The sequence below is a fragment of the Urocampus carinirostris genome, chromosome 1 (genome assembly GCF_059441175.1).
Source record: "Urocampus carinirostris isolate Australia breed hairy pipefish chromosome 1, RoL_Ucar_1.0, whole genome shotgun sequence".
NCBI classification, from domain to species: Eukaryota; Metazoa; Chordata; class Actinopteri; order Syngnathiformes; family Syngnathidae; genus Urocampus; species Urocampus carinirostris.
Genome location: NC_142349.1, coordinates 27,658,075 through 27,779,970, shown reverse-complemented (window position 1 = coordinate 27,779,970; position 121,896 = coordinate 27,658,075). Strand labels below are relative to the sequence as shown.

The 121,896-nt window shown below is 38.8% G+C and overlaps 9 protein-coding genes and 2 pseudogenes across 19 annotated transcripts; 3 read left to right on the top strand and 8 right to left on the bottom strand.

Annotated features, from left to right (window-relative positions):
- The first annotated feature begins 682 nt into the window (after nucleotides 1-682).
- On the top strand, nucleotides 683-18,208 carry LOC148374148 (epidermal growth factor receptor kinase substrate 8-like protein 1). The gene is made up of 14 exons (XM_088333101.1): nucleotides 683-783; nucleotides 1,674-1,758; nucleotides 1,867-1,919; nucleotides 5,274-5,403; nucleotides 7,575-7,663; nucleotides 7,740-7,814; nucleotides 7,890-8,038; nucleotides 10,854-11,033; nucleotides 12,753-12,861; nucleotides 12,932-13,054; nucleotides 13,136-13,262; nucleotides 15,087-15,255; nucleotides 15,389-15,521; nucleotides 17,842-18,208. The coding sequence occupies exons 2-14, from the start codon at nucleotides 1,674-1,676 to the stop codon at nucleotides 17,911-17,913; spliced, it is 1,494 nt and encodes a 497-aa protein (XP_088189227.1). The 5' UTR covers nucleotides 683-783; the 3' UTR covers nucleotides 17,914-18,208.
- LOC148374149 (U2 spliceosomal RNA) lies at nucleotides 9,055-9,192 on the bottom strand (annotated as a pseudogene).
- A 191-nt stretch (nucleotides 18,209-18,399) lies between the features above and the next one.
- On the bottom strand, nucleotides 18,400-21,774 carry nme4 (NME/NM23 nucleoside diphosphate kinase 4). The gene is made up of 5 exons (XM_088333102.1): nucleotides 21,559-21,774; nucleotides 19,180-19,310; nucleotides 18,989-19,090; nucleotides 18,820-18,932; nucleotides 18,400-18,761 (listed from the first exon to the last, which is right to left on the bottom strand). The coding sequence occupies exons 1-5, from the start codon at nucleotides 21,674-21,676 to the stop codon at nucleotides 18,638-18,640; spliced, it is 588 nt and encodes a 195-aa protein (XP_088189228.1). The 5' UTR covers nucleotides 21,677-21,774; the 3' UTR covers nucleotides 18,400-18,637.
- Nucleotides 21,775-25,955: 4,181 nt separating this feature from the next.
- On the bottom strand, nucleotides 25,956-42,954 carry xpo6 (exportin 6). 4 transcript variants are annotated; one of them, XM_088333092.1, is made up of 25 exons: nucleotides 42,663-42,954; nucleotides 42,217-42,556; nucleotides 39,676-39,766; nucleotides 39,085-39,197; nucleotides 38,484-38,681; nucleotides 38,129-38,288; nucleotides 36,005-36,082; nucleotides 35,384-35,903; nucleotides 33,549-33,675; nucleotides 33,291-33,400; nucleotides 33,104-33,212; nucleotides 32,932-33,024; nucleotides 32,556-32,625; nucleotides 32,313-32,472; nucleotides 31,842-31,934; nucleotides 31,425-31,569; nucleotides 29,666-29,812; nucleotides 29,394-29,583; nucleotides 29,140-29,295; nucleotides 28,927-29,041; nucleotides 28,619-28,790; nucleotides 28,373-28,534; nucleotides 28,122-28,220; nucleotides 27,810-28,040; nucleotides 25,956-26,533 (listed from the first exon to the last, which is right to left on the bottom strand). In XM_088333092.1, exons 2-25 carry the CDS (start codon nucleotides 42,217-42,219, stop codon nucleotides 26,432-26,434), a joined length of 3,444 nt encoding a protein of 1,147 aa, XP_088189218.1. In that variant the 5' UTR covers nucleotides 42,220-42,556; nucleotides 42,663-42,954; the 3' UTR covers nucleotides 25,956-26,431. The 4 variants fall into 4 exon arrangements, with proteins under 4 accessions (XP_088189218.1, XP_088189217.1, XP_088189220.1 ...); XM_088333091.1 differs by lacking the exons at nucleotides 42,217-42,556; nucleotides 42,663-42,954 and adding exons at nucleotides 39,878-39,927; nucleotides 39,998-40,184; XM_088333094.1 differs by lacking the exons at nucleotides 42,217-42,556; nucleotides 42,663-42,954 and adding exons at nucleotides 39,878-39,902; nucleotides 39,998-40,147.
- A 412-nt stretch (nucleotides 42,955-43,366) lies between these two features.
- LOC148374145 (U2 spliceosomal RNA) lies at nucleotides 43,367-43,486 on the top strand (annotated as a pseudogene).
- Nucleotides 43,487-44,207: 721 nt separating this feature from the next.
- On the bottom strand, nucleotides 44,208-49,495 carry antkmt (adenine nucleotide translocase lysine methyltransferase). Of its 4 annotated transcripts, none has more exons than XM_088333098.1 (6): nucleotides 49,426-49,495; nucleotides 48,351-48,516; nucleotides 48,135-48,239; nucleotides 47,277-47,417; nucleotides 46,336-46,386; nucleotides 44,208-46,202 (listed from the first exon to the last, which is right to left on the bottom strand). In XM_088333098.1, the coding sequence occupies exons 2-6, from the start codon at nucleotides 48,513-48,515 to the stop codon at nucleotides 45,987-45,989; spliced, it is 678 nt and encodes a 225-aa protein (XP_088189224.1). In that variant the 5' UTR covers nucleotide 48,516; nucleotides 49,426-49,495; the 3' UTR covers nucleotides 44,208-45,986. The 4 variants fall into 4 exon arrangements, with proteins under 4 accessions (XP_088189224.1, XP_088189223.1, XP_088189225.1 ...); XM_088333097.1 differs by having other exon boundaries at nucleotides 49,310-49,485; XM_088333099.1 differs by having other exon boundaries at nucleotides 48,351-48,493; nucleotides 49,310-49,485.
- A 1,692-nt stretch (nucleotides 49,496-51,187) lies between these two features.
- On the bottom strand, nucleotides 51,188-59,301 carry hirip3 (HIRA interacting protein 3). The gene is made up of 8 exons (XM_088333095.1): nucleotides 59,153-59,301; nucleotides 57,057-57,177; nucleotides 56,823-56,943; nucleotides 56,205-56,450; nucleotides 55,949-56,121; nucleotides 55,612-55,759; nucleotides 51,825-51,923; nucleotides 51,188-51,602 (listed from the first exon to the last, which is right to left on the bottom strand). Exons 2-8 carry the CDS (start codon nucleotides 57,060-57,062, stop codon nucleotides 51,415-51,417), a joined length of 981 nt encoding a protein of 326 aa, XP_088189221.1. The 5' UTR covers nucleotides 57,063-57,177; nucleotides 59,153-59,301; the 3' UTR covers nucleotides 51,188-51,414.
- A 940-nt stretch (nucleotides 59,302-60,241) lies between these two features.
- kctd13 (potassium channel tetramerization domain containing 13) lies at nucleotides 60,242-66,613 on the bottom strand. 3 transcript variants are annotated; one of them, XM_088333088.1, is made up of 7 exons: nucleotides 66,247-66,613; nucleotides 65,478-65,738; nucleotides 64,337-64,506; nucleotides 63,624-63,713; nucleotides 63,136-63,188; nucleotides 62,451-62,646; nucleotides 60,242-61,378 (listed from the first exon to the last, which is right to left on the bottom strand). In XM_088333088.1, the coding sequence occupies exons 2-7, from the start codon at nucleotides 65,713-65,715 to the stop codon at nucleotides 61,130-61,132; spliced, it is 996 nt and encodes a 331-aa protein (XP_088189214.1). In that variant the 5' UTR covers nucleotides 65,716-65,738; nucleotides 66,247-66,613; the 3' UTR covers nucleotides 60,242-61,129. The 3 variants fall into 3 exon arrangements, with proteins under 3 accessions (XP_088189214.1, XP_088189215.1, XP_088189216.1); XM_088333089.1 differs by having other exon boundaries at nucleotides 66,415-66,613; XM_088333090.1 differs by having other exon boundaries at nucleotides 66,441-66,612.
- A 1,005-nt stretch (nucleotides 66,614-67,618) lies between these two features.
- sez6l2 (seizure related 6 homolog (mouse)-like 2) lies at nucleotides 67,619-84,724 on the bottom strand. The gene is made up of 19 exons (XM_088333086.1): nucleotides 84,575-84,724; nucleotides 82,957-83,030; nucleotides 82,744-82,872; nucleotides 82,444-82,659; nucleotides 81,216-81,349; nucleotides 80,428-80,620; nucleotides 80,173-80,358; nucleotides 79,909-80,092; nucleotides 79,155-79,318; nucleotides 77,679-77,873; nucleotides 74,408-74,546; nucleotides 73,129-73,325; nucleotides 72,840-73,034; nucleotides 71,548-71,742; nucleotides 71,288-71,479; nucleotides 71,172-71,213; nucleotides 69,002-69,119; nucleotides 68,815-68,926; nucleotides 67,619-68,702 (listed from the first exon to the last, which is right to left on the bottom strand). Exons 2-19 carry the CDS (start codon nucleotides 83,012-83,014, stop codon nucleotides 68,673-68,675), a joined length of 2,679 nt encoding a protein of 892 aa, XP_088189212.1. The 5' UTR covers nucleotides 83,015-83,030; nucleotides 84,575-84,724; the 3' UTR covers nucleotides 67,619-68,672.
- Nucleotides 84,725-86,519: 1,795 nt separating this feature from the next.
- Nucleotides 86,520-102,189, top strand: asphd1 (aspartate beta-hydroxylase domain containing 1). 3 transcript variants are annotated; one of them, XM_088333082.1, is made up of 6 exons: nucleotides 86,520-86,617; nucleotides 90,461-90,908; nucleotides 94,532-94,738; nucleotides 94,806-95,013; nucleotides 98,146-98,259; nucleotides 98,360-102,189. In XM_088333082.1, the coding sequence occupies exons 2-6, from the start codon at nucleotides 90,483-90,485 to the stop codon at nucleotides 98,467-98,469; spliced, it is 1,065 nt and encodes a 354-aa protein (XP_088189208.1). In that variant the 5' UTR covers nucleotides 86,520-86,617; nucleotides 90,461-90,482; the 3' UTR covers nucleotides 98,470-102,189. The 3 variants fall into 3 exon arrangements, with proteins under 3 accessions (XP_088189208.1, XP_088189210.1, XP_088189209.1); XM_088333084.1 differs by lacking the exon at nucleotides 94,532-94,738; XM_088333083.1 differs by lacking the exon at nucleotides 98,146-98,259.
- Nucleotides 101,256-106,427, bottom strand: LOC148374139 (calcium-binding protein 5-like). Its single transcript, XM_088333085.1, has 6 exons — nucleotides 106,219-106,427; nucleotides 105,808-105,835; nucleotides 105,289-105,432; nucleotides 103,808-103,917; nucleotides 103,577-103,724; nucleotides 101,256-103,487 (listed from the first exon to the last, which is right to left on the bottom strand). The coding sequence occupies exons 1-6, from the start codon at nucleotides 106,267-106,269 to the stop codon at nucleotides 103,459-103,461; spliced, it is 510 nt and encodes a 169-aa protein (XP_088189211.1). The 5' UTR covers nucleotides 106,270-106,427; the 3' UTR covers nucleotides 101,256-103,458.
- Nucleotides 106,428-121,896: the final 15,469 nt, after the last annotated feature.

Here is a 121,896-nt window from a genome sequence, read left to right as displayed (position 1 = left end):
AGCTTCGGGTTTACCTCGGGCCTAGTCCCTCAAATCAAGTTAATCTACTGGGGCTGGTTTGGGCTTCTATACCCGCCGGCTGGGTTGGTTGGGTCGGGCTTGATTTTTTAGTCCCGATTTTACTTTTACCGCCATGTTTGTCTGGCATCTTGATGCGACGCTGTGCTCTTGGAACTGGTTTTTGTTTGCATTAGGCAATACAGTGACATTTAGTGGTGATAAATTACACACTGGGGCTTAAAGGGACCCGAGAACCTTGAAAGTATTTTAAAAAGAAACTATTTGATTGAACTATTTATTTATTTATTTATGTACATTGTTTTAAATTGTTTATTTTTTACTTTTGATGCAGTATACATTACTTTTATTTTTCAAACGGATGCTTGGTCTTGTAAAACGTTTCTTTCATCTGATTTCAATGATTTGTAATTAATTATATAACAGTTATAAAAAAGTTTCTACTGCACAAATTTCACCTGTCACAAGTTCATTTTAAAATCTGGACCCCACAATAAAAGAGGGATCACTGTATATGGAAATAATATATAACAATAATTTGAATAATTACATTTTGGTATATATCGGGTATGTCAATTGGAGGTGGTCGTCAGGCGGCAAGACGGAAGAGTGAAAGCGCAACGGATTAAAGTCAGACTTGTTTTTCCCGTTTGTGCATTTCTAGAGTAGGTGGGACGTTCTCGTGTAAACATCTGAGCTGGGCGAAAGCAAGTACTACGATTGTCTTCTGGAGACGAGGCTGAAGCCAACGTGACGCCACAAAAGGTACAGTAAAGCATCAATGATAGAGCTGCCAATTCCTTGTGAATAATGCATGTGGGTGTGTCCAGGAGTGATGAGTAAGGTTGGGTCAAACGTTGTCAGATTCGTTTTCATCATTAGAATCAGTGCAACCAATCACTGCATCACCTGATTTGATTGTTCCTCTACTATCTTTTGTTTTCCATTTTCTTCTGACTTATGAGTGGCAATTATTTACAGAGTCAGTTTTCCTGCTATAAAATAATTTTTAGTGGAACTCTCTGGAGGATTGTGTCATGCACATAATGCAGCCGGTGTCGGTGGTTTTTCCTGTCGAGTGGAGCTACCACTTCCGGCCTTGCAGACTTGAAAGTGTGCCGATAACATTCTCCACATTCTTCTGGTTTGCCTTAGCAGTGTAATCATGTAATAATTCTCACTTTTGTTGTATCGGTTAATTAGAGAAATTGAAAGGTGGATTTTTGGCTCTTGCTCTTTGAGTATGTTAGAAACAATCTTACCTGCTTAACTCTTCGACGTAATTCCAATCTAATCAACTAATTCAATGCCAGCCTAACTTAAATGGGTCCTTGACATCTATAGCTGTCAATGGCAGCCAAGTTTGACTTGATGCTTGACGTCTAAAGCCGTCGATGGCAGCCTAGCAAAAATGAATCTTTAAAATGTCTAACCGTCAATAGCCGCCTAGCAAAAATGAATTTCTAACATCTATACACGTCAATGTCAGTCTGGCTAACATAGATGTTTGACGTCTATAGCCGTGTGTGGAAACTCAGTCAGTATGAATCTTTGACATATATAGTGGTCTTTGATAAAGAATGAGTAAAAAAAAAAAAAAGAACCAGGATCTCCAAGGCAAAACAACCAATCGCAATCTTAATTTGATTTTACAGATGTCAGCCCAACCTCCACCAGTTATTCCCCGAAAGTCCTCAAGCTTCCAGGTCATGCACGCTCCAAGACAAAAGCTTCCCTTGGGTGAGCTTCCTGAAAGCACTGAGCATAAAAAATAGATCCTGCATTAAATCTTAGAATAAATGAATGGTGAATGTTGTAAATTGACACAAAGATGCTCTATGTTCTTAGAAAATGATGCCAGCACAGAGTCACACGCTCAGGTGAACGCTGAGAGAGAAGTGGTAAGGTTTTTGCTATGCTAAAATTGTTTAATCCTCAATTAGAGGAATTTTCTTTTGACAGCCAATAAAAAAACATCCCGTTTAAACAAGTATTTGTAAACTTCTTTTATTGTACTTACTTTCTAAAACTTTTGATGCCACATTAAATGTTTATTTAAATCATTGCTGTCATGTTGAAATAAATCATTTCGTTTGTTCATTGATGTATTTCTATTTTTTTCATTCAGTAAAAACCAATACTTTTTTGAGTATAAAGCAAAAACACATTAACTATCATATAAACATCTCATCTCATCTCATCAGCCGTACCGCTTATCCTCATTAGGGTCGCGGGGGGGCTGGAGCCCATCCCAGCCATCTCCGGGCAGTGGGCAGGGGACACCCTGAACCGGTTGCCAGCCAATCGCAGGGCACACAGGGACAGACAACTCATTCGCTCATTCACACCTAGGGACAATTTGGACCGGCCAATTCACCTGAAATGCATGTTTTTGGAACGTGGGAGGAACCGGAGTGTCCGGAGGAAACCCACGCAAGCACGGGGAGAACATACAAACTCCGCACAGGAAGTCTGGAGCTGGATTTGAACCCACGACAGGTTCCCATGATATGAACTGTGCCGCACAAGCGCTAACCACTGCGCCGCCGTGCTGCCATTATCATATAAACATGCTTTTTTAAAATACTTGTTTGTCAAGAAATTTCTATTTATTTTTAAATAACATGAGGCCCACCTAGAGGAAGCTGACATAATTGTCTGCCACAATGTAGATATGGGTACAAAAAAAAAACCTTGTGAAAATCTGGGCAAAAAATGAGTAGGAAAACATTAACTTTGGTAACGTTGAGTTTTCTTGGTTCATATTCTTCCTTGTGCTTTGTAGCACTTGTTTTTGGTTGCACATCTAGTAGTGAAATGTTATACAATGTTCCATTGAAGTGGTAATTTTATTAAACTGCCACTATCAAATGTATCAATAATTAAAGCTAAAATATTCCCAAAATAATTTTTGGAGGAATAATAGAGTTTTGAAAGATAATTTATAAGATTGGACCCCATGAGAAAATTCTCAGTAATTTTGTGTAGTGGATAAATGTCAAAAAGCAATTTCCACCTGTTTTATTTCAGAGAGCCCCTGTTTTGCTAAGTAACTGCTGCCATCGCGTACTTGGTGACAAATTATAGTTAATAATATTCTGACAAGTAAGGAGAAAAAATATTTAGGACCTAGATCAAAGTTTAAACATAACATACTAATTTGTTGGCCGCATTGAAGGTAGGGCTGCCTTTAGGGCATTCACTTTAATGTTCAAACCGCAAATGGGTCATTGTTGGTTCACACACACAAAAACAACTGGCTTAGTTTTTGGTAATTACTTGATGTCATGGCTTGATTCACATTGGAAACCTTAACACAAAAATAAAGGTTAATTCGAGTATTGCTACTAAAAAAAAGCACTTGTACCGCTGTAGCTCTATCTTAAAGGCTTTTAAAATTGTGCCTACAGAAAAAAAAATACAGTAATCCCCCGCTGTATTGCGGTTTACTTTTCATTGTTTTTATACTTTGTTGATTTTCAACATGTATTGTGTTCGGCATTCTGATTGGCTAAAAACTCATGCCGCACCTTTTCTGCCTGTGTCTGCCTGTGCGTCTATAACGTTGCGGTCTAAAATGTACACCTACGTAAAACAAATCTTTTTCAATTTCTCTAAAGGCCGTTATGTCGACAAAACACTCAGCAAGGTTATTTTTTTAATTGGAAATAACCAGTCCAGAAGTTATTTGTAAATTTGGTTTAAAAATTAAAGTATATTTATTTGTTTAATAAATGACCGAGCTTGTAACAATGGGCTCTTCTTTAGTTTCAATGTATAATAGAGTATCTAATAAATGTTTAAAAGTTTTTACCTTGTGGATTTTGACTATCTTGGGTCATTTTGGAGCGCAGCTCCCGCGAGAACGGAGGGATGTTATAAATAGAATAGAATTGTCTTTTATGTCACTGATGGGATCCTTTTTAGCAACGAGATTAGACATGATTAGACACTCCAGGATAAACAGGTAAAACGACTTAGAGATAAAGACAATGTCATGATAAATAGGCGAAAATTATTACAAGGTAGTGTTTGGTGACTGGCATCAGTTGAATGTGCAATGAAAATGAGCGCAATAACATTTAACAGATATGGATACATGTTTTACGATACGATACCCATTTTTCAATACAACTGGCAAGACATATATTTCACAGGCTTGTTTGGAGTCTACCAGAGGGCAACAGGTCAAATGTTTAGGAATGTTTAGGACAGGCAAGATTCACGCCAGTTGGCCAGCACCCTTTGACTTAAGATCTCCGATGCCGATTGGCCAATTCATATCATACCGTCTTTCTAGACACCGGCTCTGCATTTAGACGAAAAGAGTTTTTGTCCTATTCCTTTTGTCATGCAGCCTAAACAATGCATTTGCCTTTTCTCTCTCTCTCTCTCTCTCTCTCTCTCTCTCTCTCTCTCTCTCTCTCTCTCTCTCTCTCTCTCTCTCTCTCTCTCTCTCTCTCTCTCTCTCTCTCTCTCTCTCTCTCTCTCTCTCTCTCTCTCTCTCTCTCTCTCTCTCTCTCTCATTTTCTCTCTATGTCTCTGTCTCTGTCTCTATCTGTGTGTCTGTCTTTGTATCTGTCTGTGTGTCTGTCTGTATGTCTCTCTCTCTCTCTCTCTCTCTCTCTCTCTCATTTTCTCTCTCTCCGTCTCCGTCTCAGTCTCAGTCTGTCCGTCTGTCCGTCTGTCCGTCTGTCCGTCTGTCTGCCTGCCTGCCTGCCTACCTGCCTCTCTCTCTCTCTCTCTCTCACTTCTCTCTCTCTTTCTCTCTCTCTCTCACTCTCTCTCTCTCTCTCTCTCTCTCTCTCTCTCTCTCTCTCTCTCTCTCTCTCTCTCTCTCTCTCTCTCTCTCTCTCTCTCTCTCACACACACAATGAAGGTGCCCCTCCCAAAAAACAACAATCCATTTAAAATACTGTATATCTTCCCTCTAATGAAGGCCGCAAAAAATATAGGGCGACTGTAATTCGCTGACTTTCACTTTTCGCGGGTGGTTCTGGTGCCCATTAACGCAAAAACTGAGGGATTTCTGTATAGCCTTAGTGATTGCCAGACTATTATTATGTAAATATCCCGATTTGTCTTTAACAAACAGTTACGGAATATTAGCGTTTCCACACTGTAGTTAATAAAGCCAGTTGACCCTCAGTACATACAAAATTTGGATTCTTGGAAGGGAAACAAATGATCCCCAGAGTTGTAATAGTCAAACAAAACGAGCCATTCTTCACGGTTCTTTAATCCCTCCCCTGCAGGAGATTCTCAACCACTGTTTCGATGACGTGGAGCGCTTCATGGTGCGATTGCAGAAGGCTGCTGAGGCCCAGATCATTCTCAATCAGAGGAACAAAAAAAGCAGGAAGAGCAAAAAGCAAAGCCAAGAAGGTAGCGCGCACATTGACTTTCGCTTTCTGTTGGAAACTTCGTTGCCACACCCAAAACAGTAGGGTCGTCTTTAAGGCTGGAGAAAAGAGATTTTTTGATGTTTTTAGTTGCATACATACGTGACAAAGGTTTGAAAGAATAATATTTTTACGAGTTTTTTTGTTTTTTCATTTGGTTTGAACACATTTATTGACACTTTTAACAGCAAATAAACAATATGACGTTTGAACAATTTTTGTCGACATTTTTAACAGCAATTAAATACATTCACAATTTCATTATATCATATCCTAACATTATGAGGTTTGAACAATTTTTACCGACGCTTTTAACAGCAGTTAACCAATGTGTAAAGGGCAATACTATTGTGCAGGGGCATAGCTCTGTCTTCAATTATTATTATTATTTTAAAATACGTTCAATGCCTGCTCACAAGCTTAAATGAACCAATTGAGCAATTATTACATTCATGGTGTATAAATGGGGCTGTGCAATTGAACTCCTTTTTTAGCTGTCCAATAAAGATAAAATTGCAGTTCTATAGGAGTGTGGAAATATCCAATCATGGTTCTGATTCAGAAAGCGGTTTCATTATAACTGGTTTTCACCCGAGCACTGAAACTTGATATTAGTTTTAAAAGACAGCAAGAAATAAAATGTCTGCCTGTTAGATGGACAGAAACTGTATTGATTTAGCTTCTCACCACCTATTTACAAACATATTATTCAAATTGCCTATTTACAATATATTATTGTTATGATAGCATTTGTTTTTCATCCTGTTTATTATTCGTTTTTTTATTGTGCAGTCTTGTATTTTTCCTATATTTTACAAATTCTCCCCTTCAACTTTACCAGGATTTTTTTGTAGTGTGGTGCTCAAGCATTAGGGGAAAAATAGAAAAATAAGAAAGAAATCATTAAAATCTGAAAACAAGAACAGGAAATGTTAATTCCTTAAATGTGCAGGACTAGATACTTCTTCTTTAAGAGTGTTGTCAAACATACGGCACACTGGCCTAATCAGGCCCACCAACAGACTTAATTAGACCCATGAGACAACTCTGAGAGGAGTCCAAGAAAAAACAAGGGGCATCGTGTCAAAAATTTACCTGCAGTTTGAAATATGTCCACCAGATCAACGGTAAATGGTAAATGGTGTGCATTTATATAGCGCTTTTCAAGTCACTGAACACTTCCCAAAGCGTTTCACAATGTGCCGCACACTTACACATTCAACCCCGATTTGAGGATGCGCATATTTAAAATGAATGTAGTTTGTTTCGATTTTAGGCCAACTGTTTCACATTTTCGGTTTTTATTTTAGGCCTAAAACTTTAGATATCACAGCGTTTACAACCTTAATTCACATGCTTTCTAGTATGTTTTACTACTTTTTGTCTATTACAGTACTTTTCATACTATTTTCACCTATTCACCCTTTTCAATGTGTGACTTTTATAACCTTTTTTATTTTTTTAAATGTAATTTTTTAACCTTTCAGTACTTTTTCATATTTTGTACTTCCTTTCAGTAGTTTTTTGTACATTTTTAGTCTCTTTTTACACATTTCACTACTTTTCTATACCTTTTTTTTCTTTCACAACTTTTTAATACTTTTCAGTGCATTTTCCACTTTTTAACATTTCAGTTTTTAATATCTTTCAGTACTTTTTATAACTTACAGCACTATTAATTCCTTTTCCCCTTCATTCCAGTATTTTTTCATGCTTCACAGTCATTCTCTGTACCTTTTCATGTACTTATGTAGTATACTTTTTTACTTATTTCATACTTTTCAGTACTTTATCATACTTTTTACTAATTTTCAGTACATAAAAAAAATGATGTTCTTTTTCACACTTTCCATTACTTTTGAATGTTTTTCATACTTTATGAACTTTGTCATACTTTTCTGTACATTTTCCCTTTCCATATGTCAGTTTTTTTTGTAATTTTCAAGACTCACAAAGTGTTTTTTGCCACACACATTTTTTTGGTTTACCATTTTTTTAATTTATACTTGATTTGATGCAGATAAGATTAAGTGTGTTTACATATTTTAATGTAGTGTACTTGCCCTAGACAACCCACAGGATATGGTGCCCCTAAGACCCTAGTGGTCAAGGGATCCAATCAACTAACAGGTTTTTATGATTGTGAATATGCAGATGACTTGTTGACCATGAAAGCGATTCCTCCATTAGAAGAAGAATTTGTGGACATCTTCCAGAAAATGAAATATTCCTTCAGTTTGCTGGTAAAGTGACTTAAACAATGCTCTTTGCTCCACCGGTTGCAAAATCAACTAAGTGACTATTTCCTACTCACTCTAGGATCGCCTCAAGTCGTCCATAGCACATCCAAGCGCACCAGAATTGCTGCATCACATCTTTTTTCCTCTGGGACTGGTAAATCCTGTTTAGGTTTTGGACATCATACACTCGCTTGCTCGCTAGCTGAAAGTCTCGTTTTTTTGGTCACAGATGGTGAAGACCACATGCGGGCCACAATTGGCTGGGTCGGTAGTCAGTCCTGCACTGACTGTTGGTGCTGTTTCGCTGCTCCAGGAGAATCTGAGTGCAGAAGAGAAACAGCTCTGGACTGAATTAGGTCCGAACTGGACCTGCCCCTGGTATGTGTGGGCATCGAGATAACACCACTCGTGTTGGGCGCGTTACTGAAAAAAGGCTATTAGTTACAGTTACTAACTACTTCTTTTAAAAAACAGATTACTAACACTCAAAAGTAACGCGTTACTCTGAATGTAAGTACCTGGTTAAAAATTACAGTCTGAGGTGGGTAGAGTAGCAAGAATTAAAAAACGTTTCTTAAGTAAAAATAGTATTATTTTAGAATAATATTACTCAAGTAGGAGTAAAAAGTAGTCTTCCAAATAATTACTTGAGTTAAAGTAAAAAGGTACTTTGTGAAAAAACTACTTATGTACTGATTAACCGTAGCAACGTCTTATTTATTTTTCTTTTAAACAAGTATTCAATCAATCATCAAATAATTAAAATCCATCCAATCAAAAATATATTTCATTTAATTTAAAAATAGACTGAAATACACAAGGTAAATTTGGGTTCTTTCAATAAACAATTAAACTCTACTGCTATAAATCAAATAAATAAATTAAGACACACGACTGGAAATGGTGCCCCTAAGACCCGTTTGGTTAAGGGATCCAAAGCACATTTAAACCCCAAATATTGTATATTATATTTATATACAATACAATATATATAATACATGCTGTAGGTATCAATATTAGCCTATTGTCAAAGTGACTTATTTGGATGCAGCACATCCTGTGGAAAACGACGTGACTAATCTGTTGTATGATACCGCCCTAAGTTGAACTTTGTTACTATATTAATGAATGACAGACTTTTTAATTGTTTACATGAAATTAAAGAAATGCAATTACAAAATCCAATTTTTTATATCATTTTTATTTCGAGAATTTGAAAAAAACATCAACAAGAATGCAGTTTGTAGAGGTTTATTGTTTTATATTCTTTATCAATTATCCATTATCCGTTATTGGTCAAATCATAATACACTACAAAGCCAAGAGGCCGAGACACTTGCTCCCAGCCAAGAGGCTGGGTCAAGGTCCTAGCCACAGGGCCAAGCAGCGATCAGTGCGAATGCACCGTTCCCGGAGGTACTGCAATACTGGGCCGATGCGTGGAGTGGACAGAGCAAGCTCTTATTCCATCTCCCAATTGCAAAAATCAAGTGCACAGTTACAAAACTACAGTACTCAGTTCAACAAAGTATACAGTTCAAAAACCACAGCCGGCAAAATGAACGGATAATGATACCGTTACTTACAATTTGATGCAGACCTGCAGAGTCCAGGTCCCGTTAAAAGTAATCCAAGGAAAAAAAGTGTATATTTCCAAAGGCAAGGGTGGGAAAAAATATATTCACTATTGTCTGCCGTGTCCACAAACACTCACCTTTACCGGTCCCCACTTCCCGTCATCCCCCGCGTCTGTTACGCCCCTTCTTTTTAATTGGCCAGTACAAGACTTATCAGAATAAGTGTCCAAAATAAATACAAACAAATACATTACAAAAATATGCAGTTGCAAAGACATATTATACATGGTTACACATATTTACGGAGAAAGACGGTATACTGAGGGAGTTTTTAAAGCTTTAATAATAATATTATAACCTTCATCCCAAACCGTGCCTGTGAAGGGTAGCAAAACGCTACTAACAACACGCTCGCAATATGGTTAACGGGTCTGTTAAAAAAAACATACCTACATGCAGAAAATCACGGTAAGCCGTTCTGATCTTCCTCCTCATAACTGACGTCATCAAAGTTGTCCTCAATTAGTATGGGAAAGAGACTTTGTCATTTAGACGTCGTCCCACGCTCCCTTATTCAAAAACACGCAAGCAACACGCTCGCAAGGTCAAGTTTGCATGCAGTGGCTCTGTTTCCTTCTTTATCGGACTGCTCGATTGCGTTAAACTTGTAAGCTGCGTCATGTGCCTTGAATTCGAGCACCGCTGGCAGCTGTTAGAAAAATTACATAAATTGGCCGCACCACTGAATAAGCCGCAGGGTTGAACGTTTGGGAAAAAAGTAGCGGCTTATAGTCCGGAATTTACGGTAACCAAAGAGATACAGAAAAATGTGTACACCGACCAGTGGAAGCGGAGAACCCTTCATATTTCTAGGCTTGTGCAATCTTGAAAGCTTGCAAACTAACACAGCCAAGGCACTCTATATCCATTTTGTCTTCAAACCACTCGTAGATTAATTTCTCCATTTTTGGGTAATGTCCAAGAGGTTTCCTTTTTTTCTCCAGGCATGACATAACGCAAAAATAATAAAAAGACCAAAATGCAGGCCTCTCTTACCATAGATTCTGTGCTCATGTTTGTCAGATTGATTTCGTTGTTCCTGTATAGCCATGCCCTCTCGCCACGAATTGCCTACCGATCGCTACTGTGGACGCACAACTAAATAAGTGGATAGTATTGTGTTTCATTTTTTTGTAAATATGGCTTAGATGTATGAATGGTAGGAGAATACCAGAATATCGGTAGGGAGAAATTTAACGTCCTCATACTCTGTCATGGAGACTGTATTCAGTTATATTTTGTAGGTAGATATAAACTTGCCGACTCTTTATTGTACTTCGTGTTCTGATGCTGGCAGATTGAGGATTGTACGTGTGATTTTATGTGTGAAAGAGAGACAGTCAAAAAACCCAGGTCAGCATAATTTATGATCTGCTTTTAAAAGTAGCAGAATAACGCACCATGTTACAATGGCAGTTGAGTTACTGTACAACATTTTATGAATAACTCGTTACAGTACTGAGATAAGTAATTGCGTTCCAGGAACGTGTTCCTTTGTTCTAAATTACTCGCAACACAGTTTTCATTTTTTTTCTTTATTTTATAACTTTGACCAGTTCCCAGCTTGGTGTATCTGTCCCTCCTTACTCACCCGTCTTCTTGGACGGATGGCGGCCGCAAGCATTGGACTCTTCAGGGTCACCGCTGGAAGATCCTGTTGAGTGGCAGCACAAACAAGACGCCATTGCACACCGCGTAAATGCGGTGGGAGACCGTCTTAACAACACAGATGAAGTGTGAGTGACAATTAGAGGTGGGCAAATATGGCCCGGCCATTCTTTGATCAGCCTAAAGGGGCCGTTAATTTCAAGTACAGTCAAATTTATTCATAGTGTCCTTCATGAATCTTAAATATACAATACCCAACGAGAGCACATAAGTTTAAAGTCAAGCCAGCTGGATGGTTAGCGTGCAGCCCCACGGGGCAGAAGTTCAGGGTTCGATTTCAGCTTCCCCGTGAGGCGTTTTCATGTTCTCCCTGTGGGTTTCTTCTCGGCACTCTGGTTTTCTCCCACGTTACACAAACATGCATGTCAAGTTCATTCGCCAGACCAACTTGTCCCTAGGTATGAATGAGCGAGTGAGGTGGATGGATGGACATTTTTTGGCCCACAAAATCCATCCATTTTCTGCCCTGTTTATCCTCACTGGGGTCATGGGGTTGCCGGGGCCCATCCCAACTATCCTCGGGCAGTGGCCAGGTGACACCCTGAACTGGTTGCTGGGGCACACAGACACAACCATTCACACACTCACTCATACCTAGGGACGACTTAGAGTCGCCAATCCATCAACCATTCATGTTTTTGGAATGTGGAAGGAAAACCACACAGGCACAGGGAAAACATGCAAAACGCCACGTTTGGGAGGTAGGTAGCTGGATTTGAACCCGAGACCTCTGAACTGTTGGGCTAACCCGCTAAACATTAATATGTCGGTTATTTTGAAAGTGATATTAGAGAAATGATTCATTCATCATAATTTTTTTTACTCTTTTGGCCCAGACTATTTCTGAAAATAGGCTAAAATTACGATCTTAATTTTCAAACAGTAAAAGCAAATAATTCAATTAGAAAAGAGGCCCCCAAAACTATAAAACCTATAATAATTTGTTAATATAACACTCACGTGTATAGGCTGACCAATATTACAAATAAATTAATAAATGAGGCAAATTCGAACCAAAGAAGTTCCATTTCAAGTTAGTAAACAAAAACATATTGAAAGTTTGAATTCCAAGGATTCGGAGGATAAGGATGTTATGTTGATGGGTAAGTGTGTTTCCATAGTGCTTTGGTTAGCACATTCGCTCAACATGCGAGAGGTCCCCGGTTCAGTTTGTTGGTCTGGAGAGTGATGGGTTCCACCAGGCTCTACTTGCCCAAGACACACCACAGGAAATGGTGCCCGTACGAACCTAGTGGTTAAGGGATCTAATCAACCACCCACCCACCAGACACTCAAAATAGGGAGAAAACACAGCAATAGATTTTGAACCTCCAACAGGCGAGAGCCCAAACCTCAGATAAGAAATTCCAACCTATTCTAAAAGCCCTCTTTCTTTTTTCTTAAATTTCATAGGTTACGAAGGCCTTTTACCTCTCAAGGGTGTGGATATCAAAGAACAACAACATTAGCTGTTGGTGACAATGAGATAAACAGTGCATAATAGTCAAACAATGAACAATAGTGAGGTATTACAGTCAAAAGGACGAACTGGCATTCTTTGCGATATAACTTAGAGGTGTCCAATATTAGATATAGAAAAAACATATCTGGTATCCAAATGATTTGTCTAATATAAAAATAACGGTCATTTCAATAAAAAACATTTGGTATCAAATGGTCATTGCAAAATCTCAGGAATTTATTCATAATAACTCAATAGACCCGCTATACTAATGGATAAAATAAACTTGAGTATTGACCCAATGTCACTGCAATTTTATTTCCAGAGAAGGAAAAGAAATGAAAGCTATAATGGAACAGCAATACTGCTGCACTTATGACTTTGTTGCAAGAAACAGCAGTGAGCTCTCGGTGCTGCAAGGAGAAACTTTGGAGGTACATTTTATCTGCACCTGTGAGAATTTTTGAAAATGGATCCGTATAATCAGCATTTTACCGCCTTCAGATCCTTGAAGCATCAAAGAGATGGTGGAAGTGTCGAAATCGCTTCGACCAGATCGGGTTTGTTCCCCATACCATCTTGGAACCGGTGTCAGCTCTGAACAACAACGCTGAAGAAAAAACTGTGGTATGCGATGTTTCGCATCAGTTTATTTTAAAGTGACTGAAATGTATTCCGTTACTTGCTTCTCTATTGACCTACATGTAGGCATCAAGAATTGCTCCTGCACCGTCGAGTCCGGTTGGGTCTTGCTCATTTGCAACGACTCCAACAGGAAGACCTCAGAGCATGGTGCTGCCTTCCACAGCAATACATGGAGACAACGGAGATCGGGGTAATAACATTTCTGGGATGAAAAAAATGTGTCTGTACCGCATCATTACCTCGTGTGTACCACGTGTGCCGCCCGCAGTTACACGTGGTCTAAACTTTTTCGCGAGGCCAACCGCGTATGAATTTCCGACCGCGTGTAAAGCACTGCTGTATCTCGTCTGTATGGCGATCTCAAAGCTTCCAACAGCGTCTGCTTCACAGGCAGAAATTTCTGGCCGTGATTCAGCCTCGATACAGACGCAAACGGCTGTGTGACCGGGCCCTTACTTCACCAAGAAACACTATGAACATACATATGAAATATTATGAAATGGAATGATTAATGAAATTGAATGTCTGGGAGTGTGTGTCCTCTTCCACAGCATCCTTTCAAGCATCCATTCATTCACTTCATGCACTCATTGACAGGGGTCTCTCACATACATATGAATAATGCGCTTATGGACGAATTGTGTCTATTATAATTTCAATCACTGACACTAGAGAGACAGAGAGATGACAATTCATCTCGGAGTTTGTTGGAAATTTAGACATTTTCTGTGTTTAAAACAATATTGGTCTTTCAATGTGCTCTTAATTTAAACTAAAACAGAGCATATCTTGTCTACCATGTGAAAGATAAAGAGATTATTTTTGCGCTATACTGCATGGTTAAAATGTGAGCACTTTTTTGTTGGACTACAGGCAAGTAGCTCATCTTGGTTACCTCTATTTCTTTTTCAAGGTCACTTTATTTATCTGAAACAACATTTAGTTATTTTATTTATATTTTGTTTATTCTGTCTTTTATTGGCATATTTGCTATTGTGGATCCAAAAGTAGATGTGAAAGTAATCATGTTACATTACTGCAATAATATAATATTACTTTGTCACGATTGCCCATTGCCCTCACCTGGGCCTACTCGTTTGGCGCCAGCTGCTACTCGCTGCCTAATTGGATCCCCTCCTATTTAAACTCAATGCTCCCATTCACTCCTGGTCAGTCCGTCAACGAACCTCTGCACTTGCAAGGCTTGTATTTTGACTCCGGCATCCTGCTCGTGTATCCAATATCTGGTATCGATCTTGCCTGTATCGTCCTGTCCGGTATCTTGCTCGTGTATCCAGTATCCGGTATAGATCCCGTCTGTCCTGTCCTGTCCAGTATCCTGCTCATGTACCAGTATCCGGTCTCAATCCCGTCTGTTCCGTCCTGTCTGGTATCTTGCTCGTGTAACCAGTATGTGGTATAGATCCCGTCTGTCCCGTCCTGGCCAGTATATTACTGTTGTATCCGGTATCGATCCTGTCCGGTATCTTCCTCCAGTATCCGGTATCGATCCCCTTCTGTCCCGTCCTGTCCGGTATCTTGCTCGTGTATCCAGTATCTGGTATCAATCCCGTCTGTCCTGTCCGGATCTCGTCTGCCTCTAGCTTCCTGTTTTCCCGCGTCTGACTTCTCTGTCTCATTTCTTCTGCCCAACGATCGCCGAATCGCTGGCGTTTGTGTTTCCGTGCATGACTACCTTATTTCAGTAAAATAAAGCTTGTGTGAAAATGTTATGCATCTGTGTCCACCGTCTGTTTGGGTTCTGATATACTTACATACATTTTTCTACAGATAACTGGTAACTATATCGGGATTGCATTTTGAACCATGGACAACCCCTGGGTCTTAATCCAAAAGCACCTCTCAAAAAAGGGTTCTTGGATTCTCCAGGTTTTAAGTAACTCTCCCAACCCTGCTCATGATAATAATGTAATTCTGTCAATTAGCAAGGTCAGCATCAAAGATTTCGACTGCACGTAAATCATTTTGCAAATGTCTCCACGTGTTTACGCAGTACTGATCATGAACGACGAGCTTCTCCAACGACTGGCGCAGAAAAGAGTCTCCAGTAGCCGTCCTCCGCTCGGGACGTCTCGCTCCATGGAAAGCTCTCTACCGTTGAACTACCAGTCTTTGTCTTCTGAGGTGGAGGCCTGGCTCATGGCCAAAGGCTTCAGCCAGCAGTAAGCGCTAACTCACCAGTTCACGGTTTATTCTCGAGAGTTAAAATTGTTTGTATCGCAGCAACATAAATGGAACGTCAGGTAAGGAGAAGGGAAACAAATCTGAATTTGCTGCTCCTTTCTCGTTTGTCAGGACGGTCCAGAGTCTCGGCGTTTTGACTGCAGCGCAGCTCTTCTCGCTAAACAAGAGGGAACTCTGTGAAGTGTCCCAGGACGAAGGGGCCAGAGTGTACAGTCATATTATGATGCAAAAAGTTGTTCTTGAGGTGGGTCGTTTTGTTATGACAGACAATTTTTAGGTTCAATTTTTGTTTTTTGTCAATCGTGAACATTTTGGGGATAAAGGAAAAAAGGCATCTAGGTAAGTATGTTTGAGTTTGCTTGTTTTTTCGTTCAAAAACAAATCCCTGGGGATCCTCACGAGGTCCATCATGCTAATTGCAGGAATGAAAATGGGTCGGTGATGAAAAAGGTGAGAAGAGAGTGGAGGACATATGTTGTTACACTGTACAACCCCCCAAAATTTGATGCGTTTATTATCTTGGCTTAACGTAGCCTCATGTTGCTTGCATGAAAGTAGGTTTAATTTTGCTCGGCTGGTGATTTAGTCTCTACAGCTAGCTTTCTCCTAAACAGGCTAAGAACTATGCTGAGATTATCCCCAGAGAGAGTACACTTCTGCTGTCTCACGTGTGAAAAAAAATTGGATTTCATGCAAAAACCCGTCCCCCTCAAAACAGTTTCTCCTTGGTCTTGACTTGACTTCAAAATGGTTCATTTCTCTTAAATGTAACAGATTTTCATACCTGTCTTTTGTACCTATTGGTCCTATTTATTTCCTTCAAATACAGGGAAAAATGTAACCTGTGTACATATTTTGGAGTTTGCATATCGTCTTTTTCCTTTTGCTATCTTCTTCAGCATAAATGGTCGCCCTTCGCTGACCAAGAACAACAAAAAGTTATAAAAAGAAAAGGGACGGTTTTATTATTTGACCACTAGATGTCACTTACCAACATGACCCAGGCACCAGGTAGCGCCCTAAGACCATTTTGGTTGCCTGTGGACCTGTTCTGAAAGTAACTCAACAGTGGTGGGTCAGTACAATTTGCGAGGAAATTTGATTTCAAAACTGTCATTAGGAATCATTGACATGATCATTGTCTTTAAATACATGATCAATATTTCAAAGATTCTTTTAAAATTAGGCTACATTTGTAAATCAATTAGGGACCTTATACAAGGCAGAGTCGTTGACAGCCCATTTTGACTCTTTAGCTTGAAAATGGTTGGTGACCCCTGGTGAAATGCAATCCAAAACGAGTGCGAAAAAACACACGACAGAATACAAACTACGAAGGCTCAAAAGTGACCAAAAGGCACCGTTTTATGTAAGATGTTTTTGCCCAGCCTTTTTGAGAATCATGGTTACCCGTAGCATTAAGATGACAGATTATTATCTGAAATGTATCTAACCTCCCCTTGGTGAGGCTTAATTTATGTCAAATAAGTGCTTATTTCTTGGTCCACTGGTATTTAAAGAAATGCTTGTTTATAGGATAGTTTTTGTCTTTTTACTTATTTTTTTAAATCAATCTCTATATTTTTTTTACTGTATTACGTGTGTTTTACCACTAAATAATACACACTGTCCCTTTAAGAACTTTTTGTTGCTTGTTATTGTGTTCTGTTTTCAAATATGCTCAAAGATTTATTAAATCGGCCCCGCCCGTTTAGCGCCAGCTGTGGCTCATTGACTGATTGGCTTTCCTCCTATTTAAGCTCAGTGCTCTCACTCACCCTTTGTCAGTCCGTCAACAAACCTCTGCACCTGCAAGACGTGGGTTTTGACTCTGTCCGGTTTCCTGCTTGTGTTTCCTGTCCGGTATCGTTCCTGTCTATTTTGTTCTGTTTGATATTGATCTCCAGTGTCTGGTAGTGTTCCCATCTAGTTTGTCCTGTTTAATTTCGATCTCCAGTGTCTGCTATCGTTTCCGTCCTTCTCGTCCTGTTTGTTATCGGACTCCAGTCCCCAGTGCCTGATATCAATCCTGTCTGTTCGTTCACGCATCTGGGTCCTCCCCCTGTTCTGGTTCTTGACAAAAATGGCATATCAACAATGACAACACGTATTCTCAATAATTGGAAACTTGATTTGGGCTGGCAAATTAAAAAGCAATCTATGGAAATTATACTTAAATACATTTATATAACATATTTTTCTACATGCATTGCTTTAAAAAATGAACACAATGTTTTTTTGTTTGTTTTTAACTCCTATTTTATGTGTATTGACTTCTAATTTACGTCTTGTGTTGACAAATTGCTGGTTTGTGGTGGTTCAAATTTGCAAATGTCCCTTTTGCCTCCTGAATGTACGCTTAGGCAAGTAATTGGGTTAAAGTCAGTATGCTGTTTGCATTTGTGAGTGTGTGTAAGTGTGTGTTTGTGTAGGTGTACGACTCTACATGTCGACAAAGTCAGTTTGTTTGCCCAACCTTGACTCTTGTATTTTGGCCTACTTACAATGAAATGTGAATATTTCAATTTGGAATTCGTGTCATTGAAGTCTCTTCCCTCCCTCAGGATGCGCGAAAGCTCTCGGAATTGGAAAAGGCCATGGAGAGGCAAAAACTGAAGATGGGCATGAACGAATGAGACAAAATCATTTGAAGAGCAGGCATCACCCAAATGTGAATTATTGGTTGTGCCTTATTGCTTTTGGTCTTCTGTGCACCTGACTTCTCACCTGGGCTGACCGGGCTTCAAAACCTAGTTGTTGTTTTTTTATGTATGGAAGTATTTCTGTTCATTCAATGTGCAACAAAACTTATACGTGTTATTAAACTAGACTGAGTTATCTTGTCAAAGGTAGACAAAAACATGAAATGTAAACAATTATATTTTGTTTGTTAAAATAATCTAACAAAGAATAAAAGTTTTTTAAACACAGGCACACGATTTCTTTTGTCTGATTAGTCAACTTTACATGATTTCTCCCCTCTATCTGTTTGCCGATCTTCGATAACCAATTTCAGGTCGGAAGATATTGTTTTTTTTTTCGAACTGGCGATCATTCAAAAGCACAACTGTTTGCTGTTGTTTGATTCAGAAGCGGGAAGCTGCTAATGGATTTACAAAACATAGTTTAAAACACTTTTACTCCTCCGTGTGGATTATATTCCTCAATAATCTTTGATTATTTTCAACAACAACAACGCAAAAGAAAAAAATACATAGAATCTAGAGTTGAATGACTATCTTTTGTTCGTTTGAACGTACACATGTCCTGAGATGGATTTATTCTGTCAATCCCCTGTGGCTTTCCTAAGGACCTTTAAAGCAGCAGCGGTAACATCAAGACGAGAGGAAGCATGACTCTTTACGAGTCCTCGAAGGTCAAAGTCTGGTCCAAGCAGTCCCACTTAATGAGCTCTGTTCCCTGGAACCAGAGCTGAATCTCTCTTTGTGCTCCCTCCAAGGAATCGCTGGCATGGACTACATTCCTTGACATAGTAAAAGATGATGAAGCCCTCGGCAGAAGATTCTATTTGAATGTTTTACCTGCTAACATGAAGGCTGAAATCGCCTCTGACGGTGCCTGCTGGGGCGGCAGCAGGATTGGTGGGCCCCACCATCACACGTGAGGACTGGACCACATTGTGACCTTCCCAAACCTGTTGATGAACCCTAGATTATTCATGTTCATTTCATCATGTTACAATTTTCTCACCATGGCAATCACAGGCCCAGAGGTCATGTACTCCACCAGACTTGAATAGAAGGGCTTCTGCGTCAGTTGACAATAGTGCTGAGACAGGAGCTCCTCGGACACCTTTGAGACACATTTAGAACATACTGGGGATAACGCACAAAGTCATGAGGGCAAAACATCATGTAAGACGCATAATGTGGAAGGTGTACCTGCAGCATTTTCAGGCCCACTAGCTTAAAGCCCCGCCGCTCAAAGCGTCGGATGATCGTTCCAACTAAACGACGCTGGACGGCGTCCGGTTTGACAGCAATGAGCGTTTGCTCCTTCACACTGGCTGTGCCTAATGTTGACAGGAAATATTGCCTCTACGTTCACATTTTCATTTCAAATTCTACTATTCGGTAGCATTTTTCCTCCCTGGTTTTCCTCTCTTAATCTCTTCTTGCATTTTTTAAAACTGCATTTTTTCTCGGTTAAATATGACACATGTCCCTAAAGGGGTTTTAGTTTACCAATGGTTGATAAATCATGTAAATGTTATGGTGGGAATTGTGATATCATGGTAATAGTATCCGAGTTAAGAGAAGGGATTCTGCAGGGGAATCATATTTAATGCTTTTTATTTAGAAATTTGAAAGTTATTGCATACATATATACATTTCTGGCATACAATGTCACTGTGTCTCATGCCTGGAACATGGCAGCAGGCAGAAAAAACATACATAGAGTAATCAACACAGCCTAGAAAATCATCGGTTGCTCTCTGCCCAGTCTGGAGGACATTGTCTGCTTGCAATACCGCAGCAGAGTCATCACTACATTTTTCACCTCGGCCACCACCTCTTTGACCTGTTTCTGTTTCTGGTGAGCGCCACAGGTCCCCTAAAACAAAGACTAACAGGCTCAGACAGGTTTTCCCCAGAGCCATCACCACCCTGAACAAGTGACGCAAAACTGTGAAAAAAATATATATCTTGCAACTTATTTTGGAAGTTTTTAGTGTTCAGTATTACTTTTCCTTGCACTATTATTACAACTTAGGCCAGTCTCTTAGCACAATGTTGTAAATATTTTTGCATATTCATCCTGACACTCTTTAAATTATTTTTCTCCTAATAGTCTTTATTACGTGTCTAACCTGGAGTGCCTTGTTGCATACAATGTTTGAGGCATCGTTGCTCTCATGCACTTTCTGGACAAATTTCGACATATTCCCTATTGTTTTCCTTTATTGATGTTCACTATGTTGTGTGTACTGTTACCCAATGCAAAATCTATTGGTCATCCTGGAAGGGGGATTACCACTTGTGAGGCCCCTTCTCTGGGTTTCTTTTTTCTTCGTGTTGAGGTTTTTCCTTTCCCGCATGTTGATTTAAGATCAGGGGATGGTATAAGTGACATCTTGTGATTAAGGGCTATAATAATTAATGTGACTTGACTTCACTACACCGATGTTATCAATGATACTTGATAACATTTGAATACAATACTGGGAATTTGAGCAAACATATGCACATTTATTTACGCATCGTTTATTATATACTTACAAATGATTGTGTCATTTCAATAGTCAATTTATGACCCAACTAAATCAATCTGCTCCAAATGTGCTATCAAATATATTCCTCGAGTTGTCCATACCTTGGAAAATAATCATAGACAAAAGGAAACGTATTATTTCGGGATTCAAATGTTCTTGTATTTATTTAAAAAATTGAGACAAATATAAAGTGAACTCTGGCATATATAGTTTCGTCTGAGAAAATTGTAATTTTTGTCTTTTTCTTTCATCGCAGAATGTTTGCAAAGTAATTGCATTGTACAAACCAGACAATATATCTAATATGGCAGATGCATAAATTTCACTAACATTGTTTTTCTTCATTTAGATAAAAATTATTCTTAAATACATTTAAAACACCTTGACACTGACCCCTAATGCCCCCGATTAGCAGGTCGGCGCCTTGCATGGCTGCCGCCGCTATCGGTGTGTGAGTGTGTGTGTGAACGGGTAAGTGTAAAGCGCTTCGGGAGGTCTTTGGTGACTTGAAAAGCGCTACATAAATGCAGACCAGATCCCATTTACCAATTAACAAACACCTTTACTTTGAAGGACTACTTATTTTTTAATGGCACTTACCACAACGATTTTAATAGATGGGTTAAAATGAGAGAGCACATTGCATTTGTTGATCAAAACTGAATAGCGTAAGGGATGAAACATATTTACAACGTTTGGTTGTAGAATACAAAATCTTCCCAAGAATTGACGACTGCATGCTGCCAATTATTCATGTGACCGACGCAGGACCAAATAGCCGAAAACAAGCGCACGTTAAGAGTCCTATGCACTACTTTGCACAGTGTGCAGTAATTGTTGAGCTTTGTAACGCGTATTGGTTCGATGACGCATGGCGCGCGCTCAAGTTTGTCACGTTCAAGATGCGCCTTTGGTCCCCAGCTCATCATCCAAATCCTTCACGTCTTCTCCACGCTACGAGCGGGTAAGACTGAAGAACGTGATCTTGCAAACGTCCCTAAACGATTGCCTCGAGATATGAATGTCAATTTTCTGTGTAAGGACTTACTCGAGTTTCCTCTGGAGCTGGTCAGTCGCACAGCGGGGAACCGATAAAGCTGATGTTTGGTGTTGTACCTGCTCCACGGAGACAACAGTGGGATGAACAAAGCGCGCTGCAGCAACATGGTGGTGCGTTCGAGGTTGCGGCCACCGACAGAATCTTGTCACTTTAAAGTCCAGAGCAGAACTTGCCCCCAGCCGCCTCCCCCCTGGACTGTCGACTGTTTACAAACATGTTCAACTTAACTAAAGCCAAAAGTGCGTGCAGTTCACTTTTTTCTTTCCCAGGGCCATCACTACCCTAAATGAGCCCACAAAAGCGGGGAAACATTTCTTACGACTTATTTTTTTTTTCTTTGTGTCTGCTAGTCATTGCACAGAACTGTAAAAACATATACCTTATGACTTATTTTGGAGATTTTTTTTGTTGTTGAATGTAATTGGACTTCTTTTCATTGCACTATTGTTACAATTATTCTTTTTCATTGACAAAAGTTGCACTATTATTATAACTTAGGCGAGTCTCTAAGCACTACTATGTTAATATTTTTTTCTGCCTTTCATCCAGATCAGCTTTTACTTTTTTCCCTCTATTTAAATGTTGTTACCTGTTTACCCTGGAGTGCCATGACCTTATCTCGTTGCATACAATGTTTACAACGTGGTTGTCAACTACAATAAAGACATTTCCCTTTCACGTTAGCGCAAATTCTTCTACATGAACCCGAAAGCAAGGGCATACAGAGGCTGCTGGAATTACAAATGTTAATTTGACTCGGTTTTAGAAAATGAAAAACTGTTTTACAGTGGCCTTGAGGGTAGGGTACCCGCCCCGAGACTGGGAGGTTGCTGGATTGAGCCTCGGCCGGGTCATACCTAAGACAACATTGGTACCCATTGCATCCCTGCTTGGCGCTTAGCATTAGGGTTTGAAATTGAGGAGTAGGGTCATCCAATGACTCCCAATACATCAGTTGGGTTGAGCTAAGGGGCTGGGAATCCCCACCTCGGTATCAATCTCACAGAAAGGGTCAAAAATGTGAATGTGTTCTTAACTCTAGCCACCACCCACTGGGGGGGATATGGCTCCAGTATCTATATACCGGCATATATACCTTACAAATTTAACAATAAAATTGCATTTATGCTAATGTAAGTGCAAAGGTTGCAGTGGACAGAATGGCTCACTCCATCACTCAGTGTTGGTACACCTTTTTTCATGGCCAAATTCAAGCACTTTTTAAGGATTCTCAAAACACATTTCCCAATTTCTCCAGTACCATTGAAAGATATTCGTTGTGAATCATGTATTTCAGCGGTTTACAGAACTGATTAGTAATCTTACATGTGCATTTATCAAGACATTTCGATTTTTCTATCTATCTATCTATCTATCTATCTACCCTGGTCATATCCCTCAAGAGGGGTGACCGACAGCAAGACAAATTAATACCAAAAAAAAAAAAAAAAAGGTAAATAGTAGCAAAAAACACACACAAAATTGTTTGGACCATGGCCAACCCAAATGCCCAAACACCCAAACAAGTTAAGAACCTCGGCACCCAAGTTGGTCATGCTTTCGTCCCTCTAGATGAAACAGGACACAAGAAAGCGGCCATGTCACTCGAGTCAAGGTGACACAACACTCTTTTGTTCAACAGCAGGGCCCGACAGCTTTCACTGGTTTACCCCTGCCGCATCATACGGGTGCCCTGCCCATCCCTTAGAACACGTCTAAACATCCCTTTTACAACACCTCTCCACTCATTCCTATCACCAACAAGAGCTCTAGCTTCCACTATATTTAGACATTTTTCCTGCAGTGCACTCACGACACCATCCATCTACGTCAATCCCGGCCTTCCTCTTGGTCTCCATTCATTTATTTCTGCATAGTCGTGTGGTGAGGAGCCCTCTCCCCCCGAGAGGTGTGAGAATTCTCCAACCATGGTCCGCAGCGTGTCGTTAGAGGCGACCTAGTGGAGGGAAGCGAGGGGACTGGGGATCCTCTCCTCTCTACTCCCTAAGAGGCAGCAAGGCAAATAAAGGGGCCGGGAGACCGAAACGTCCGGCAAACCGTGGTTTTAGGGTCACTAAATGTGAGAGGATGTAGAAGTAAAGATAGATAGATAGATACTTTGTTCATCCCCGAAGGGAAATTCACATTTCCAGCAGCATCCCTGAGCTGAGAACAATCGAGAACAATCGAAAATAACACGGGAGCTGCTGGAGTGGCTGCCATTCGTGACGGCACCGGAAGAAAAGAAAGTGAGTGAAAGAATGAGATCGGAAGGATGGTGACTAAAAGGAAGGTTGATGTGTTAGCCTTGAGTACAACATTTAGATTTAAGCTCGAGTAAATCTCAAATATATTTGTTTTAGAGACAAATCTGTCTCCATATAAGCGTAGGGTAAAAATTACAGTATTATGTAATTACACTTTAGTTGCACAAATTTCTCCCATTTCATCATAAATGTCTATAATATATATCAAATTGTTGCACGAATACACATTTCATAGTGTCCTGTTCAGACATAGCATGCACCAGTCTTCTTTGGTTGATTAAGGTTCGTAGGACAACGCCTTACAACTTAATAATACCGTTTGCGTTAATCACGAGGGAAGAAGAAATGCAATGGCAATGCGAAGACACCAGAGAGCAGCGTCAGTATCTTTTTTTAAGCAGTTGTTGAGAATCATGGTAACAACTTAAAGCATTTGCAAGCAGGGTTCATACACCTTTTACATGGTCAAATTGGAGCACTTTGAGGCAATTTTTTAAATCTTTTGAGTAACTAAAAAGAAAGAAATCCAGCACCAATATAAAACACGTTCTTTATGGCTGATGACTAAAATAAATATATCTTGCTGCTAGCACATACTTTGTTCTATTTTTGAGCTGTTCCTATCCATGATCTACGAGCTTTTCGCGTCAATGGGCTGGTATAAGCAGACATGTCTTCCGTCATCCTGCTTCATCAATGTCCACACAGCTTGGCTACGCCACACTTGATAAAGTCTGCTGAAGTAAAGTACGAAATACAAAAAGGAAAGTACTGTGTGTGTGCGTGTAGAAACACAAAACTAGGGATCGTAGGGTCACCATGTCCTGTGTCTCGGCTGTACTACTGCATAGTGGCATCTAGCACCCTTATTCCAAATTATATTTTTTGCGTGATTTTCAGAGCATATTTGTCAGAACTGGTTAAAAGAGAACCGTAAATAGCTAATTTCTTTGCATTTGACCCATTATCTACAGCACTGAAGAGTGACTATTTTGAATTTATATATTATTTCGCAGTAGGCAGCACGGCGGTGCAGTGGTTAGCGCTTGTGCGGCACAGTTCATGTCATGGGAACCTGTCGTGGGTTCAAATCCAGCTCCAGACTTCCTGTGCGGAGTTTGTATGTTCTCCCCGTGCTTGCGTGGGTTTCCTCCGGGCACTCCGGTTTCCTCCCACGTTCCAAAAACATGCATTTCAGGTGAATTGGCCGGTCCAAATTGTCCATAGGTGTGAATGAGCGAATGAGTTGTCTGTCCCTGTGTGCCCTGCAATTGGCTGGCAACCAGTTCAGGGTGTCCCCTGCCCACTGCCCGGAGATGGCTGGGATGGGCTCCAGCCCCCCGCGACCCTAATGAGGATAAGCGGTACGGCTAATGAGATGAGATATTATTTCGCATTTTCTGGGATTCTGTTGGTTTGACTTAAAAATTGTTTAGTGTGTAAAAAGTTAAAATAGCTTATTTTACATTTTTTTGTAGATATGTGAATATTTTAATGTATAATTAACGTTTTTTAGGGATCCTCTGCAAAACATATGGAATTTCTCATTACTAAATTGTTTAGTGCATTTTTATATTATTATTGAAAATATATTAAGAAACAAAATATTTGAGGAGCCGTAAGCTGTTTGGGAGCAGATTTTTGAAATAGCTGTTCTCTTGGGTGCAACCAGTACGGGCGGTAACGTTTCACTTGACAACGCCATAATGACAAATCACCAGAGCTGGCGTGTCGGCGTCACTTTTGCGCTTAAAAAAAAACCTCATCATTTATTGCGTAGTCTATAGAGTTAAAATACCAGAAAACATTTTCGAGTACTTCACCCAACATTCAAGCATTTTCCTGACCTTGAAAACACAAAAAAATGTCAAGCACCCGTAAAAAAAAAAAACTGATATTACCATTGGATCGTCTCAAGACACAATTTTACATGGCAGGAGAGTATATGCATAGGGTACTTTTCAATTTTGGCTAACCTGCAACAAGTTGAAGATTTAACCCTGTGTACTGCCGAAGAAATCTGAAATAGGCTCCTGCACATCCGTAATGCTAATGAAGCCAAGTGGTTTGGAAGGTAGCTGGTTGGCATGGCAAACATATTCCAGGTAAACAATCACATGCTTGTATTGACAAAAAAAAATGCACTTTATTAAATCAAGCAAATGATCCACTTTCAAAATGGAATGATGTGAAAGATTTTAAGTTGAGAGTCCATCTCCTCTGGAGATGAAAAACCTGAAGGCAAAAATGAACAGAAGCAGACATTTCAAAAACTCTTAACGAGTTAAAAGTGCTCAGTCTCAGCTCGGACCGAGACAGGGGAAAGAAGGCCTGGCTCAGACTGGTCCGGGTCTGGGGTAAAAACAAGCCTACTGCAGACCAGGTCCACAATACCCGCCCATCAATCATTGGCGACATGTGGCGGATGCTGCTTAAGAAAACAACGACCCCATTGCGCCAAACGACTACAGTATAAAAACCAACAAACAGCAGCATCCTCAACCTTCCTAAAACAGAATTTGGAGTGTTGGGCCTCGTGGTCAGCACAGGCAGTCCTTGAATGTCTTTAATCAAGTTGAAGAGGTTCAGTCGCGCTATAGCTTGATGGTGCCGATCGGCAAACTGCTGTTGCACAGTCTGTAGTAGCGAAGGTCGTTCACGAGCCGCTGGACGCTTTGAGTGAACGACGGCAGGTCCTTCAAAATGAAAAATAAAAAGCACAGGGGAATGGCCATCATTCATAAACGGAAATGCTTGTAACCATGCATATAAAGAAACAATTTTCAGGAAACAGTTTAACTCAGCCTCTGTGTATGATCGTTTTATTATTACCTTTAAAAAGATTTAGTCTCGCTTTATCTTACATCCCTGCTAAATGTTTTTAAACCAAGGCAGGGAAGTCAAACTCAGTTTAGATCTGTGGCTGAATCCAGGCTTTCTATTCTCAGGAAGTCCGGATCAGTAAAAGAATGTCTACCATAAATTTTTGTCTTCAGTATTATGCTTTCTCATCTAGCCTACATTAGTAACCTACCCTACATATTATAATCACGGATGACAAGGGATCTTTTTTAAGACACATTTACAAACCTGCCAACGTTACCGCTCCTTTAAAAAATATATACCTATTTTTCAAATTTAAACCCTAAGAAGATCTCGACTCAAGACCAGTATTTTAGTCTATTGTTGCTTCATTTTGAAGCGAGTCAGTCTTTGTGCATCCAACAATCCCGTTTGATTTCCATTTTGGTACAAGTTTACCACTTGCGGTGTTATTTCGACCCTACCGACCGCCAGCATAGAAGCTTCAAACACTGAATGCGACGTTCGCGCATGCACATTCTGAGAAATGCATACACAATTAGTCTTTCACCTGTGATCGTTTGAAATGTCTAATAATTTTGGTCACACTCGCATCTTAGCTAATTTGAACTTCTCGCCTCGCTGGTGCGTAACGCTCGTTTCTGCTCGGAGAAATCGGAGTCTTCACTGCCCCTACTGCTTTTAGACTCGCGACTGTTTTTGTCAGCGATGCGTTCCTTTCGCCCTCCTCGACGGCCACGTCGAGTTCGTCTGCCTGCCGGAGTCGCGGCTCCATTTCCGGCTTGCCCTCGCCCCACCTCCGGGTTGGGGAGTATAGCTTTTGATGTTCACCGCCTGTCGCAATTGTTTTTGTTTTGTACCGGCAGGCTCCGCAATGGCTTTGGTGCTAGCCCGGCTGGTTTCTCTTCCCGGTTCTCAGTGTGTCCATTTATTGGCAGACTGCCTCGATTTTTTTCTTTAGTGGCACGGTCTTGTAGTTAAGGGTGAGGCTCACATTGCCGCTCAGGCATGGATCAATAGGGCTCACTCTACCTCCAAAAATTGGACTTTAACAGAAAACCAGCTTGTGTGTGAAAGGACGGCCCCTGTGTTAGTGTGCCCAAATTAGACCATTGTTCAGTAAAAACTATAGTTTATTAAATTACTAACCCGTTCCATCTTAAAGTTGCGTGCAAGAACAGTTCGCTGGTTGGTGTCCACGCCCTGGCAGCTGTTGAGGAACTCTGGCATAAAGGCTGAGTAGAAGCCATCAAAGTCCACAGAAGCCATGTTGTAGATGGCCACAGTGATTTCCTCCTGGAGAAGGTCGTGACTTTTATGAAGGAGGACCTGCAGCAGTACGTTGATGAAGTGGAAGAGCATCGAGGTCCGGAAAAGCTTCTAAAGAGACACAAGTGTGATTCAGCTGGAAGAAGACGTGCAAGGTTCTGATGGATACTGCCAGGCCTGCTTGCTGCTTACTCTGTGATACAACTTATGTTTACTGTTGAGGGACTCCAGATAGAAGAGATTCTGTTTAAAGATGTGGATGTCTGGCTGCAGGAATGACTGACCAAATGCCTAAGAAACAATGGACACCATATCGATTAACTGATATCTGCAGTTATCTAGCAGGCGTTTATTATTCGGAGATCAAGAATTCATACAGTACATATTCCTCCATCTGACTAAATGCAATGACAGTAGCGTGTCCAGCAATCTGGCTGACTTACCTGCATGGCAGCTGTGAACTGTGCCTCATTTTCCATAGTGTCCTCAGGGGCTCCTCTTTGAACAGTTGTCAGAATAGAAGTTTTAAAGAAGTACCTCCAGTTATGGTGAAGTATTTGGTATAAAAGCTCAAACATCTCTGCTTTGACATCAGGAGAAGACCGCTGCGAAAAGATAAGAGTTCATCAGCAAAACAAAGGGGACATTTTGTCATACTAGAACAACTCATCAAAGTTTGGCCAACTGACCTCTGCCACAATTGGGTAGACCTGCTCCATGCATAGAGAGAGAATGCTAGCGAGGAACGGTTTAAAAGCTTGACCAGGTTCTTGTACCACAACCTGCAGGATTTTCAAGAACTTCTGTACCACTCGACAGCCCGCGCTGCCCTCCTGCAAAATACTGGCTGCCAGTTGTTCCCTAAAACATACAGGACACACCGTTAAATATAATAAAATTGCATGTTTGACTAGAAAAGTCTAAATTTCAGCTTCGGGTCACAAATCAGGAGAGTACACAAGGTAACTAAAACTAATGTAACGGGTGATTGTTCAACCTGGTGAACAAGCTGAGGAATGTTTGGAGGATCTGTCCGGTGAAGGCAACACCCATCTGGACTCTCAACGCCTGAAAAAGTGTCAAGAAGAAGGCCAACATCTCATCCGTCACTTCTGAAAAAAAAAAAAAAAAAAAATGACGACCTTTAAACCGCTGGTGAGGAAGCTTGGCTGTTTTTGTTGCTCTCCGCAAACTGTTAAAGAGCATTGACCTGGCTGCTGAATAAACACGGGGAACAGGCTGAGGGACACTTGGGCTGACTCTTGCAGACTATCATAGCAGATCTGGCGGGATTTGGTGGACTCTCCAGATATGCTGTCCACTATGTCTCGGAGGATGGACAAGGTTTGTTGTATCACCATTTTCACTGATGAAAAACCAACAAACAGATGATTTCATTTATTAATGTTAAAATATCTTGGCAAGGCAAAATATATTTACTAGTCAAAGAGACTATTGACCCACAGTTGTGCAATTCTTGTTGCCGTGGAGTAATGTTAACTGTCCCTCTTAACATACGATATTCGCGTGTGAGGGCCGCCAGCAGGCTGGCATGGCTGCCCGACCGTGTCTGCCACTGCTGCTCATTTTCGGGTAAATTTGGCCATGGAAGAAGCAGCATGTTGGATAAGGCTCGACATACTAGCAAGTGAGCCTGCAACCGTGCAAAGACATACAGAATTTTTTTTTAATGAGCATAAAACAATTCTAATGAGGTACTGGTTGTATATATTCACCTCTGGGGGGAGCTTGCGAGTCTGATTCTCAGTTATGAGGTTGAAAATGGTCTGAACAGCAGGCAAAGTCACCATGAACACAGGTCTCACTGTTAAGGTTAAGGAAACCATCAGATGGCAAGCACACAGCAGTAGCTTTTCCGGTACCTGCAAACAATAACATCAGCAATTGTGAAGCAAAACACATTTTTTAAATACACTCTTTTTGTTGAAAAAAATTTAGTCAGGGGCTCTAAATATTTAGTTATTATAATATTGAGCTGATTTCATGAAAATGACTGCAGATGACATTTCACCATTGCTTATGATTAATAAACCAATTGTCTGCATGCTGAATTATTAGTACAGACGCTCCCTTACTTAAGACCATTCGACTTACCAAAAACGGTAAATACGATTTTATTCGAGATGTCGAAAAATATCCGGACATTGCAGTAAGTTAGATTTTGTATTGTGCACATTTTCCCAGAGTACAGAACAGTACTGTAGTGCTTCTTTCCGCCACTATCGGCGTGTGGTGCTGTGAGACCTCACCCAGTATCCACCCTGAAGAAATCTGGCTTTTACTTGTTAGTTTGTGTGTAAACATACTGCGTGTACTGTATCTCTGGCACGCTAAGAACCTTGACGTTTTTCTTGTTTAATATTTCGTGCATCCATTTAGTATGGTTGGTGTAAAGTGTAAAGAAGAGGCAATCGGTTTCTTTTGAAATGAAAGTGGAATAAGAAAGCCTGATGCCGTTGAAAAAACCGTTGGATTGCTTTTTTTTGTCCACTCTCTACCACGGAGGACCTTTTGAAGCCCATCTTCCAAGAGTAAGTTAAAATCAACTTTATTTATCTTTATAGACCATATTATTATATTAAATGTTTATGTTTTAGTACAAAGAATATGGTTTACTTAAACAAGCCTTAAACATACTTATACAAACCTTAAACAAACAAAATATAGCACTGAAGCAACGTGCGAACAAATTCAAATTAAGAACGATAATCCAGAAACCATCTCGTTCGTAAGTAGGGGAGCGTCTGTATCACCACGACAACGGTACTTTACGTTATAAGAAGCACCATTTTAATCTTCTTATATTTGTTGTTGTTTTAACACCGTTTGTGTTGTTTGCAGTGGTATTAGAAAACAACGCATCGGCTTTAATTAGGAAAGCCCAGAAATCAAAATTTGGGTCCGACACCAAATTGAAACTGTCAAACTCTTTGGACCAAAACAGAATATTAAACATCGGAAAAAAGATATATTTCATATTGCACCCACTTAATAAAAATGGTAAAATATAAAAGGATTAATCAAGGATTAAAGAAGCACTACAGTTCTGTCCTGTATTCAGGGAAAAAGGTGCACACAATACAAAATCTAACTTACAGCAATGTGCGGATATTTTTCAACATCCTGAAAAAAATGTTCGTATCTACCGTTTTTCGTAAGTCGAATGGTCGAAAGTACTTAAATTAATGAAAACGAGACCCAGCTAAGCTTTCGTTACACTTTCATATATGCGCACTTATATGCTTGTCTGTGTTGTTATAACGCGGCCGCAAGCAAAGGGCTATCGCACCCCCATCGTGGGATGCGTTAAAAACAGATATACAACCAGCTACAAAAAATGGGCATTTTACCTCGGTGTGCCATACGGTCGTGAAAATGCGGTACTCTAGTATAACGAAATCCTAATTTGTGGATGGGCAACCGGTATAACCTTAAGTGGAGAAACATAAATTAAGTATGACCTAAAGATGTTACCTTTGCAGTGATGAGGGGGCTGCTGGCATCTACTGCAGATGTTATGAGGTTGACAAACTGGCTTTGATTTTGACTCTGGACCTCACTGTAGAATTGCGCAAGCCAATGAGAGTAGGCTTGTAAAGCTGCAAGGGCCTGTGCATGTCTGCAATAAACACATACATAAGCAAAGAAGAGCTAATAGTTTAATATTTAAAACTATTTCAAAGTAGATCATCTTTTTGGCTTGCATTAATGTGGAACACAGAACAGACGCAAAATTGAAAATATATTTTAGTTATCTTATTTTGTGGAGCCAAAGAATTATGTCACTCATTGGGTCCTTACAATAGTAGGTCATCACCATACTGGAAATAACCATTTTATAGGAAGCGCTTACCGCTACACAAATGTTAAATTGTAGAATAAAATACTTACACATCGATGAGGTCTGGTTTGAGTACAGAAGGCACTGCGGTTTCCAGGTCGTACAAGCTGGTCTGAGACGCGTAACAAGTCACTTTCACCAGCCTGAAAAAAAATAGTTTAGTTTGGACACAAAGGATTGTCTCTGAAATGAATATCATGATCAAGTTTTGTCTTCTGCAATACAATTAAAAAACCAAAAATGTCATACATTCGGAATTCGTTACAAATCAATTGAAGTATTTATTGTCTTAATATTGCCGATTATAGTGAAATTTCAAATATCCCATCTCAAACTATTAGAATATCATAAAAAGTATACCAGTGGGCTGAAGCCATAACCAGCAAATATTGAGATAAAAGGCTTGTAATATTTCAGTTGATGTGTCATTTATCCAGAAACAAGAGTTAATTTCAGTCAAGTGAGAACAATGCGTCAAAATTCAAAGAAAAATAGGGTTTTGAAAACAATATCTCAGTGACCTCTCAACAACTGCAAGGGCATCCACGAAACGAGAGGCGAAAATTTCTCCTATGAAGTGTTCAGCCAAACGCCCGACTGCTTGGAGGAGGGAGCTAAGGTCCCTGAGAGAGCAGTGAAGTCGGCGGCAGTCATTCTCTGCGGTGATATTAAGCCTGTGACCTGCAAGGATAGAAATTTACATTTGAGATGGGAACCCAAACCACCACCAAACACAATGAGGAAAGAGATAAGAAGTGGCTTACTTGTGCCAGTGGTGACAATAAACTGCTGCAGACCCAAGTATACATCCAAGTTTTCTTGAAAGTTTGGAAACTTACGGGAAAAAAAAGTTATATCAGGAGACCAGCGATGTATAAATAAAATAGGCCGAATTAGCACAAAGTAAATATTGTTATATTCTCAATATTATTTAACTTTAGATAAATACGCGTTGTTGTTCACTTTGCCTTTTGAAACGGAATTACAAAAATCGATTACTGAAGATGCACAATTGTTGTAGTGAAATATTTTTAGTAGTATAGTCAGCCAGAGAAAATATCGTAAGACCAATTGTTACTATGGAACAAGTGTGTCCAATTTGGATGCTCATAGAATTTATGCACATGGAAACAAACTCACCAACGTAGAAAATGCATGTGAAGGGAGCAGCTCCATCACCTTGGCAACAACCTCAAGACTCTGACGCAGGTACTTTTGCCATTCAGTCTGTTGCTATTGTTACCACATAAAAGAAAGATGTAATATTCCTCCGCAATGAAAAACTGCAAATTGATGTGCAGAAAGTTCTTACATCATCATCGAGCGTCTCGTCATCTAGTTCTTCTAGTTGGACCTGGTTGTAACGAAACTGGATACGGTTTAGAACTTCTCTCAATAAAAGGACTAAGGCATCTTTGTACCTGGAATACAACCAAACACTTTTCATTTGACTGACCAGAATGAATGAGGAGGGTTAAATCTTTTTGTTTTTCAATTACCTGTTGAGAACACTTTCTCGGTCTGCGAGTCTGCTTTTGATTTTGGTTGTAAGAAAATCCAAAAACACACTCCATATATCCAAACAAGCAAAGTATCCGTCATGGGTAGGCTAGGGGAACGGGCAAAAAATAAATCAAATTAAATCATTGAAAGAAACCAGGGTTACTGTCATCTCAACGATTGGTTGAGGTCTTGTTAAAATATTAAAAATCAATAAAGGCCAACATGAGAACTAATGCAAGTCCACAAATCCTTACCTGGTTGAACGTGTACTTGAACAGCAGAGCAAGAAACTCTACAATTGGAAATTGAGGACTTGACTCAATCCGCCTTAAGTGAACACTTACAAACAGACGCAGGAAATCTGTGAACTTTTCCAAGTAACTGCAAGAAAACAAGAGAAACATAATTTAAATTTTGTTATTCCTCCCTTCTTGCGTCTTGTGAAAAGCCCATGTTTTGTAAACAAGGGCTGGAAAGATGAAAAAGTTAAAATCAGCTTGGACGACTAATGTCCAAGTTGAATTCCAGGAAGCCATTTTTTCTACTGCTCATCTCAGTTCAGGGTCACATGCAAGTTGGGAGTTCACCCAAAGTTTAAGTAAACCACGGAAAATACAGAAACGTATATTGTATTACCCCTATTACCCATAACAGGACATTAATGACATTTTTGCTTTTGTAGAGTAATCGTTAAAATGCAATATCCGTCTGTTTATTTGCATTCCTAGGGGCGGCCATTTTGCAAATGCTGTCAAGACATCACAAATGCTCATTATAATTAGTTGAGACGTGGTCAACATAAATGTCATCGACACCAACAATAATGTGGTGGCCCTGGGGGGCGGTTTAAAAAAAATCAGTTGGAGTTTGCTTAACTCATATTCCGTCACAATATTGATCAGATATTGTGGTTAGACTACTAGTAGTCCACAAAACAGATAATCATGAGGAAATTATCTGATTCGACTTCCACTTTAACCTTACTAGTATGCTTTGGAAGTTTGGGAGGGAGCCACGTACAACAAGAGTGGTACAATGTCAATACAAACATCCAACCTCAGATTTTATTTTGTAAAGCAATTACATTAACCACATAAATTACAATGGCGCTTAGCACTTGTAGAGTAAAAAACAAATGTTTATACGGAGCTAATGACACACGTGACCAAACTTGTGACTATTGTGACGAAGAAGCCGTTGCAAGAAAGACCGCAATATTAATATTACAGCAGTCCTGACAAAAGCACACTAACAGATACATATAAACTTGATTTAACATCTTGAAAACTCATCAATCCAAGAATTCAGCTGTTCAGTGACCCAGTACTTTTGACAAACAAGGAACGAAATGGCGAACTTCATTACAGATGTATTTTGAAACATAAATTGGCCAACTGACTGGAAAAATAAAATAAAAAAAAAAGGTTACAAGAAACTAGTTTTTGATCATTGTCCTTTCATGTGTAACAAAGGAGGCAAGATAAAATTTTAAGAAAACTATGGCTCTGCACAGAATAAGAATAGAGTAAACATGCAAATTGTATAAAAAGTGGGGTTTAACAATAACCGCCAATCAAAATGAAATCCCCGTTTCTTCTCAATGATAGTATTTTCACTAAAGCACATACTGTCTTCAAACCACAATGGAAGACAGCTCCTTTATTATCCTTTGCTACGATGTTGCTTAAGTATTAATCGTCGCCATCAATATAGTCCTATCGCCCACTATTGCGTGACACTGGAGAAAATTCTGTCAATTGATTGATACTGGTTGGGAATTCGAGCATTAATCTCAGTAACTGGCCCCGAAGAAAGAAAGTAGTCGAAGTCAACCCTTAAAAATAAACACAACCCTCTGAAACATTAAAAAGTTGGACAAGCAAAAGGTTTGGAGGGGGAAAATGATAGCCATCCGTGAAAGTTAAATGGTAAGCTATTTTAAGTGTACAATATATCTTTACTTTTTGAAAGTTATATGTATTGTTTGGCCACACAACTGGTCACGCCGCTGAATTTTGAAAAAAGAAAAAAAAACGGAAAAGGTTACATTAAAAAATTGGTCTTATTGCAATAGTGGTCTGAAACAAACCTCTCGTCAAGTTCCTGGAGACGACTCTTGACTGTGTGGGCGTTATTCTCACGAGTGAGCCTCTGCAGAAGAAAGAAAGTCTGCTGGAACATTCGCAACAGGTACTCCTCGAAATCCATGGGTACGCAGTTCTTTGACACCAATTCGTTGACGCAGGTCATGGCGAGCACGCCGAGACGGGCACGATCAGCCTTGCTATCCTCACTCAGTCGCCCGCCACCGTTGGATATTGGCAACATTGTCCCCGAATTGAGGTGTCCGTTAGAAGTGGAGGAAGAGGAGATAAGGGACCCGGACTTGGTTTTGGTCCGAAGATCGCAACCAAAACGTGCAAAGTAGAATATGGACGCCAGCAGAGTAGGCGTAATGTTGGTGGACAGAGGAATCCAGCTGAACAGGTGAGCCAAACACTCCAAAACCAAACAACAGAGCTGCTGGCTCTCACTGTCCAGTGCTGCCATGGGTTGGCACAGAAGTTTCGAATACTGACTGCCCTGAAACAACGTTCCCAAAAGTTCCACTGGAAGATTGGAGAGGGGCATAACAGATACACAATCTCTTATTATTCAAAAAGTTTAAAAGCAAAAAGAATTTCACTTCATTGGAGAAGATTACACTTACTGCATTCTCCTGAGGTCGGTGAAGGAGGCGGCGTTGAAGTAATGATGCTGTGCTTGTCCCAGTAAGTCTCCAATATTCCTAAAAATTAGGATATAATGTACAGATCGTTTTAAATTTTGTACAACAAAAAAAAATGCTTGAAATCCAATCTGCTGACAAAAAAAAACCCCCAACATGCTTGTTTATGCGCAAAGAGTGACGGACAATCAGTTCCCGCATTTCAACCAACGTATAGAGGGGCCACATAAGAAATGTCACAAAAACCGACATTTTTCTGATTTTCATAGTTATAAAAGACCACCTTTTCACAACTATAAACCGCAATTTAAAGTATTAAATTCGCTTCAAAAACGTGTGGCGTTCCCTTTTGTGCAGCGCACCCTGTGAGTGTTAGGGACATGAAGTAGAGGAGACAATGAAACTTTGAGGGGAAGTGTGAGCCTTGAATGAGTCTTACAAGAGCAAGTATTTTCATGTGCGACAACCAGTATGTTTCATCAGTATGAGCATAGGTACATTACCGATTGTGTTCAAGGGTGTATGTGAATATCACATGAGTCTCGCGTGAAATTTGGTTTAATCCACACTATGCAATCAAAGTTTGCATCCTAGCATGTCCTCCCCATGCCTGATGCAAAATAATGCAATCTGCAAGCATCTCCAGCGGCCATCAGGATTTTGCTTATGATGGTAGGTTCCACTTTCCTTAGCATTGGTGTTACATCTGCAGCAGTACTATTCCATGGTATATTTCGCTTCGGCATGCGGTCTTCTTTGAGCATGCGTTATCTCTCAAATACATAGCTTTGATAAACTTAATGATGCATGGGATTACCACAACACGCTACATAGCTTATATCGCTACCTGAAATGGTCATATGATCCCAAAAACGTAATCGACACAACTTGAAGCAACTCTTAAAATGGCGACTGGTGTTCAGGTGATGGAAAAGTTTGATAATGACGCCAATCACCAACCGCATCTCGTTATTGGCTACATGAGGCTTTGAAACCGATGAAAATAAACAAGTGAAGCAAATGAACTGTGATCTTGCTGTCATTCTGGGAGGTCTAAAATATACAGTGTTGGGCAAGTAACTTGAAAAAGTAATCAGTTATAATTACTCACCACTTCTTTTGAAACGTGCTTAACATCTCTTTTGAGGAAACTAGAGTAGGATTCTTTATCAGTGGTTCCAGCGGGCCGTAAGAACGTTTAGGGGGTTACTCAATACTTTTTAAAGCACAACCAAACTATGTTTTGCGATGCTCCAGTTTAAAATATGTGGACTTGTGTCTGTGCACGTGTTGTTGGGGTAAGGTAGGCGTAATAGAACACCATGATAGAAAATGACACCATAACATTAATGGGTAAAACGTTGGTACTATAAGATGAAGTGATGGCGTGCGGATAGTATATAAAGCCAGTGCCCGATCATCAGGTCTCTCTTGTGTGTGTGTGTGTGTGTGTGCGCTAGGGTGGTCCTTATTTTTCGACTTTTAAAATTTCATGCTCTGACCCCTTGAATATGTTCCAATATATACAAAACGTAATTAGGCAAAGTTTCATCAAAATCAAAGGATATTTAGAGGTCGCTCAAGGCCTCTGAAATTTTGGTATGAAAAATAAGGATTTTTCGCACATTATATCAGACCTAGTGTACAAAGTTACTTGTAACTTTTCTTGTGTTACAATTATAAGCAATGGACTGAAATTGGATGTTCTAAAACGCCGTACACATAGGGTTAAGATTTCCGTTTTTTCTCGAAAATTGCCAAAATTTTACCATTTTGGGAAATTTCAAAGTCGTTGAGCTACCTCTAAATATTATCCAAATTGTTCAAAATTGCACACAGTGTGTTTTTATCGATAAAGGAACATATGCGGGGGGTCAGAGCCCAATATTTCAAAAAAAAAAATTTCGACCTCCATTAAGGACCACCCTAGTGTGCGCGCCAAATTCATCAGTAGAACACTTCATTAAGACTGCGCATGTTAGTGTGATGCGCCTTATGATGAAAATACAGCAATTGTTATGAGTAAAAGGTACCAGTCTTTACCTAAATTTTTACTTCAAGCTACCTCATTGTATCATGTGTAAAAGTACAAAATACGTTGCTTACGTGTTAGGAGTCCAAGCGTTGTTGGTACTTGATCCAACAGCAGTTTACGCAGTTCCTCTTTACGGGCAACACTCAAGTCTTCTCGAGGACAAGCTAGTTCCTCAGACGTGGTTTTTAACATGACCAAGCCTAACTGGGCCAAAGCTGGGGATTGGATCAACTGCAAATCACATCCCAAAAATATTACACTTTAAAGGCTGCAAAATAGGCAAACAGGTGCATCATTTGATATTTGATGGAATAACGCTTTAAGAAAAGCCCTGCAGGGTGCAGTAAATAAAATGATTGTGAAGAATAAGTCACAAATAGCCTTGCAATAGGACACAATAGCCTTTTCTGAATCAGTAAGACTTACCTGAAGCATGTTTGTAAAAAAATCGTGATAAAACATTGGCCAGTCCTGACGCCCAATGTCCACAATAACTTTGCAAAGTTTATTACGAATGAAATAGGGCACTGCTTTGTGGTGTTCAAGTAGGAGTTTGGGCAAACAGCTGCGAATCTCCACTTTGTCTTGTGATGCTATACCGATCCACATCTTGTTTACCAGGTTCTGAAAAACGACAGGAAAATAAAACAATTAGAGAAATGTGGTCTCCCTGCTGAAAGCCCCTAACTTGCTGTCCTGGCATCGTATTTATAACTCAGATCTGCACATAGTCAATGGTCAAGACATTTTGTTTAATGATGCTTTAAAAAACAAGAACAACTGATCGCTTAAACCTACTGGAAACAATTGGAACAAAATACAATGAACATAACAAAACAGGCCAAAAACAACAACAGAATTTTGCACGCATTGTTCTGCACTACCAAACATCTCGCAACAGTTACAATTTAAATGAACATGTGTGTATTTGCAAAGTGAGAAGGTGCACAAAGGTGCCAACCTGCAACGTTGACTTTGAAAATAAATAGCTAACCACATGTTCCACTCGACATAAGATATGACTTACTTCAAATACTGTGAGGCTATACATCATGACGTATTCATTCCGGGTATTGGAGAGGAAGAACAGGCAATGGCGCCACGCTCCTGTCTGCTGTGCAAAGTTATTCAGCAATTCTTCTGTAGAAAGAAGGAAGTGGCAATAATAAACAACAAAGATGCGCTGTGCAACGCTTCATTTGTACACACAAAGGATGTGCATTAAAGAAGTAATGAAAACAAGCACTGTCAATGTAATTCTGCAACAAATTAATGTTTATTTGTAAAGCTTTATGAAATGGTATCTACTGTACTTTGGTCTGTAGATCGTTCCATGACAAATACAAGACTCGGCTAAAATAACAACCTTTTTTGAATCTTTTGAAATCAATTTCATTATGTTTTCAAGTAATCCTTAGTTTTAAAATAAATGTTACTTGTGAAGTGTCAACAGTCTTGTTAAGCAAATGCAATTGTATATTTATTGTCACAAGAAAATGGGCGAGGTACATCTTGAACTGGTCATCATAAATGGGAAAAATTTAGCTTGGTCAACAGAACGTTGCGTTTACTTATTGAATGAAAAAAAAAAAAAAATTTTGATGAGAAGCGCACATACCTATTTCTCGTTTCCTATCATTTGTTGTGCTGCTGTGAAAGAACTCCGTCATCAGGCTCTCCAGTGCATGCAGTGACGCCTCCTCAGTAGCCTAGTGGATAATGAAAAGCAACAAAGGGTGGAAAAAAATGACAAACCAAATCAGAGGTACTAGGAGTCGACAGACCATCAAATTGAGTCCAGGAATGTTTAGCAGCTTTACCTTGAAATGCAGAGCATACTTGGGGCTAAAGTTTGATTTGGAAAAAATGGCTGTACTATTTATTATTTAATTTCTAACAAAATATGTGCTAACTTAAAAGCAGATTTAAACACTACTTACATGTGATTAGGGATATAAAGTGCTGTGAAAAAGTATTTGCGCCCTTCATGATTTCTATGTTTTTTGCATATTGACTCACGAAAGGTTTCCAATCATCAAAACCAATTTTAATGTCACACAGGCCCAACTAAAGGAAATACAGAAAGCAGTTTAGCTCCTCAGTGGCTTTGCTTTGCCATTGCATTTTTGCTTGCATTAGTTTGGTCTAGATCAGGGGATGGTGTCATAAGAGACGGCTCAGCTAAAAAGTCTCTGTAGTGCGAAGTGGAAGGAGAAGAGGACGACGAGGTGAGCGGAGAAGATGAGGTAAAATTTTGGACTATTTGATAAAGTTTCAGGAGCGAGCAGAGAGAGTGGGAAAGGTGAGATGGCACAACATTCATTTGGACAGGTAACTTAAAATTAGTTTTACCTGGTTATATCAGTATCAGAAATTATTTTCCCCCCATTTTATTAACACTCCACTTATTGAAACATAAATATTTTGTTTGTTTGTTGTACATGATTCAATTGTTTGTTTGTTTGTACATGATTCAGATTGAATCGTTTCTTGTACATGATTCAATTGTTTGTTTGTTTGTACATGATTCAAATTGAATCGTTTCTCCGGCGCCGTCACGAATGGCAGCCACTCCAGCAGCTCCCGTGTTATTTTTCGATTGTTCTCAGTTATTTTCGATTGTTCTCAGCTTAGGGATGCTGCTGGAAAAGTGAATTTCCCTTCGGGGATGAATAAAGTATCTATCTATCTATCTATCTATCTAAAATGTTGATTCGATTTATTCAGGCACAAACAAATCTAGGCCTATTTGGCTCTGTGTGAAAAAGTAATTGTCTTCTGAACTTAATAGAAAGTTGGGCCACCTTTGGCAGCAATGACAAACATCAAACGTTTATGATAACTGGAGTCTTTCATAATGCAGTAGATACATTTTGGCCCACTCTGCTATGCAAAATTGTTTCAAGTCTGCCACATTGGAGGGTTGTCTAACAGGAAAAGCCCCTACAGCATTCAATATGATTTAAATTCAAGCTTTGACTTGGCCACTCCAGAACCTTTTTCCCCCCATTCAGGTGGACTTGCTGGTGTGTTTCGGATTGTTTTCCTGCTGTATGACCCAAGAGTGCTTGAGTTTGAGGGCACCAAATGATGGCTGTACATGATCCATCAGAATCATCTAGTAAACACCAGAATTTATTTAATGACTTTTTCACTTAAGGCCATATAGGCCTAGGATTTTTTGTGAGTCTTAATAAATGGAATAGACATTTCAAAACTGAATTTTGTTTTTCTTTGGGTTGTCTCTATGTGATATTAAAATTGGATTGATGATCTGAAAGCTTTTTGAGTGATAAAGATGCAAAAAATACAGAATTCTGGAAGGAGGCAAATACGTTTCCACAGAACTGTATTCAAATTTGACCTGTCAACTCTCTGAAGCTATGATGATTGCATTCCAATTACTATGTAACGCTAAAAGACATAAATACTAAGCGTACGTCGAGATTTCAAGTATTAGCTTCTTTGAGTTTTTCGATTCCTTCTTGGACAGATGATCAACAAGCATGTTCAAAAAAAGATAACTTTAAGTGTGGTTATGTGGCAGCTTTCTGTGGTGGAGCAAGCCCCTATTAGGTAGGATGCAGGAGGCTTAGACTCCAGAAGTGTGTGTTGGAGCTTCAGGGAGATAAATTGTACAATTTAAATTTTGAAAGCATCATTTCAGTCACACTGAGCCAATGGGATATTTTGAAGCCCGAGTGTGTTAAAACATAGTGGTAGGAGATGCACTGTCATTAAACTGTTCTAAAACCAATGTCAATATATAAAATGTACGAATTAAATTCGTTCAGTACAGTGACTTAGTGAAAAGGTGGCGTTTCAGTAGCATGCAGGTCGAAATTCCACACATGAGCCACAACTTGCCGGAGCAAGACTAAGGAAGTATTTAGTTTTGCAAAATGGGCGTATTGTAGAAATGGCCTAAAGAGGTGTCACATCCAGTGAATTACCTGCAAACCGTTACACGAGTGAACAGTGTCCAAATATCATTTGACTCATTCAAATAAAAACGGGTTAGGGACAGGACACGTTCAACAGTTTATTGGAAGTAATAGTTCGCACTCGTGTATGTAAAGTGCCTTTATGTTTTAGGTTAGCTCGTAGCATTCAATGCATGAAGACATGTAACAACATTATACAAGAGTGGTGTACTCACCATTTTGGACGGTCTTGAGTGCGTCCTTTACTCTTGTCAGTCTTAAATGAATTGCACGATTAAAACAACTCAATATTACCGAGCTGGACAAAAACTGCAGCTAGCGTTAGCTAAGGTGTAGCTGGCTAGCGTAACCGAAAAGGGGATTCGTCATGGTCTGCACGCGTTAGTCGCGATTCCACGACCACAACACGGATACGTCGCTGCAAAACGCTTACGAACTGGAATCTCAATCGACTTGATTAAAAAAATGATAAACACACTAATTGAAAATGTCCACATGATCTTGCCGTTTCATTTTGTAAAATGGGATCCAATGCTGACAAGCGCCGCTCCAACCCTGGAAATGCAAGTAACGCTAGTTAATCTTTTTTGCTGTTTCTGCACCAAGTATCATGTCCATGGCGTCAGTTCAACTAATTCTAGCGTTGATACGGCGAACTCACGAGCTTTTCTAGAACGACGAAGGCATCGTTTTCTTTCCCCGTGCTAGCTTGGCAGCCGCAGGCAAGTTTCCATGGCTGGTGCTCTTGACAACTGCGCGAAGCAGTTCAATTTTAAGATGAAGCTTAAATACAAACGTTAAATATATCACGCAGATAATTTCAGAATATTTCACATGCTGAGCGCGACAGTGGTTGATGGCCACATTCTATGATTGGGGCAGCGTAAGGATGTGTTCCGATGAAGTCACTCGTTTCACCTCACCACTTCCTATTTTGCAGCAGAAAATCAACAAGACAAATGGAGATAGTGTCAAGGTACCCAACGCAGTAAAAGCACATATATCCGGGTTTACCCACCAAAGTAAAAGGGATTGGCTGTTCGTGTAATTTATGAAAATAAGTTCATTTCCCAGTGACGTAATTGATAAATACATTTGCTGTTACTATACATTAACAAGGCCTAAAAGGGGCATTAGAAACAATGATAAGTACATGTCTTAAGACTGTGTTGTTATTACTATTGTTCAGTGGTGCGCCGTGAATTTTACACCTAGGCCTTCAGTAGTGCTACGTCTGAATAAACACAACCCCCAAAAACAATTTCATGGCTAGAAAACATTTACTGCAGCTACATCTGAGACAAGAAATTTAATTAACAATATTGTTGATTCAATAAAAAAAAGCAAGGCTTTGATGCTAGATCCTTAGCTTGGCCTTTGCCATGATCTTTGATTTTTGCAATCCGGAGATGGAATAAGAGCTTGCTCTGTCCACTCCACGCATCGGCCCGGTATTGCAGTACCTCCGGGAACGGTGCATTCGCAATGATCGCAGCAAGGCTTTAGGGCTAGGACCTTAGCTTGGCCTTTTGGCTGAGAGTAAGTGTACCGGCTCCTAGGCTTTGTAGCGTATTATGAACTGACCGATAACGGATAATGAATAACGAAGATAGAACAATAACCCTTAAAAACCCCAATCAATAACTACCTAAAAAATTGAATCTTATTTAGGAATATAGCTACATGTTACTCACCGTAAAACCTTTCTATTCGTGCACAAAATCCACACCCTTGCTTTCCTTAAGATTTCAATTAATCTGTCGTACAGATTCTCTGTGCATTTCAGATTCATCAAAAAGTTATTTTCTATCGCTATTGAAGCTAGTGCTGAAAGTCCAGCCCGTCCTGTCATATTTCTGGCATCCGTTTTTATTCAATTAAGGGCCAAAAAACAGTGGACAGAGAGATCATTTTTTTCACCTTTTTGTTGTGATATTTCTGTTCCCATCCCTAGGCCAATCATAGTTTGTGAAACCCATAACATTTCCGTAGGCCCGCTAGAAGGCCCTGGCTCGCCAACTTGGAATCTAATACGCTAAACCAACAGCAATATCGTCACTTATTTTATGTTTTGGGGCCTATGAGTAGATTTCTGACCCTGGAAACAAGTAATGTCTGAAAAGTGATTGGTTAAAATGCTTACGGATGAAAGTACACATCTGGGAGCAGCACAACAAGGGGGAAGGAATGGAAAGAAGATGACAGACATGTTTGAATTATTTAATAAGTATTCAGGGACAAAATACTGCAATGCATAATTAACATCACGATTCAGATTGTTTTGGCCCAGCAGAGAAGGCCCTGACAGCACACCACTGCTGTTATTGTCTCATTCTCGGTTACTGTCATGATGTCCGTTAATTCTTTGATCCATATGTTTTAAGTTGTGAGTTAAACGGAACGAATTACAAATTATTTGTTACTGTACTTAAATTGCCACGATTCAGACTGGGAACTGTGAGCCAGATCTGCTGTGCACTCCTCGTATGTGTGCAACGGCGGAGTGGCTAATCGGGAAGAACGGGCGATTTCCCATAGGGCCGGCTCATGTCAAGGGGGAGTTTGGGCTGGCTGGATGATAAAAATAATTTGAACATGTATCTGTCACTTGCACTATCTAACCTTACTCGTGCATTCATTTTCTAGACAGCTATTTGGCCACATTCAGTGCAACAGATAAGGTGAGTCTGGGGGAATTCCCCCCTCCCAAATTTGAAGTTGGTTTGTCCCACCACCCGTATTTTCCATAGTGGTAAAATGAACACATAGCAAATGATGTGAGGCAGGTACTATGGTCGGCAGAAAGGTGCTAAATGGAGCCGAAAAAGCCAAGAAATAAGAAGTAACGCGCGAAAAGGATTGTTAACATTCATGTACCTCATCTTGCATATGTTATCTCTGTGTGCCCAGTTTTGTTATGTGTACGCAGAATTTAGCAGTTCAGCTCGGCCCACTAAAAAGAGCACTCTTTCAGCACCCAATAGCCGCTTCAGATTGTTTTTGTTGCTTCTATTCATATATTAAAAAAATATTATGTAACAATATTCACAAATAAAGCTAAAAGACACAACATTAAAAAAATAATATAAAGGAAAAAATAGAGAAGAAAATAATAAACAATAAAGTACGAATAAAGAAAAACAAAGCAAAAAGACTCCAAAGAAAAGGAAGGGAAAGCAGGAAAAAATAAGAAAAAGAGGGAAAATGCTGGAAAAAAGAAAAAAGCGTGGTGAAAAAAGAAATGAAAAAGATGAAAAAAGGAGGTCCTCTCACAAAATACCTTCCTCACCATGTCATTGATCTGGCATACACGTTCCTGTTGAGCCTTTCCTGTACTCAAGTTGCATATGAGCAGAGATTCTCTGTTTCAAAATGTGTGGATACTAGGCTAAAAAGCTCACTGTCTTTATTCTGACACACTGAAAATGAAATTCTCAAGTCTAGACAATGACATTGTCATCAACAAAGTTGCAGAGTCCAGTGATTTGCTTAGGAGGATTTTGATGTTTTAATTACCCGACATAAAATATGTGTAGTGAAGCTACTTCATATAAGAGTTTAGTGTAAAGCATAACAATTTGTTTGGAAGGCAAATGCAATTTTGATTTCAAATGACCAATACCAAACTTATGTATATAGGATTTCATCTATATCAAAATCTTTATATGATTTTCCTTTGAATTAAAATGGTAGTGTTTTTTGTTAACTTAACAACATATACCTGAATATCTTCCTAATACAAATGCATCATAAGAGCTCGCTGCTGCTCTATTCATTCAAATTCCTCCTCCATAGCTAAGTGGGCTGGTAGAAAACCCCCGGGCTGAAAAAGGGGCCCACTCCGGCCCTGTATGTGTGCAATGAGAACATTACAGACTAAAGTGTGGATTTACACACAACGGCAAAGTATTTAGTCAATAAAAGTTATTCAAATACAAATAATACCTCATTGAATACAGTTCAGTGTGTATTTTGGTGGAATCAATCAAGCTGCATTACTATTGACAGTCTCCCCATCTGCCAACGACTGTTTTTTATATGATGCGAGTCGTCTTTGTGCCTTGACGCTGTATGCCCAGGCTCTATCCACTCCTTGTCCTTCAATTTTGCATGGTGTCCAGTCAGGAAAGGGGAAACGGCCAGCAATCACCAAGGCATCGTCAGGAAGCTCAGCCTCCATCTTCTTTTGAAGTAGCGAAAGCTAATTAAAATACATAGAAATCATAGAACATGATATAAACACATGCCAAACAAAATGCCCCTTTACAGATTCTCTGTTACACACTCAAGGGCATATTCTACTCGAGATAGAACTAGCAGTTGGTTTTACCTACCACACTAGGAGCTAAAAACACCGTAATGTTCTTGCATTCCCTCAAATCCACCTACAAAAAAATACAATTTTTAATCATTTATTTGAATAAATTAACTTGTTCATGAAGAGAAATAAGATTGAAGGGGCATGCACCACACCTATAAACTAAAGAGAGCAGACTACTAGCATCACTCAAAAATCTATTCGTGTTCGGAGTGTGTGTTGGGGTAAGTGTCGGTTTCCATTTTTTTTAAATGAGTTACTCACACACACCAAACTTTTAATCCAGTGTTTTGATAGTATACTCATGCCTCTATGGCAGGGGTGTCAAACAGGCGTCCCACGGGCCGGATCAGGCCCACTAAGGGATTGAATCCGGCCCGCGAGACAACGCTGAGGAAAGCGCAAGAGAAGAATTAGCTGCAGGTTGAAATATGTCCCCTTGATGTTGCCAAATCCAGGGTCCTCTCACAAAAGCTGTACTTATAATTCTTTCTCTCTCTCTCTCTTTCACTCTCTTCCTCCCTTTTTCTCTCACTCTCTCTCTTTTTCACTCTGCCTGTCTCTCTTTTTCTCTTTCCTTGTTCCTCTTTGTCTCTTTCATTCTGTGTGTCTTTTTACCTTCTTTTGACCTCTCTTCCCCTTTTCCCTCTCTCTCTCTCTTCCTCCCTTTTTCTCTCACTCTCTCTCTTTTTCACTCTCTCTGTCTCTCTTTTTCTCTTTCTTTGTTCCTCTTTGTCTCTTTCATTCTGTGTGTCTTTTTACCTTCTTTTGACCTCTCTCCCCCCCTCTCTCTCCTACCCTCTTTCTTTTTCTCTCTCTTTCTCTTATTTCACTCTCTTATTATTTCTCTCTAATTTACTAGAGAGAATGTTTGTTCTATTGTGTGCCCCCCCCCCAAAGTTAAAATAAGTTTGACACCCCTGCTCTATGTTAAGTATAATATTACAAACGTCAAACCTTCCATAAATCTGCCCTTCGGTAAGATACATTGCCATGATGACCTGTCCTCCATGCGTGGAAGCGGGACAAGCCAACCAGCCATGGGTTGAGCTCATAACCAACAGCGGAAGTGAAGCCTCGTCTACGCGCCTCCAAGACCTTGATGGAATAATTTGAAAGACATCAATTAGCTTTAAAGGAGGCCAAAAAACAAGCATTTTAGGAGGAGATCAAGGTTCTGACAGACAAGCTGAAAGAGGGTGTCGCCATATGCAGGCAATACACAAAGAGGTAAGTATTAGTTTCAGGAGCGAGCAGCAGCAGGTCAACTGCAGGAGAGAGAGTGGGAAAGGTGAGATGGCACAACATTCATTTGGACAGGTAACTTAAAATTAGTTTTATCTGGTTATATCAGTATCAGAAATATTTTATTAACACTCCACTTATTGAAACATGAATATTTTGTTTGTTTGTTTGTACATGATTCAATTGTTTGTTTGTTTGTAAATGATTCAAATTGAATCTTTTCTTCCGGCGCCGTCACGAATGGCAGCCACTCCAGCAGCTCCCGTGGATGAACAAAGTATCTATCTATCTATCTATCTATCTATCTATCTATCTATCTATCTATCTATCTATCTATCTATCTATCTATCTATCTATCTATCTATCTATCAATTAAACCTGTTTATCAGTCTGAGTTTTGTAGATTTATGCTGTATACGACTCATTTATCAAAGTTGATCGAGTGATTATATTGTAATTCTATCCATGGCTGAGATTTTTTCGAGTATTGCAAATTTTTGTACAGCTGTTGTTTTTATCTGTTTTTTAATTGCTCCACAAAAAGTACATTTGCTGGAATGATGCACTTACAATGCGACCGTCACCAGATCCTAAATCCACAAGGACCCCCTTTCGACCTTTGAGCAATGTCATGACGTTCTGCACTTGGGTGCTACTAGCAGGTATGTACGGTACCTGTGGGAGATATCCAAGAATGTCTCAAAACAAATCTGTGCCATCGCTCAACACCATGTAAATACTCTTGCATGCACAAAAAAATATTGAATAACTAATAAGAGACAATACCTGTAATCTAAGTGGGACTTTTCGAAATCCTGGCTGGAGGACTCCTATCCACATCGCATAAACAGCAAGACCAGTTCCAGCAGCAATCTGAGCAACATCCCAAAATCGGAGTTCCCTTGTCTTCAGCTCAGCAAACACACTCCCTGAGGTATCATCATCATCCATTCTAAATAACAAGATTTGTTGTTTTGTAAACTGCAAAGCAGTATAAATCCCTCGTGATGATTTCTTGAATATTAAAAAAAAATCGGATTCTGAATGCATAGGCAAAGGAGTAGAGATAAGGAATTATTCTTTGATTTCGGTGAGCTTTCTGATAGATTCAATTACCTTATTTTTTTTTAAACATCTACTAAAATATTGTTTAAGGTTAGTAGATCAAACAAACGATAATCCACACAGCATAAGGAATCAACGTGTATTGTGTCGCCTTCTTCTTAATATTCCCGCGTATCTATTACTTTCAATAGGCGATGTTTGACAGCATTCGTTTCCTACACTTGTCCTCACTAGGATTGCGGGGTGCAGGAGATCATCTTGCATTCATTTCAAGACACAATAGTAATACGAATGTTATAATCGATTTTAATCAAAAGCAATGAAGGTAAAACAACTAACACAAAAAAAAAACAATTAAAAAATTGTAAAGAAAATTTGTTTTTACACCTAGTCCACCTCAAACCTTTTTTCAATGTCGTTTTTTTGGTTGGCCCGTATATTAATAGTATTTTAACCATTGTGTAAGCACATATTGTGAATAATTATTGTAAAATAATATCAATTTCCGCCACAACAGTGCCACACGATCTCCCAACATAAACCGACATAAAGCTTATTTACATTTACAAAGCTAGACGAAAATACTCACGCGTAGTCATTTCCAAAAAATAGATACATATATATTTTTTTGTTTAAAAAAAAAGGCCACTCAGTTATTAATGTTATGAGAAAAAGGTTACCTTCCATAAAAATGATCGAAGAGCAGTGACTAAGTTGCCTCGTTTGTTTCTTTTTCTTTTCGTAGATTAAATGTTAGATATGATAAAAAAAATATTTATTAAGTTCCACAAATTACCACATATATTCACGACCTCCGGATGGGCGGACGGCTAAAGCAGTCGGACATGTCCCCGCACAAATGATTCCGTCTATGCGTCATTTGTTTCCCTTTCTAGTTCTCATCTTTATTTATTTTTAATTATATTTAATAATTTATTTTCATTATTGTTATTATTATTATGGTATTGACAGGTTGATTGATTTGAGTAATGTGGTAAGTCACCTTCTGTAAAAACGTATTTATCCCAGCCAAGTATCATTACATAGTACAAAACTTTTTTGATGGGGGATTAAAAAAATAAAATAAAATGGTGCGATATTAATTTAAAATATGTATGGAGGTCGCTCTTTATATTTTCGGGGGAAATAGACCCCATAGAAACGTTTGAAATTTCTAAAGTTTTGTACACAAATAATGTCCAATCGAAGCGGTTTTAGTATATATCTGTTCTTGTTCATTTATTTAATGTTGAGCAGTATGTACAAATGTATTCCTGAGGATTTTGTCACGGTATAACAACTGCAAAATTTAATTATGCAAAGGCCTCATTAAAACCCTGCGCAACTTCAAATGGTTTACATTACTGTATTTTATTTTGTTATTTATTAACATCAATCATCGCTTATTGACAAGCCTGTGAAGAGTTACGTGAAGGAAATTGTATATGCATAGGAACTGCACCATTATACAGCATATGTCATCATTATGAATATTTGTTTAAATGTATAGGCCTGAACTTTGAAGGGACTGTTTATTTCTAATTTCCATTTATTAAGCGCAATATACATTTTTAAATGACAATTTTAGGTCTACACATGTCACAACTTCGTTTGCAGGATGTAATACGTTTGTAATTCGTGCAGCAGACAAATGTAATAAATCAGGCTTGAAAAACTTGTTTTTTTAGGCACTGTCATCAAAATTGGGCCACTGCATTCTCCTTATTGATCTATGAATTACGCGACGTTACACATCCCATTCACGATACTTTGGCCCCAGCCATAGGCGTAAACACCCCGTATTTGGGGGTGCTCAAGCACCCACATATTCAACCCATCCACCCTCAAAAAGACATAATTTTAACAAAGAACAGGATAGGCTTGAATATAATAAAATACGCGAGATCAATTTGAAAAACGTGAACAACACAGCATTGTTGTGGCTTGAATCGGTCAAGTCCATTTAATTACTACCACCGCCCCCTCCCTCTTCATTTTTGCTGCCACTTGCGACATAGTGGCAGAGTCTGTGGAGGCTCCACTGTAATATGAGTATGTTATTCATGTTGAATGACTATAATACCACATAATACCATGACTGTTGTCATCAACAGATATTAGTCCTCATTTTAGCTGCATCAAATCAAATGCAACAATGACCAGCCTAGCTCAGTTGTGTGTGTATAAGCTATGTGTGCAGCGTTGCCTAATAATTTCTTTGCCTATTCTTCTGCACGTGTATGTGTATTGTATAAGAAATGAATGAGTAAATGAGTAAGCATGGCTTAGTAGTAGTGTTTCTTCGAACAAAAAAGTAAAACGTGGTGTCCACAAATGGTAAGTGACACTCCTAAACAGTGTTGAATGATTTTAAATCAATTTAAGTGAAATTTAAAAAATGTAAACAGCCCCAAAGCTCTGAACTTATAACCAGCCCTGGTCCCCGCACAATTTTACAAGAGCTGAGTCTCGCTTTATTACATGTTACACTCTTGTTATTAGAAACTATCAGATCATCTTTAATTCTCAATTATGAAGGATACTGACATATGCAAAACACCAGTTTATCTTTTAATGTCAGGTAAGAAAATGCAACACTTTATTTGTATATACTTTAGCAGGTTTTTAAAACCGAAAACGTGTACATTTTCAAAATATTCCTTTTATACATAAACAAAAAAAACTCCAGACTCATAATCTGTTCAATAAATGACCCAAACCAACAATAAGAAAGAAGTGTCTCCAAATGACGTCCTTTGAGAACATTTGCTTTAAGAGCTACGCCTTAGTTGCTGTCTGCATCATCACTTATAATTCCCTTTAAATTGGCCCAGTCTGATGCTCTTCTGTGTCCTTTCTGCTTGTTGCCATCGCCCTCACTATCAGAGTCGGAGGTCAGCACACGCTGGTAAGCAAAGAGTGGTGCTTCATCTCGGTATTGTTGCGGATGGGCTCCTCTTCGTTTAGGTCGACCTGAGTAAACAAGTCATTTATCAAGAAGTTTGGTCTGGCATTTAACAAAGAGTACAAATGTTTTATAATTATTACTATGACTCAAAACCAAAATTACACCGTATTTGTTTACATATTTTAAAATATAAATTCGTCACAATTAGAAAACTAAAATTGGTATGTGTTGATTATGAAATGTAGGAACTGTAAAGGATTTGATGGCTTAAAAACATTAGTAATCACCTTGACTATTAATGATGTTGCTGACATCGAGTTCAGCAAGTTCCCGAGCTTTTTCATTCTTCAGACGCACCTTCTTACATTTTACAATGGATGGCTGACCTGTGCGAATGACAGTCACATGTGCTATTAGAGGTGAAACGGTTAAAAGAAATCAATACTGTAGAACAGGGGTTGGGAACCTATGGCTTGCAAGCCAGATACTGCTCTTTTCACGAGTATAAATAGATAGAAAATACAATTTTTAATTCTGCTATTTTCTTATCTAGCAATGTAATTCTGACAAGCGGGGAGTTGACATTAGTGCATAAATAACCATTGTTACAACAGTTGCATAAGTCGTTTGGTCCAGTGTATCAAGGGCAAAGTCCGAACTACATTTTACAGTGATGTGTCACACCAAAATACCTCATTTTGGCTGTATGCCGCCAAGGCATCCTTTTGTGGAAGCTCATTAAACAACGTATAATCAGTTTTGAGACCCTTAGTGATGAAAACCTACAGAAGGAACTGTCAACACAAAAAAAAAGTGCCAGCCAAACACACAGACCAATTTGATTGGGTGAGTGGTATGGGTTGGCGGAGCTATGCACACAGCACAGATAGCCTACTCACTTCCCTTTACCGAGCAGCGTCTGCACTGGGTAAATACGTCAGTATCCTCGTTTGCAGTATTTGGTTACATTTTTACAAAATAACTCTGGTAGAACTTTGTTTTGAATATTTATGAAAAAAAGTGAAGGTAATTGCGGGAGGGAGACAAGTTAAAAGTAATATACAGTATTTGTTGATACGGGACACAGGCACTGGCATTACTCCTATTTAATACATTTTATCAAATCATCTGACGTTACACAGTGAAATAGAATGTGCTGAAAAATATGATTTTGTCAGGAGAGCAGGTTTAGGAGTTTCAGAGAATTTTGTCTTAAAATATACTGCATGGCATAGCTCTCTCTCTAGGAAAAAATAAATAAATACATAAAATATATACAGTGAATCCGGAAAGTATTCACAGCGCTTCACTTTTTCCACATTTTGTTATGTTACAGCCTCATTCCAAATTGTATTAATCTAATCTCTTATCTCAAAATTCTAAACAAAATACTCCATTATGACAATGTGATTTTTTTTTATTTTCATTTTTTTACTTTTTTTGAATTTATTAAAAATAGAAAACTAAGAAATCACATTTACATAAGTATTCACAGCCTTTGCTTAATACTTTGTTGAGCCACCTTTGGCAGCTAATACAGCCGCAAGTCTTTTTGAATATGATCCCACAAGTTTAGCACACCTACCTTTAGGCAGTTTTGCCCATTCTTCTTTGCAATAAGTCTCAAGCTCAATCAGGTTGATGGGAGACGTTTGTGCACAGCCATTTTCAGATCTCTCCAGAGATGTTCCATCGGATTCAAGTCTGGACTCTGGCTGGGCCACTCCAGGACATTCACGGAGTGGTTCTGAAGCCAATCTTTTGAGATCTTGGCTGTGTGCTTTGGGTCGTTGTCCTGCTGAAAAATGAACCTTCGCCCCAGCCTGAGGTCAAGAGCGCTCCGGAGCAGGTTTTCATCCAGGATATCTCTATATATTGCTGCATTCATTTTTCCTTCTATCCTGACTAGTCTGCCAGTTCCTGCTGCTGAAAAACATCCCACAGCATGATGCTGCCACCACCATGCTTCACTGTAGGGATGGTATTGGCCTGGTGATGAGCGGTGCCTGGTTTCCTCCAAACATGGTGCCTGGCATTCACACCAAAGAGTTCAATCTTTGTCTCATCAGACCAGAGAATTTTGTTTCTCATGGTCTGAGAGTCATTCGGGTGCTTTTTGGCAAATTCCAGACGAGCTTCCATGTTCCTTTTACTAAGGAGTGGCTTTCGTCTGGCCACTCTACCATACAGGCCTGATTGGTGGATTGCTGCAGAGATGGTGGTCCTTCTGGAAGGCTCTCCTCTCTCCACAGAGGAACGCTGGAGCTCTGACAGAGTGACCATCGGGTTCTTGGTCACCTCCCTGACTAAGGTCCTTCTTTCCCGATCGCTCAGTTTAGAAGGCCGGCCAGCTCTAGGAAGAGTCCCGGTGGTTCCAAATGTCTTCCATTTACGAATAATGGAGGCCACTGTGCTCATCACCTTCAAAGCAGCAGAAATTTTTCTGTATCCTTCCCCAGATTTGTGCCTCAAGACAATCCTGTCTCGCAGGTCTACAGACAGTTCTTTTGACTTCATGCTTGGTGTTTGTGCTCTGACATGCACACTCAACTGTGGGACCTTATATAGACAGGTGTGTGCCTTTGCAAATCATGTCCAATCAACTGAATTTACTGCAGGTGGACTCCAATTAAACTGCAGAAAGATCTCAAGGATGATCAGTGGAAAAAAGATGCACCTGAGCTCAATTTTGAGCTTCATGGCAAAGGCTGTGAATACTCATGTAAATGTGATTTCTTAGTTTACTATTTTTAATAAATTCAAAAAAAGTTAAAAAGAAACTTTTTCACATTGTCATAATGGAGTATTTTGTGTAGAATTTTGCGATAAGAGATTAAATTAATACAATTTGGAATGAGGCTGTGACATAACAAAATGTGGAAAAAGTGAAGCGCTGTGAATACTTTCCGGATGCACTGTATATTGGTATAATGGCTTTTTGGTACAGTCAATTCACTTGGGTGGCCACATCTATATTAGTCTCAACTAGAAATGAAAGTACAAATTGAGGGAGGGAAGCTTCCTCAAGGAGAGCGCAGGCACACTTGACTTCGGGAAGAATATAGAGCAATTACACTTCCACTACACTACGGGGCAGTGTTGTTATTATTGGCAGTGTTTTGTTTACATTTAGCCTCCACACAGTGCATTAACCACGGAGTATAAGCATTGAGTGCTGCTTGGGAGGGTGGGATGGCAGAGCTATGCCCTTGCACAATAGTATTGCCTTTTACACGCTGGTTAACTACTGTTAAAAGAAAATAACTCTGAAATTGTTTAATTGATGTTGAAAATGTCAGGAAAAAATGTTAAAACGTCATATCGTCACGTCAGATTGTCAGATATAAAAAAATTGTGAATATGCTTGATGGCTGTGTTTTGCTGCTGTTGGTGTCAGTGGATTTGTTCAGACCGAGGACAATCGACTTTGGCCTAGACGGATCTATTGACACTAACAAAGATGTTATATAATGAAATTGTGAATATGTTTGATTTTCGAGAAGGTTTGTTCAAACCTCACTTTGTGTTTGCTGTTAAAAACGTTATATTGGAATATAATATTGTGAATGTGCTTAATTGCTGTTGAGATTTTCATGATTGTTTTCTGTTTTTAGTGTCAATAAATTTGTTCAAACCAAAAAACAAAGTGTAGAAACAAAGTGTAGCAGGCCCTCAAGTGACCACATGAAAAAGTATTTAACATGGATCCATAGACAAGCCAAGAAAGACGGGGTAAAGAGACAAAGAAAACTCTCCTCCCATAACACTTCGCTGCGGCCTTGGAGGGAGACAAGCAGAGACCGGTGTGCTTGTTATGTTAAAAATGTCTTAAAGATGACACTACAAAACCAAATAAATTAAGGGTGGGACAGAAAATAATTGACAAGCACTGCTCTAGACCAATCTGTTTAGTTGGTGGGTCTACATCCCCCAAAAATAGTTTTTATTAGTTCTATTACAAAAATTGGGTTACTTAGGTTCACAGGCGATTTTTATCTCTAGATTCCAGACCACAGATGGATAGTAAAACGTCACTAATATTATGAACAATGTTAAGGTTTGTGCACTACTAACCGTGAACACCAAGATCGTCGAGTTCCTTCTTTAGAATATCCACCATGGAGCGGACAGAGCGACATTCACCCAGAAGCTTTTTGTAATTGCGTCTTTCACCACAGAGAGAAATGTAGCGTTTCAGCCTCACAACTGCTTTGTCGTCTTCCTGTGGAATGAATTAGAGGTATTATTACATCCAGCCACGATGAAAGGCAAGCTTTAATCTATTGATCTTTTTTGTTTTACTCTCATTGTGATCAAAGGACAAGTTCACATAACAAAAACTGCAATTCAAAGAACTAGACATAGTCTCATTACTTTCTAAGTGATGAGATGTGAATTACTCAAAGATCACCTTCTTTTTCTTCGCACCACCATTTATGACTCTTTTAGTTGATTTCTTTTTATGCGCTTCATCTTTTTTCTCATTTGCTTTGGCTTGGGCATCCTCATCTTCATCCAAAGAGGGTAGGGAGGATGAATTCGAATCTGCTTGTTTTTTGCCCTTCTCCGGCCCATCATTTTCGTCTGACAAGAGATTAATGATATAAAGTAGAATAGTAAACATTTCAATGAGTAATAGTAAATACAAAGTTTGAAATTCTTGTCACCTTTTTCACTTTCATCTGATGACTGACTCCGGTCACTCTCATTTGCATTACTTTCATTCTTGTCATCACTCTCCTCTGAAGTAAGTGTCTCCCTCCTGGGTTCTTTCTCAAATTTGACCTTGCCCTTTTCCGGAGAATTTTTGTTTTTTTTCTTTAAACTTGAAGATTCAGTTTCAACCGGCTCTTCCTCTTCACTATCCACAGGACTTTCTATGTTATTTTCTTCATCCTCAGACACTGCAAAACCTGCAACAGGAAATAATTCTTGGGTAAACAACCAAAAAGACAATGGAGATATAAATTACAAATTCATACATAAAGTAAGTTACAGGATTTGCAGTCTGTCAACACAATAAAGGACACCCTTGTAGTCCTTTCATGACCAAGGGGAAATATATTCAAAATACTAAAATTGAATTCTATCAAATTCAATATTCAAAAAAATAAAATAAAAAAACTTGCCTCATGTCTGTAAAATAAGGAAAGAGTGTTTACAAAAGGTATGGTCAGTATTTCTAATTTTAATAGAGGGATTCTCTAAGGACTCACAAAGCATAAGAAAGCCAAAGATGCTACGCGTATAACAAATGTAAATCTTATGCAAAATTATGCACTCACCGGACTTGCTGGACTTTTTTCGCTTGGTTGCAATTTCGGCTTCACTGTCACTTGTGTCGTTTTCCCTTTCTCTCTTTGATCTTTTGTTTTCAACTTCCGAATCGCTGCTACTTGTGTTATCCTTGAAAGCAAAATAAAACAGGTAATGAGATAGAGAAAATAATCCATTTATAAGCAAAACAGAAGCCAAAACAAACAACGACAAAAAAATCAAATAAAAATGTTTTTGTTTACCTGCATTTTAATCAGCTCTCGTTCAACCACTTGTTTCAGAAGAATTTCGACGGAAGCCCTTAACCTATTTCTTCCCAACTAAGCAAGCTATCGCGGTTTTTAAATTCCTAAAGTTGACACACTGAACAAAACACAAATACATAGAAATAAACAAGAATTGATTAGTAAAAATTAATACCGAAAGCAGGGGTGATTTTAGTTTCAGAGCTTTGGGGGTGCTGAGCACCCCGAGTGTCTGGCTGGTTAAAACCATTTTTTTTCCATTTCACTAAAAGTGATTTAGGATCATTCAACACTGTTCAGGAGTGTCACTTCCCATCTGAGAACATCACATTACACTAGTTAGCAGGAACACTATTACTACACTATGCCCAGGTTATACTCATTTATCATTAAAAGAGTTAACACACATATATACATACAGAAAAATAAGCATGGAACTTATTAGCAGAGCTGGCCCAAGGCATAAGAAAACTAAGCGGCTGCTTACGGCCTCATGACCAAAAGGGAGGCCCCAAGAGCGCTCAATTTATCTATAATTAAAGATATATATTTTTTCCGAGTGAGTGATGATTGTTGATATATACCAGGGATCAGGAAACTTTTTGACTGAAAGACCCATAAAATTAAATTAATTATTTAGATGTTTTTCCCCGGAGAGCACCTTAATATGTTCGAAGACAAAATTCAACAAAATCGCTTAACCCGCTCTCCAGAAAAATAGCCAAGTCTTCAGAACATTTTATTTCACTGTGATGTTTCATGAGTTGATGAAATCTATAAATTAGTAATAACACCAGAGCCTGCTTCCCATATGAATATAAATATACCTATATAATTCCTATACCTATAAATATCCCTCCTCCTGTAACATAAGAGTGTTGAGGCTCATTGTGACCTTAATTTTTTTGTTATAAATAATGGCTTTAAAATGAGGTGCCAGCAAAGTTCTTTTGTAAAAATGTCACAAAATACTGCAAATGAGGATAACAACGTATTTACCACCAGTGCAGACCGCACTGGGGGAGGAAGAGCGCGGGCGTCTTGTCCTGTGTATAGCGCCGCCCATTCCTACTGCTCACCCAATGAAACGTGTGATAATTGGCTATGAAAATGAATAACAAATTAAGTTGTTGCGCAGATTCTATTTTATCGCTGAGCCATATGTACTCATGAGAAGAGCCATAAGTTTACGACCCCTGATATATACCATCAAATATACGTTAGTTTGCAAAATGTTCAACTCTGTATTTGTTTTTTAAAATCAGATGTATTACCTTATTCCAGGTACCTCTGTATGTTTACATAATCATTTAAGTATTTACTTGACCTTTTTAAAAATATATACATCTTATTAAAAATTGTTTTGGTACATATGTTGTTGCAGTTTATTAAAAATAAAAAATTCTGTTACCTTGTTTTAGGTACCTCTTTGCGTTTATATATTTGAGTAAGAAGTATGTTTGACTTTAAATTCAGTTTTGTACATCTGTTATAACAGTTCATTTAAAACAAAAATCATTTATTTTACCTTGTTGCATGTATTTCTTTGCATTTATATGTTAATTTAAGTATTTGACTTTAAATTGATTCATTTTTTATACAGTTTTGGTGCAGTTAAGTTAAAACACAAATCATAAAGCAGATTGTGTATGTAGTGAATAATGTGTTTATGTGGTTACTTTTAGATGGCCTAGATAACTTTTAGTATCACACTTTGTACCATATCACTTTAAATATTTAGTGTAAATCGAGCACAGGCTTCTCTCGTATTTGAATTTTGCACCAATTCAGATTATAAGCCTTTGATGTTTTAAGTATTGATTCCTGCGGGCCTGGAGGGGAAATGGTTCACTTTGCCAATTATTAGTTTTAAATATTTTTTTCTGTTAACTTGTTGTCTGCTTCCGTAGCCTTATTCACTGAGCAATACATTCTAATTACAATAGAAAGATGTCACATCTCGTATTTTAAGTACAGTATTCAAAATGACAGAGTAGAACATAGAATGAGTTGTAATTTGGCGCCACTCGTTACTTTACTGGCCCAAACTGTAGAAGTAGTAGAAGTAAAGCGTAGAATATAATCTGGTTTACCTTAAATCATGATATACGCAGTTGCACTTGCACAAAACGGCGGATATTTTTCAGTTCGTGGTCGATCATGCAGCATCTTAAATTGTGCAAACCATTTACCGGTGGCGGCAGAAACGAATCGGAAGTGAGGTCACTAAACATCCGGTTGAAAAAGACCCTGACTTTTGCTTGAGTGCACGACTTTCGATATTGTGATATTTTTTGCGTACCTTTTAGGCAAACGTTGAACTTTCGTATGACTATTAGTTATTACATTGCAAAACAAATACAGAAATGTATTTTAAAACTGTAATGGTTTGACACGACACATACAGTATGTGTTAATTTGCTTTCCCCCCTCATTTGGACAGGAGACCAGGATGAATGATTGAAAACCCAGCTATAAAAAGTGAGAAATAAGACCGTTACTCATTAAATGTGTTTGTTTTAAACGGGCATTGTGTATTTTTTAGCGCCTCTTAGTGGTTACAAAACTATATTAATTGAAACCAATATTGATTAGGATAAAATAATGCACGATTTATCATTTTAAGTATGGCTCACGTAAAGAGAACTGACATGATTCTCCACCATGTTGCTGCTTAGATTTTTAATGCTTTTAAAAAAATTGAACATTGATCATTCCAATCAAAATCGACATAAAACAGCCCAAAAAATATAAGAAACCCTCACCTTGTGTGGGGCTGGGCTAAAACAGAAGAAAAAAAGGCGCCGTTTAGTCACTCGGAGTCTCCATAATTTGTATTCTTCCTTGTACTTTTTTCGATTGAACTGCATAATACAGCGACATCTAGTGGGCATATATAACGCAGTGTCCCTTTAACAAGGAAAAAAGTTCATCCAGGGATATTAGGTTTTTCTAGCGCCTCCTGGTGGTGAAAATACAATTAAAAAAAATCATTTTAGTACTAATGCAAATATACATAAATATGCATTTCTACAAATGTTCGCAGGTCCAGAAATGAGTATTTATTTGATATGAAATGAGCCTCGCCAAGAACAAACAGTATTTAAGAAAAAATATCAAACGGTTACTCTTAGAATTGAGAATGAGCTTTTTTTAAACAACAAAACACACCCACAGCCAGACAGTTTTTACCCACAATTTATTCAGAACATTTTTAACCACAGTTAGAGGATGGAAATTGAAATAGTGCATCGTGTTTTTTGTTTTATTTCTCTTTTTTAAAGAGACAGACATATTGTTTAGTGTTTAAGAAAGTGTTCCCCAAAACATAAGATAGTCTAACTGATATAAAGTGGTACAAGGGAGAAAGGTATAAAAAGGAAAAACTTGGACGTATTAACTTACTGCTAGATCAGCAACTTGGAACATGTCAGTGGCTTGGTACAAGACAACAAGAAAATTGAAAAAATAAAATAAAATCATGGCTCAGTTTATGAACAATGCAACCACCTTCAAATTAATTTAAATAATGCGTCAACATTTAGTCATCCAATGTCTGGTGCGCTATTGAGTGCATATTATTCAAATGAACAAGACACAACATGCTTAACACATGACAATAAATTAGGTTCATAAATTAATCAAAAACACATCCCAAAAGATAGCATAAATAATTTAAATATCCAAAATAAGAGCTGCCCAACAATCTCTTTCTTAGACAACTTCATAAACATGGCTACATACGTTTTTCCAGTGTTAATGTACCTAGAAAAAATAAAAACAAAAAAATCCCACATCATTCAAGTCTTAAAAATGGAACAAACTGACAAAAGACAAGCAAATTAAAAAAAATGTTTTCCATAAACACAGCGGAGGCTGCCAGTGCATATCAACACTCAGTGTCCAGAGCCTTTTTTTCTCCTGTTTACACAATCATTTACATTGTAAACGGCATTACCTCACTCCAGTTAAACCTTAACTCAGGCAGTGACATGAAATGTGACAACTGACATGAAGATATTAGCATAATCTCACAGCGCATGTTACTTAACCTTTTTGTCCTTCCAAAATCAATCCTTATAGACAGTTTGCTGGCCATGGGCTCTTTCATCGTGCATGATGTGCCTCCTGACGTGAATCCTTCTCACTCTCCGGTCCCCTGCCACGCCGCCTTCTTCTTCTGACTGCCCGGCGCCGCATGAAGAACTGGGCCCTCGGGAATCTAATAGGTGTAAGCCTCCAGGGCCGGATCTCCTGCCATTCTCATAAATGAGGATATTAAGAGTTTCCTCAAATATCCGAGCCTCCGGAAACTCAACCTGAAACACAAATGTGAGCATGAAGAGTAAGAGCAGAACAAAGCAAGAAATGGGGTAATTTTGTTTCAGGAAAGAGAAATCTGTGCTGATTGGATGTTACGTTAAAGCAATTACAAACACTTTTGACGTTTTGCAAGTAAAATATCGCTCCAAATAGTTTAGTGTTTTTCTTCTCAACCATGCAAATGAAAATACCCAGACATACCAACTATCTAGGTGTAGTATGTTAAAGTTAAGGCCAACAATAATGTTTTCTATGGCCTCTGATCTTGATTCATAATTGTATTATAAGCCACAATTATTGTGCATTTTTTTCACTGAATGTTACGTCTCCTTGAAAAAAAGTTGCTTTTGGTTTATTGATTTTTTGGACTCTATAGTATTTCAAACCAATTACATCTAAAAAATATATTTTAGTTAAGAGAATTCTATAAAAAAAAAACAATATTTTTTTCCTTTGAAGTCAATTCATTCCCAGTTGCTTCAAGATAATCTATAGGCTACAGATGTTACCCGAATAATACAGACTTCATTCATTTAATGTTCATGTTGTGCAATTTTTATACAAAGGAAATTTATCTCGTGTGCCTGTTGAAAATTAAATACTGCCTGAGCCATAGGAACATATCGTGTTGTTTATTTGATCATATTAGAATATATTTGCTAGGTTTCAGTAGGTTCAATGAGGTTCACTAGACCGTATTGTCACTTCAAAAAAAATGTCCAAACTTAAAAATCCAGCACTTGGTTTGTAGTCATTTTTTCTTATTGACAACCCAGAGCTATATTGACTATAAAAGCAATAAACAATAAGCATAATTGTTCAAAACAAAAAACACACACATTTCTTGAACAAAGAACTATGTGGAGTCCAAACTTGCCATGGCTGACATTTTAATATTCAGCTACACATGTTATCTTGCAAAGCTTTCCCAAACAACCTCTCAAAGATGAAAATATCACAACAAATCATAGCCATCATGTTGAAAACATACATACATACAGAAATCCGTTCAGCAGGTTAAAAAAGGCGAATCTGTTTTTTTCTTTTCTTTAATGTAACAATGCTTACTTTGGTCTGCTTCTTCTCTGTGGCATAGACGATGGACGTGCAGCACACTTCAGCAATCTTACGGCCTTCGCCATAAAACGACCAGCAGCAAATCTCATCCCCCAGAACATCTTTGACAAACAGGATTCGCCCATTGAAGCGGAGTACAAGTTTGTCAAACAGTTCGATGTTCTTCAACAAGTTGTCGTCAGAGTTGCTGGTCAGACAAAAAGTAGGCGTTACTCGTGATGACCGGTTTCTCAAACCTGCTACCATATTTTTCTGATACTTTCAGCAGGTGAAGAAAAAAAAGATGGCATTCAGATCATGCATTTTGGATGGAGCCCAACAGGTGACATTGGTCAGAGGACACCCTAGAGTGGCGCACAGAGACACACAACCATTCACACGCTCACACATAGCTCGTGAAAATTTGGACCTGCCATGCATGTTTTTGGAATGGGAAGGAAACCAGAGAAAACCCCTGAGACATAGGGATACCATACAAACTCCAGACAGGGAAACCAGGTGCTTGAAATGAACCAAGGACCCCTCAACTGTGAGACAGATGTGCTAACCAGTCATCCACTGTCCCGCTAGCACACATCAATTGACACACAAATTGCTACTATGTTGTTGTAGTGGAAGTCTTGTGTAATCTGAGCTAAAAAAACAATAAATTAGAAGATGTATGAAGGCACTTTACCTAGTATATGAATATTTGTTATTTCCTCTGTTGTTTTGCAACTTGACCACCGGCTGAAAACAAACAAACAAACAAACAAACTCACAAAATGTTTCGTTCACCCTCGTAAATAAATGGTGGTGGGGTATATGCTATTGGCTGTCTGTCCAAACATGGTCAATTTAGTATTTTTTCCCCACATACAGATACTGAGTCTGGGCTTTCCTGCTGAGGCTGCTTGGGCAAGTTATTGACCTACATAACCATTGTAAGAGGCCTGAATATAAAAGAGAAATCTTATTTAAAAATTCAAAGTAATGGCACGACAGAAACCTTTTATTTCATTTCTGACATGATGATTTTGAAAATAGCATAAATATTGTGACACTAAACTTGTTCAAATAATGTTGACAAAATACAACAAAGGACTTTGTTATGTTACTTTCCTGTCCTGTATAACCAAGTACAATATTTCAAATGATATCAAAACCTTCAATAACGCAACTTACCTTTCTGCAGGTTGCAATCATTCTCTGCTCTTCTTTGGCTGATGTGATCATTGGAATGCGACACAGACTTTCAAATATGTCCTTTTGTTTCTAAAAGATGACAAAGATTAACGTGTTTATTGCAACATAACCATAACTATTTGGTTGTGAAATAAAATCTAACTTGCATATTTCTGGGAAATCAAGAATGTTAAAAGAAATGTAATCCCCATTTCTTCATGACAAATATGTTTTTACCATACCAGTTTAAGATGTGACAACTAGCTAATAGGACTATTGAACTGGCTAAATACAATAAAAGATAGAATTTTGTTTAGAAATGTAATTTCAACTAAGTACAACTACGAGTCATTCTTAAAGATGCAAAAGTGCAATTTTACAATTTAACATAATGCATTCAAAATTGTTTGCACCAGCCAAAAACAGCTCATCAACCAGGGGCTCCCAATCCTTTCTTGCCCCTAGGAACACTTCCTATAACAACTGCCCCTTTCACATTTTTGGTGAACACTTTTATGATAAGATCCAAGTAAAAGTGAGGGGCAACTTAAACATATCCAAAGTCCCATCAATAAGAGTACAAAGCTGTGATAATGCAATAGCGAAGCTCTTTGAAAACAAAAACATGAATATGCAAATAAAACTAACATAAATCGATACTTCACTGGCCCATGCCCTTAAGTTTTAAGTAGAAAACCAACATGCAACTTTACCTGCATGGCTGTGAGGCAGTGTTGGATAAGCCCTTGGACTCTGTAGTACTGGGCCTCTTTCAGGATCTCATCGAGTTCTCTGTGGTCATCAGGGAGTGGTACTAAGCCATCTCGCAGGAAATTCAAAATAATCCCGAAATGTTGACCATTTCGATCTAAAATAACCCAGCCTGAATAAAAAGAGCATGTGTCATTAGACATTCTAATTTTCCTCAACAAAATTCAACCAACCCAATTTGCTCATTTTTAGATAAGGTCATTTTAGAAGCTTTAAGTAACTGAAAAAGGATCAATTACCGATTACCATCATTTGTTTGTATGTACTACTTTCGCTACATCAAAAGAAAATTTCAAATTATTACTGGAATTGCTCCCTCATATCTTTCAGATTTAATTTCCCCCTACCTCACGTGCGCCACCTTTTGAGGGTTTCTTTATTTACCTCATGTTGAGCTTTTGAGTTGTTTCTTGCCCTCATGTAGGTTTTAGATCAGTTGATGGTGTAATAATAGTCTGTAGTCTGTAATAACCTATGGTCTGTGCAGCCCTTTGAGACTCCTTGTGATAAAAGGCTATAAAAATGAACATGACTTGACTTACTATTAACATTGCATTTGATAACTTTGCTGATGCAATTTACGATTGTGACTGGCCTATTACCATGTAGAGTATAAAAACCGAAATCAAAACAGTGGGCATGATCTAATTTAGATTGCAAAAAATGGTCCAGTTATTTATTGCACATTGTAACAAAAATAGGACAGTCACTACCAATAAAATAATACTCTGATGGCTTTAAACTGTGGGCAGGTTTTACAGAAATCTTTGGTTGAACTCTTAATCGAATAACTTTGTAGAGGAGTCAAAAGTGAATAACTTTGCTGTTCGAGGGAAAATATTGACCAATTCTGCTGTATGTAGAAATAAATGTATAAATATCTACAAATATATGCCATAGAAATAAATGAACTCATAAATAAATCACATAATTACTAAATTTATGACATTAATGCAATTGATGTATGCTGTCTGGTGTAATATGAGTCTGTAGTTTGAAAAAGTATTTTGTCTGTGCAGCTCTTTGAGACTCCTTGTGATTAAGTGCTATACAAATAAACATGACTTGACTTGTTTCACGTACCATCTGAGTCAATATCCACCTCGGTCCCACCATTGCAAATGCTCTGCAGCAGACTTTCCTCTTTAGTCAACGTCTGGACGGTAGTATAGTGTAGCGAGCCACCTACGTTCAACTTCACATATTTGCTTCCCAACAGACCACGCTGTTGGTCTTCAACAGTGCTTTGGAAAACAGGCTGAGAAACAGTGGACTGGACGGAGTTTGCAGCATGACTGCTGGCTGAAGCTTCAGCAGACATGAGACTGACTTGTTTCTATCCAACTGAAACACAGAAGATATACGCAAATGAAATAGCGGAACGACAGCTTTGTCACAACAATTACTTTTTCGATTGACTAACAAATAAATTGAGAACAACCGCAAGTTAGATTCTTTTTAATTGTGTAATCAGATATGAATGTACGTTTGCAGTATTCAAATGAATCGGTGTGGATTGGAAAAGGGTTATGTTTAAAAATATATACTCTAGTTTTTATGTAAAAAAACATACAGTCCTTTTACAATTATTTTAATACATAAATGTAAAATAAAATCTTAGCTAAACGTCACTCTCTTAGGTGTTGCATGTGGCTTTGAAAAACAGCATTAATTGAAGTAATGTATGCAATACGACAAAAATAAATTCGAAAAACTTAGTACCAGTCAAAAAAAAAAAAAATTACAGCATTATGCTGCAGATCGGTCTGCAATCAACAACAATAACGGATGAAAATGCGGTTCGTCTGGTTGGGAACCATCGTTTCCCAGTTATTATGCGGACAGTACTTACGACACAGGACATCAACAGGATCTGACGAATAAATGTATCCTTTGAGCACTTAATTTGCGTAATTACTTAACACCCTGCGCACAATGCATAACCCTAAATTCTAGCTAGGACAATGCCAATCTTTTCTAGTTATCAGAGCTCAGCAGCTAACGTTAAGGAATAGCTAACCAAAATAGCAACATCGACTAGTCCACCTTTCCTCGCAATTTCTTGTGTAAAATGTGTTTGGCTCCCAACATAACACGTAAAAAAAGAGACATTATAAAAGAAAATAACGTTTTTTTCACAGATAATCTAAACAGCCAACTGGGTCTCTCCGTAGCACAGGCTCTAAAACTTCCGGTATTTTTCTTCTTCTGCTGTTTCATGCAAATGTGTGGTTCGCATACGAAAGGACGTCAAGGGTCGGTTCTTCCGAACGAACGCCAGGTGTTAACTCCCGGGCACAGGTCGTCTTCATTCAATAGTGCCGAGTCAGCTTTTATTTTCTATGCACATTTTTCACATCTAGGATAACTTATCCATCTGCCTGTGAAAAATCGTGGTCTACCCACTGTAAAAATGCAAATCATCTAATTATTTTCATATGCATTCAGGACATTCTTTGGATATTCTTTAATTACACCAATAACTAACTTAAACAAATAAATAATATATAAAGGTAAACTAGGGTTAAAAATAAACAAACTTCAACTCGTATACTGGAATAGCATACAGCATACTTCTCACTGCAAATCAATTCTGTAAATCATAATGCAAGTTCAGCAAACAATAGTCAAATAGTAGTAAGTGTCAGCATCATGACTTCAAATCTTTTTCACTACCCATGTTTTTTTTATCCATGATGCTATTGCAAAATATTCAAATGCTTATTAGTAAAACTATGTAAATACATACATTTATGTTAAATAATTTAAAAGTAACATACACAATGCAATACCTAATTAGTAATTCAGTCAACATTATTTTTTTATTTTTGCATAACACATATTGATAAACTCTTTCATACAGTTTACAATACTGTATAAACATTTGAATCTATCTATCTATCTATCTATCTATCTATCTATCTATCTATCTATCTATCTATCTATCTATCTATCTATCTATCTATCTATCTATCTATCTATCTATCTATCTATCTATCTATCTATCTATCTATCTATCTATCTATCTATCTATCTATCTATCTATCTATCTATCTATCTATCTATCTATCTATCTATATATATACATATATATATATATATATATATATATATATATATATATATATATATATATATATATATATATATATATATATATATATATACACTCTAATGGTTTTATGGAGCTATCATCTGCTGTGCGAAGAATTTGACAGAACAGATTTTACACCATTCAACTTTATTGACTTTATTTCCAATTCAGCAATTTAAAATAGTACTTTCAAAAAAGTATGTTGTCATACAAGAAGCGAAAAAAAAAATAATGTGTCTACCACGCAACAGTCTCCAATATCTCCCATTTGGCACTGCGAATGAGCCAACGATCCATTTTAAATAAATACATAATGCATTACAGCAAACAGCCAAAGTTGTAATTTGTAATCAACATAGTGCATACAACATCAAATCTGATATGTCAATAGCTATAATGAGAGTGACAAGATTGATCAGAAGCGATATAATTTACAATCAGTGCATGCTATAAGCATAATGACATTCATGTACTTAACCTTCCCGTCTAAAATATATTGGGACACACCGCCCTGGTTTTTCAGAAAATGCAAAGCATAAAAACTAAACAATCTCTTTGTAAACACTACTTCAACAACAGATGAAACACTTAAAGACATTATGAGTTATTCAACATTTTATTATGGCACTGGACTCTTATGAGCTGTTTGATTGAATTATAATACAACCTCCCATTGCTGTTTGGAAGAGTAAATATGAAGTTTAAATGTATATATTCAAATCAGAACACTTCATATAACTTCTGCCAATATCAAGTGATATATTTACATTCATTGTTTGGGTGTATTTTTTTATACAGAGAAAAGGAGTAAATGACACAACCGTGAATGATGTAAGCCACATAAATAAGCACAAAACATTCAAATTCGTTTTGTTTGGTCATGAGTGGAAAATTTGCTCTTCGTTTGTATTGCCACTTTTTTTTATTTTTGGCATCACTGTAAGTCAACCCACCAAATAAACAAATAATCCGTGCCCCTGCTCTTTTATTAGCTGGGGTCAATTTGTTACCCATTGTAAGGCACAAGTCCTGACACAACATTGACTCATCTCAAATCCATCACAAATCAAATTGGGACTTCCAAAATTAAGAGAAACCATCATAGAAGGATCCAAAGATGACAAACCAAATGAAAAGGGATTTTTCATAGTAATAAACATTTGAGTTCCAAGACATTGTGGCCTTTAAATAGAAACTTCGTACTCCCGTGTATCCTGTAGTGAAAAAAAGAGGAAACGAATAAAAAAAAAAAAAAACATATCTGAGTATGATATATTTAATGTCATGAAAGTCATAATTGAGGAGAAAAATAGAAGTTTTGCTCACCCCCGCCTCATACAGGGGATTGTTGAAGTCAGACTCGACTGTAATTGGACTGTAGGAGTGTGTGTGGGAAAGAGACTTCCAGAAAAGCGGCTTCCATTCTAGTCTGCAGATGCTGGAAGTAAAAAAATAGAACAAGACTTAGTTCATACCCTCACGTGATGAAGAAGTTGACACACGCGCCACTCACTTTGTGTAGTACATATAAATTCCTCCGATCAGGAGGATGACCAGGATGATTGGCAGAATTATCGCCAAAGCGATGTTCTCACTCAGGATTTGATGAGAGGGCTCGAAGGACTGAGACACTGTAACATAAGTGAACATACTTGACTGTTTTGAAATAGTATTTCAGAACAGTTACATGAGTGAACATTCATTTTAATTAATTCAAATAAGGACTCTTTTAAAGTCAATTTATGGCTCCTAATTTCAAATCTGAAGTAGATTTTTTTGTCTCCAGGCTAAACATTTGATGCATTTTGACATTTTATTGATTTTTTAAACTCCAATAACTATAATACAGGGGTCGGAAAACTTTTTGAATTAAAAAAAAAAAAAGAAGAAAACTATATAGATATTTCTTTATTTTGAGAGCCACACCATATTTTAAGACAAAATTCAACAAAACCACCATACCTGCTCTCCAGACAAAAAACAATTCTTCACCACATTTTATTTTACTGTGTGACGTTACACGACTTGATAAAATCTATGAAAAAATAAGCTTGTGTCTTATATCAAGAAATATACCACTCTCGAACACAGTTCTTTTTTAAGGTTCATTTTGATTATCGTTTAGATTGTAGATAAGGGGTTTAAAACAAGGCGTGAGCAGAGTTCTTTTTCTAAAAACGTCACAAAATACTGCAAACGAAAGCGTTACAGATGCATTTAGGTGAGTGTGCTATGCATGCAGAGATCCACCCACCCGTGCCGCTCAACCAGACAAATTGCTCTGTGTGTTTGGTTGGCGTTTTCGGGTGTTTACAGTTTGTTCTGTGGGTTTTTGTCATAAAGTGTCTATATCTATCTACCCTGGTCATATCCCTCGAGAAGGGTGACCAAAGTGTCTATATAGTGAGCATATATAATTTAATGAGCTTCAATATGATGGATTCCTTAGAGACGTACAGTCAAAACGAGATATTTTGGTGTAACACTGTGATTGTAAGTTAAAACTTTATATATATTTGTATATTTTGGACCAAACGATTAATTTATTGCATTGCTTCAGCTTCGCATACACTAAATTGAAAGGTCACAGACCACGGCCCCTACTTTATCTCAGAGTCAGATGTATTTATGAGAAGAACCATTCCTGGCTCGCGAGTCATTTGTTCCCGACCCCTGCCACAGAAATAGCAATATCAGCCTTAATTGTTTGGTTCAATTGAATCTTAAACGGTATGAGAGTAATTTGTGTACATTTATTTAGGAAAAGGAAGTAGAACTTTAACAGAACATCAATCCCATAGTTAAATCATCACCGTAGATCAGGGGTGGCGCACAAGTTTGACACAAAGAGCCGAAATTTTTAACTGTGAGAGTCAAAGAGCCACACCACGCACTGACCTGCCATGACAGACAGACACACACAAACACACACAATTAAAAACATATTATTTCCCATAACACACTCCTCTCCTTACAATACAACAAGTAATGTTCTTGTGTTGATTTCACACCCTCAATACACACAAAAAAACTAAACATGAAACAAGGCAAAGAGCAACAGTAAAAAGAAAATATGATGAGGCAAAGAGCCGCATTCTTATTGGCCAACAGCCGCATGCGGTCCTAGAGCCACATGTTCTCCACCCCTGCCATAGATGATGAAAGATGATGAATTTCTTCTTGTATTGAATTCAGGCAGGAATTTACATTTGTATAACTTTTGTGTTTGTATACCTACATTCATTTTCCTGAATGGTCACTCTCAGCCCCCAGGTCATAAGGGAGATAATTAAGGTGGCTTTTCAGAAAATGAAGCCTTATGCTCATGTTGCACACCCTAAAGGTATTCTGTTCACAAACCACTGTTGCTGTCAATCGAATCATTTCCAAGGAAATTCTGTGAACTGCCACAAAGGATAACCATTCTGCCCAGTCTAAAGCAGCAATTTTAGCAAAAAAAATGGATCATCACAAAACAAGGTTTGAATTTCAATCTCAAATTGCATATAATTATACTATGTAGAAAAAAACTAATTTCAGATTTGAAATCAAGGCTTAATGTTCCTTTCCAATCAGTTAAATTATCCAATACAACTGAAATCTACAGAAAAAAATGCCCCAGGTTATTTGTTGCCGGGAATAAAACGTTAAAAGTCGCAAAATGAAATAAAAAGAGACATTACCGCTCTCTGATCTGTGATCATCCAGAAGTTCTTCATAGGCCACTGTGTGAAAGATAATACATATTATCTCAATTTTTCAGCCCCACTCATGCCATAATTTCAATTTAGATAATAACCTTTGCAAAAGGGTGGTGGACTGTTCCACTGCGATGGATGTCCAGGCAAGCAGCTGATAATAACCTCACCGATTAACTCGTAGCCTTCGTAGCAGAAGAAACGCAGCGTTTCACCTGCCTGGTAGCTGTGCTTGTACAAGGTCTGGTATCCGTTGTCTGGGACGCCAGGGTTGGGACACGGGTCGTATTTTACTGGAAAAAACACAGAAAATGTGATTATTCTCTGTTGCTCCATCTCCGAGGGCACGCCCAACACTTACGGACGCATTTTGGACTGTGGTCACTCCATTTGGGGGTACCGGTGTCCCGTCCGTGGCAAGAGATTTGGCTGGGGCCCTCGAGTTGGTACCCTTGGTTACAGGAGAAGCGCACAACGGTTCCCACGGCAAAACCGGCTTCCGGGCGAACGGAGCGCGCTCCGTTTACGACTTCTCCAGGGTCAGCGCACTGCTGGACTGTAGGCAACAATATCAGGAAGAAAAGCAGCAATGTTGAGGGGTGTTGGGTAGGGCTGTAACAATTTGTCGACAAAAGTGATAATAGTTGACAATTAATTTCTCTGTCCACTATTGTCGCCAGACAGTTTTTTTTAAGAGAGAGGGCATCTCTACATGAATGTAATATCTGATAAGAATCCCTCATCTGCAACAGCCAAAAGCGTCTGTCTCTAGCAGTAACATAAAAATACAGAAATCGCAGCGTCAACATCAAGTACAGGCACAACAATTTTAAAATTTGGGAGCATTTTATCCTGGGTACAGACAATAAAAAGACTACTTGCAAAGTTTGAAAAGCAGACCATGCATGGATCAGCTATGGAAGAACATTTAAAGAGCATGTCGGACAGTTGAACAAAACGGAGTCCTACTAATTCAAGTAACATTCAAGCCACTATGGTTTTGATGACATGTACTGCACATTTTACACACGTATATTTCGCTATAAAACAGACCTTGAGCGACATGCCACACTGCCTTTTAAACGTATTAGAAATTAAATGCATGTAATCTGAAGTTGTTAATATGTCAAAATCAACAAACGTCGGTTGTCCAAACCATTGGATGTCAAACTGTTGAGAACCGTTTATTGCTTTAATTTTTTGCAGTTGACCACTGTATGTGCTTCACAAAATGCACATATTTGTTTTACTGTTCTTCTGCGGCCAATATGTCTTGGTTTACACAACTACAGACATAAAAAAATGATGAGTTCATTTTAATGTATTGTTTATTGGCTTGTCTCCAAAACATGGAGAGAGATTAATTCATGGATTTATGTCTCTACTGACCCAGCACTGAGCCTAATTGGTTTTAGACAAGACATTTATATTTAATTTTTACACAAATCTTCAGCATGTTTAATAAAATATGTATTCTTCATTGCACACATTTTCTTGGGTTTCTTATAATTTGCCACATAATTGAATCAATTTCATGCCAAATTTAAGAAAAATGAATGATTATTCAATCATTCGATTAATCTTTAATAGTCGTAATTGCAGCCCTAGTGTTGAGTGGTTGCGAGTTGGGTCTCAATTGCTGTGTACTCTGACCTTTGACACAAGTGGGTGGACTGCTGCTCCAGGAAAGATCCCATTGACAGGTGATGATGTCTGAGCCATTTATGTCATATCCTGGTTGGCACTGATACGTAAGAACACTTCCTCTCACCGGGGAAGAGTGGGAGGAACTAATCCACCCAAACTCGATTTGAGGGAGAGTCGGGCAGGTATCATTTGGCTCGACTTCTGTATGGCGCACACAAAAGGATAACATGTGTGTTACTTAACACATTTTCTAGTAAAACTATTGCTCTTGAGACTTAAAAAAAATTACCCATACCACGGTAATGAATCAAGAATCCTTGGCTTAGGATAAAGCTGGAATCTTCTGGATCACTCTGAAACTGGATGGTGACCTCCGACCCCCCGGATACAACTTGAAAGCGCTCTTTGGAGCCCAAATACTGGCCGATGGCGTGGGACATGAGGTCGCGGCCATCGAAAATGGTCAGCACGTCAGTGTTGCGAATATTTAGGCTTTTATAGGGTGAAGAAGAAAAAATGTTGAATGAATTTTTTGGGGTAGAAACAATAGCTTCTCTCATCGTTAAGTGTCAACCATTTTGCCAGAAACAGAAAAGCAAGTCATAGTTACTTGTTATTTGACTTAAAACAATTATGCTACATACATAAAACTTATATAGTAAATAGTAATTATCTCATGTTCATTAGGCCATCAACACCCTAAACAAGCACAAGACTGTAAAAAAGATATATGTAGCCAGTTGATAAGTTAATTCTGCTTGTCTGTTTTTAAAGGGGATTGCATATAATGCCAGTTCGTCATTTTGACTATTATGCACTTTCATTGTCACTATCAGCCAATAATGTTGCTGTTCTTTGATTTTCACATCCTTAAGGGTGGATGTGATTTTTCAAACCTAGAAAATTTATTAAAAATAGAGGGGATTTGAAATCTGTTATTGTAAGGTTTATTTTGTACAATCCTCTACTATTCTCCTTGCAAGGTAAACATTAATTGATGTTGCTATCCTTTTTTGGAGTGTCTTTTAATCTATAAACGTATCACCAGTTGTATTAAAAAATGGGTATTCATATCTTAATTCATTAAGTTATCAGGGACTCCTTTTTCACCTAAATGTTATTGTACTACTTTCATTACGGATGAAATTTGGACTTACAACTTAGGCAATACTCCAAGCACTGCCGTGTAAATGTTTTTGCCTATTCATCCTGACATTTTTATTATGTTCTCCTTATTACATGTTTATCCTGGAGTGCCATGTCTAATCTCGTTGCAAACAATGTTCACTAGGTTGTTATCAGTAACAATAATTCTATTCTATTCTATTCTATTCTATTCTATTCTATTCTATTCTATTCTATTCTATTCTATTCTATTCTATTCTATTCTATTCTATTCTATTCTATTCTATTTCATTTGATACTATTGTTCTTGTAATTACTGTCTGCACGGGTTGCTGCCGTATGCTTAACTCATTCAAGGGTCAGCCCCATGAAGGTCAACATCTGTGATGTCAAAACTCACCTATAGCAGAGAGTGAGTTTAATTAATCAAAACAAAGAAATAAACTCACATGTGGATGTCCAATTCAATGCGCTTCTCATCATTGCCGTGAATCTGCCACAAACAGTCGAGGCCCTTGGAGTAGCTCTGAGGCCAGTCGGGAGATAGAATGGTGCCAGAGGGCTCAGTCAGCTCCCCACCACACAGCGCTACGGAGCAAAATAGAAGGAAAAGACTGAGGTAAAATACATCTACATCTCTAAGGAGAATTCAATGTCAATATTTCTTAACAAATAACAGATTTTCATGATTTCTGCATGAGCTTATTTATATATAAGGCATAAACATCTGACAAGACATGAGATTTGCGGGCTCAAGTGTTAAAAAAGGTATGATAAAATGTTATTTATTACATAAAAAATGATTTTGTTATATTTATTCTAAATACTGTGCGACATGGTGGAGGACTGTTTGGCACATTTGCCTCACAGCTAGGAGGTACTGAATTCCAGCAACCAGCCTCCCTGTGTGGAATTTGCATGATTTCTCTCTGCCTCATTTAGTTTTCTACGGGCAATTTTTGTTTTCACCCACATTCCCAAAAACATACATGGCAGGTCGATTGGCCAGTGAAAATTGTTACTAAGAATGAGTGTGCGAGTGAATTATTTTGTGTGTTAGTGTGCCTTGCAATTGGTTGGCAACCAGTCCAGGGTGTTCCCTGCCCACTGGCTGAAGTCTGCTTGAATATGCTCCAGCGATCCTTGTGATGCTACATGGCTGGAAAATGAACATTTTAAATGTTTGTTTTATAAGAGAAGTGATGGATCTCTGGTAAGTGCCACTGTCTTGCCGTTTTGAGGGTACTAGGGTTTGAGTGTAGCTTCTGGTTTTACAGAGGTTAAATGTGCTTTTTGTTGTTTCAAACCGTGCACGAAAGGTGCCTCGACAAATATTAACAGTGGCAACTTGTGTTTTTTTTTTTTTTGCTTATGACTAGTTTATGACTTGTTTGCACTAAGGTATATAAAGTTACATTGAAATAACATTTAATAAAACAATTGAGTTGCAATTCCCCAGGGGTTTAAGTCCTGGATGTTAAGTTCTTTTAGGTTTATCAAATCAAAAAATGTGAGGGAACGTATTACCCTATAATTTTTTAGTTCAGGTAACAGGGCCTCATACAGTATGTCACATAACTGAGTACTGTACACCCCTCACATTTCTGCAAATATTTCATTTTAATGTTTAATTGAACAACACTGAAGAAACATTGCTTTGACACAATGAACGTAGTCTGGATAAACTCTATAATGTCATGGTTGCCATAGCGCCCAATTGGCCCCACCCGCGTGGCGTCAGCTGCAGCTTGTTGACAGATTGGCTCCCTGTCAGTATTTAAACTCTGTCCTGTCAGTCCCCTTATGTTGGTCTGTCTGCAAATCTCTGTTTTTACACAGCAAGCCCTTTTTCGCCTCTCCTGTTTTTTGCTCCTGTGTGTCTCTCGCTACGATCTGTTTTGATCTCGACCACGTCTGCTCTCCCGTCCCCAATTATGACCTGTTTTGAGCTCGACCACGTCTGTTCTCCTGTCCCGAATAATGATCCGTTTTTTTATCTCGACCACGTCTACTATCCTCTCCTGTCTTTCGACTTGTTTCTGATCCCAACCACGTTATTGCTGTTCTATCCCGGCTACTGACCCGTTTTTTCCGTTCCCGACACCGCCATCGCCCGCCAAGGAAGTTCCCCTTCCGCGTTCAGTGCAACCTGCTTCCCGCGTCCAGCAATCCCCGGATCGTGGGCGCAACCCCCTCCCTTTCTTCTAATAAAACTTGTGAGAAACATTGCCCGAGTGAGTCCATTTTCCGTTCTGGTCTTGACATATATAGCAGTTTAAATTTATTTTTTCCCTCAAAAACTCAAAATATAGCCATTAGTAGCTAAAACCCTGGTAACAAAAGTGAGTACATCCTTAAGTAAGGGTTCCTGAAGTTAAATATTTTGTGTGGCCTTCATGATTTTGCCAAACCACTCTAAACTTCCTGGCCATGGATTTCACCAGAGCCTACACCACACATTCTTTTACACCCTCTGAGTCAAATTAATTAATCTTTTTTCTCACCTTTCCAGTAAGCAAATACCTTTGTTGAAAGACTTATTTTCATTGTGTCAAAGCGATTTTGCTTCACTGATGTTGTAAGGGGTGTACTCACTCTTATGACTTAGTGTAGTGTAGAAATATAAGGCTTTTGTCACCTTGCCCACTTTTTAAGATAAACCCTCAAATTATTATTTTTTTCTTTACATTCGAATTGTAAATAGGAATATTATAGCAACACCCGCAAATTTGAACGTAGTCTGACTAATGCAAACAGATATCATAAAATTCTGTATTGCACTCACTATCTTACAGATTTGAAGGAAGACAGTTATTTAGTGCTTCCCAGTGGTAAAACAAATTAATTTGTAAAAAATCATATTGATTTGAAAAATACATGGGCTACTCTATAAACATGCATTTTTTTAAGATACTTTTTGGTCGAGAAATTTGCCTTTATCTTATATGACATGAGCCTCACCTGACATAATTGTCTGCCATCTTGTTGCTATGGGTACTCATAAATCTAAAAAAAGCTGGGCAAAAAAAGGAGTGAAGTAAAATAGTGCGTCTTAGTCACCTTCAGTCTTAGTATTTTTTGTTCTTCTTTGTGCTTTTAAGCACTCATTTTTGGTTGCACTACATCATACAATGAAATTGAATGGTCAAACAATGCACTATGCCTTTAAATGCACATCACATTACAAGTATTTGTTTACCCCTTTCCGCCACAAATACTCCAAGCAGGATTGCAAATTTTATTGGAGTGTTTTCCGTGAATATCTCATGAATGAAAGTACAGTAAAGATTTGATAATTTTCAAGAAAAATGTTTAATATGTAAATTTTTTTGCGATTGTAACAAGGTAAAGAGCACTATCAGCTTATGGCAGTAGTGTACACATGTATGAACTGTATAGACCGGGGCTCAACAACAAGAACAACTTAGAACTACTTTTTGGTACTGATTTGTGGTCTGTGCAGCTCTTTGAGACTCTTTGTGATTAAGGGCTATACAAATAAACATGACTTGATGTGATTGGCAAAAAGGGCAACAAGTTGATATGCATTTCTAAAATTACAATTTATCATGTTATTATGACATTATTACTACTTTACTACCAGGTTGTTATTCTATAGACAATGTTTAAATCTCATTCAGCTTGTGATTTTTGATGTTAACAACATAGAGCTCCCTTAAGATAATGCACAAAATTAAAAAAAACATTAATATGGTATACCTTTGCAAACAGGCTCACTGTCATTCCAGTGGGGGTTGCTAGGGTCCACACACTCAATGGTGGCTGACCCCTGTTCCATGACAAAACCTGGCGAGCAGCTAAAGCTAACGGTAGTGCCTAGCTGGTAGGTTATGTCGCTGCTGCTGAAGTTGCCATGTGGCATGTAGGGCTCCCAGCAGTGCTCATCATCAAATGCTAGAAAAAGAAGAAAAACATTAATATTTTTCAGTCGTCGAGGTGCCCTGTACAGAGTCAAAGGTGAATCAGATGTGTTAAGACAACATGGCCTCTTTTATCACTCAAAGTATTGTGTAGTGTTAGTAGTACCCACTCCGCTGGGTCACGATGGATAATGAGTAAGACATAATGCAGTATTTTCATATTTTTTGCACAATAAGGTGCAATGGATGATAAGGTGCACAACCAAAAATTAATCTTTTGTGATATTTTTTTTTCATATATAAGGTCCACCAGACTACAAGGCACATAGAAATCAAATGACGGTAAGGATTCGGGATGCACTCAAAATAAATAGGTACCACATTTGTGCATTGACTGACCCATTGAAATATATCGCCAATCACAGTTGGGAGCAAGCCAGATCCTATCCACTAGGCTACTAAGAATACAGACAACACATGAATAGGCATTAGGTTTTATGTCATCATCACATTATTTTTAGTCAGGTAACACGCTGTTAATGTTATTGTTGGGCCGGGGGCCTAAAATATTGTCAGAAATGAAACCGGTGCGTGGTACAGAAAGGTTTGGGGACCACTGAGATACAGTATTGTATAGTCGACTCGCAAAGTCTCCCAGAGCGCATGAGATTCTGAACTGAATGAAGAGAAAGGAATTGTGGCAAGTAATTCAGTCGTACTGAAAGGTATACCCGCATGGCCGAACATATTTAACAAGGGTTGTGATTTACAATGCTTTGTTTGAGCTAAGACAAAGTCAAACACAATTTGACACCGATTTTTAATCACTTTATGTTTTTCAAATTTTTTTCTAATATTTGTATCAACTACCAGGACTGTGATGATGAGATAAGACCGATTGTTTTCTCCTACCTAATTTATTGTGGTTAGGATGTGGCGCTCTTACTGGCGCCTTCCGTGTGCCCCCATTGTCATGCAATTGTGGTTAACGATAAATATCAACCACTCAATAATTGCACAAATATGATCATTCAAAAATATGCATTTCCAATTTTTTTCAGTAAATAAGGTGCACGAGATTATAAGGCACATGTTTGAATTCCTGGCCAATTTGGGGTTTTTAATTTGGGGTTTTTAATTTGGGGTTTTTATAGTCTGAAAAATACGGTAATTTGAGAGTTTTCCTGAGAGTAGATTTAGGATGCTGCTTAGTCTTTGCTATTAACCAGTCAGGATTACTTGTCAACTTCTGGTAAAGGAAGCTTTCTTTCCCCTAATTTTGGCTCCAAACCACAATCTCATCCTTGATGCTCACCTTCATAACGCAGTGCTAGGAGCAAAGGAATTGAGGATGAATCGGCAGTGAGCTTCAAGAACAGCGAGTTGCCCTCACTCAGCAGTCCGTGCTCTGGAACATCATCCATGTCTGAGTCGAAGAGAGGCACGGACATCGTACTGTTTCCGCTGCGCACAATTAACCTAAGAGGACAAAATGAATCGTCATTCATGATATAATTTTAAACTTTAGGATGACATCATCAGTTTACCTCAAATGAAACAGGTCATTTAATTGTTAGGACTATTTGATTTATTGCTCAGTCTGACGTTCTTTAAGGATATTATCAAGTGAAGATTCTATCAAGCTTACATTTGGCATCAAGGGATTAACTTTTGCTCTCCTTTTAATATTTCAACTGCAATCCTCCACACACTTTTTTGATTAATATTGCATTTTTGAAGGATGAATTTAACAGCAAAATCCATCTGATTTTACGAATCTCAGGGGGTAGCCATTTGGCTGCTTTCCAACTACAACTACTACAACACAATTCCTCGGGCTTTAGTATCAATCAACCAAAGTTTCAAAAACAGGATTTTTTTGGTACTAATGATATAAATATCTGTATCAGAAAAAATGCTATAGAACTTGGTTTTACTAATTTGTAAACCTAGTGCATTTGTTGTGGCCTTATTGCAAAGTAGGTGTTTGATTTGAAAGAAAAGATGCAGAAGAGACAAAAATTACAGAAAATGTCCAACGACAGTGAGTGGTACACTGAACAGCGTACCTATCATCTTCTTCGTCCAGCGCAATCCTCTCAAAATGCAGGTGAAGTCTGTGGCCTTCTTTAGCCTCAAGTAACCAATGGCAGCTCAAGTTGTTTCCATTGCTTTGGTTGGCAACAGACGGAGGGGGCGGCGAAAGTATTCGGCCAACTGTCGCATTTCGAATCCACCCCCCGCAAGACACGGCTGAGGAAACGCAGAATCCAATGATAAGTAAAGCACCGATTCAATTTCGCATCGGCGGAATGAAAATGCAGGTCACTGACCCACACACTGCGGTTCGGGCGTGCTCCAGTGTGGCCGTGTGGCGTTGACGCAGGTGGCCACTTCGTACCCGCGGACTTGGAAACCCGCATCGCAGTGGAAGTGTGCCTGACCGCCAGGATGGATGTCGGTCACCGTCACCCCGCCGCTTTCGGGGGAATGAGGGAAGGTGCAGGACAAAATGAAAGCTGCAAGGCAGGATGAATCACTCACAATCATAATGGAGGAAAACGTAGGGAAGATATGAATGGGTTTACCTTGATAGTGCAGGATGAACTTGCCATGGTTGTTGGACTGGCCACTGCGGTAGTGGATGTGCACCTGATTGGTTGTGCTGCGGATCACTTGACCCTCCCTCATCAGGGTCTCATCGGCCAACAGCTTCGGCGCGGATTCCCCATAACCCATAATGGTCAACGACTCCTCTTTGGAGAGATTCACCTTCCTCACCTGGCATTGAAAGCATCCACCCATCTATTATTTATCGTTTATCTCAGGTTGGGACACAAGGGGCAGCAGCCTCAGCTGGGAAGCCCAGACCTCCCTATCCCCAGCTACTTAATCCAGCTTGTCCGACAGGATCCCGAGGCGTCCCCAGACCAGCCAAGAGATGTAGTCTCTCCACGTATCCTGGGTCGTCCTCGGGTTCTCCTGCCGGCGAGTCATTCTCGGACCACCTTCGAGGGAGGCGTCTAGGAGGCATTCTTATTAGATCCCTGAGGCATCTCAACTGACTTTCCTCAATGTTGAGGAGTAAGTGCTCTAATCCGAGTCCCTCCCAGATGATCAAGCTTCTCGCCCAATCTCTCAGGGAGAGCCCAGCCACCTAGTGGAAGAAACTAATTTCATCCGCATGTATCCGGGATCTTGTACTTTCGGTCGTGAACCACTATTTATTTCCATGTTCTTCACCGCGACAGAACGGTACACGGACCGCAGTGAAAGTATTGACATCAAAATGCACATTATTTGTAATTACTACCACTGCAAGAAATTTGATGCTGGCATCAGAAAACGAAACTTTGGACACGTCAAATCACATTACCTGAATTTCCACGCCATAGCCGGCATACACAGTAATGCTGTAGGTGCATTCCAGTGGGGAAACCGATGATAATGATGCAGAATCAGGTGACTCGACAATATCCTCCATGGCAGACAAAGATGCATTGCACTGGACTACAAAAATGAAAACATAAGAAAGGGTTCGATGTATGGACAGACTCTCAAAAACAAAGATGTAAGTGAATAAATATAGATAAATATGATAATCAGTGACATCATACTAAATCTGTAAATTCAGATGTATCTTGTTTGTACAACCTACTAAAAATCAGTCAAAGTTTTACAATGTAAATTATTTCATGTCAATCCACATAACAATGAAACAACTTATGTACATGTTAAACTAGGGGTGTCAAACATACAGCCCACTGGGCGGATCAGGCCCACCAACTGTTTGAGCCTGGTCTGTGAGACAATGCAGGGAGTCAAGTCAAGTCACATTTATTTATACAGCCCTTAATCACAAAAATGTCTCAAAGGACTGCACAGGTCTACAATTACACCATTACCTGATCTTAAACCAACATGCGGGCAAGGAAAACCTCAGCGTGAGGAAAAGAGAAACCTTGAGAAGGGGGATTACCACTTGTGAGAAACCTTGAGAAGGGGCCTCACAAGTGGTAATCCCCTTCCAGGGAGAAGAAAAATGTTCTGTTCAAACAATGACCTGCAGTTTTATATCTGTTATTTTAAAAAACAAGTTACGGAAGCGCTGTTAAGGCAACATGATTGCACTCATGTGTGCTGCGTGGATTTCTCTCTTAACAGGAACATTTTCTACTAATCTATACTGTACTTGATAATACATTATCAGTTAGCACCCGAGAAAGAATACAAATATAAAAATAGCACTTGGGTGTCCTTGCAGAAGATTAAAGAAGCTTTAGCTCCTTTCTAAAATGGGTATAAAATCCAACTGCAAATTTCCCAAATTCAGATAAATAAAATAAATAAAAAGTGGAAAAGGTATTTTCAATAATTTGAATAACTAGCAAAATAGTTGTAGTGTGCTATTTTTCTGACTTTACAGTTTGTATGACTTTCCCTGGGTCAAATAAACTTTAATGGAAGTGAATTTCAGTGTAGTTTCTATTTGATTCTACAAATGCACAGTTGATAAACACTTCGAGAGATGAACTCTAAGTGAACAAAGAAAACATTTTGAGCTCTCTTTAGCCATTCTTGGCACAAATTTGACGCGCAGGTACCTGGCACATGCATTGTGATTATCGTAGTGGTGGTGATGAGCGTAGTGGTTGTCTCTTCTTCTTCGGGAACCAAGGACATAGGATTCCTCAGCCCAGCGCTGCTCCCTGCAGAGGGGGAGCTGAAAGGCGCGGTGAGCAGTCCCGGAGAAATGACTGCGGCGGTCGAGGCGCTCTGCTTGACGCCCGCTATTGCCTGCGTTGGATTGCTGGAAGTGCCTGGTAAGGTTTCATTAAGGATCTGTCAGACTCTGTTGTAGGTCAACCACTTTAATGATATGATCCGAAGCTTTGCTTTGGTACCTGTGGTGGCAGAACGCTGACCCAAATATTCCTTACTTTGTAGGGCAGCATGGATAGGATCACCAGCAGGGTAGGAGTCGGGAGGTGATGACGACGGTGCGCGCGTTTCTGGGATCATGAATCTAATGCCTGCATGTTAAAAATATGTGGCAGTGTCAAAAGATACGGACATGATTTCCATAGCTTTTTAGAAAAGCACACGAAGACAGTTACCTGAAACTTGGTGGATTAAAGTGACGGACAAAATCACGCAAAGGTATGAGAAACCCATGGCTCAACAAAAAATACTGGGAAAGAGAAAAAAGACAATCATTTTTGTGTTAAACTTTTGCAGCCTGGATTATTATTTACCTGGGTCTTGGTAAATAAATTAAATGTCAATTTAATACCCTTATAGCAGTGGTCTACAACATTTGATGTACCACAGACCGGTTTAATCTCTGAATATATTTTGGCCCAGCCCAATCAAAACATTAGTAATAATAACGATAATAATAATAATATTAGTAATAACAATAATTCTGAATCAACTAGTACCAGCACACTATGAATCTGGAATACATGTTTTTTTATCACACCATTACACTAATTTTACTAACTGTACCACATTGTGCAACGTTGTCTTGACTGAACTCTTTCCCGTAATGCTCCATTACGACAATGTACAACGTGGCACCATAAGTAAAACCAGTGTATAGATAAGATAAAATCAAATGCATTTGCCTATGTTGTTTATAATCCTAGTGGTCTTGTGGTCAAGATTCTGCACTCTCGTTCTAGCGATCTGGGTTAGGGTTCTGTTGAAACCAATGATGAGCAAATGTGGTCAGTGGCATAATGCTGATCAATCATTGCTCTCGCATCCAAACATTAAAGTTTGGGGGTTATAAAAAGTGGTTAGCCCTTAAAAATATGATATAAGCATTAGATAAGCCATCTTTATTATCTTTCTGAGCTGCCAAGTACCGGTCTGCGGCCTGGTGGTTGCCAAACACTGTCCTATATTACATTAACATTAACTATATTGAATTGAATTTTCTCTATTGCCATTGAGGTTGAGAAACATTGTTTTAAACAAGACTAGACAGGGTAAACGTTTAATAAATACTTTAAGGAGAAAATGAGATAAAAGACCGTCAGGATAAGTAGGCAAATCTATGTTCGAAGCAGTGCTTAGAGGCTAGCGTGAGTTATAATAATAGTGCAATGTAGAATCATGTATTGTATTGGGAGTGCAATGAAAAGTTGTGCAATATTATTATAATATCAATATTGAGGAACTTCAAATGTATAGCGTTACCCAGCAAATGAACAATATAAATGATCGTGGCATTTAAAGTATTAAAACGGCAGATTTTGAGTTTATTTGGATTAGGGAAGCGTTCTTACTCAAATCTGTATTCATTACCATGCTGTTCCCAAGAGATGAAATAAATATTATTTTGTGGGCCTAAAGAAAGGTTGCAAAATGCTTCTGTCAAAAGAAAACTAGCAACGCTGTTCACCTACGTTTCCTCCACACAAACGTGCAAACGCAAGCCCAATATAATGCGTTTTCCCAAATGCACAAAAGGCCGTGCTCTTTCTGCAGCAAGACCACGAATGCATTTTGCCGCCTTCAATTTCTCACTGCATTGAATGAAAAAAGCACACCGAGGCGTTCCCTCGGCAATGCAAGCCTTGTATGTCACAAAAAATGATGATGGGGAATTCGAAAGGCAGCATCCCTTGCACCTGCTCGCCCCTATCTTAATATCGATGTCCATTTTAGAGCATCGGTCGTCCCCACTAAGAAATAAGCATAGTAAAAAAAACATGCACCTTTACATACCTTGATCACGCCTCCTACGCTGCTTTATTAAACAATCCTGTTGCCGTAGGGTCCTCCCGTCAACAAGGTGCCGAGGTACCCCCAATGGCCGCACACTCAAGGCTTGACGCATTCGGCTGCGATTGTGAGGTTTCGGTTTGCTAATGTAAAGCGTCCTCTAGGGGCAATATACCGACATTGCAGGGAGTGATGTTTTTTTTCCGGCTGTTTTCTTTTCTTTTTTTCTTTTTTTTTTTTAGAAAATCGGCTTTACTGAAAAGAGCCCGATCCTTCGGATCCAGAAAGGATTTTCATTTTTTTTTTAAATGACATATTACCAAAAATCAGGGTTGGGATGGTAATTTTAAAAATGTAATTCGACACAGTTACTAATTACCTGTTAAAAAAATGTACCATTAGTAACATTCCTAATACTGTACCATAATATTAAAGTAAGGTAACTTATTTACTTTCGATTACCGTATTTTCACGACCATAGGGTGCACCGCACAAAAAGGGCGCCTGTGCCCTCTGCTTGCATGAAAGCTTTCCCCTCACGCATACAAGGCTCCATGCTTTACTGATGTATTACATTTCAGCTTCCTCCACTCGCAAATCTTCGACGAATTACTTTTTAATTCTCTCGCATAATGCTTGGTTTCAATTTTCTTACACGTAGCGTAGGAAACGACAGATCCTTGCGGACGAATCATTGCGGTGTGTGGAAATGAATAAAACGGCAGAGAGAGAGGTGTAACTGGACATTGACCTTTTGTGGTAGTTGCTGGACAAAGCTAATGCGAACGACGAGAATAAAAAGGGAAAAGCTAACGACTACCCGTCCCTTGTCGTGTGCAAAATAAACAGGCTTTCAAATAAAATTGTAATCCTGCAAAGTAATCCTTATTTTTACAAAATATCCATGGATTTTGATTACATATTTTCTTCCGTATCCAAGGGAATATACCATTTTTGGGATTCTGATTACGTAGCACTGTTACATGTATTCCGTTACTCCCCAAGGCTGTCAATAATGAAGCATCATGCACAGAATTGATTAAGTTAAAAAATGTAGTTACACTTCACGCATCCTTTAACCACATGGGTCATCGTGGCACCAATGAGGATGCCACTCTGGGCAGCTTTCTCCACCGTTCCTGACCTGTTTTTGGGTCGTGGCAAAGTTGCCACCAGTCCATTTCTTAATGTTGTCGGCACATTTTCTTTTTCGGTCTTCCTCTCTTTCTGACCCTTGGAGCATTATCCAATGTGCTCTCCGATGGTGTTGCGCACTGTTTGGTTTGTCTCATGGGCTAAGTAGCTGATGCCTAGAAGTTTCCTATAGCATCTCATTTCCATTGCCTGAATTTTATTTTCCAGTTTTGCTGTGAGAGTCCATGTCTCACAAGAGTAGAGGAAGATGGAAGTAATCAGCGCTTGAATGAGTCTGATCTTTGGTTTCACTGCTTTGTTGTCCCTCCAGATGGGTTTAAGTCTGTTAAGTGTGGCAGTGGTTTGAGCTATATCCATGCCACCATTTTATGTTCTGACATGACAGCTATTTAAATTTGGTGATAGGTTCAAGCTCTTGACGGTTGATGAAAATGTAGTATGCTATTTTATTAGAATACCCTTTAAGGTTTCAATATCGAGGGGAACATTGACTTTTTAATTTTAACACTAAAATACGAGGCAAGCATTGCAAAGATGTCGTCACACATTGACCAGTCACAAGCACAGTTAAAAGAGAGAAAAAAGGTGAGAAGGCTATCACGAGACAGACAAAGACAGATAGAGAGAGAGAAAGAGAAACTGCAGAGAAAAGAGAAAGAGAGATAAAGAGAATTAGACAAAGATAAAGGAAATGAACAAAGAAAAATAAATATAAGGAGTAAAAGACGGAAAGAGTGCTTCGAAGGGAGCCGGCTTCTTATTGATGAGGAGCTTGCTCATTGAGGCGTTATGTTCGCAAACGACACCACTAATTCAGTAACCATCCGGCGATCACAGGGCAGAGGCGTGCTTTGTACGCACTTGCGCCACATCTCGCAACGGTCTGTCAAGGTAATAAAATGTGCGCGATGCTCTTTATTAATGAAAGGGGATGCAGTGTGCTGTGCAGCCCTGCAGTCGTCGAACGCACGCCGTGGTTGGATTGCAGATTTGGCGTAGTTGTCTCATGCAGAGCTAGAAGCTACACCGTGTTTAACCATCCATGCTTCATGCAACTCATGTTTAAACGTTTTATAATTCAAGCAATAAGACGTCAAGTCATGCCGTGAAAGCATGTTCAACTTCGAAGAAATCTTTTTTGTTTTTTTGCAGTGCAAGCTATGTTGTCACTTTTGTTGATTTGTGCTGTCTTATTTTAGCTGCTCTTGTTGCTTTCGTCTCACTTAAATTCTAATTGCATCATCAATCAACGCACACGTCTCTTTGGCATCAACACGAAGCATTGAATGTCGCAATTATTTTCACGACTATAAGGCGCACCGGGTTATAGGGCGCACCCCCCAAAAATAGTTTTTGGTCCTATATTTTCCATACATAAGGCGCACCGGGTTATAAGGCGCCACAATGGGAACGTCGACAAAACAGTCAGATAGTTCAGTCAAACTTTTTACCCCCTCAACATTCAGAAAGCTTGCAAAGAAGCAAATACGTGTCTCAGACATGTACGGACACAGTGTCTGTACGATGTCACCAATCACTCAAATGCATCGTCCCACATGTCGTTCGGATGGTTAAAGTCTTGGGATTCAAGAAATGCCAACTATTTCTTAGTTTCTATTTTATTTTTCACTGGCAACTGTGTGGACAGAAAAATAAGAATTTTATTGTGCAGGGAAACATGGTTCTTTACTGTGCATATGGCAATAAACACTTTGAATTGAATTTTGTTTAAAAATAGACACAGAAACATCAAGATCAGTCTAAAACAGGATACCGGGAAAATATAAAGCCGCATAACTCACCAAAGTTCTCTTGCAGCCATCACGTTCAATAATGATACGCAACCCTGGTCCTCTTACAACCGTTAGTGTAGTAAATCCAACCGTGTAGAATATTTACAAATACAGAATAGTAAAAAACGTTTTCTCTATGCCGTAGTGCAACCCAACGTGTGATTCACATTCATCTTTTTCGGCCAATTGCAGGCTTTGTTTTGCCCCGCTTTAGCCTATGCAAGCCTGTAAATGATGAAAAGGATCAGCCTCCTTTACCTCCGAATAACTTTAGCCAATAGTGACTAGTGATTCAAATGATGAGTGACACATTGGTTAGGAAATGAAACGCTGGTATATATATCCCAACATACACCGCGGACTACTTCGCCTTCGGGGGAAAATCTAGTCGGCGGCTGCTTGCCTTAGTTGCAAGACTTTGCGACTTAATATTGATCCATATATAAGGTGCACTGTATTATAAGGCGCATGGTCAGCTTTTGAAAAAAATAAAGGCTTTTAGGTGCGCCTTATAGTCGTGAAAATACGGTAACTAATAGAGCCTGATTTACAGTAATTAACAAATATAAATGAAATAGTAATCTGCTGCCACCCACTGATATGGATGAACATTATAGTTCCCCAACAGATAATGGAAGACCGCTGTTAAGTTTTGGTTTTGGGTAATGGACCAAGGTGGGGGAGGCGGGAACTGCAGGCAGAGATTCTCAAAACAACGGTGGTATTTATTAATAAAATCAGGATCAAAGTACCAAAAAATAAAAAAAATAGAGTGGTAACAACAAATTACAAAATATCCAAACAAAACCGGAAATGGAAAATACCAAGGGTAATGTAACAAAGTGTCCAAACAACAAACAAGAAATAAAATAAATCAGTCCTAGCATGGTGGTGGAAGTGAAGTCAACTTGCACAGGCAACTAGCACAAAAGGTCAATGTTGGTCAGGGCCTTGTGGCAGAGTAGCGACCCAACATGGATAATGGATGCCCCACGCCAAGCTTGGCTTCAACAGACTTTCAGCCAGAAGGGGATTAAGTAAAGGAAAACTAAGGGGAATGAGGCTGTCTAGAAATAGTGGAATGCTTTGGTTTTCCTTGTTATGAAACGCAGCATCTTGGTTAAACATGATCACTTTGCAACAGAGAAAAAAAATCAACATTTTCATCTTTAATTCATAAAGACATGAATTTGGATTATTTTAAATAAATTATAATGGCAGAGCCTGTCTTTACTGATAATAACACATCCCATAATTCTGAGGTGGGCAAACGTCTTGAGTCGCACAGGGGACGGGTTGGATAGAAATAAATATCTGATTTATGCGTTTAATTATTCGTTTATACCAAAAAACAGTCTTAAATTTGACATCTCGGCAAAGCATGAGGAAAATAGATAACATAAGGTAATCCATTTTTCTTGTTTACATTTACCTGCACAAGTTGTGTTTCATTGTCTATTTGTTTGTAAGGAACCATTTCATCCAATTAGTTTTAAAACACTCAAAATAAACAAAGAAATATATTAATTGACACATACCATCTTCAAATTATCAAGAACCGGAACAGGATGAGGACCCAGATGCAAGACGTTTCTCACACAAGCTTTATTTTACAGGAGATGAGTCAGTCATGCACGTTAACCCAAAACGCCAGTGATTCGGTGATCGTCGGGCGAAAGACGTAAGGCAGCAGTCTGGCGTGGAATGACAGGAAGCCAGAGGCTGACGAGATCAATACCAATTCCACGAGCAGATATCAGGCATATGGGGTCAATACCGGACAGGACGGGACAGACAGGATTGATATCAGGCACTGGAGACTGAAGTACGATAACAAGCAGGACGAGATAGACGGACACGATAGCAGACACTGGAGATCAAAATTAAACAGGACAAACTAGACGGTAACGCTACCAGACACTGGAGATCGATAACAAACAGAACAAAATAGCCGGGGAAGGAAACTGTAGATCGATATTAAACAGGACAAAAAATAGACGGGAACAATACCGGACAGGAAACACAGGCAGGAAACCGTCCAGAGTCAAAACCCACGTCTTGCGGGTGCAGAGGTTCGTTGACGGACTGACAAAGGGTGAGTTAGAGCATTGAGCTTAAATAGGAGGGAAGCCAATCACATGGGCGGGGCCAATTGGGCTCCATGGGCAACCGTGACAATTTTATTGAATCAATAACATCTCCCCTAATCATTTGCATTGAAAAACAAAGACATGGGGCTACTTCAGAAGTGTTTTTTTGCATGAAATTTGTTGTTAAAAAATATTGATCTTTACAAAAGAAAGCATGTAGACATTTTTTGACAGCTATTTCAATGTTCCCCATGAGCACAATGAAAAATGATTGTATGAGGTAACACAAAGGGACACAGGCTAAGAAATCCAGGTGAGTGCAATTGTATTGCCTTAAATAAAGACATCTATTTTACATAAAATGACATCAGGACGGGCGTTTGCACAATTGTTCTCTATTTGAAAAATGGTATTTCGCATATACAGCTACAGTGGGTGGTTTGGAGTGTAGCGTGGCTTTGGCAACATCAAGTGGACATATTTAACACTGCACATCATTGTCTGAAGAGAAGTAGCTTTTTTATTTCTTCTCAGAATCGTCTTGCCTGGTACGGTCCGTAGAACGTAGTATGGTGACCCCTGCAGAAGGGGATTAAATAAAGGAAAAAATAATGGAATGTGGCTGTCTATTATTAAGTTGGCACGCTTTGGCTTTTCTTGCCATTATACACAGCATCATGCTTAAAATGATTGCTTTGCAACTGAGGAAAGATTCAAGGTTTTCATATTATTGAATAAAGAAACAAATTTAGATCATCTAAAATAAATAATGTGACTAAGCTATATTGGTTTGAGTCTGTCTTTATCAATATTAATACATCTCATAATCTCTTAATCTGTTTCTATTTCAGGATTTAAAAAACAACTGTAGTGATGTTCTGGTCCCTGGACAAAATGCTTCCCTTTCCTGCCTTTGCTGAGTTCAGTGTCCTCTCGCTGAGCGGAATTCTGTGGTCGCTCCTGCTATTGTTCCTGTGGCACTGTTACCGGATGGGCTCGGACCTCCCGTCAATGGCTCGCAGAAACGGGGGGAAGACGGCCTCCAGAATTTCGGCAACGTCTAACGGCAAAACCCAGACCAAAATTCGCAGGGAAGCTCAAAAGAACTCGTTTCGAAGCATCGAAACAGAAGAAAACGAGGAGCTGGGACAAGACTACCTCAGACCGGTACTAAGTCAGGCCTTGTTTCCAGCCCAAGCGTCCGCACAGGCCAAGAAACTTTACTCATCCCTTCAGGAGTACGCAAAACGTTACAGCTGGGTAGGGATGGGCCGCATTCACAAAGGTCTTCGTGAGCAGGTCTGCACTGTCATTTTATTCTATTCTTAAAGGCACAATGTGTTTTATCTGATGACTAGCGTTAGTAATTGAATATTAAAATGTACCGTTTACCAAATTGTTCGAATTAGTTATGTGACTCCGTTAACCAAACACAACCTACATTCACCTAACAATGCGCGCTCATTTCTTGATGGAAAATATGGACAAGAGACATTTCCACACGTGGGCAGATTTAATTTTTTAAACAATTTAACTATGTGAACTCCATCGAATATGGCCGAATTAGCCGAATTAGTGTTGTTCGAGTCTCTGTCAAGCCTCCTCTCTCGATCTCCTGCCTCTCTTCTCGGCCCACGTTTTTTCCGCAAGCTGGTGTGCCGGCTCCTTCCATGGGCGTGCCAGCGAAGCCCCCACGTGGTCTCCACCCCCTCGCCTCGATGTCTGGAAAAACTCAAAACAGCAGAGCGTTTATCAAAACAATACCTTCCGTCCTCTGTCATCAGGGCCCCTCCACGTCTAGATGCACTGATTATCTTATCAGCCTCACGTCCCGTTCCCGCCATTCCTGTAAACATTAGGTTGCACTGACCTCGCACCACAGCTCCGCTAGTGAATATCTTTGCATTAAATGTAATCCTTTATAGTCAAATGTATAAAATCCTTCACTACTTATAGCTGTATTGTGTAGTGTAACAGAAAACGAGTGATAAAAAGCACATGGAAGATTAAAAGCTATGGTAACTCAACTTGCTCAGATCGTACCATTTTTCTTTGATTTTTTTTACCTTCTGAAAGGTTTTTGGTTTCTAAGTTTACCCATTGCAGCAATTATGTCAGCTCCCTCTAGGTCAGTGTTTCTCAACTGGTGGATCGGGACCCAAATGTGGGTAGCGGACCCGTTTCCAGTGGCTCACGGGCCTTTGCCTTAGCAAAATAATGCTAAGAAAAAACATAAAGATAACTGAGGCCGATTTAACTCTTTAACAGTAGCTTGGGATAATTCCCTCCAAATGCGAGTTGACACCTGCCATTTCACACCACAGAAAAACAGATCTTGTTTGTTTACATATGTTGAGCATGGCTAAACAAAGATGGAGCGGAGAATAGATGAGATATGGATTTTATTACCTTAAAGACAATGGCCCTTAAATAAAGCACTTTGGATTTCATGAAAATTGTTGCTAGTCGAGCATTGAATGGAATATTATTACTTGAAGTTGTTTTAGTTTTGCTGCTCGTTTTGTTTTTGTTTTTTTAAATGTGAATATAGGACAAATAAGCGATGGGAAGAATTTGTAATGCCTCCATATTTGTAGTCCGTTGCACCACCCTCCTGGTTAGGTATACCACTTTTTCTTTTTCCACATTTGATGTTGAAGTGCTCTTTTGCCCATCTCTTTTGAGTTTTTTCGGGGTGGGAATTTGTTTTTGTTTTTTTTTTGTATGGAAAACTGAATAAAAACTATGAGTTAAGTTAATAAAATGTGAATATATTCTATCTTTGGTAAAGACCTCACAATGCTTTCATTTGATACGTTTGAAAAGTGGACATTTTTGGGTTGTAGCTGGTAGTTAGGGTGTGATGGTGGGTACCAAAGTCAGTCCAATTGAGAACCACTGCTCTTAGTGAGCCTCATCTTATGTAAAATAAATTACATTTGTCAACCTTGAGTATTTGAAAAAAATTCACATTCATGAAAAATCTTATTTTTTTGCTTATTATTTTAAAAAAAGGGTATGAAGCTTTTTAACCACTTGAAGACACAAAATAATACACTCTGTCCCTTTTAAATGACTTTTTTTACATTGTATTGTCCTCCATTTTCAGATGAACTTTAAGCAATAAAGAGTTGCAAACATTGGGTCAAGAACAATTTAATGTAGTAATGTGAGACTACTTTTCAGATTTAACAACGTTTTAGAATTACTTTCCTTTATTTTACTCTATTCTTAAATCTCTGCATATTCACTGTTCAAACCTAAAAAAAAATCACTCTAAAATTGAGAAAAACCAAATATATAATTTTTTCTCATTTTTTTCTACTCATACATATAACTGATGACATTTTGCTCTAAAGAATGATGCCGATACAAATAACGTTTTTTTTTATCTACATGCCTTATCTAAAAAGCAAATACACAAAATCAATTTTTTAATGTATATTTTTATTTGTGTCAAGATCTTCACTAACATTATACAGCTTCGGTTAGTGTCCCTGAAAAATTAGTGTTGAGCTGGACAATCAATCAATTAATCAATCAAGCCTTACTTTGAACATCTAATAATATTATTTACAATTGTATGCTTATAACGGGACAGGAGTACAAAACAAATATAAAAGTAAACTAAATATTTCTGGCATTTTTTTTAATCGAGGTGTCTATCTCAGAAAAGTAACATGTTGTGCTGCAATTTTTAAGCCTTTGCTGTAAATCTTAACCAACACGTTGTCAATCTTTTTTAAGCAGTGAAAATAAGTCCACTAATCTCAATTCCAGCGTGATGTGAGGAGGAAATATCACATTTCAATAAATTACATATTAAAGAAGTGTCTGTGGTTATTCCTTCTGTAGTAGGAGGGAAATTAATCCCCGTAACTAATGCTGGGTAATGTGACAGCAGGGGGAAATCAATCTTGGAGAGAAAGACATTCAGTCATTTTCCAAAATTCTTTATCCTCAGAGTTGCAAGGGTGCTGGAGACTCTCCCAGCTGACGCCAGGCAGTGGGCAGGGGACACCCTGGACTTATTGCCAGCCAATCACAGGGCACACTTAGACATAAAACCACTAGAACAATTTGGGGTCACCAATAAACCTTTCCTGCAATGTTTTTTGAATGTGGGAGGACAACAAATGCTGGGAGAAAACCCACATAGGCAAGGGGAGAACATGCAAACTCCACAAAGGAAAGGGGGTAGCTGAAATTCAAGTCAGGTCAAGTTATATTTATTTGTATTGCCCGTAATCACAAAAGGTCTTAAAGGACCCCATCCCCTTATCTTGTAAATTGAACCAGGGACCTCGAAACTATAAGGCAGACGTACCAACCAGTCAGACAGTTCCATTTTTTTTTTCTACTATATATTTCTCTTACATTTTTATCTGGACAATAAGGAGCTACACGTAGTTGAGGAAAAAATGTTAATAGGGAGGAGAAAAAAGGAACAAAATGGGGTAGGAAGGAATTAAAATCGACAAAATTACCTTTAAACTGGAACCGAAAATGGTAGTCTGAAATATTTTTACTTCTCCTTATTTTTTGAAATATTATTTTCTGTTTTTTTTATCCCAGAAATGTTTACTTGATCTTCTGAAGGGTATCCATTCCTTTTTTTGACACATCACACTCTGTATATTAAGTTTCATATTACGTTAGGTAGTTCTCGGTGCTGTGGAATGCTCTTCCCCCTGAGATTCGATCTGCAACCTCAGTGGAAATGTTTAAATCTAAACTTAAAACTCACTTCTACTCCATTGCATACGAATAACCTACTCCTCTTGTCGGTTGAAAATAGTTTGTGTAATATAGTGTAACAATCTGTGAAGCCCTTTGAGACTCTTCGTGATTTAGGGCTATACAAATAAAAATGACTTGACTTGACTTGACTTCTCATCGCCCCGTCACTATTTTTGCTATAGATGAAGTTAAATGAGCACTCGGCTATACAGAAGCCACATCTCTTCTTCTTGCCAAATGTGCCGAGTGTTCCTTTTTTCCCGCGTGACGCCCATCGCCATGACATTGAAGTCTTGGAAGCAAACTACACTGTCATCCTAGCTGAGTTCCAGGCTGTTTACCAGGGAGGCATCGACCCCAAATTGGGCTGGAACTTAATGGGACCAAAGGTACAAAACTTTTAGGTCATGATGTATGACTTCACTTTATTGTACGTCTTACATTATTGTCTTTCAGGGCCAGGCGGTGTTTCCGCTGTACAGTTCAGGCATGTACGTGGCAGCCAATTGTCGCTCCTGTCCCTGCACCTACCGGACACTGCTGTCTCTCCGTACATTCATCAGCAGCAACTCCTTGGGATCGGCTGGATTTTGGTTGCTGGGCCCTGGCACAGCCATGGGGAGCTCGTACGGGCCCACCAACACGAGCCTGCAATGTCATCTCGGTCAGTAAATAAGATAAGGGAGAGAGAACCGTTGTCCAAAGTCAACTTTAACATTTTATATTCAAAGTATGTTTTATGAAATCGGTTCTCAACCCTTTTTAAGTGACGTACGCCCTAAATTAAATATTTTTTTTCTGCCAAGTACCCTGGTTTCAAGACTCAAATGCAAAGAGGACAACCAAAGTGACAAAAATAATTGAATTTGAAAGCCGGTAAACCATGGAATCCATGATGAGGCGAACAAGCAAGGCTAACAGGTGCTCGGATAAGAACTAAATAAAAAGGGCCACGGATAACACCGAGACATGACAAAGGTGGCTGAAGAAAATGAGAACAGGAGCCTATTTCACGAATGAGATTTAAATAGCGCTCCTTGAAATAAATAAACAAACAAAGTAACAACCCCAAAAAACATAGGACTTATAGTGTGCAAGAGCGCAGATTTGAGTAAGACAAAGTCATTGCTGTATTAACTGGCAGACTGTCTCTTTTTCAACGAAGCCCTGATTCAAAGTCAGTAAAAGAGAGAAAAGGAAGAAAGAAGTTAAAATAGAGAGAATCAAAGAACAAAAGATCAAAGAAATGTAAGTGAGAGGGAAAAAAATGAAAGAAGGACAAAAGAAAGATAAAGTGAAAGACACAAAAAAGAGGAAATAAGAGAGAGAGAGAGAAGCAGAGCGAAAAACTGAGAAATAGATAGAGCGAGAGATAAAAAACAAAAACAAAGAAAGAAAGAACAAGAGTGTAGGAGAAAGAACAAGATAAAAGGTACCAAAGAACAAACCAGCAAAATAGATAATGAAAGAGATAAAGAACAAAGGTGAGAAAGAAAGAAATTACTTAGTGCTGTAATAAATCTTATGTGCCAACAAACCAGAAAATTATGCTCATCCTCCCATGAAGTAAATGCAAAATTCCTGAAAGATTTTGCATACTTCTGCTGAGGCCACTGCTCCACAGAAGCGTTACGCGTTCTCGCCAAGACGTCACTTTCATTTTAGTTCAATAAAAAACTGAGAAAACTAATACTTAAAAACTGCAAAATTATGAATAAAATGACAACTACATGAACTCCTTATGGTTCATAGTGATTAGTTACTGCTTAAAAGAATACATTTTTAGACATTTTTAGAAACAAATTGGCCTCTGAATATAACGTTCATTTTATGTACATTATATACAGATTTTCTTCCAGAATAATGACATCATTTAACAATTCATTTTAAACAATATCCTGAATAATTCCGTTTATTTACATTTTAAATACCACCTGGGTTATGTTGTGTGAGGCCCCGCTTATACAAACAGTGCATTTGAATTAATATTATTTATTTATATCACATGCAGCAAGGCACCGTAAATTTTGTTAAACTACTGCATTCTAAAATAGTGGTAAGCGGTGCATTTCACACCTAAGCCTTCAGTGGGCTGAATCAATCCAAACCTCATTTACTATTACATGGCTATAAAACCTTTACTGCAGCTACAGCTGCGAATTATATACAAACGCATCAATTAAAACATCAAACAATTGAAATAGTATTTATGAAAATAGCCAGATTTTACACACTAAAAATTATTTTTATTTGTGCACAAAATCCATCCTCCTTTCTTTCCTCAAGAGGATTTTTATTACTCTGTTGTAGAGATTCTGCGCGTTTCCATTCGATCAAGAAGTCCTTTTCTATTGCCACTGAAGCTAATGCTGAAAGTCTAGCCTATCTTGTCATATTTTCGGTATGAGGAAAAAGTCCGTCCAACAGAAGCAGTGCACACAGGATTTTTCATCTTCACGATTTTGTAGTGATACTTCCAATACTGCCCCCTAGCGAATCATAGTTTGTAGAACAGTTGATGTTTCCATTGGCCCGCTAGCAGGCGCTGGCCCCGCGAACTCAAAATCCGATTGGCTAAACAGACAGCTTTATCAACACTGATGTTACGTCTCAGGTCCTGCAGATCTGCTTGTGAAGGCCTCCGGATAGATTTTTGACCCTGGCAACAATTAATGGCTGAAATGTAATTGGTTAAATGCTTAAATATGGGAGCACACATTGGGAAAAGCACAATCAGGAGAGAAGCGAGGAAGCTGACAGAAAATTTGTAATTTTTAACAAAGATTTATGGACAAAATTGACGAGCATCACATGATTCAGATATTTTTTAGGCCAGCAGAAAAAGCATTCCAGGCCCTGACTGCCTACCAATGCTTAAACTACACCCAGACATAAGCAAAATGATGCAGATGACTGTTAAGGTTCATACAGCGGCACAACCGGAGGGTGGCCTGGGGTGGCAACAACCCCCCTTATAAATTTGTTGACCAACCTGCTTACCAGTATATCGTTAGATTGTTGTAGCCTCAGCCCGGCAATCCGTTGGTCCTGACAGGTGAAAAAAACTGTTCTAAAACTTATTGATAGCCTGGTCATTAAAATCGGAGAATAGCAATCCCTTTCAGCAAGCCCTTTTTGTTATTTTTTTGTTCAGACAATTCAGTAATTACTTTTGCATTACATTAAGCAACGACATGTGTATGTTGCACATACGCTAATCCGTTGATCCTTGTTGGAACGTCCTTTTTGTGATATTCTGTTCCTTCAGTAATATATATTTTCGCGTGACTTTAACATTGTGTTGGGAAATATCCAGTTAAGCTATGATTGTTTCTCTAATGCTTTTATTTGTATCTGTCACCACCCAGTAATTGTGTTTAGTTTTGTTAAATGTATGCCTTGTGCCCAATATATACATAACACAATACAACAGAATTGTTGATTGGACAGTTATGGACACGCACATTAAATCATTAGTAACATCAAACATTACACAATACACTTAAGATTATTAGTAGCTAGTAGCTCCTTAAGTCTTTCTGCTAGTTTTCTTCTGACCTCCTTACTTTAATAACCTGAAATAATGGCTTTTAGTTTTGGTGTGCCGCCCCCAGATTTGAAGCGGCCCCATCCGGCCAGCCATATGAAATTGTTCTGGAGGCCCTATTGGGTTCATATCTATTTAGTCTGTTTTGTGCAGCCCTGCATCTGGCTCATAATCCTCTTCCCTTTAAGACAGAGAGCGCCTAAGCGGTCTTGCTGGCTTTGAGACAAATACGCCATAATTCTCTTTTAGGTCTGCAAACTCCACCGCTGTGTGAGCTCGTGGTGGGAGGGGAGCCTCAGTGCTGGTCTGAGGGACATTGCCTGCTGATTGATGATTCCTTTCTTCACACCGTCTCACACAGAGGTGGGGGAATCCATCCTGCTATTCTGCAGGGCAGACCTGAAGTAAACAGGACACGTCATTTGGTGTCATGATAAAAATGAATTTTCATTTTTGATCGAAGGTTCTCCAGATGCGGGACCTCGAGTCATTCTCTGTGTGGACGTCTGGCATCCGAACGTTGCAGCGGCCGAGAGGCAAGCGTTGGACTTCATGTTCAGTTCTGACATCTGAGCCGTTCAGCCGCCAAAACCAGGCCTTATAGGGACAGCGTGTATTATTTAGCACTTTCTAGTGGTTCAAAACCATTCATTAGTAAAAATAGTTAATTTATAAAAATACAATTATATATATATATATATATATATATATATATATATATACAGGGAGTGCAGAATTATTAGGTAAGTTAAGTTAAGTTGTATTTTTGAGGATTAATTTTATTATTGAACAACAACCATGTTCTTAATGAACCCAAAAGTCTCATTAATATCAAAGCTGAATATTTTGGAAGTTGGAGTGGTGCTTTTTTAGTTTTAGCTATTTTAGGAGGATATCTGTGTGTGCAGGTGACTATTACTGTGCATAATTATTAGGCAACTTAACAAAAAACAAATGTATACCCATTTCAATTATTTATTTTCATCAGGGAAACCAATATAACAGCTCAACATTCACAAATATACATTTCTGACATTCAAAAACATAACAAAAACAAATCAGTGACCAATATAGCCACCTTTCTTTGCAAGGACACTCAAAAGCCTGCCATCCATGGATTCTGTCAGTGCTTTGATCTGTTCACGATCAACATTGCGTGCAGCAGCAACCACAGCCTCCCAGACACTGTTCAGAGAGGTGTACTGTTTTCCCTCCTTGTAAATCTCACATTTGATGAGGGACCACAGGTTCTCTATGGGGTTCAGATCAGGTGAACAAGGAGGCCATGTCATTAGTTTTTTTTCTTTTAGACCCTTTCTTGCCAGCCACGCTGTGGAGTACTTGGATGCGTGTGATGGAGCGTTGTCCTGCATGAAAATCATGTTTTTCTTGAAGGATGCGGACTTCTTCCTGTACCACTGCTTGAAGAAGGTGTCTTCCAGAAACTGGCAGTAGGACTGGGAGTTGAGCTTGAGTCCATCCTCAACCCGAAAAGGCCCCACAAGCTCATCTTTGATGATACCAGCCCATACCAGTACCCCACCTCCACCTTGCTGGCGTATGAGGCGGACTGGAGCTCTCTGCCCTTTACCGATCCAGCCACGGGCCCATCAAGACTCACTCTCATTTCATCAGTCCATAAAACCTTAGAAAAATCCGTCTTGAGATTTTTCTTGGCCCAGTCTTGACGTTTCAGCTTGTGTGTCTTGTTCAGTGGTGGTCGTTTTTCAGCCTTTCTTACCCTGGCCATGTCTCTGAGTATTGCACACCTTGTGCTTTTGGGCACTCCAGTGATGTTGCAGCTCTGAAATATGGCAAAACTGGTGGCAAGTGGCATCTTGGCAGTTGTACGCTTGACTTTTCTCAGTTCACGGGCAGTTATTTTGCGCCTTGGTTTTTCTACACGCTTCTTGCGACCCTGTTGACTATTTTGAATGTAACGCTTGATTGTTTGATGATCACGCTTCAGAAGCTTGGCAATTTTAAGAGTGCTGCATCCCTCTGCAAGATATCTCACTATTTTTGACTTTTCAGAGCCTGTCAAGTCCCTCTTCTGACCCATTTTGCCAAAGGAAAGGAAGTTGCCTAATAATTATGCACACCTGATATAGGGTGTTGATGTCATTAGACCACACCCCTTCTCATTACAGAGATGCACATCACCTGATATGCTTAATTGGTAGTAGGCTTTCGAGCCTATACAGCTTGGAGTAAGACAACATGCATAAAGAGGATGATGTGGTCAAAATACTCATTTGCCTAATAATTCTGCACTCCCTGTATATATATATATATATATATATATATATATATATATATATATATATATATATATAATATAAATACTTGTAGGTGAGGAAATTTGTATTTGTTTTACATAACATTGGGCTGGACTTTGCGAAAGCCTGTCCAGATAAATTAAAGGGAAATTGGTGCGGTTTGGTCACTTTGAGTCTCCATACTTTGTATTTTTCCTTGTGCTTTGCAACATTTGTTTTTAGTTGTACCATGGTTGGCCACTAAAAGGTTAAAGCCCCCCCCCAAAAAAAAACAACACAGCAATATATGTATGGCTGCAAAAAATTCAAAGCTTTGTATCTAAACTACGTCTTAAATCCTGATTTGGGTGCATGTGTTTGTTTGTATTTGACTTATAGGCTTCAAAACGAACGAACCGATTTTCGTGGAAATGTACACATTTGTACTTTAAGCCTCCACAAGTGTCTTTAACTAGGTTTCATGCACCTTCGATAAATACCAACAAAATCGCTTAACATCTGCTTGTGTGGACTCTTATTTCGTGGGGCTAAAGAGCATATCAGGATATTTTCCCGCCCTTTTTTAACGTGTTTATGCTGCATGCACTAAAATGTCGCTTTAGATTTTCTCACCCCATTTAAAGTTGTCAAAAAGGCATGTAAAACCTGTCTGCTTATTGATTGCTGCTGCATGTCACAACATCAGTACCTACTGACAATGTATGTTAAACTTTTGATATTTGCATATCAAAAGTAATTTGCATCATATGAGAAAATACTTCTGGAAACAACCATGATGTTTGAATTCACTTCTTGATTTCAAGTCTATTGCAATTTTGCAAAATGTACTTACATTTAGCAAGCAGTGATTGAGGAATTAGTGTGGTTATTTTGTCTTATCTGCCATCTGTTCATGTGGGGGTCCTGGTATGAGGATTACGCAGCCAGTTCTAATCTGACCCAGAGTGAAAGATTATTCCTGAGATACTTTATTTGTGTTCAGTATACTGTTTAATAATGTCTAGCTTTGTTCGACATTTCCTCAGGCATATTTTGTTGTGTGTACCGTATGTGTTGTATAAAAGTACAAGAACAAAGGTATATTACATTGTATTTTATTTACAGTATGAGTTCATTTTAGACACCCACGGTAATACATGTTGGAATGCAATACAAGAAAAATATGAACTGATAAAAAAATGATTTGAGCAGTTTCACTTTTCATCCAATTTGATAAAGCTGAAACACAATGTCTAAAATACAACACAAGATTGTTTCCACACAAGAGCCTCAAAGGAACAAACACTGACCATGTGTACCACCATGCTGTTTGACATCTTCTTAATGCTATCAAACAAATTCAACCGAGAAAATGCAGTTTGTCAATTCCAAATGTGATTATTATTATTGTTTTCCAAACATTTACCATGACTTGACACTAGTCACTATAGATTTTGTGTATTTTGTGTTGTGTGTTTTTTGGCGTGGGAGAGGACTTTTTTCCACGAGCAGCGGTTCATAAACTTTTTTCAATTGATTTATGTCAGAGTAAATATTCAAATATTTAAAGCACAGTAGTCATGATAATTGTCATGATTACTTATTACACTGACCTGTGCCCGCTCGTTTGGCGCAAGCTGCTGCTGGTTACCTGATTGGTTCTCTGTCCTATTTAAGCTCAGTCCGTTCACTCACCTGTTGTCAGTCAGTCAGCGAACCTCTGTTTTCACAAGGCAAGCATTTTTGACTCCCGTCGGTCCCGTTTTGTCACCCGTTTTCCACTTGTCCGTTCCTGATTTCCTCGTTTGTCTCCTGCTACGACACCTTTTTGCCCCCGACCACGTTTTGATCTCCCGTCCCGGCTAACGACCTGTTTTTCCGTCTAACTACGCTACGATCTCCCGCTCCGGAAGATCCACTTCCGTATTTAGAATACGCTCCAATCCCGTGAGGGGCTTGCTTCTTGCATCCAGGGAGCACCGGATCGTTGGCGCTGACTTTCCTCTTTATTTCAATAAACTTGTGAGTAACGTTACCCCTTCTGTTCTGGTCTTGACGGATAATAGTGATTATGATTTTAAAATACATATAATTATGAAGCCTAAAAGGAAAATGTGCCACTATAGTATTTTATCTTATTATTACAAACCTTCCTGTGTGGAGTTTGCATGTTCTCCCAGTACTTGCGTGGGTTTACTCCAGGCAATCCGGTTTCTTCCCACATTCCAAAAACATGCATTTCAGGTTAATTGGCCGGTCCAAATTGTCTTTAGATGCGAATGAGCAAGTGAAATGTATCTCTCTGTGTGCCCTGCGACTGGCTGGCGACCAGTTTAGGGTGTCCCCTGCCCACTGCCCGAAGACAGTTTGGATGGACTCCAGCCCCCCCGTGACCCTACTGATGATAAGCAGTGCAGATAATGGATGGATCTTATTATTATTTTTTACTTTCAGAAGTAGTTGTGTAGGATCTCTATAACTATTTGGCAATAAATAAAGAGGAAAATATTACACTAAAAAGAAAACACGTATCAAAGAACCCACTCCTAAGATAAGTACCATCATGTGTATCAGTGGTCATTATGGAAAAAAAAATCATAAAAAATAAATCGTCTTAAGTTTTAATACAGTTTGGAAATGAATAATATGTGGTATATAAAACTGTTCTGGTGTGGGGGGAAAAGGGGCAAAATACATTCTAAACTTTGTTTTATAAACTACAGCTGATTTCAAGTATGATGGACTTTTTAAAAACAATGTTATGTAGCTATATAAACTTTTAACCTTTGAGTTTGTGTCTCCGGCACTGTTTATTTGCCAGATATTTACCACTTTGTGCTGTGCTGCCACGCGTATTGTACGATGTGATACTCAAAACTTTGGGACAAAATCATTTTTCCCCAGTGATGTGATTTAGGATCCATGCCTCTGTTTGGTACTTCTTTAAAAAGCGGGATGACGCTTTATTCGAATAACTATGGCGATCAGATGTTAAAGGTTCTGTATCTGAGTCAATTCAGGAGGCATCTCCTGCTACTGGTAACCATGGAAACCAATCTGTTGCATATGGGGGAGCAAAGCCCTACCAAAAAATGGCCTGGAGATGGATGGCGCCGGCACGCTGTACTTGCCCAAGACACTCCAAAGGAAGTGTTACCCCTACGACCCTGCCAATTAAGGGATCGGTGAACCATGAATGTGCTGTACATTTGTGAACATCTTCAAAGGAAACGAAGAAAAAAAGGGAAAATGAGGGTAAGAAAATCTAATTACATAAGAAACAAATGCATCCAGTTTCCTGTCTTCACTTCCGTGACATCATCTTCACAAACTCTACAAAGACACCAGACATACACGTCATCAGCCACAATTTCTAACGCACATTTTAAAATGTTTGTCTTTTGTGAGTCCTGGTTTCTCACCTTCAAAATCCACAGTCCCGTTCCCATCTTTGTCTGCTTCTTTTACCACTGCTTCGATTTCTTTCTTGCTTGTGTGCTCACCCAACAATTTCAGCATGGCGTGCTTCAGCTCTTCGGTCGTGATGGAACCATCGCCGTCTATATCGAACTGCAAGATTGGAGAAAATGTTCAGAGCCTCCGCCCACGGGGTGCCAAAGGCCGATCACGGGAAAGGGAGAAGCTGAGCTCACCTCTCTAAAAGCTTCTTTCAGTTCTTTGAGGCCAATCATGCCTGCAGTTTCAGCCAAAAGCTTTGGGGACATTAGTTCCACAAAGTCCTCAAAGTCCACCCGTCCTCCTACTGTGGAGACAAGCATCACAGCAGAAAGATTAGGCTGCTGCAAATGTCAATCCGCAAACAACCAATATTCTAACTGTAAGATCCATAATTTTCTTAATCACTCATTTTTAAAGGGTAATTTTTAACCACTAAATGTCGATGTATGCTGTTGTGCAACTGGAAACAAGTGCTGAAAGGCACAAGGAAGAATACAAACTACGAAGACCAAACACATTTTCATCAAAAAAAAAATTTGCCCAGCCTTTCACGAGGTTTTTGGGGATTCTATGGCCCTCCATCATGCCAGTTCCCTGTAGGTAAGCCTTATGTTATGTCAACTTAATGCAAGTGTTTTTTTAAAAAAAGGACATTTATATCATAGTTCATGTATTTTTGCTTATTCTCTGAATGAATATTGTTTTTTTTTTTCAGTACATTTCTTTTTTACCACTAGGAGGTTCTGAATGATTCCGGAGTGGGTAAACTTTTTGAGGCACGGACCGCAATGGTTTAAAACCTTTGCATCGGGGCCGGGCAAGAGGGAGAAAAATGACTTATTGATGCGTTTAATTTTTTTTGTATATGCTGATTGTCTTAAATCCAATACCTCGAAAATACATTAGGAAAAAAGATAAAATAATCCGATCCATTTTTCTTGTTTGCATTTACCTGCACAAGCTATGTTTCATTGCCTTTATGTTTATAAAGGCACCATTTCATCCAATTGGCTTCAAAACACTCAAAATCTGAAAACATATATAGTTGTTTACAAATTATAAACGTAAATTTAATATTTAAAAAAGGAAAGTTGCTATTTGAATGTAAATAAAAAATACCGTTTTTATGAGAGCACACAGAAGGAAACAGAAAGACACCAAAATAAGAAGGCATTTCTGTCAGTAGTAATTTTTAAAATACATATGTAAGAATTATATTGAATGAATGATTTAATGATTAAGACTTTTTCTGTTTGTTTTTTTAATTCTTAAATTGTTTACCTGACTTTGGGAACTTTGCTATTTGATTTATGGAGGAAAAGCTTTGTCTAAAACTTCTGCAAACAGGCGCCTATTTTTTAAATTAATCCAGGTGACTTCAATTTTAAGTAAAATAACATCAGAATGGTTTGTTACCTCTAATATTATCTGGTTGATAAATAGAATTGAGCAAATACAGCTTTGGGGGTGGCGCTTCCCTTTGGCGACCTCCAGTGGAGATATTTAAAAATACTGTTCATCGAATGCCTTGATGCAGCTCATTTGTCTCTTGTGCTTCTCTCAGCTTTGCCCACCCTTTTAAGTAGTTGTATTCACAAAAGATTTAAAGATTTGTTTTCCTTTTTTTCTATAATTTGTTCTCAACTCATTCCTTGAGGTTTCTCAGTCCACTTACAATTCATATTGATGTTTTGACTGAGTTCGATCAGCTCCATTTCTGTTGGCATGTAACCCATCGTCCTCATTAGGTTGCCCAAATCTTTGCAGGTGATGAAACCGTCTTTGTCTTTGTCAAACTCCACAAAAGCTGTTCGCAGCTCTGTAAGGAGAGACAGAAAGAGAGAGAGAGAGAGAGAGAGAGAGAGAGAGAGAGAGAGAGAGAGAGAGAGAGAGAGAGAGAGAGAGAGAGAGAGAGAGAGAGAGAGAGAGAGAGAGAGAGAAAGAAATAGAGAATGAGAGAAAGAGAGACGGAGAGAGAGAAATAAACATAGGGAGAGAGAGAGAAAAAGAGAGAGAGAAATAGATAGATATGAATAGAGAGAAATATACAGATAAAAATAGAGAGAGAAAGAAACGGAGAGGAATATACAGAAAGATATTGAAAGAGAGAGAGAGAGAGAGAGAGAGAGATAGGATGTAAGGGCGCCTCAAAAGTCAGCCACTAATGCGAAATGTGCATTCAAACTGTATTTACCTTCAACCTCATCATGAGTGAGAGCCCTCTACAAAACAGTGAAAAAAAGTAAAATACATTTAAAAAAAATATACATTTTATTGCAAACAATTGTTGCCACACAAACCAAATTGAATTTGGTGATTAAAAATGCATAAAATTACATTAAGATGATAAAGTAAATATTACATTTGTAGATACAAAAATAAATTTCAATACAATCATATCTAAGTTACAGATAATATTTACTGAACAGAATATATATATATATATATATATATATATATATATATATATATATATATATATATATATATATATATATATATATATATATATATATATATATATATGTACTGTACCACATTATCTATACCTTATTTTCTTAACATGTTTGAAAATGAAAAGAAAGCGAAAATGTAAAGAACTTACTTGTCTGTTTTTCCCTCCTCTGAGGAAGATACAGGCTTGTTTCAGGCTCATGCTGTCTACTTTTGCCCCAAAGTACAAATGTTGAAATATTGCACGTATGTACCGTATATGTGTGCTATCTTTATAGGGAGGGTGCGTGTCCGCCTTACATGAGTGTAAAATGTCATCGCTGGGTTATGTGTGTATGTCAGAGAGGAAGGATGAGGACTCTCATGGATTATCTTCGAAGCTTTGGTCTGGAATAGAAACACTGGCTTAATGATGCACACTTTTATGCATACCGCACATTCGCAGTTTGTTATTTCAAGACCTGTAATAATCATTTTAAAATCAATACCACAGAAAATATGCAATAAAAAATGTTTCGGTAGATAAGAGTCCGTTGAATGTATATATTTAGAACATGGGTGTGAAACAGGCGGCTCGCGGACTGGATCTGTCACGTGGGAGGACCGGACCAGAACGGAGGCAGGAGGTAGGAAGGGAGAACTCAATTGCGTTGACGATCATAACTTTTATTTAACAAAATAAAAGTCGTCATCGTCAACACAATTGAGTTCTCCCTTCCTACCTCCTGCCTCCGTTCTGGTCCGGTTCCACCTCGTGACAGGATCAGGCCCAACAAGGGTCTGAATCCGGCCCACGAGACCACACTGAGAGAAGCAGAAGAGAAGAGACTGCAGAAATGAGCTGCAGTTTGAAATAGGACCACTTGACGTCTCTGAAGCCAGTCGCCACTCCCAAAGCAACAGTAGCTGTACTTTTTCTTTTGGCTTTTGATTCTCTCTCTATCTTTGTTCCTTTCTCCTTTATTCTCTCGCTATCTTTATTCCTTTGAATTTTACTGTTTTTCTTTCTTTCTTTCTTTCTTTCTTTCTCTTTCTTTCTTTCTTTCTTTCTTTGTCTCTCTTCCTCTCTCTCTCCCTCTCTCAAGTTTATTTGTAGAGCCCTTAACCACAAGAAGTTTCAAAGGGCTGCAAAGACCACAGACTATCCACAGACTGCAGAATATTATTACACCATTTCCTGATCTAAAACCTACATGGGGGCAAGGAAAAACTCAAAACCTGAGCATGAGGAAATTAAGAAACCTTGACAATCAAATCCCCCATTCCAGGATGACTAAGCTGCAATGATACACAGATATCGTCAAGTCAAGTCAAGTTTATTTGTCTATCCCTTAATCACAAGGAGTCTCAAAGGGCTGCACAGCCCACAGACTATTAAAGACTACAGACTGATATTTCACCAACCCCTGATCTAAAACCTACATGAGGGCAAGGAAAAACTCAAAAACCTTAACATGATGAAAATGAAGAAAATATAGGTCATTCATAAGCTATAAAATAGAAGTGTGCCTTAAGCTTAGATTTAACAGTTCCACTAAGGTTGCAGATCGAATCTCAGAGGGAAGAGCATTCCGCAGCACCGGGGCCTGAATGGCGAATGCTCTCGAACCTGCGTATCTCCTCTTGGCTCTTGGAATGACTAGTAGACCAGCATTCTCAGAGGGGGGAATTAAATCTGAATGATATGTGGGGCCAAGGCCATGCATAGTTTTTAGGGCTGCAACTAACTATTTAAATATTGAAGTTTTGAGAATGAATAAGACAATAGTGCATAAAACAGAATATTCTACAATGTTAAATGATTTGAAAAAATGAGTGTCCATCAAATAACAAACAAAAAACATACAAATGTTTGTTATACACCAGCAAATATACTTTTTTTTAATAAAGTGCAAAAAAGGTATCTGTTGTTTAAGGGACTTGAGCTTTTTGAACAACAAATCAACACAAATCTGAAAACCCAGTGACACTTATCAACAATGACATTCCAAGTCCAAGGCAAATAACCTAGCAACAAACTCACTCTTTCCCCCCTCTCTCCCTCACCCATTCTCTCTTTCTTTCACTTTCACTCTATGCTCACTCTCTCTCTCTTTCACTTTCTCCTTTTTCTGTCTCTCTCTGTCTTTCTTTCTTTCTTTCTTTCCCACTTTCTTTAGCTTTCACTTTCACCATATTCACACACACTCTCTCTTTTCCTTTCTCTTTTTTCTGTCTCTCTCCGTTACTCTTTCTTTCTTGTTTGCTTGCTTTCTTTCTCTCTCTTCTCTCTTCCCCCTTTCTTTCTCTCTCTCTCTCACTCTCTCTCTCTCTTTCTCTATCTCTTTCTCTGTCTCTCTCTGTCTCTCTCTATCTCACTCTCTTCCTTTTTTTCTTTCATCTTTCGCTTTCCATCTGCTTCTCTATATCTCTCTCTTTCTCCTTTTTCTGTCTCCCTCTGTTACTATTTCTTTATTGCTTGGTTTCTTGCTTTCTTTCTTTCTCTTCTCTCTTTCCCCTTTCTTTCTCCTCCTTGTTTTATCTCTTTCTCTCACTTTTTCCATTTCTCCTTATTTCTCTCTCTCTCTCTCTCCCTCTCTCTCTCTCTCTCACTCACTTCATCCATCTCTTATTTTCTCTTTGATCCTCTCTCTTCCTTTCTTTCTCTTTAATCTTCTATTTTGACCTCCTTTCTACCATGCTACATTGCTACCGTGAAGTTAAGGAATAGATAGATAGATAGATAGATAGATAGATAGATAGATAGATAGATAGATAGATAGATAGATAGATAGATAGATAGATAGATAGATAGATAGATAGATAGATAGATAGATAGATAGATAGATAGATAGATAGATAGATACTTTATTCATCCCCGAGGGGAAATTCACATTTCCAGCAGCATCCCTGAGCTGAGAACAATACAATAATAAAGCAAAAAGAATAGCCTTTAATTGACCCAATGACCCATTCCTTGCAGAATACAGTATATATTGTACACGTGTATCAAAATAATAAGTAAATCAAGTAACCATGACCCATATATGGAGGATTTACAGTCAGGTTTTCTATCAAACAGATAAGTCCTGAAATGGCTTTGATATCTTCTTACATAACAGCATTGACCCCGGTCACATACGGTGACCACACCAGGCATTTCATGTAAGAAAATGCTTTCACATATATGACAGGACGCATTATATATACTTATATCTCTATTCAATATGCTATAATTTGAATCTATGATTTAGATAAAAAGGCACTGCGATTGGCTGGCAACCAGTTCAGGGTGTCCCCTGCCCACTGCCCGATGATTGCTGGGATGGGCTCCAGCACCCCCGCGACCCTACTGAGGATAAGCGGTGTAGCTAATGAGATGAGATGAGATTTAGATAAAAAGGATTTTTTCATACCTGTCAACCCTCAGGGCTCCATGCCCTTACAAATTGCAGTGTTCTCGTTTGCCCGCGTCCCTGCGTCCTAGAGGCATCATTTTTGCTGGGGACGCATAGTGTCAAATCAACGTGCGTCCCCGGGACGCAACTTTTTTGACACAAAATTGTCATTATTACCCGATTACTTTTTCTTTAACAAAGATTTACCGCACTCCAAAATTTTCGTCAGGCAGATCCGCCAATGTTGTTTTGGTCTCGCGGTTCGAGTTTTAATCTGCACGCCGATCTCGGCAAACGAGATCTCGTTGCTTCGAGATTACGTCATCGTTATGGTGGTTGTCGTCAAGCGAAGGTTAAGTATGCCTCCGAAAGAACAGTCAGTATTAGATGAAAATGAACAATTGGTAATTTCTTCAGTGTCAGTAATACGTCGAAACATAATGCAGAAAGTGAGAACAACGGCAATAATTCCAGCGGAGAAATTCTTCGGAAGATCGCGGAGGCAAGGCAAACACGTGTGTTGATGATTCGACGAAAGAAAATAAACAAAAGAATACTCCTAGCAAGAAAAGGACTTCTCTGCCAAAATGGATTAAATGATATTCCTAGTTACGCTATGAGGAGGATGATAATGGAGGCTACTCATGACCAGCTTATGAAGGTGCATCTTACCAAACAATTGGATCTAGAGAAGGCATTACAAATGTGGCGGGACAGCAAACCACAAAGAATATATGAACTGAAAAATCTGAAGTGATTACTGCTTTGTATTACCAATTAACTGTGATGATTAAAACTGCATGAATATATAGACTAATATTTCTGCAATATTATTTTGTATAATGTACTATATTTTTGTGAACTGAAAAATCTGAAATGATAACTGCTTTGTATTACCAACTAACTGTGACGATTAAACCTGAATGAAAATATAGATTCATATTTCAGCAATATTATTTTGTATAATGTACAATATTGTGAACTGACAAATCTGTAGTGATAACTGCTTTGTATTACCAATTAACTGTGGTGATTAAAACTTAATGAAAATATAGATTAATATAAATATTTCAGCAATATTATTTTGTATAATGTACAATATTGTTGTGAACTGAAAAATATTGAAGTCATAACTGATTTGTATTACCAATAAACTGTGATGATTAAAACTGAATGAATATACAGATTTATATTATATATTTGTCGCCGATATAAAATTTCAACCTCGATAAATTTTGAGACCCATAGATCTATGTTGGGAGCATGCGAGTCCCCGGGACCCATCACTTTTCAGAGGTAAAATGAACACTGAAACTGTCGTATTTTCCCCTACAAAATTCAAAATAATCTTACACCATATTTTTTTCCAAACGTGTTTATTTATGTAGTTTAACATGTTATATTGTACATGTGTTTCGTTATTTCATCTATATTGTAAATTAACATTTTGTTGTGAGATACTGAGTTGCTCGACATGAATGAGGTTTATTATAAAAAAAGTTCAAAAATGAAGTCGCTTGGACGCTCACTGTAGAAGGAAAAAATACATGCAAATATAATTAAGTAGAATAACACATTTTCTTATTACAATTATTTATTCATTTTCTGCATTAAATTATTGTTGGTAATATACTGATTAAAGGGATAACCACAAACCTGTCTTTTTTCATTTTCTCCTTTTATACTTCCTTTTTTTCTTAATTTCTTTATACAACATAATAATTCGTAATATAATGCGTCAAAGCAAGTGAGCCGTTTGAGAGCCGGCTTTCTTTAACGAGTTGAGCCGAAAAAGCCGGTTCTCTAGAAAGAGACGGACTTCCTTTCACTACACAACCACGGAATGATGCATGATGGGAAATCCCCAGGCGGCAGACAGTAGCATCAAACCGCTCGCTTCGTTTGCAACCAAAAAAACGATACCGAGATAGAGGATATCGTGGCGAACTCGTTTGACTTGATTGATTTGCCGTTTCATGATACCCATAATAGACAAATTTGCGTTTTTCCGCACAGTTTCTTGTACGTCGTACACCTCTCAAAATGCATAATAAACGTATTTTGTACAGCAAAAACGTACAGGTTGACAGGTATTATTTCATTATATTAATGAAAATGTTTACCTAAGTAATGAGGAATTTCACTCTTAGATTTCACATATATTATAGAAATGAGCTAAAGCTTCTTTGAACTTCTACAAAGCCACCTAGGTGTTATTTGTCAATGTTGTACTTTTTAATCCAGGTGAGTGCAACTTTATTGCATTAAATAGTTCTACTTTGATTTCTATTTTAAGTTAAAAAAATCATCGGGATGGTTCGCTTCCTCAAATGTTCTCTCGTTTGGTAGTCAGCAAATACAGCTTTGCGAGCGGCGCTTGACTTTGGCGACATCTAGTGTATGTATTTAAAACTGCAGGTCATTGTTTGACTAACTTGATCTTAAATAGTAATTACTTAGAAAGAACAACACCATTAGCTATTCCATCTAACCATAGCGTGAGCCAAAGCTCAAATTAAAACAACATTGGACGCCTCATGTGTAAAAAAACTCAGAATACCAGGGAGAAAATACTGCCCTGTGGAAGAATATAGAATTCTCCATTACACATGTATGTTAACACAAGTGCGTGTACTCTCCCACTGTCTGTGTGTTGGGTTGAAGACATTTTCACTAGAGGGGGATGACACTCGGCAGATACACAGCCCTATTGGCTTAGTCTGGAATAATTTGGCTCTGTTTGAGTACGATTTGCCGGAAACGGAGAAAACCAGCCCAAATCGCAATCTGCCGAGCGGAGGGGGTGGACCCCGCGTGGGGGCTTTCATTGCCACGCCCATTGAAGGAGCCGGCACACCAGCTTGCAGAGAGACGTGGGTCGAGAGAAGAAAAGGCGGAAGATCTAGAGGGGAGGCTGACAGAGACTCGAGCGACACTAATTCGGCCATATATTCGATGTTCATTTAGTTAAATTGTTTAAGAAATTAAATCTGCCCCTGTGTGGAAATGCCGGTCTCTTGTTCACTTTTCCATCAAGAAACGAGCGCGCATTGTTAGGAGAATGCAGGTTGTGTTTGGTTATTGGAGTCAGATAACTAATTCGAACAATTTGGTAAACGGTACATTTTATATATATCGAACAATTCATATACCGATATATATATATATATATATATATATATATATATATATATATATATATATATATATATATATATACATATATATATATATATATATATATATATATATATATATATATATATATATATATATATATATATATATATATATATATATATATATATATATATATATACACATATATATATATATATATATATATATATATATATATATACATATATATATATACATATATATATATATATATATATATATATATATATATATATATATATATATATATATATATATATATATATATATATATATATGTGTGTGGAAACCCACGCAGGTGGCGGGAAAACATGCAAACTCCACACAGGAAGGCTGTTACCTAGATTTAAACCCATGACCTCAGAAATGTGCCACGGACGCTCTAACCAATTATCCACCATGCTGCCCTCCTCATGGTTTTTTTTTTAAGATATGTGGTGATTGCTGAGTCATCGTCATTATTGTAGGTAATTAACATTTTACTTTTCTTTTATCAATATGAATTTGTGTAAGTAAAACTTTTTGATAACGACCAGTCATAGAGACTTCTGAGCTGCCCAGCACAATTTTGTTCTCTACATTTAAGAACCTCTCTAGAAAGAGTCATGTATTTCTACTAGGGATGGGTAAGTGCAGATACCATCTGGTGTCTGTATCAGGGCCAATACCAGCCTTTTTAAGGTATTCGCAATGTTAGCTGATATCAGAACCAACTGTTATTATTTAGCATCTTGAATTTAAACAAATGTTGCTCTTAAATAAATGCTATATTAGGAACAAAGAATATGATGCTTAGATTGAATATTATTTCTTTAGCCAGTTTATTTTAAATAATTTTGAATAGTCGTGGCATCACGGCATGTGCTATTGATATAAATGGCTGTGTAATACAGTGGTACCTCTAGTTACGAATTTAATTTGTTCTGGGAGTAGCTTCGTAAACTGAAAACTTTGTAAGTAGAGACACGTTTTGAATGGAAATACAGTAATCGAACCAAGCCCCGCAAAAATTCAGTATATTTTTTAATGAATCATAAAAGAGCACCAGAAGATGAACCAAATACATGGTAAAATTAGATTATCAACAAGAAGGCACATAATGTTAAACAAAACAAAGAATAAAGGAAATTATAAGAATATTCATTTACCTTTTGTCATTATGTTTTTTGAAAAACTGATCCAATGAAGTATGCTATTACAGCCTTTTGACAAGCCATAGGAATGGCACGAGGCAGATGTAGAAATTGCCCGACTTGCCAACACTTTTTCCAGGTAATTCCTTACCACAAATTCTGAGACTTCATGAAATGTTGCCATAATGTCTTTGGGCTTATCAAATGATGGCAGCGTGAAAAACATCAAAGCATACAGGGAGTTCAGTTTGCTGTGTTTTACGGAAACGTGGCTCACATCTAGTATCCCGGACGCTAACGTGGAGCTACCCGGGTTCAGCGCTGTTAGGGACAGAGACACAAAAGCCTACGGGAAGCGGAGAGGAGTTGGACTCGCTATCTACGTGAACACGAGGTGGTGTAACCCTGGGCACAAAGATTGCCATCTGCTGCAGGGACATCAAACTTTTAGACTAGCGTGTGACGTCATCCACTCCGCTGTTGCTAAACTACAACACAGCACCCCAAGGCCATCCTGTTAATCTGTTAATAAACAACAAAAGGATACTGCTGGAAGTGTGAATTTCCCTACGGGGATGAATAAAGTATCTACCTATCTAGCTAGCCATTGATCTATCTATCTATCAAGGACCCCCTGCTCTAACAAATGAAAAAAACAGGTGTTTTTTTCAAAGAGGGAGTGGTGGGATGCAAGAAAGTATAAGCTTTGTTGTCGTGTTTATCTTAGTCCCCCCTTACAGCTGGTGAGGGCAAAGGAAATATAAGTTAATGATTTGTAAATTATTTTTTTCCTTTTTGGAGGCATTTTTTTCATTTACCTCAAACAGTAAGTAACAGTGGAACTGGTTACACGAAACAACAGAGTTTTATTTTTAAAAGAATACCTTTTCCGCTCAACAAGTACTGTGCTTCACTCGTTTATAGAAAGACACACCACATACAAATGTAAAAAGGTATCAATTGGTTCCAATGCCCCACAATTGTGACCAGCTTGTCAGTAATGCCAAGGGGGCCTAAAAAGGGAGAAGCTAGGGCATTCCTGGCATATCTTTGTGAAAACAGGCTTCTTTCCCTTACTCTTTCCCCTTCCCCTATTCTTTGTGGATAGATTGGACAGTCTTTGCCTCCTCTGGAACATGCATTACTAGAGTAATATCAGTCTTTACTTTTTTAGTGGCTTCTAATTTTACCACTCGATTGAATTGAATGCCTTTGATGTCATTATACAAGTATAACAAAATTTAAGCTCCACCACAAGTGCGTGAATAGGAATAAGAAAATATGTAAAATAAATGGTAAATGGTCTGCATTTATATAGAGCTTTTCAAGTCAACGAAGACCTCCCAAAGCGCTTTACAATTTGCTTCACACTTACCCATTCACACACACTCACACACCAATAGCGGTCATGCAGCCATGCAAGGCGCCGACCTGCTTATTGGGGGCATTAGGGATTCAGTGTCTTGCCCAAGGACACATCAACATATAACAAATAAAAAATAGATTAAAATAAGATAAGAAATGTTGTGCAATAAAACCATTATTAAGTTACTTTCAGCTATATATATATATATATATATATATATATATATATATATATATATATATATATATATATAAAGTGTCAAAAGAGGTGCAAATATGCTGTCATATGGCAGTGCAAAATGATGATCAATTTTGGTTCCGATTTTTTTGTCCAAATTGGAGTTGAGAATTGTGACAGCTCTTAGGAAGAAGCTGTCTTTAAGTTTCGGCTGGTATGGCCCTGTAGCGCCTACCAGAGGGCAGCAGGTTAAAGAAATGGAAGCCAGGATGTGTGTGTCTCTGATGATGTTTTTTGCCCTTCCCGGGGACTGGGAGTTGTAGATGATGGAGTGGTAGTGGGTGGCCGATGATCCTCTGTGCTGTGTTGGTCCACTGCAGTCTCTTTCTGTCTGCTCCTGTACAGCTTGAGTGCCACACAGATACAGTGTAGGCCAGCAGGCTCTCAATGACTGACCGAAAAAAGGTCACCAGCAGGTTGAGTTTGAAGTACCGTATTTACCGCACCGGGTTATAGGGCGCACCCCCAAAAAATAGTTTTTGGTCCTATATCTTCCATACATAAGGCGCATTGGATTATAAGGCGCTACAATGGGAACGTCGACAAAACAGTCAGATAGTTCAGTCCAACTTATTACCCCCTTAACATTCCGAAAGCTTGCAAAGAAGCAAATACGTGTCGTAGACACGTGCGGTTGCGGTGTCCGTACGATGTCACTTAAATGCATCATTCCTAATATCATTTGGAAGGTTAAAGTCTTGGGATTCAAGAAATGCCAACCATTCCTTAGTTTCTATTTTCTTTTTCGCTCGCAACTTTACTGTGCATATGACAATAAACACTTGGAATTGAGTTTAATTTAAAAAAAGACCCATCACAGAAACATCTAGATCACTCTGAAACAAGATACTGGGAAAATATATAGCTGGAGTAGCTCACCTCAGTCGTTGCGTTCAATAATAATGTGCAACCATGGTCCTCTTATTAAGTGAGTGTAGTAAATCCAGGAGAGTAAAATATTTACAAATACAGAATGGTAAAACATGTTTCCTCTATGCCGTAGAAAACCACACTTGCTATTCACATTCATCTTTTTCGGCCAATTGCAGGCTTTGTTTTGCCCCTTTAGCCTATGCGAGCCTGTAAATGAAAAAAAAGGATACGCCCCCTTTACCTCCGAATAACTTTAGCCAATAGTGATCGATTCAAATGATGATTGACACACCTTTTTCGGCCAATTGCAGGCTTTGTTTTGCCCCTTTAGCCTATGCGAGCATGTAAATGATAAAAAGGATCCCCCCCCTTACCTCCGAATAACTTTAGCCAATAATGATCGATTCAAATGATGATTGACACATTGGTTAGCCAATGAAACGCCGGTATATAAATCCCAGCATACACCGCGTTCGGGGGAAAATCTAGTCGGCGGCTGGTTGCATTAGTTGCAAGACTTTGCGACTTAATATTGATCCATATATAAGGCGCAGGGCAGCACGGCAGCGCAGTGGTTAGCGCTTGTGCGGCACAGTTCATGTCATGGGAACCTGTCGTGGGTTCAAATCCAGCTCCAGACTTCCTGTGCGGAGTTTGTATGTTCTCCCCGTGCTTGCGTGGGTTTCCTCCGGGCACTCCGGTTACCTCCCACGTTCCAAAAACATGCATTTCAGGTGAATTAGCCGGTCCAAATTGTCCCTAGGTGTGAATGAGCGAATGAGTTGTCTGTCCCTGTGTGCCCTGCGATTGGCTGGCAACCAGTTCAGGGTGTCAAGTCAAGTCAAGTCAAGTCATCTTTATTTGTATAGCCCTAAATCACGAAGAGTCTCAAAGGGCTTCACAGATTATTACACAGACTATTTTTCAGACGACGAGAAGAGTAGGTTATTCATATGCTATGGAGTAGAAGTGAGTTTTAAGTTTAGATTTAAACATTTCCACTGAGGTTGCAGATCGGATCTCAGGGGGAAGAGCATTCCACAGCACCGGTGCCCGGATGGAGAACGCTCTTGAACCAGCAGAACACTTCTTTGCTCTTGGGATCACCAGAAGACCGGCACTCTCAGATCGTAGGCTTCGGACCGGCAGATAGGGGCAAATCAGATCTGAAAGATAAGAGGGAGCAATTCCATGTATGATTTTGTACAATACTAAGAGAACCTTGAAGTCACATCTATGGCTAACTGGGAGCCAATGCAGGTTAGCCAAAATCGGTGTTATGTGATCGTACTTTTTTGTCCTAGTTAAAAGCCTCGCTGCGGCATTTTGTACCAGCTGAAGAGACTTGATTCTAGACTTCGGGAGACCAGAGAGTAGTGCATTACAGTAATCGAGACGGGAGGTAACAAATGCATGAATTATAATTTCTGCATCAGACTGAGACAGTATTGAACGGATTTTAGCAATGTTACGAAGATGGAAGAAAGCGGTTCTAGTAATTTTCTTTACATGCATTTTAAAGGATAGATCAGGGTCAAATATGACACCTAAATTTTTAACTGAGTCACTCTGTGTGATGTGACATTTGTCAATGTTCACAGCAGTTTTTGAGAATAAGTCACGGCATTTCGATGGACCAATGACTAACATTTCGGTCTTTTCAGAGTTAAGACGCAAGAAATTGAGTGACATCCACTCTTTTATCTCAATGAGGCAGGCCTCCAAATTTCCACAGTTTAGTGTGGGAGATTCCTCCAACGGAAGATATAGTTGAGTGTCGTCTGCGTAGCAGTGGAAGCTGATATTGTACTTGCGAATAATATCACCTAATGGAAGCATGTAAATGCTGAAAAGAAGGGGGCCAAGCACTGAACCCTGCGAAACACTGCAGGTAACATTAAAGGGCTCAGATGTCATTTCACCATATGTAACACAGTGCGTCCTATCTGAGAGGTAGGATCTGAACCACGAGAGGACGGTTCCTGAGAGACCAATCCATTTTTCCAACTGTTCTAGTAGGAAATTGTGGTGCACTGTGTCAAAAGCAGCACTAAGATCCAGCAGCAGCAAAAGTGATGAAGCGCCAGAATCCATTGCCAGTAGGAGATCATTTGTTACCTTGATCAGAGCTGTCTCAGTAGAATGGTTAGCCCTGAATCCTGATTGCATGGATTCAAAAAGGTTATTCTCGGATATGAAAACATTCAGCTGCTGTGCCACTACTTTTTCAAGTATTTTAGAGAGGAAAGGTAGGTTTGACACAGGTCTATAATTACTTAAGATTTCTGGATCAAGGTTGGGTCGTTTCAGTGTGGGTTTAATAACGGCGGACTTAAAAGCTGCTGGAACTACACCTGAGGAGAGTGATATGTTTATAATATTTAGAACTGAAGGCCCAAGGACGCCAAAAAGACTTTTAATAAGCGAACCTGGGAGCGGGTCGAACTGGCAAGTTGTCGGTTTGGCCGCATTCACCACCTGTTTGAGATCATCAAGTGACAGTTCACTAAAACCGGACAATTTCCCAGGACAGCCACCCTGTTGTGCATCTGTAGATTTCAGCCCTTTAATATGTGTGGTATTAATAATTTCTTTAGCAATTTCTTCCTGTATGCATTGAATCTTCTTAGTAAAGAAGACCATTAAGTCATGAGCAGAGTGCGTCGAACTATCTGCGATAGTCTGTTGCCTTGTAAGCGATGCTACAGTGTCAAAAAGGGCTTTGGGATTGTTCTTTTGAGACGCAATCACCTTCGAAAGGTAGGCCGATTTTGCAGAGGCAAGGGCCGCTTTATACTTTAACAAGCTGTCACACCAGGTTTGATGGAAAACCTCAAGCTTGGTAGCGCGCCATTTTCTTTCCAATTTCCTGCATTCTTGTTTAAGGGTTCTAGTTTCATCAGTAAACCAAGGCGTGCGTCTTTTAGGACGTGATTTTAGCTTTATGGGCGCTATTGAATCCAGGACACTAGTCAGGGTGGTATTGAACTCATTCATGAGTGAGTCAATCGAGCCATTGTATGAAGGAAAGGACGCAACTGCTCCAGGAAGGAGTTCAAAGAGCGCAGAAACTGTGCCAGTGCTTATATTGCGTCCGCTAAATCCTTCAGCTTTTTTAACACTACATTTAGCTAGCACCTCAAATGTAACTAAATAATGATCCGAGATAACGGTAGTACACGGTAACACCATAATGTTTGTGGTTAAAACTCCTCGAGTCAGAATCAAGTCTAGCGTGTTCCTATCTTTATGGGTTGGCAAATCAACCAGTTGATTAAAACCAAATGCATCAATTAGAGACCTAAACGCAATAGTAAGTGAACTGAGTGGGGAGTTCATATAAATGTTAAAGTCCCCCATAATTATAATTTTGTCTGCATAGGTTACTAGTTCAGACAAAAGTTCAGCAAATTCGTCTAAGAAAGTTGTGTATGGCCCAGGTGCGCGATAGATAGTTATTACATAAATTGACAATAGAGAGGACCACATCACAAGAGCCTCAAACGCCTTGTAATTATTAGAGGTACGAGGATTAAATTTGAGCGATTTTTCAGAAATGAGCGCAACACCGCCACCCCTTTTCAACATGCGTGCTACCAGTATATGGCTACTCTCGTAATCTGGGGGAGAAGCATAATTTAGCGCTAAATACTCATCCGGGCGTAACCAAGTTTCACAAAGACCCATACAGTTAAGTTTATAATCACGAATAATGTTATCAACAAGTAAAGCTTTTGGAGCAAGCGATCTAATATTTAACAGACCAAATTTTAGCTTTGATGAATCATTTGACTTAGCTGAACTCTTTGTAGTCTTTGTCGAGATGGCTGGGATGGGCTCCACTTAAATGCGTCATTTCAAATATCATTCGGAAGGTTGAAGTCTTGGGATTCAAGAAATGCCAAACATTTCTTTGTTTCTATTTTCTTTTTCGCTCACAACTTTACTGTGCATATTACAATAAACACTTGGAATTGAGTTTAATTCACTCAACTCATCACAGCAACATCAAGATCGTTCTAAAACAAGATACCGGGAAAATATAAAGCCGCATAACTCACCTAAGTTCTCACGTTCAATAATGATACGCAATCATGGTCTTCTTACAACCGTGAGTGAAGTAAATCCAGGAGAGTAGAATATTTACAAATACAGACTAATGAAACATGTTTCTTTATGGCGAACTTTAGCAAGCTTGCTACGCCATTGCTAAACTCGGCCGATTGAAGGGTTTGTTTTGGCCATCTAGCCAATCCGAGGCTCCGAATAACTTCAGCCAATAGTGATCGATTCAAATGATGATTGACACATTGGTTAGCCAATGAAACGCCGGTATATAAATCCCAGCATACACCGGGGACTTGCTATGCCATTGTTAAACTCGGCCGATTGCAGGGTTTGTTTTGGCCATCTAGCCAATCCGAGGCTCCGAATAACTTCAGCCAATAGTGATCGATTCAAATGATGATTGACACATTGATTAGCCAATGAAACGCCGGTATATAAATCCCAGCATACACCGCGGACTTGCTACGCCATTGCTAAACTCGGCCGATTGCAGGGTTTGTTTTGGCCATCTAGCCAATCCGAGGCTCCGAATAACCTCAGCCTATAGTGATCGATTCAAATGATGATTGACACATTGGTTAGCCAATGAAACGCCGGTATATAAATCACAGCATACACCGCGGACTTGCTACGCCATTGCTAAACTCGGCCGATTGCAGGGTTTGTTTTTGCCATCTAGCCAATCCGAGGCTCCGAATAACTTCAGCCAATAGTGTTTGATTCAAATGATGATTGACACATTGGTTAGCCAATGAAACGCCGGTATATAAATCCAAGCATACACTGCGGACTACTCCACGTTCGGGGTAAAATCGAGTCGGCGGCTGTTGAGTAAGTTGCGAGACCTTGCGAATTTAATATTGAGCCATATATAAGGCGCACTGTGTTATAAGGCGCATGGTCAGCTTTTGAAAAAAATTAAGACTTTTAGGTGCGCCTTATAGTGCGGAAAATACGGTACCCTTGGACACGGAGTCAGTTTCCTTAGTTACGCAGACGACACCCAGCTGAACATTGCCGTATCACCTACGGATACAAGTCCCATAGATACCCTTTTAAATGTATTTTAGAAAGTTACTCACAGATGACAGAGAACTTCCTACAGCTCAGCCGGGACAAAACAGAGGTCTCAGTCGTTAGTCCTGAAACTCAGAGAGAGAAACTTTGACCAAAACTACAAGATTTTAGACCTTCAGATTGTGTTCAACACTTGGGCGTGATTTTCGACTCTGAGCTAAATTGTATTCCTCATATCATAAACATAAGTAAAACCGGGTTTTATCATTTGCAGAATATAGGCAGTGTCTGCCCATTTCTCTCTCAGGTAAACACAGAGGTGCTTATGCATGCTTTCTTATCTTTTTTTTAAGATTATTGTAATGCCCTCCTCTCCGGTCTTCCCGAAAAAGATGACTGCCAGCTTGCAGCTACTACAAAATTCAGCAGCATGTGTGGCTGGTGCTAGGAATCACATTACACCTGTTTTAAAACTACTGCATTAACTGTTCCTTGGGTGCGTACCAAAACCCATGATGAATCAACATATGTAACAGTCTGCTGGAGGACATAAAGTCTACGGAGGTCCTTGATATTTT

Excerpts from the sequence above, each read along its gene's own strand:
- LOC148374148 (XM_088333101.1), top strand. The coding sequence starts at position 1,674 with ATGTCAGCCCAACCTCCACCAGTTATTCCCCGAAAGTCCTCAAGCTTC. Across the intron at positions 11,034-12,752 it reads CTTAACAACACAGATGAAGT|AGAAGGAAAAGAAATGAAAG; the intron begins GTGAGTGACAAT and ends TTTTATTTCCAG. Across the intron at positions 13,263-15,086 it reads TGGAGACAACGGAGATCGGG|TACTGATCATGAACGACGAG; the intron begins GTAATAACATTT and ends GTGTTTACGCAG.
- nme4 (XM_088333102.1), bottom strand. The coding sequence starts at position 21,676 with ATGTTGCTGCAGCGCGCTTTGTTCATCCCACTGTTGTCTCCGTGGAGC. Across the intron at positions 19,091-19,179 it reads TGGGCCTGAAAATGCTGCAG|GTGTCCGAGGAGCTCCTGTC; the intron begins GTACACCTTCCA and ends TGTGTCTCAAAG. Across the intron at positions 18,762-18,819 it reads TTCAGCCTTCATGTTAGCAG|GAATGTAGTCCATGCCAGCG; the intron begins GTAAAACATTCA and ends TACTATGTCAAG.
- xpo6 (XM_088333091.1), bottom strand. The coding sequence starts at position 40,046 with ATGAAGGGCGCAAATACTTTTTCACAGCACTTTATATCCCTAATCACA. Across the intron at positions 38,289-38,483 it reads TTTTTACAAACATGCTTCAG|TTGATCCAATCCCCAGCTTT; the intron begins GTAAGTCTTACT and ends TGTGATTTGCAG. Across the intron at positions 28,041-28,121 it reads AACATAAGTTGTATCACAGA|AAGCTTTTCCGGACCTCGAT; the intron begins GTAAGCAGCAAG and ends GTGTCTCTTTAG.
- antkmt (XM_088333098.1), bottom strand. The coding sequence starts at position 48,515 with ATGGATGATGATGATACCTCAGGGAGTGTGTTTGCTGAGCTGAAGACA. Across the intron at positions 47,418-48,134 it reads GATCTGGTGACGGTCGCATT|GTCTTGGAGGCGCGTAGACG; the intron begins GTAAGTGCATCA and ends TATTCCATCAAG. Across the intron at positions 46,387-47,276 it reads GAAGGGCAGATTTATGGAAG|GTGGATTTGAGGGAATGCAA; the intron begins GTTTGACGTTTG and ends ATTTTTTTGTAG.
- hirip3 (XM_088333095.1), bottom strand. Across the intron at positions 56,451-56,822 it reads AAAAAAGTCCAGCAAGTCCG|GTTTTGCAGTGTCTGAGGAT; the intron begins GTGAGTGCATAA and ends TTCCTGTTGCAG. Across the intron at positions 51,603-51,824 it reads CAACATCATTAATAGTCAAG|GTCGACCTAAACGAAGAGGA; the intron begins GTGATTACTAAT and ends TTGTTTACTCAG.
- kctd13 (XM_088333088.1), bottom strand. The coding sequence starts at position 65,715 with ATGTCTGCTGAAGCTTCAGCCAGCAGTCATGCTGCAAACTCCGTCCAG. Across the intron at positions 63,714-64,336 it reads ACTGCCTCACAGCCATGCAG|AAACAAAAGGACATATTTGA; the intron begins GTAAAGTTGCAT and ends GTCATCTTTTAG. Across the intron at positions 63,189-63,623 it reads TGATTGCAACCTGCAGAAAG|CCGGTGGTCAAGTTGCAAAA; the intron begins GTAAGTTGCGTT and ends GTTTGTTTTCAG.
- sez6l2 (XM_088333086.1), bottom strand. The coding sequence starts at position 83,014 with ATGGGTTTCTCATACCTTTGCGTGATTTTGTCCGTCACTTTAATCCAC. Across the intron at positions 74,547-77,678 it reads CAGTGAGCCTGTTTGCAAAG|CGCTGTGTGGTGGGGAGCTG; the intron begins GTATACCATATT and ends TTTGCTCCGTAG. Across the intron at positions 68,927-69,001 it reads ATTTATATGTACTACACAAA|CATCTGCAGACTAGAATGGA; the intron begins GTGAGTGGCGCG and ends TTTTACTTCCAG.
- asphd1 (XM_088333082.1), top strand. The coding sequence starts at position 90,483 with ATGTTCTGGTCCCTGGACAAAATGCTTCCCTTTCCTGCCTTTGCTGAG. Across the intron at positions 90,909-94,531 it reads ACAAAGGTCTTCGTGAGCAG|ATGAAGTTAAATGAGCACTC; the intron begins GTCTGCACTGTC and ends TTTTTGCTATAG. Across the intron at positions 98,260-98,359 it reads TCACACCGTCTCACACAGAG|GTTCTCCAGATGCGGGACCT; the intron begins GTGGGGGAATCC and ends TTTTGATCGAAG.
- LOC148374139 (XM_088333085.1), bottom strand. The coding sequence starts at position 106,269 with ATGAGCCTGAAACAAGCCTGTATCTTCCTCAGAGGAGGGAAAAACAGA. Across the intron at positions 105,433-105,807 it reads CACTCATGATGAGGTTGAAG|AGCTGCGAACAGCTTTTGTG; the intron begins GTAAATACAGTT and ends CTCTCCTTACAG. Across the intron at positions 103,918-105,288 it reads TCAAAACATCAATATGAATT|TAGGAGGACGGGTGGACTTT; the intron begins GTAAGTGGACTG and ends TTGTCTCCACAG.